General features: G+C 35.9%; 2 protein-coding genes and 1 long non-coding RNA gene across 7 annotated transcripts; 1 reads left to right on the top strand and 2 right to left on the bottom strand.

Moving 5' to 3' along the window:
* Positions 1-11,622: 11,622 nt before the first annotated feature.
* On the bottom strand, positions 11,623-23,744 carry LOC122237963. Of its 2 annotated transcripts, none has more exons than XR_006216796.1 (3): positions 23,604-23,744; positions 12,838-13,006; positions 11,623-11,658 (listed from the first exon to the last, which is right to left on the bottom strand). It is a non-coding gene; the product is annotated as an uncharacterized LOC122237963 (long non-coding RNA). The 2 variants fall into 2 exon arrangements; XR_006216795.1 differs by lacking the exon at positions 23,604-23,744 and adding an exon at positions 15,209-15,314.
* On the top strand, positions 23,713-126,922 carry ADAD1 (adenosine deaminase domain containing 1). Of its 4 annotated transcripts, none has more exons than XM_007087590.3 (13): positions 23,714-23,803; positions 24,362-24,541; positions 25,271-25,459; positions 28,484-28,651; positions 34,597-34,665; positions 38,888-39,013; positions 46,699-46,822; positions 49,165-49,335; positions 51,143-51,372; positions 58,967-59,204; positions 63,937-64,069; positions 73,203-73,308; positions 126,584-126,922. In XM_007087590.3, exons 1-13 carry the CDS (start codon positions 23,752-23,754, stop codon positions 126,682-126,684), a joined length of 1,887 nt encoding a protein of 628 aa, XP_007087652.1. In that variant the 5' UTR covers positions 23,714-23,751; the 3' UTR covers positions 126,685-126,922. The 4 variants fall into 4 exon arrangements, with proteins under 4 accessions (XP_007087655.1, XP_007087654.1, XP_007087652.1 ...); XM_007087591.3 differs by lacking the exon at positions 23,714-23,803 and adding an exon at positions 23,835-24,015; XM_007087593.3 differs by lacking the exon at positions 73,203-73,308 and having other exon boundaries at positions 23,713-23,803.
* IL2 (interleukin 2) lies at positions 96,317-100,845 on the bottom strand. The gene is made up of 4 exons (XM_007087594.2): positions 100,699-100,845; positions 100,549-100,608; positions 98,276-98,422; positions 96,317-96,427 (listed from the first exon to the last, which is right to left on the bottom strand). Exons 1-4 carry the CDS (start codon positions 100,843-100,845, stop codon positions 96,317-96,319), a joined length of 465 nt encoding a protein of 154 aa, XP_007087656.1.
* Positions 126,923-133,181: the final 6,259 nt, after the last annotated feature.

Below are 133,181 nucleotides of genomic sequence, written 5' to 3'. Positions count from 1 at the left end.
AAAAATATTCCATGCTCCTGGATAGGAAGAACAAATATTGTGAAAATGTCAATACTACCCAAAGCAATCTACATATTCAATGCAATACCTATCAAAATAACACCAGCATTCTTCACAGAGCTAGAAGAAACAAACCTAAAATTTGTATGGAACCATAAGAAACCCCGGATAGCCAAAGCAATCTTGAAAAAGAAAACCAAAGCTGGAGGCATCACAATTCCGGACTTCAAGCTGAATTACAAAGCTGTAATCATCAAGACAGTATGGTACTGGCACAAAAACAGACACATAGATCAATAGAACAGAACAGAGAACCCAGAAATGAACCCACAAATGCATGGCCAGCTAATCTCTGACAAAGCAGGAAAGAATATCCAATGGACTAAAGACAGTCTCTTCAGCAAGTGGTGCTGGGAAAACTGGGCAGCAACATGCAGAAAAATGAACCTGGACCACTTTCTTACAAGATACACAAAAATAAACTCAAACTGGATGAAAGACCTAAATGTAAGACAGGAATCCATAAAAATCCTAGAGGAGAAAGCAGGCAAAAACCTCTTTGACCTTGGCCAAAGCAACTTTTCACTCAACACGTCTCTGGAGGCAAGGGAAACAAAAGCAAAATGAACTACTGGGACCTCATCAAAATAAAAAGCTTCTGCACAGCAAAGCAAACAATCAGCAAAATTAAAAGGCAACCAATGGAATGGGAGAAGATACTTGCAAATGACATATCAGATAAAGGGTGGGTTAGTATCCAAAATCTATAAAGAACTTACCAAACTCAACACCCAAAAAACAATTAATCCAGTGAATAAATGGGAAAAGACATGAATAGACACTTTTCCAAAGAAGACATCCAGATGGCCAACTGACACATAAAAAAATGCTCCACATCACTCATCATCAGGGAAATACAAATCAAAACCACAATGAGATACCACCTCATGCCTGTCAGAATGGCTAAAATTAACAACTTAGGCAAAAACAGATGTTGGCGAGGATGCGGAAAAAGAGGATCTCTTTTGCGTTACTGGTGGGAATGCAAGCTGGTGCAGCCACTCTGAAAAACTGTATGGAAGTTCCTCAAAAAATTAAAAATAGAACTACCCTACAACCCAGCAATTGCACTACTAGGTATTTATCCAAGGGATACAGGTATACTGTTGCGAAGGGACACATGCACCCCTATGTTCATAGCACTATCAACAATAGTCAAAGTATGGAAAGAGCCCAAATGTCCACTGATGGATTAATGGATAAAGAAGATGTGGTGTATATATATATATATATCACACACATACACACACACACACACAACGGAGTATTACCCGGCAATCAAAAAGAACGAAACCTTGCCATTCTCAACTACATGGATGGAACCAGAGGGTATTATGCTAAGCAAAATTAGTCAGAGAAAGACAAATTCATATGATTCACTCATAGAAGGACTTTAAGATACAAAACAGATGAACATAAGGGAAAGGAAGCAAAAATAATAAAAAACAGGGAGGTGGACAAAAACATAAGAGACTCTTAAATACGGAGAACAAACAGAGGGGTTGCTGGAGGGGTTGTAGGAGGGTGGATGGGCTAGTTGGGTAAGGGACATTAAGGAATCTACTGAAATCACTGTTGCACTATATGCTAACTTGATGTAAATTAAAAAATAAATTAAAAAAATTATGTTTGCACTATTCTGTAGTATAGCAAGTGTGTAATAGCATTTTCTAAAATATGAGCAAATCTCAGCAAGTTTAAACTTTTTGGTTTGTGGAGGGTCTTGCCTTGATGTTAATGGTTGCTGACTAATCAGGGCAGTGGTGGCTGAAGTTTGGGGTGCCTATGGCAATTTTTTTTAATTGTGGCAATTTCTTTAATAAGACAACAATGAAGTTTGCCACATCGATTGACTCTTCATGAATGATTTCTCTGTAGCATGCGATAATGTTTGGTAGCATTCTGCCCACTGTAAGAACTTAATTTAAAACTGATCAATCCTCTCAAATACTGGCACTGTTTTATCAACTAAGTTTATGTAATAATCTAATTTCATTGTTGCTATTTCAGTAATCTTCATGGCATCTTCACCAAGAGTATATTCCTTCTCAAGAAACTACTTTCTTTGCTCATCCGTAAGAAGAAATTCCTCATCCATTCAAGTTTTATCATGAAATTGCAGCAATTCAGTCACATAGTCAGGCTCTACTTCTAATCCTAGTTCTTTTGCTATTTTCAGCACATCTGCAGTTACTTTCTTCACTGAAGTCTTGAAACCCTCAAAGTCATCCATGAGAACTGAAAGCAACTTCTTCCAAACTCCTGTTAACGTTGATATTTTGATCTCTTCCCATGAATCACATATGTTCTTAATGGCATCTAGAATGGTGAATCCTTTCTAGAGGGTTTTCCATTTATTTTGCCCAGACCATTGGTTGAATCTTATCTATGGTAGCTATGGTCTTACAAATGGATTTCTTAATAAGACTTGAAAGTCCAAATTATTCTTTAATCCATGGGCTGCAGGACAGATGTTGTGGTAGCAGGTATAAATACATTAAACTTGTTGTACATCTCCATCAGAGCTCTTGGGTGACCAGATGCATTGTCAATGAGCACTATTATTTTGAAAGACTCTTCTTCTCTGAGCAGGTCTCAACAGTGAACTTAAAACATGTTGTAAACAGATGTGCTGTCATTCAGTCTTTGTTATACCATTAATAGAGCACAGGCAGAGTATAGTTAGCATGGTTCTTAAGGGTGCTATGATTTTTAGGAAAGCAAATGAGCATTGGTTTCTTTTTTATTATTTATTTTTTAATTAAATCAAAATTAGTTAACATATAGTAAGTATAATAATGGTGTCAGGAGAATTTAGTGATTCATCACTTACATATAACACCCAGTGCTCATCCCAACAAGTGGCCTCTTTAATGCCCATCACCCATTTAACCATGCCCCTACCCACCTCCCCTCCAGCAACCCTCAGTTTGTTCTATGTATTTAAGAGTCTCTTATGGTTTTCTGCCTCATTTGTTTTTATCTTATTTTTCCTTCCCTTCTAAGTTCATCTGTTTTGTTTCTTAAATTCCATGTATGAGTGAAATAACATGGTATTTGTCTTTCTCTATTTCACTTAGCATAATACCCTCCAGTTCCATCTATGTTGTTGCAAATGGCAAGATTTCATTCTTTTTGATCACCAAGTAATATTCCATTGTGTATATATATACCACATCATCTTTATGCATTCATCAGTCAATGGACACTTGGGCTCTTTCCATAATTTACTATTGATGACAGTACTGCTGTAAACATTGGAGTGCATGTGCCCCTTTGAATCATGAGTTTTGTATCCTTTGGATAGATAACTAGAGTGAAATTGCTGGGTCATAGGGTAGCTTTATTTTTAATTTTGTGAGGAACTGCCACAGTTTTTCAGAAAGACTCACCAATTTGCGTTCCCACCAACAGTGCAAAAGGGTTCCCCCTTCTCTACATCCTCGCCAACATCTGTTTCCTGACTTGCTAATTTTAGCCATTCTGATAGGTGTGAGGTGGGATCTCACTGTGGTTTTGATTTGTATTTTCCTGATGATCAGTGTGATGTTGAGCATCTTTTCATGTATCTGTTAGCCATTTGGATGTCTTCTTTGGAATAATGTCTGTTCATGTTTTCTGCCCATTTCTTCACTGGATTATTTGTTTTTTGGGTGTGGAGTTTGATCAGTTCTTTATAGATTTTGGACACTAACCCTTTATCCAATGTCATTTGCAAATATCTTCTCCCATTCCATAGGTTGCCTTTTAGTTTTGTTGATGGTTTCCTTTGCTGTGCAGAAGCTTTTTATCTTATGAGGTCCCAATAGTTGATATTTGCTTTTGTTTCCCTTGTCTCCAGAGACATGTCAAGTAAGAAGTTGCTGCAGCCAAGGTCAAAGAGATTGTTGCCTGTTTTCTGCTCTAGGGTTTTACTGGTTTCCTGTCTTACATTTATGTCTTTCATCCAGTTTGAGTTTATTTTTGTGTATGGTGTAAGAAGGCGGTCCAGGTTCATTCTTGTGCATGTCGCCGTCCAGTTTTCCCAACTACATTTGCTGAAATAAGTGTTTTTTTCTATTGGATATTCTTTCCTGTTTTGTTGAACATTAACTGACCCTACATTTGTGAGTCCATTTCTGGGTTGTCTATTCTGTTCCATTGATCTATGTGTCTGTTTTTGTGCCAGTACCATACTGTCTTGATGATTATAGCTTTGTAATTCAGTTTGAAGTCTGGAATTGTGATGCCTCCAGCTTTGGTTTTCTTTTTCAAAATTACTTTGCCTATTCAGGGTCTTTTCTGGTCCCATACAAATTTTAGAATTCTCTTTGATAAGCTCCTTTCCCTTGGCTTCAATGTCCATTATGAGGAACTTCCACCAGAATAATAACCTACTTTTTCTCCCATCACATGGTTTACTCCTTCCCAGAAGTTACTTAATCTGTGTTTGCTCTGGAGACAAGAAAATAAGCTTAGCCCTTTCTTCTCTTTTCATCTTTTAAAGCCAGCCTGCCTGCAAGGAGGATGCAATTCTGATTTCCTCTCTTGTGCATGCTGCAAGGGGCAAGCTGAATTTCCCCAGCTTGCATTGAGAGAATGTTTGTGTATTTAGAGAGCATTAGCACCCCATTTGGGCACACAACTGAGCCACATCTTCCAATATAGATTCTTTAAGCAATAAAGTTTTTTTTGGCCTCCATATCTCTGATATCTGTGTCTTTCAATGAATTCCAGCCTTTGGAAAGGAGGAAGGAGATGTTTAATGATCTTACGCATCAAACACCAATAGTAATAGTGTTCTGTCTAAATAATTATTCTTTACTATCATGGTTTTCTATTACCAAAATGAAAATTAAACCTACCTTTAAGTGAAAAAAAAGTTGATGCCCATGGGTTTCACTAGTTTTATCACTACCCAGATGCAGCTATACTTATAACAGTGGAATAGCTTACTAAAGATTCAGTGATTCCTTGGTTTGAGCAAGGTATAACTGGGGTGCTGCCCTGTAGGAAGTAGCAGATGTTCTAAACTAGTGATCCGTATCTCATACTATATCTCCCATAAACAGAATACATGGGTCCAGTCACTGAAGGTTGAAAGAGGAAGTATCACCTCTCATTATTATATCTAACAAGCTCCTTCAAAATATATGCTTTCTGTCCAATTCTGCTGTCAAGAGCTCTTAATATCCAAGGGAGGACTGTTTCCACTAGAAACACAGTATTTTTGTTAAATTAGAATGTGAGGCTGCCACCTAGTCACTTGGGCTTACAGGTATGAACTGGTTGAACTAATACAAAGGTGTGGCTATAGTGACTAATTCTAATCACTGGGGAAAATAGAGTTGCTGCTACACAATGGAGGCAAAGAGAAATGGAAATGGCTCCCAGGTGAAGTCTCTTAGTGCCCCTAAATTAGTTGTAGAGTAAAGCAACTTTACATATTTCCATTAGTGCTCAGATCTCTCAGAAACAAAAATCAGATTACGTTGGAAGGTATTCACAATGGGTCTCCCACATTTCTGTGTGCCTTGCAAACACATCTAACTACTCTTTAAGGACTATATTTTCAAGGATATTTGTATAACAAAGAACCTTGGAAAACAGAAATAGTATTTACTCTCAGTGCAAGGGTAGATTTGCTTATAGCCCTTGAAGATATAGTGACTCCTCTGCCCATTATAAAAAGTTAGATTTTCCTTAGCTCCAAGTTCTACTCTAACACACCCCTGCTGTGTGTACAGCATTAATCTAGACGCATACATGCTACCTCTATGTGACCTGGGGACAAGTAGAACTATATAGACATGCAAATGTCTACACTGTGAATAATAAAGTTCTTAGTATCTGACCCAGGAGTCTCATGTCTTCTGTCAGCATCCATGAAACTGGGGCAGGCTAACTTTAAAACTTTTAAGTAGAGTAAAATCTCAAACCCTTCACAGTTCTTGACATACTATTCCACTGAAAAAGGAGTCTTAATCATCTGAGAGACTGAATGAAGGCAATAGACATGGAGTGGTGGTACAAGAGATAAATGACAAAGTCTAACAGCCTTATGACCAGTTGCTGAAATGAGGGTTCTTCCATATATTTTTCTGTCATGGAAATTATATGTGTTAAATTCTGTAGCAAACATTTAAAAGTTATCTTTAAAACTTTAGTACTTAATTCATATGTGAAGTAAAATAATAATACCAAGCATTTACTGGGGAGGAGGTACTATGCTATTTATCACTTAAAAGATTCCTCCCAATGAAGTAGATGATAATATGCCTATTTTGCAAATGAAGAAATTGAGACTCAGGGTCCAGGTAATTTGGCCAAGGTTAATTTTAATTTTCTTCAAGGCTTTAGCAGTAGTCTTCTCAGTGAGGTATTCTTTAAATACCCTATCTGAAATTTTAATCCTTTTCTCTATAAATATGATACATCTTCCTTCTCTGTTTTATCATCCTATTTTTTCTTTTAACTTTTTAAACTATAGTTAATATAGAGTGTAATATTAGTTTCAGGTGTAGTGATTCAACACTTCCATACGTCATCCAATCCTCATTACAAGCACACTCCTTAATCCCCATCACCTATTTAAACCATAACCTCACCAACCTCACCTCTGGTGGCCTTCAGTTTCTTCTCTATAGTTACGAGTATGTTTCTTGGTTTGCCTTTTTTCCCCCTTATTCATTTGTTTCTTAAATTACACATATGGATGAAATCATATGGTATTTGTCTTTCTCTGAATGGCTCATTTCGCTTAGCATACTACTACTCTCCAGCTCCATCCATGTCATTGAAAATGGAAAGATTTCATTCTTTTTCATGGCTGAATAATATTCCATCATATGTGCATACCACATCTTATTTATCCATTCATTAGTCGATGGATACTTGAGCTGTTTCCATAATTTGGCTATTGTTGATAATGCTGGTATAAAAATCAGGGTGCATGCATCCCTTTGAAGTAATATTTTTGTATTCTCTACGTAAATACCTAATAGGGCAATTGCTGGGTCATAGGGTAGTTTTAACTTTTTGAGGAAACTCCATACTGCTTTCTAGAGTGGCTGCACCAGTTTGCATTCCTACCAGTAGTGCAAGAGCGTTCCCCTCTCTCCACTTCCTCGCCAACACTAGTTGTTTCTTGGGTTGTTGATTTTAGCCATTATGATAGGTATGAGGTGATAGCTCACCGTAGTTTTGATTTGTATTTCCCTGAGGATTAGTGATGTCGAGCATCTCTTCATATGTCTGTTGGTCTTCTATATGTCTTCTTTGGAAAATGTCTATTCATGTCTTCTGCCCATATTTTAATTGGACCATTGTGTCTTGGGTGTCAAGTTGTAGAAGTTCTTTATAGATTTTGGATACTAACCCTTTGTGAGACATGTATTTGCAAATATCTTCTCCCATTCTGTAGGTTGCCTTTTAGTTTTGTTGATGGTTTCCTTTACTGAGCACAAGATTTTTATCTTGATGAGGTCCCAACAGTTCATTTTTGCTTTTGTTTCCCTTGCCTCCAGTGATGTGTCTAGTGAGAAGTTGCTACAGCCGATGTCAATTTACTGCCTGTGTTCTTCTCTAGAATTTTTTGTAGTCAGGTCTCACATTCAGGTCTTTAATACATTTTGAACTTATTTTTCTGTATGGTGTAAGAAAGTAATCCAGTTTCATTCTTTTGCCTATTGCTTTCCAGTTTTCCTAACACTGTTTGTTGAAGAGACCAACTTTTTTCCATTGTATATTCTTTCCTGTTTTGTTGAAGTTTAATTGACCATATAGTTGTGGGTTCATTTCTGGGTTTTCTATTCTGTTCTATTGATCTGTGTGTTTATTTTTGTGCCAGTACCATACTGTTTTGATCATTACAGCTGTGTAATATAACTTGACAGCCAGAAATGTGATGCCTCCAGCTTTTCTTTTTCAAGGTTGCTTTGACAATTTGGGGTCTTTTGTGGTTCCATATAAATTTTAGTTTTTTTCTAGCTCTGTGAAATATGCTGGTAGTAGTTTGATAGGGATTGCATTAAATGTGTAGACTGCTTTGGGTAGTATAGACATTTTAACAATTTTTGTACTTTCAATCCATGAGCATGAAATGCTTTTCCATTTTTTTGTGTCATCTTTAATTTCTTTAATTAGCATTTTATAGTTTTCAGAGTACAGGTCTTTCAACTCTTTGGTTAGATTTATTCCTAGGTATCATTGTTTTTGGTGCAATTGTAAATGTGACTGATTCCTTAAATTCTCTTTCTGCTGCTTCATTATTGGTGTAGAGAAATGCAACAGATTTCTGTACATTGATTTTGTATCCTGCAACTGTACTGAATTTGTGTATCAGTTCTAGCAGTTTTGGGGTGGAGACTTTCAGGTTTCTATATACAGTATCATGTCATCTGCAAATAGTGAAAGTTTGACTTCTTCCTTGCTGATTTGGATGTTTTTTATTTCTTTCTGTTGTATGAGTGCTGTGGCTAGGATTTCTAGTATTATGTTAATAACAGTGGTGAGAGCAGACATCCCTGTCTTGTTCCTGACCATAGAGGAAAAGCTCAGTTTCCCATTTAGGATGATTATTAGCTGTGGGTTTTTCATAGATGGTCTTTATCATGTTGAGGTATGCTCTCCCACAACCAACTTTGTTGAAGGTTTTTATCATGAATGGACTTGACAGAGTAAAATATCCAGACAATGATTTTTTTTGGATTTGACACCAGAAGCAAAGGTAACAAAAGCAAAAACAACCTGCATACAACTAGAGTGTATTATGCTAAGCAAAATAAGTCAGTCAAAGAAAGATAAATATCGTATGACTTCACTGATATGTGGAATTTAAGAAACAAAACAGATGAATATAGGGGAAGAGAAGGAAAAATAAGATAAAAACAGAGAGGGAGGCAAACCATAAGAGACTCTTAAATATAGAGAACAAACTGAGAGTTGCTGTAAGGGAGGTAGGTGGGGGGATGGGCTAAATGGGTGATGGACATTAAGGAGGGCACTTGTTGGATGAGCACTGGGTGCTATATGTAAGTGATGAATCCTTAAATTCTATTCCCAAAACCATTATTATACTATATGTTAACTAATGTTGATTTAAATACAATTTTTAAAAAATTTTAATTAAAATTGAAAATAAAAAAATAAGCAAGTGGGACAACATCAAACTAAAAAGGTTCTACAAAGCCAAGGAAACTATGAACAAAATGAAAAGGCAACCTATAGAATGGAGGAAATACTTGCAAATCATATATCAGCCAAGGGTTAGCTAATATACAAAAATATATATAGAATACAACTCAATAACAAACAAAACATCAATCTGATTAAAAAATGGGCAGAGGATCTGAATAGAAGTTTTTCCATAGCAGATGAATGGTTGGACAAGAGATATGTGAAAAGGTGCTCAGCATTACTAATCATCAGGGAAATGCAAATCAAAAGCACAGTGAGATATCACTTTATAGGTGACAGAATGGTTATTAGCAAAAAGACAAATAGCAAGTATTAGCAAGAATATGGAGGAAAGGGAACACCTGTGCACTACTGACGGGAATGTAAATTGGTGCAGCCACTATTAAACAGTATGGAGGTTCCTCAAAAAATTAAAAATAGAATCAACATATGATCCAGCTTTCCACTTCTGGATTGTTGGGGAAGTCATCAAGAAGACATGATGGCTTCTTGACCCATGAGCTAGACCTGGGCAATCAGAGGCTCCTCACTCCCTCTCTTGTCCTGGAGTATGAATTCCACTTGCCTTCCCCACTCCCAGAACCTGCCCCAAAGATACAGCCTTGAGATAGTGAGGTGGGGCTGAGATCATCTGGATAGTGTATGTGACTAAACCCAATTAGTGTCACTATACAAACTTGTAGGTGAAGAGATCCACTCATCTTGTCATCACCTAAGATAAGCCTTATATGTAAGTTCCCTTTGCTTATTAAAATTGCCATCTATCAACCTAGAATGACTTGACTCTGCTCTTTCCCTGCCCTTCGTGTATGGGGACCAGTTTGACTGGTTGGCCAGCCAGAAGACTGAAGATATGGGTTTTGGGAATGAGGCATCCATGGAGGAAATCCTGAGTTGGCTATCCTCTTCTATGAGGGGAGGGATGGACCATATGTCAGATATCTGTGGACTGTCATGTGAATATAGGAATAGCCCAAAAATGTTGGCTGTTTTAATGGGCTTGCGTGAGGAACTGCACATATTGCACTCTGGCAAAAAAAAAGGAAATAAATGGCTACCACAATGCACTGGTCTCTACTGTGGGTAGTTATTGATGCCCAACTAGAGGCTGAATCTTGAGTTTGAAAGTTACAAGAGCTGAGCTTATTGAAGAACATGTGAGTACCCACTACTCTGCCAGTTTGGGGGCTGGGAGACAAGGTAAGGGAACAGGATAATAAATGAGAGACCTTAGTGTCTTGTTTGCAAAGCTAGAAGAGCACAAGAGGCCTCAGCTTAAGATCCAGGTACTTGTGACAAAGCCTGATTAGCACACTAGGAGCTGGAATCTCCGGGAAAGTGATCAGCATGAAGAGGAATTTGTGGTGACTGACAATGAAACAGACAAAATACACTATGTTGTCCAACCCATAATACAAAGTAAAATTTTAAACAGTTAATTACCCCAAGGAGTTCCTGGGTGGTTCTGTCGGTTAAGGGTCCAACTTTGGCTTAGGTCATGATCTCACGGTTTGTAAGTTTAAGCCCCGTGTCAGGCTCTGTGCTGATAGCTCAGAGCCTCAGAGCCTCAGGGCCTCAGAGCCTGGAGTCTGCTTTAGATTCTGTGTCTCCCTCTCTCTCTGCCCCTCCCCTGCTCATGTTCTGTCTCTCTCTCTCTTAAAAATAAACATTAAAAAAATTTTTTTAAATACTTATTACCCCAAAATTTCTAGAAAACTTGCATTATTTCCCGTCCTTCATAAATTTTATCAAATTGTTGAAATGTAAACACCACAGATAAACTGAAACATTGCCCACAGAAACTGAAGGGAAAAAAGTAGGGTATGGGAGGGTCTGCTTTTTAAAACAGACTGCTGTAGAAGTTCCCTTGCCCAAAAATCTAGTCCACAGCCTCCATAAGATCACAAATACCAAAAAAAAAAAAAAACAAAAAAAACTTTAGCCATGTGAGAGGGTACCTGATTCATGACTAGAGTTACAGATGAAAGCTATGGGGTTTCTGCTTGTGTCTGTATCTATCTATCTATCTATCTATATATGTATATGTATATATATATACACATATATATACATATATGTATATATATACACATATATATACATATATGTATATATATACACATATATATACATATATGTATATATATGAATATAAACTCATATATATATATATATATATATATATACATATGAATTTGTGTACATTAAAAAATCTATGCATTCAATGCAATCCCTATCCAAATAACATCAGTATTTGGGGCGCCTGGGTGGCTCAGTTGGTTAGGAGACTGACTTTGGCTCAGGTCATGATCTCATGGTTCGTGAGTTCAAGCCCCGCATCATGCTCTGTGCTGACAGCCTGCTTCGGATTCTGTGTCTCCCTCTCTCTCTGCCCCTCCTCTGCTCACACACTCTCTCTCTCTGAAAAATAAACAAACATTAAAAAAATTTGTTTAAAGAAAATAACATCAGCATTCTTCACAGAGCTAGAACAAACAATCCTAAAATTTGTATGGAACCACAAAGACCCTAAATAGCCAAAGTAATGTTGAAAAAGAAAAGCAAAGCTGGAGGCATCACAATTCTGGACTTTAAGCTGTAGTAGGATAAAATGAAAATTTTAATATCAAAAGTGCATTGTTGCAAAGTTAGATTTTGGTTTTCTCTCTGTTAAAAGAACAAAATTTTCTTAGGTTATTGCCTGCTCTTAATAAGAAATTGTAAACAAAAGTTTTTCTTTACCTTTAATGTAATCTGCTTAGAAAGCAAGATTGTTTTGTCTTTATCAGGTCTTTAATTGCTTAAGAAAGCTGAGTCTTCTCTATTAAAAGAGCTAAGTTTTTTTACAACTATTTAACATTGTATACATCAAATCTCATAAGAATCATTACCAAATAAGTGATGCTAAACTTATTGTGTATTTGCATGAAATTCCTAAAAATCTGGTATGTCCTGGTACAATGTTACCACTCATAATTTTAAAATGTATGTCACAGAAAATTCCCTTGTCAACAGCATTATACTGAGCTTTTGCCTGATCTTTAACCATGGCCATTTTTAAGTCTTTTGTCATTTACAGATAATTACTGCTTTACTTAGTTGCTTTGTTAAAAGTGTTCTTGCTAAGTCCTCCATCTTCAAGGAGATTCATGGGAGACTTTGACAAGTTTCTGATAACTAAGATCAATCTGCCTTTATCTGAGAAGGACAATAAGGAGCCCTTTGAGTGCTTCCCCAATGTTACCTGCATAACCCAACAATATGTCATTCAATGGTAGTCCCAGACCCATCCCTGTTCCCCTCCCCCATATCAGTAAAATAAGCCCGTCACATTGATGATATAATGTTAACATGAATGTTTGCCTCTGCTGCAGGATACTCTGCAGGCTTTGCTGAAACATCTGCAGAGGAGAGAATGGGCAGTGGACCCACAAAAATTCAAGGACCAGACACTGCTGTAAGTTTTGGGAAATCATTTGGTCAGGTAAGATGCACACTGTCCCAAAAGCTACGATTCATAAGGTGCCAGTGTATCCAACCCCAAAGAATATGAAAGAGATACAGCCTTTATAGGGATTTTGGAGGACTTTTAATCCTTACCTAGCACAGTGTCCCCATCCTTTATAACAGCTGGTCAAAAAAGTTGGGTGTGGGGCATGTATGGGAGTAGAGATCAGAGCAAAGTTCCCTTTGAACTCTGGGCATCTCCCCAGCAGGGCTACCATCCGAGTTAGATGTGTCTGAGACTTCTCAAGTTATGGGTCAGGCACTGTAGCAGAGACAAAGAAGAGAGTACCCTTAGGATTTTAGTCCCAGCTCTAAAAGGGGGCAAACCCCCCATACACCCCCATAGAGCAACTGTTCCTAGCAGTGTTCATAGCACTCCTCCAAGGACAGCCTCTCCCACAGCAGCCAATGCATCAACCAATGGGCTAAACTCAGAGTGGTTTGACTGGTGATTATTGGGCCACTTTAAAGAGATTAACCCTATGGCTTGGACAATGGAACACCGAGAGGTGGATAAATCATGAGTGGGCCCTTTTGGGTTCAGGATGTGTGTGTGGGGGGGGGGGGTGAGGAGGGGGGAGGGGAGACACCTGGGTTCATTTGCAACAGCGTGAGGCAGTCCTCACTGTTTTCCATGTCCCAGCTCATAAGGTACTGACAAACCCCTGACAATCAAGAAGCTGATGCCCTGGTTCAGATATGAGCCCTAGCAACTGATCGTTCAGTAGACACAGCAGATTGGGTACACAGAAAGTGTGACTATCACAGTGCCCAGGTGGGAGGACATATTCCAACGATCCCTGATTCCAAGGATACTGCCTTGAAATACAGTAAATTGGTTAATGCAGTAACAGCATGTCCTGTGTGTTGTAAACAATGCCTAAGGCAACTGCCAAAGGAGTCTGGGGCCATCCACCAGAGTTCCCCACCAACAAGGGACTGGCAGACTGATTATATTGGTTCCCTCTGAGTGAGGGTTCTAAACATGCCTCGGTTTATGTGGACACTGCATTTGACCTAACACAAGCTTTCCCCCTATCACTATGCAAACCAGTTTACCACCATTAGGGGATTAAGAAAGTTAAATACCATGTATAGATATCCTCATCAACTAGATATTCATCTGGGGGTCATATGTCAAAAGTCATGATTTGCAAGACTGGGCAAAAGAACATGACATTGAACACAGGTTCCATCTCCCCTATAATCCACATGCAGCAGGATTGGTAAAAAGAAAAAATGTAATATTAAAACAGCAGATAAAATTCCTATCAGGTAAACCCACCTTGGCCAAGTAGATTAAAGTACTGCCTCCAGACTTTATTACCTTTGAATGATTAACTAGTAGGGCCTATTGTTCTATGTGCAGGACTAGGTACCTCTGCCAAGGCACCCAATATCATAAAGGTATGGACGTCTCAGGAAACAGCCATTGCCCTCACCTCTCACTATGGATCAATATGCTGTGCTGCTGAGAACAACAAACTCTATCAAGCCTAAGAAAGGAGTTATCTATTGAAATTTACATTGGAATGTCCTTCTGGTTGGGGTTAGTTACTTCACACCCCTGAGTGAGAGGAAACTTTGTCTTACTATAAGCTGGACCAGTTAAAATGCACTCAACCTGGCCTGGAACATGCATGATTGGAAGAGGGAATATGGGAGTCCTGGTCTTGTATATCCTATCCCCAGACCATCTCCTCTTGCCTGATACCCAGCCAACATGTATAGTATGTACAATCCAGTCAGGTTTCTGAAGCTTCCAACATCCCTCTCCTCAAATCCAGGTGAGCACGGTTTTTTTTTCCACTAGTATGGTCATTTGGCCACTGTCTTTGTTCCTTCTATTGACTTAGAGGACATTATAGCATACACAGAAACCCTTACTAAATTCACAAAGCAAACCCTGAATGATAGCCAATAAACCCTGGCCTGACTGAATACTAAAATGTCTCTAATGAGAAAAGCCATCCTCCAAAATAGAATGGCCTTGGACATTACTACTGCCTTGCAAGGAGGCACCTCTACCACTATGCAAGCAAAATGTTATGTTTTCACACCTGATGAACATGCTAACATATCATCTATATTTAATCATATGAGGACACAAATGAATGCTGAGTGATCTGATTTCTAGACTAGGGGACATAAGTCAGTGGTTTGGATCATGGGCTCCTAGTAGAAAAGTTGTCACCGATTTTAAGAATCATTGTCTTAATCTGTGTTTTCCCTTAAATTTATCCATACTGTTGCTGTGGCATTTGCCTCCAATGCAGTCAGATAGCCACCAAAGGAGCCACCTCCATGCTAGTGAAACCCCTTGCTGGCCCAACAAGGCAAATTGTGAAAGAGGGAGGTATATGAGACAGTCAGAGTTGATCATAGGGGGTGGAATGTTGGAGGTCATCAAGACATGATCACTGGTTGACCTGTGAGCTAGACCTAGGCCATTAAAGATTCTTACCTCCTTCCCTGTCCTTGGAATATAGGTTCCACTTGCCTTCTCAACTCCCAGAAGCTGCCCCAATGACACAGCCTTGAGACAGTAATTCTGAGTAGGGTGCTGAGATCATCTGGATGATATATGCAATTAAGCCCAGTTAATGCCTCTATATAAACTTTTAAATTTGACAGGTGAGTGCAGAAATCTACTCACCTTGTTGTCACCCAAGATAAGCCTTATATATTAGTTCCTTTTGCTTATTAAAACTTGCCATCTACCAACCTGGAATGACCTACCTCTGTCTTTAGTCTCTCCCTGTCCTCTGTGTATGAGAATCAGTTTCAGATTACACCCGGGAAGCTCCCACACCAACACATTGGAGCTTGTGAACCAACATGGATATTAAGCTTGAGGAAATGAAGACTAACTCAAAGAGATATCTGCACCCCCATGTTCACTGCATTATTTACAATAGCCATGATAGGAAACAACCTAAAGTTCCATCAATATATAAATGGATAAAGATGAAGGGCACCTGGGTGGCTCAGTTGTTAAGCTTCTGACTTTGGCTCAGGTCATGATCTTGCAGGTCATGCTTTCAAGCCCCGTGTGGGGCTCTGTGCTGATGGCTCAGAGCCTGGAGCTTGTTTCAGATTCTGTGTTTCCCTTTCTCTCTGCCCCTCCTCTGCTTGTGCTCTGTCTCTCTCTCTCTCTCAAAAGTAAACAAACATTCAAAAATTTTTTTAATTAGATGGTTAAAGATGATGTGATACACACATGCACACACACAACAGAAAACTATTCATCCATAAAAAATAAAATCTTGAGGAGGAGAAGTTAAGATGACAGAGAAGGAGGACCCTGGGCTTTCCTTACCCCTAAAACACAGATGTATTGAGGTCAGATCCCTTGGAACACCCAGGAAATCAATCTGAATACTGGCAAAAGGATCTTCACGGTTAGAGGGAGACAGCTTGGTAGGTTCAAGGCTTATTTTAACAAAAATATCAAAGCACACCTAGTTAAAGTTTCAAGCACTCCACCACTGCAAGCAAGGAGAAGCTCTGCAGACGACTAACCAGTGAGAAAGAGCAGCCAAAACACAACAGCAAGAGGGCATGCACACAGTATACACCAGAAACACTTCCTGGAGTGCCAGGCCCTAGATAGTGTATGACCCCCTTTTTAAAAAAATTTTCAAAAATGTTTATTTATTTTTGGGAGAGAGAGAAGGAGGAAGAAAGGGAGAGGGGGAGAGAGAGGGAGAGAGACAGGGAGAACAAGCAGGGTAGGGGCAGAGAGAAGGGGACAGAGGATCCAAAGCAGACTCTGCATTGACAGCCCAATGCAGGGCTCAAACTCATGAACCACGAGATCATGACCTGAGCCGAAGTCAGATGTTTAACCAACTGAGCCACCCAGGTGCCCTGTATGACTCCTTTTTAATATAGCATTACTCTCAGGTGCAGGAAACATAACAACCTTTTATAACTTGCAAAACACAGAAACTTAGCCAAAATGACAAGATAGAGGAATTCTCCCCAAAAGAAAGGTCAAAAAGAAATCTCAGCCAGGGACTTGCTCAAAACAGATATAAGCAATAAATGTGAACAAGAATTTAGAACAACAGTCATAAGACTACTAGCTGGGCTTGAAAAAGCATAGAAGACACCAGAGAAACCCTTGCTACAGAGATCAAAGACCTAAAAACTAGTAAGGCTGAAATTAAAAAATGTTATAACTGAGAAGCCAAACTGACTGGATATAGTCACAATGAGAGTTAAAAAAGCAGAGGAGAGAAAAGGCGATACAGAAGATAAAATGATGGAAAATAATGAAGCTGAAATGAAAAGGGAAAGGAAACGGTTACATCACAAAAGGAGACTTATGGAACTCAGTGGTTCCATAAGGCAAAATAATATCCATATCATCGAAGTCCCAGAAGAAGAGCAGGAAAAAGGGGCAAATGGTTTATTTGAACAAACTTTAGCACAGAACTTCCCTAATCTGGGGAAGGAAACAGGCATTCAAGTCCAACAGGCACAGAGAAACCCACCCTCAAAATCAACAAAAACAGGCCAACACCAAGACATATCATAGTGAAACTTCCAAAATACAAAGAGAAAGAGAGAATTCTGAAAGCAGCTAAAGACAAAAGGTCCTTAATCTACAAGGGTAGACACATATGGTTAGGAGAAAACCTGTCCACTGAAACTTCACAGGTCAGAAGGGAGTGGCAGGAAACATTCAATGTGTTGAATGGGAATGCAAATTGGTGCAGCCATTATGGAGAACAGCATGGAGGTTCCTCAAAAAAACTAAAAATAGAACTACCCTTCAATCCAGCAATTTCACCCTATGATCCAGCAATTAAATACTTAGGTATTTACCCAAAGGACACAAAAGCATAGATTCAAAGGGGTACATGCACCTCAATGTTTATAGCAGCATTATCAACAACAGTCAAGCAAACTATGGAGAAAGCCTAAATGTCCATCCAATGATGAATGGAAAAAGAAGATGTGGTGTGTATATATTATGGAATACTACTAAGCCATCAAAAAAATTGAAGTCTTGCCATTTGCAATGATGTGGAAATAGCTAGAATGTATTACACTAAATATTTGAATCAGAGAAAGACAAGTATCATATGATTTCACTCATATATGGAATTAGAGAAGCAAGACAAATGAACACAGGGGAAGCTGGGGGGGAGGGATGGAGAGAAGAAAGGGAAACAAACCACACAAGACGCTTAATGATAGAGAACAAACTGAGGGTTGATGAAGGGAGGTGGGTGGGAGTTGGGCTAGATGGATGATGGGAATTAAGGAAGGCACTTGGTTGTGATAAGCACTTGTATGTAAGTGATGAATCAATGAATTATAGTTCTGAAACCAATATTGCACTGTATATTAACTAAAATTTAAATTAAAAAAAAGAAAAAGAAAAAATAAAATTTTGCCATTTGGGACAAGATGCATAGATCTTAAGGGCATTATGCTAAGTGAAATAAAGTCAGATAGGGAAACACAAATACTGTATGATCTCATGTAAGTTTGGAATTAAAAAAAAAAAACAAACAGACTCATAGATAGAAGAGATTGGTCATTGCCCATGGCCAGGGGTGTGGAGATCAAAAGGTATAATCTTTCAGTTATAAGTCCTGAGGATGTAATGTAGAGACCATGGTGACCATAGTTAGCAACACTGTATTGTATAAAAACATGGCTCATTCTACTGTGTTTTTGCTTTATCTCACTTTGCAGATATTGCATTTTTTTTTTTTTATAAATTAAAGGTTTGTGGCAACCCTAAGTCAAGCAAATCTATTGGTGTCATTTTTCCAAAAGCATTTGCTCACTTCCTCTGTGTCACATTTTGGTAATTTTCACAATACTTCAAACTTTTCAATTATTACTATATTTGTTATGGTGATCCATTATCAGTGATCTTTGATATTACTGTTGTAATTGTTTTGGGGTGCCAAAACCTGCACCCACATAACACAGACTTAATTGATAAATGTTGTGTACGTTCTGATTGTTCCACCAACCAGCAATTCCATTCTCTCTACTTGGGCCTCCTAATTCCCTGAGACAAAACAATCTTTAAACTAGGACAATTAGGGGTGCCTGGGTGGCTCGGTCGGTTAAGCATCAGACTTTGGCTCAGGTCATGATCTCGCGGTCCGTGAGTTTGAGCCCCACGTCGGGCTCTGTGCTGACTGCTCAGAGCCTGGAGCCTGTTTCAGATTCTGTGTCTCCCTCTCTCTCTGCCCCTCCCCTGTTCATGCTCTGTCTCTCTCTGTCTCAAAAATAAATAAACGTTAAAAAAAAATTTTTTTTAATTAAAAAAAAAAAACTAGGACAATTAATAACACTACAATCGCCTGTAAGTGTTCAAGTGAGAGGCAGAGTTTCTGTCTCTCACTTTAAATCAAAAGCTAGAAATGATTATGTTTGGTGAGGAAGTGTTGGAACTGGAGACCGGCTGAAAGCTAGGCCTCTGGCACTAAACATTCAATTTGTGAATGCAAAGGAGAAGTTCTTGAAGGAAATTAAAAGTGCTATTCTAGGGAACACACAAATGATAACAAAGTGAAGCAGTCTTATTGCTGATATGGAGAAAGTTTCAGTGGTCTGGATAGAAGATCAAAGCAGCCACGGCACTCCCTTAAGCCAAAGCCTAATCCAGAGCAAGGTCCTCACTCTCTTCAATTCTATGAAGGCTGAGAGATGTGAGTAAGATGCAGAAGAAAAGTCTGAAGCTAGTAGAGGTTGTTTCATTAAGGAAAGAAGCCATTTTCATAACATAAAAGTACAAGTTGAAACAGCAGCAAGTTATCCAGAAAACCTAGCTAAGATAATTAATGAAGATGGCTACACTAAACAACAGATCTTCAACGTAGACAAAACAGCCTGCTGTTGGAAGAAGATGTTATCTAGGACTTTCAGAGCTAGAGAGAACTCAATGCCTGGCTTCAAAGGAGAAGCTGACATTCTTAACAGCTAATGCAGCTGGTGATCATAAATTGAAGCCCATGCTCATTTGCCATTTTGAAAAGGGTCCTTAAGAACTGTGCTAACTCTACTCTGCTCATGTTCTATCAAAGGAACAACAAAGCCTGGATGACAGCACGTCTGTTTATAACATGGTTTACTGAATATTTTAAGCTCAATTGACAATGCACTTGATCACCCAAGAGGTCCTATGGAGATATATAATAAAATTAATGTTACCTTCATTCTTGCTAACACAACATCTATTTTGCACCCCATGGATCAAAGATTAACTTTCACTTTCAAGTCTTATTAAGAAGACTTAATTTTTAAGGCTATAGCTGCCATAGATATGATTCTTCTGATGGATATGGGCAAAATAAACGGAAAACCTTTTAGAAAGGATTCACCGTTCTAGATGCCATTAAGAACATCCATGATTCATAAGAGGTCAAAACATCAACATAAACAGGAGTTTAGAAGAAGTTGCTTCCAACTTTCATGGATGACTTTGATGGGTTCAAGACTTCAGAGGAGGAAGTGATTGCAGACATGGTAAAAATAGCAAGAAAACTACAATTAGAGGTAGAAACTAAAGGTGTGATTGAATTGCTGCAATCTAACAATAAAATTTGAATGGATGAGGAGCTGCTTCTAATGGATGAACAAAGAAAGTAGCTTCTTGAGAAGGAATCTACACCTGGTGAAGATATTGTAAAGAGTGTTGAAATGACAACAAAAGGCTTAAAATATTACATAAACTAAGTTGATAAAGCAGCAGTAGGGTTTGAGAAGGATTGATTCTAAATCTGAAAGGCATGTGAGTAAAATGCTACCAAATAGCATTGTGTGCTACAGAAAAATCATCAGTGAAAAGAAAAGTATTGATGCACCAAATTCATTGTTATCTTAAAGAAATTGCCACATCCACTCAACCTTCAGCAAGGCCATCCTGATCAGTCAGCAGCTATCAATATCAATGCAAAACTCTCCACCAGCAAAAAGATTACTACTCAGATGATGGTAGCATTTTTTTTTTTAATTTTTTTTTTCAACGTTTTTTATTTATTTTTGGGACAGAGAGAGACAGAGCATGAACGGGGGAGGGGCAGAGAGAGAGGGAGACACAGAATCGGAAACAGGCTCCAGGCTCCGAGCCATCAGCCCAGAGCCTGACACGGGGCTCGAACTCACGGACCGCGAGATCGTGACCTGGCTGAAGTCGGATGCTTAACCGACTGCGCCACCCAGGCGCCCCGAATGGTAGCATTTTTTTTTAGCAACAAAGTATTTTTAAGTTTGTACATTGTGTTTTTAGACATATTGCTATTGCACATTTAATAGACTACAGTATAGTATTAACATTACTTTTATATGCACTGGAAACCAAAAAACTCATTTGACTTTCTGTATTGTGACATTTGCATTATCACAGTGGTCTAGAACTAAACCTGCTACATCTCTGAAATACACTAAAAGTTGCTAAGAAAGTATATCAAAGTATATCTCAAAAGTTTTTACCACAAAAAAAGAAAAAAGATTTGGGGGATGGATTTTAAATCGTCTTATTGTGGTGATCAATTCATAGTGTATACAGATAATAAATCATTACACTGTACACCTGAAACTAATTTATGTCAATAGTATCTCAATAAAAAGGAAATTTAACTGAGAAAGCATATTTAAAAAAAAAAAAACACCAGTGATAACTGCTTGAGGCAAGATCCAAAGATGAATGAAAATTAGTGAAACTCCAGGGTGAAACAAGATATTTGCATAACCTCAAAATATCCCCTTCAAAATGTTTATTAATATGGTGGTTTTAATATATGTCCACAAATTCTGTGATACTCTTCTCTCTGGGATGGAATCCTTCTAACAAAGAGTACAGAAAAGGAAAAATGGTAACTTTACAGAAGAGAAACCGGAGACACAACCTTAACCAAGTCATCAAAGTTAATATCAGCAATAGCTGCTAACATCATGTACTCCCAAATATGCTATGAGAAGTGAACTTCACCTAGTCGTCTCCCCAAATACTCTTAACTCTTGCATAACCATGAGAAAACATTAGGCAAACCCAAATTTAGGGCCATTCTACAAAGTATTCAATCACTACTCTTCAAAAGTGTCAAGGTCATGAAAAAAAGCAAAAACTGAAAACTATCACAGGCCACAGAAGACGGGACCACTAAGTGCAATGTAATATCCTGGATTGAATCACGGAACAGAAAATGGACATTAATTGAAAAACTAGTGAAATCCTAATGAAGTGTATAGTATAGTTAGTAGTGTTGTATTAATACCAATTTCTTAGGTTTGAAAATTGTGCTATTGTTACATATAATGTTAACAATAAGGAGGGGCACCTGGTGGCTCAGGTTAAGCGACTGACTTTGGGCTCAGGTCATGATCTCACGGTCTGTGAGTTCAAGCCTGTGTTGAGCTCTGTGCTGACAGCTTGGAGCCTGGAGCCTGCTTCGGATTCTTTCCCTCTCTACCTCTGCCCCCTCTCCTGCTTGCCCTCTCTCTCAAAAGTAAGTAAACATTAAAAAAATAATGTTGACAATAAGGAAAACTGAATGGAAGAGTATAAGGAAACTCTGTGTTATCTTTACAATTCTTCTGTAAATCTAAAATTATTTCAAAATAAAACATTATATACACTTTAAGAGTAATTTTTATGCATTCCTTTAACTTCTTGGCCCTCTATTTCCATTCCATGTCCCTCCTCAAATTTGATCCTAATGTAATTACATGTTTTTGTACTCAGAAGTTTTATTCATCCCTATCATACTTCTTGGCAACACCATTTGAATTTTTTAATTTCCTGTAAGCAAAAGTCTCTAAATGTTAAGGCAAAAGAATTCTGCTTTGAATTATCATTACAATTATTAATGGGCATTTGATCAAAGCGACATATCAATACATTTTGGTAATCACTAAAGAAAAATATGCCTTTACTGAAAATGCATTACTTATAAGAGGAATTAAGGTTTTTTTTTTCTTCCAATTAGCCCACGTATTTGTGGACGGATATTACTCCTTGCTATAATGAGGTAGAATACCATCAATTCTATTGTTCTTTTTCTTTTAAAATGATTTAACCCTTGAGAAATCTTGCCTATATAAAAAAAATAGGGGAGCATTTATATATTGTAATAATGCTATCACTCAATTCTTCAATTCCTTCTGCGTTACATGTCAAACTCCATTGGTAATTTACTAAAGAAAAATAGAGCCAGGCATTAGCCAGAAGGTAAATTAAGTAGTCACAGGTATAGTGTGGTCTTAATATTCTCCTTAGGAAAGAGGGGAGGGCTTGAGTCTTTACAAGGTGATTCTTTTAAGGTTATTTCATTAAAAAAAAAAAAAATCAGCTCCCTTGGATTTGGGCCAAAATGGACTTAGCATACATCAAAATCCTATCTACAACACCATAATGTATATAGATTAAAAAACAAATTGCCTTCATGGGTAAATTTATTTAATTTACCATCTGTCAGCTAACACCTCCATTAGGGTCTCTTTCAACCTTCACGAGTGCAAAGAATTGAAGAAAACACCCACAATGGGTTTATCACTCAGATATTACAGCCATTAGCTTTCAATGTCCCCACCTGTTTTCATGATTGTTCATTGTTTGGTACCAGCAGTGAAACTAATGCAAAGTCCAAAGTTTTTTTTTCCTGTAAACAGTAAAGGCACTGTTGAGGCCAATCCTTGTCCACAGGGGCCTTCTCAGCATAACCAGAGATAAAACGAAAAGTTTCTTTGAAACCATCCACACATTGATACCCCAGGGACACCCCCAAGCACCCCGGCTCTAACACAGTGCTTCATGAAAATGGTAGCGCCAGGTGTGTGGAGGGCATTGGGTATGACAGTAGAAAGGCCTGGCTGCGCAGCTTTACCTGACTTCCGTGGTTGTGAGGGCCCCTTAGGGGGTACTGGGTACCCACGCTCAGAGAGAACAAGGTCGGCATCACAGGACGTCGAACGCGTGACGCCCTACGTCTCTCCGTTTGTTGACGCAGGCCGCACAGCCCAGAGGGCACCGCCATGGCGCTGGCGCAGGCGCGAGCGCGGGGGCGGGAGCACAGCCCCGCAGACGGTTGGTGATTGGATGAGGAGGGTTGTGGGGTGTTAGTCTGCGTACTGCTGGGACGCCACCAGGCAGCTTTTGAAAGATGCAATTCTGGCCTCGTGAGCCTTGAAGCCCGAGATCGAACCGGGAGGAGGAAGCAACGGCGGCGGCAGCTGCGGCTGGCGAGCCTCCGGCCTGCCACTAGGTCTCCGACCTACAGGGCAGGAAGGACAATTTTGGTGGGTGGGAGTTGGGCTGGAATCGGCCTTTGAGAGTCTTATGTTTTTATGTTTTCTTTTCTGTTTTTCTCTGACCCCCGGGTAGATGTAAGGGCTTTTCCGGCCAACTGTTTTGACTCTTCGTTACCCTTTTGTAGCAGCACTTAGGGAAGGGCTGTAGGGGGGACGAGCCCCGTGCCTGTTAAAACTCTAGTTACAAAGCAGTCATGACATAAGTTAACGAGATTTAGTTCTATGTCGTGTGTGTTCAAGCCATTTATGGGAATATACATTATTTTTAATTTCAGATTATTTTTATCTAGTACTTTGTTTTTTTGTTTTCTGCCAATTTTCGTATGATTTATAGGCGAGAAAATGTCTGGCAACAATGACTGGTTTCAGAGTTCCCGGGTCCCTAGCTTTGCTCAGATGCTGAAAAAGAACTTGCCAGTTCAGCCATCAGCCCAGACGGTAGCTACACCCACAGGATATTCTTCAGAAAGTTACAGCCTGTCGAATATGGCATCCAAAGTTACGCAAGTGACGGGTATGACTTCTTTTTCATTTGCAATAATGTCTGAGTTAAGAATCCGGGATGGCCAGTAAGTATTGTTGAGCCTCCAGTTTAAATGTTCCCTGACTATATATCCATATACCAGTGGCTGTGTCCCATCTGGAACTCACATTTGACTCTGAACACTGAAGGAGGCCTGTAGAAATCCTTCCCCTTGCTATGCAATTAATTATTTTACTATTTAACCACTCAAAGCGTGTCTTGCTTTTTTGAGGTGCAGTTGTGTTAGCCCCTTCAGGGAAGAGACTGAACTTACACTGGTTTCTATTCCATATATCACTGAGATTAAGTATAAAGCAGGGACAAACACCTAAAGTCAATTGAATTCGAAGTGAAAAGTAATATAAAACAGTGAATGGGAAACAAACTTGTCTTAGTCCCAGGACTATGTCCTCAGTCTAGGTCTTAGTGACATCATGTGTAAAAAAATGACTTTTGAGAGACTCTGAAAACCTTGACCTCACTTAATGTTATGACAATGATAGTACTTCTTTGCAAATAGTTTGAGTACTCCAAAAGGTATTTGCTTCAACAGGTTGCACTTGTCATGTGTGCCAAAATTTTTTAGTAGAAACTTACCTGTAATGAAAAACAATTAGATATATCAGGGACAATCTTCCATTTTAGTGGAGGATTTAGTGCTTTTACTTTTTTTATTATTATTATTTTACAGAACTGACCACTGTAAACATTTATTTTTAGGTAATTTTCCAGAACCATTGCTTTCCAAAGGTCTTTCATCTACTTCAAATCCTGTCCTTCCTCCAAAAAAAATACCCAAGGAATTTATAATGAAATACAAACGTGGAGAGATAAATCCTGTGTCAGCTTTGCACCAATTTGCACAAATGCAACGAGTTCACCTTGACCTTAAGGAAACAGTAACAACAGGCAAGTGGAAAGTTGTATCTGGTTATTGCAGTACTGGAAAATACTTTCCTATGAAAAGCATAGCAAACGGGAGCCTAGATGGCTCAGTGGATTAAGTGTCCAACTTCAGCTCAGGTCATGATCTCATAGTTCATGGGTTTGAGCCCCATGTTGGGCTCTGTGCTGACAGCTCAGAGCCTAGAGCCTGCTTCAGATTCTATATCTCCCTCTTTCTCCACACCTCCCCTGTTCGTGCTCTGTCTCTCAAAAATGTTAAAAGAACATTTTTTTTTTTAAAGCAGAGAGTACAAGTGGTACTAAATTTGGTTATTTTCTATATTCATGTAATGTTGGGGTTAGGTAACTAGTATGTTTTGACAAATATACTTCAGAAATTTTTATATTCATACTTTTCTGCAAATAACGTACATGTACAAAATTTTTCTAATCACTGAATTTTAATTTTTTGTGTGTGGCTAGTTGAACTGAAATCCCGTTAGTGAAATTCAAGTGAAATGAACTGAAATTCAAATGAAATTCTGAATTTCACTTCTAAAAGTGAAACTAGGACTTGGATAGTATATCGAAAATAGTATATGATGGATACCCTTTCTGCAGATGTGTGTGACTATTTTCTCCATTCTCGCTTAAACCACCTCCCAACCAGAAGGATCTTTTACCACATTGTGCCTGTGGAAGGCTGCAGGAGTAAAGATCAAATAAAATGCAAACAGCAGCCCCTGCTCTCTTTACCTTATGACCAATGATTAGATAGAACTTTCGGAAAGTAGAGGGATAAGAAAATCAATGCTCTTGGGGTGCCTGGGTGGCTCAGTTGGTTGAGTGTCTGACTTCGGCTCAGGTCATGATCTCGCAGTTCATGAGTTCAAGCCCCACGTCGGGCTCTGTGCTGGCAGGTCAGAGCCTGGAGCCTGCTTCAGATTCTGTGTCTCCCTCTCTCTCCGCCCCTTCCCCACTCATGCTCTGTCTCTCTCTGTCTCTCAAAAATGAATAAATGTAAAAAAACTTTTTTTAAGAAAATAAATGCTCTTAACAGGTATTGACAGGCTAAAAGTATGAGTCAAACACAATCCTTAAAAATATATATATACGTGTACACATATGTGTGGGTTCTTATGGGTATTTGTATATAAAAACATTATTAAGTAGCTTGGTTTTTAAATTTTCTCTTACTAACTTTTGCCAACATGGGTCTCAAGGTATCTTTGCAAAAGGATTTAAAGTTTTTGAGATTTTAGCAAAGATTGTCATAGTGAAGTCAAGTTTCCAGTCTGTTGTTTTGAATGAAATAACTGGTAAACATGTGACAAAAATAGAGTCTTAATATCGCAGGTGGGAGTTTTCCAAGGTCTAGTCACTGTAGGTGGGATTACTTCATGACTGGTACTGTGGACTTAATTTTTGTGTCACCAGTTGTATTTCCCTCCATTCTTCTCAGAATGCTCTTGGAAAATGTAAGCTGTTGGTCATAGTAAGAAAAAAAATGTGAGGGCAAATCTTCATTGAACTTACTAAAAGCTGCTCACAACTACAACCCATTGATAAGTAATGATATTTACTTTATGTGTATACTACTAGTTGAATAATCTGAATGAGTAGGTTTAGTAATGACACCAGAGTATATTTTAACAACTCTACAGGTGATTTAGATACATACTAAAGTTTGAGAACCTGAAGCATGATGGGATGAAGCTTAAAGGCTCAGTACTCTGACACAGAGGTCTTATTCACAAATTTGATGGGTCATATCTCACACATAATAATCTCACCCTTGTTAAATAAATATACAAAATATTACAAGGTTTAGTAAGTTGGGACGGGAACCTAGGTGATCATAATGAAGGAATTTGGGAAACTGAAGTCATAGATGGTGGGAGGAAAGCAATTTACTCAAATGTAGTCAGGAGTTACTTGTAAAACTTTGATATATATGGAAACCCAGAAGTTAGTGTAATATGTAAGGAAGTAATAATAACAGTGATGATGAGGCTTATGTGGAGTGACGCTGTACCTAGCCATCCATAACGAGTAGAGACTTGCATTAACTAGAGAACTTCTAAAGTCTGAATACCAACAAGTAAAACTTGAGCTGGAAAAATCTTTGGCCTATAAATTTAGATGATTCCACTTCAGTTTTCATTAGGCAAATATGAAAACTAGGTAAAAGTAATTGTGTAAAACTAATCCTTTTAGGAATTTTGGATGACTGGACATTCAGTATAAAACTGTTGTTTGTTTTGGTTTTCCTCGTGAATTCTCTCCCCTCCACTTGCCTTTAAAGTTATGGTGGTTTGAATTGCTTATCATGACACCCTGATTGGTTCACAGGATTTCTTCAAAGGGATATTTTTGTTCTGGGGCTTACAAGAGTATCACAGTACTCAGAAGGTGGGAGAAGAGAGATGTTGCCAGAGGCTCCACATTTTACCTCTTGTTGGTCATTCAGTAGATATTTGGGTGCTTGCTATTGCCAGGTATTTCTTTATACAAGACCCTGTCCCTCCATGTATGATCTATACTCTAAAGCTGGCCCTACTGTTCATGCTGAATTTGGAGCTAACCTGGCTACTTGATGAATTCCTCAGAACTGGTTCAGGGGTTCATCCAGCTTTGCTTTTAACCTGCATTGGCTGTGGGGCGTCTGGGCGTCTCAGTCAGTTAAGCGTCCGACTTGAGCTCAGGCCACGATCTCACTGTCCATGGGTTTGAGCCCCGCATCAGGCTCTGTGCTGACAGCTCAGAGCCTGGAGCCTGCTTCGGATTCTGTGTCTCCCTCTCTCTCTGCCTGTCCCTCTGCTTTGCATGCTCTCTCCTTTGCACTCTCTCTCTCTCTCAAAAATAAAGAACATAAAAAAAATATTTAACCTGCATTGGCTGTAATAAATAAAATAAAATAAAACACAAAACTAATAGGCCAAGATAGTTTTCCACAGTGTTTGTACTAGGATATTTTTCTTTATAAAATGTCATTTGCAAGAACATATTATAAATTGTTTGAGCATTCATTCTGACTTCTTTTTCAAGGTAACGTTATGGGACCATATTTTGCTTTTTGTGCTGTGGTGGATGGTATTCAATATAAGACTGGACTGGGACAAAATAAAAAGGAGTCTAGATCCAATGCAGCAAAATTAGCTCTTGATGAGCTTCTACAATTGGATGAACCTGAGCCAAGAATTTTAGAAACATCAGGTAAATACTCTTGATTATAAAGTGTCTGTAAAATTAATCTTTTTCCAGAAGGAATCACCGAAGGATTTGTTAATGAAGAATTATTTGGCAACTACAGGAGAGAAATGGCAGAATTTATTTTCTTCCATTGCTGATTGCTGACATATTTAATATTAGTTAAAATGTTCCTGTATAGGGGATTGAGTACACCCGTTGTGATGAGTACTGCGTAACAAACGTATAGAATTGTTGAATCACTATATCATACACCTGAAATTAATATAATGCTGTATATTAATTATACTTGAATTAAAAACAAAATAAAAATAATAGCAAAGGAAAGAATACAAAGATTTTATATAAAAGAAAAAAATACTCTTGTATATTTCAGCACCAAATTATATGAACATGTTGGCTGAATTATCTGATAATTTGTCAGATCCTCAAGAGCTTTATATCCAGAAACTTGATTTTCTCTGTAGTTCATTGGATTCTTATTATGCACTTTAATACTGTGCATTTAATGCTTAGAGTTTTTAAATGCAATTTTTGTGAAGTTGGCTTATATTAAATTCAGTGATGGTAGAGTTATTAGAGAAAATAATGGCCTAAAGTAACACAGCAAATAGGTTAAGTGTAAATTCCAGAATTAATTGCTGAAGTTGGAATATTGACTCTGAACAGACAAGTTATTTGCCCTCTAAATGCAAGCTTCATCATTTAAAAAGGGAGGACATTAAAAAAAAGAATAAAAAATAAAAAAAACATAAAAAGTGGGGGCACCAATAGTAACTACCTCCTATGCTGTTATTAGAATTAACTAAGTAATGTATGCAAAGCCCTTACCTAGTGTTTAGTGAATAATTTGTAATAAAATGATGGTAGCTTTTATTACTATTAATCAGTTTGAGGAATATGTTACCATGTTATATATGCTAGCATAGTAAGCAAATTTTGTCATAGTGAGCAATTTTTGCTCATTTAACGGTAGATTACATTTTGGTTCATCTGTAAATGATAACTTTAAAAAAAGAAAAATCTGATTTAAACAGTGATCATAAACTCATTCTTTTTAAATACAAATCATCACTTTATTTATTTTACTACTGGGCTTTTTTTTGGTTTGTTTTTAGTCTATTCATTTTGTCTTTCTTAATACTTAAACTTTTTGTTCTATGTTCTTCTTTCATGTATCTTTATTTTTGTTGTTTAAAACTAATAATTAAAAATGATTTATTTTGCCACATCTTGTGAGTTTTGATGTGTGGCTTTTTTCGTTGTTTTCAAATAGTTTGTCATACTTTGGATTTATTAAGTACTTAAGAACGTACTTTGTTAATTTTTACGTTATTTTCTCTTCACTATTTTTCAGGTTTATTAATTAAAGGGCTAGGTATGATGATTCTGGTATATGTCTTATACATGCTGGCACTATAAATGTCATTATCCTTATTTTATTGAAATGCTTTCATTTTTACATGTTATTTGACCTATAGAGCAGTGATGCAGTGATTTCATGTTGTTACAGTGTATATTTTTTTAATTCAATATAAAATAACTTTTTTCTCTTGTATATTTTATGTTATATATGTTTTGGTCTTGAATTTTTTAAAATTCTCAGATTGATACTTTGTTACATTTTGTATTGGTCCAGTGTCTTTATCCTGTTGTTTTGTTTTTAATGATTTGTGCATAAAATTAGATTTTTTGACCTAGTCAATAAATATTTCAATAAAAAGCTTTAACATTTGCACTTATTATGAATGTCTGATGTCATGTTATGCATTTTTTTCCTTTTGTCCTATGGATAATGTTTTGACTTTTTTTCTTTTAAATATTTAGAAGGTACTGATTTTAACCTAGAAATTCGTTCCTAATATTAAATCACTTTTGATAATTTTGAGTTCTGATTTTATCATTTGATAATTTTGTCATCTTTACTAGTATTAATTTTTGTCCATCATTCATTTATCCATTCTCACACTGCTTTATGCCCTGAGTGAACAAATTTTACTCACCTAGAGCTTAGTGTGACAAGTGATTTATTTAGATTTATTTTTTTATAGATATGCCTTTGCCTTTCCAGAGTCTTTAACAAATTAATGTAAAATGTAGAACCTGTGATAAATAATATTCTTAAGACATTCTTTCAGTTTATTTATTGAAATCCTTTATATGTGATTATTTTATCAGCTATCAACCCATCTAGGTACGTCCCCAGCAATATTTTGCCAGTTTCCTTCCAATAGTAGCATGCAGCAGAATGAATAAGTCAATAAATGTTTTCAGGATGTACTATGTTCCAGGGCCTGTGGTAGGTGCTGAGGATCTAGAATTACATAAGACCTGTCCTCTACTCTCAGGGAGCTAAGATGTAAAATGTTTTGTTGAAATTAAGTTAAAATCTATCTACACAATTTCCCAAGCATCTAACTTAATCATCGGAAAATGTTTATGGTTAGCTTCTAATGATAAATACTTCAAAATGCTTATTTAGGGCTAGCAAATGTTTTGCCTGGTGGGATACAATTTTTAGTTTTTAAATATTTATCTTTTCCATTTTTTGTGAAAATTAAAACATTTTCCCATCTCCACTGGTATCACTTTTATTTTCAATACCACTGTTTTCTCAAAAAGTGCCAATAGTGCCTTAATTATGACTAAAAGTTTTTAATAATGTATTTTCTGTGGTCACAGAGCCTGGTAAAAATTTACTTAAGTCACCTTTTTCTTTACAGTGAGTTACATTTTCTTTAAAATGTCCTAAACATTTAAAAACCGTATTTTTAATTTTTTCAAAATTCTGAGCTCAAAAAAATTATTTTCCATGTATTGCTTCTTTCATATTTTGTACATGGTGTTTTTTAAGTATAATCATAATTGTTAATTAACTGTATAATGTTGCTCTAAGTTTTTTCAAGGACAGTGTTATTAATAATACTCTGTTAGGTTTTGAAAATCTTAACACTTTTTATACAATGATTTAAGAATCTGGTTCTAAGTTTAGCTTATTTCAATACTGCTTTTTTAAAAAATTGAGGTTTTTAGTGTGGTAAAATAAAATTTTGTACTGCATATATATAAAATATAAATTTTAGTATCGTAATTAAGTGTACACTTTCGTGTTAAATATATTCACTTTGTTGTGTATCCAATATCCAGAGCTCTTTTCATCTTGAAAAACTGAAACTCTATACCCATTAAAAAATTAGTCATTCCTTCCCCACCCCCACTCCACACCAAGCTCATGGCAATTACCGTTCTATTTTCTATGTGAATTTTTCTAGGTACCTCAAATGGAATCATACAGTATTTGTCTTTCATTGCTGGCTTCTTTCACTTATCATTATGTCCTCAAAGTTTTTATTGTAGCATGTATCAAAATTTCCTTCCTTTTTAAGGCTGAATAATATTCTCTTGTATGTATATACCACATTTTGTTTATCCATTCATCAGTTGATACATACTTGGGTTGCCTCAAATTTGGCTATTGTGACTAATGCTGGTATGAACATAGGTGTATGAATATCTCTTTGACATTCTGGTTCCAATTCTTTGGGATTTATACCCAGAAGTGGAACTGCTAGGTCATATGATAATTTTATATTTAAATTTTTAAGAGCTGCTGTACTGTTCTTTATAATGGCTGCACTATTTGACATTCCTGCCTACAGTGTGGAAAGGTTCCAGTTTTTCCACATCCTCACCAATGCTTGTTATTTTCTGGGTTTTTTAAATAGTAGCCATCCTTTTGGGTGTGATGTGGCATCTCATTGTGACTTTGATTTGCATTTTCCTACTGACTAGTTATGGTGAGCATTTTTCATGTGCCACTTTGTATATCTTCTTCAGACATATGTCATTCTCCATTCTTTTGCCCATTTTTGAATTGGGTCATTGGTCTTTTTGTTGAGTTTTAGGAGTCCTCTATCCGGTAGTTCCCTTCTTATTCACAGTTTCACTTTCTGTGGCTTCACTTACCTGTGGTCAACTGTGGTCTGGAAGCAGATGATTCTTCTTCTGACATGTCATCAGAAGGTCAATAGTAGCCTAACACTACATCACAATGCCTGTGTCATTCACTTTACTTCATCTCATCACATTTTATCATCTCCCGTTGCAAGAAAGGTGAGTACAGTACAATAAGATATTTTGAGAGAGAGGACTATATTCACATAATTCTTATTACTGTATGTATATTCTATTATTAATTTCTTACTATTATTAATTTTTTTCTAGTTTATAAATTAAACTTTATCATAGGGATGTGCGTATAATATACATATTAAAACATAGTGTGTTTGTGTGTGTATATATATATACATACATATATATATACATATGTATATATATATAGGGTTCAGTATTATTTGCAGTGGAACTAATCACCTCAGATAAGGGGAGGACTGCTGTATATTCTGGATGTCAATGCCTTATCAGATATGTGAGGTACCTATGTTTTCTCCCTTTTTGTGATTTACATTTTACTCTGTTATTAGTGGTTTTTGATTCACAAAAGTATTTAATTTTGATAAAATCGCAGGTTTTTATTGCCTGTACTTTTAGGGTCATATCCAGGGAATTATTGCCAAATCCAGTGTCATCATCAAGCTTTTCTCTTTGTTTTCTTCTAAGAGCTTCATGGCTTTTGCCCTTATGTTTGGGTCTTTGATCCATACTGACTTAATTTCTGTATGTAGTGTTAGGTAGTTAATCTTTTGCATGTGAATATCCAGTTTTTCCAGCATCATTGAAAAGATAATCTTTTGCATGTGAATATCCAGTTTTTCCAGCATCATTGAAAAGATTGCCTTTTCTGTTTTTGAATGATACTGGCACCCTTGTCAAGAATCATTTGACAAAACAAGTGAGAATTTATTTCTGCATTCCCTGTTCCATTGGTCTGTATGTCTTTATGCCATTACCATACTGTTTTTATTTACTGTCACTTTGTATTAAGTTTTGATATAGGGAAGTGTGAGTCTTCCACCTTTGTTCTTTTTCAAGACTATTTTGCTTATTTATACAGTGCCTCTTAAGATCCAGTGCAACTGGTACAGTCACATTTTCTTTATTGAAATTATTTGTGCTTGATAAATAGGATTTAATATCTGTGTTTTTCACTCCACTTGTGCCTAGTGCACTAGTAAATGGAAAAAAATCATCTTTCTTTGAGTTTTTAAGGTTCTGCTTTTCTAAAGTCCAGAGTGTATATATCTATAGTTAGCCTTTGCTTAACTAACAAGATGACATCGCCAATCTTTCCTTGCTAACTTTTATGTATTTGGCCAGTATTTCATTTTAGTCAAAATGAAGTCCAGAGGAGCAGCTTTTTTGCTTCCTTTGTCTTTATGAATGATTCTTGAGAGATCTAATATCTTGAACCTTTGCTCCTGGAGCCTCTTCATTTAAACTTTTATGATCTTTTTTTGTTTCTTTGGTTTAGTGTTCTTTTTTGGTTTGTTTTTCCTAGATTCCCTAACTTGGGAAACAAATTGGAAAGCCATTGCAAAGAATGAGACTAACAGCTTTGAAAACTTTGAATGAAGTATCCCCCTAGGAAAAATGATAATTCTCACATATTAAATTTTTGATAGGATAATAATTTTAAGTATTTTGCGTAGTATTACTGTAAATGGAGAATTGTTCATGGGCATCTAAAACAAGGTTTCATTTTAAATGTTTTTCAGAACATTGCATCTATTACAACACCAACTATATAGTAGCAATTATGCTTGTGCTGATAAATTAGGAAATCCAGAAATGTGTTTGTATAATTTCAGTAAGGCAGGACATTTACTAAGGCTGAGATAATAGAGATTTGATGGCCTAGAGTTGGCAGAACTATACAGAAAAAATAATCATTTTTAGATAATAATCTAATATGTGTGTTACATAATAGTAAGGTACCTGCTTTTTGGAACATGGAAGCTTCACGTTTCTTTACATTTTTATTTTATTTACAGGTCCTCCTCCTATCCCTGCAGAACCTGTTGTTTCACCTGAACCAGTCTATGTCTCAAAAATACATTATGGTAAGAAAGTCCTTCATGATGATATTTTTTTAGAAGGGGAGCCCAATAAAAAGTTATAACAACATATAATTAAAATATGCTCAGGTGGGGTGCCTGGATGGCTCAGTCAGTTAAGTGTCCGACTCTTGATTTCAGCTCAGGTCATGATCTGACGGTTCATGAGTTCAAGCCTGACATCAGGCTCCATGCTGACAGCACATAGCCTGCTTGGGATTCTCTCTCCCTTCTCTCTCTGCCCCTCCCACACATGAGCTCTATCTCAAAATAAACTTTAAGATAGTTTAGGTATGAAAATACATTAGTATTTTATCATTCAAACCTATCAGACTTCTACAAGGAGAAGAATTTCCTTCTATATTGTGCTAAAAATGAGAAATGAGGAATGGAGAGGAAAAATTGAAGAAATGGCTTTTTTCATATGAGGAGATGGTTCATCAATTTCATATATCTTCTCTTTTGAGAACGCTTTTCTTTGGTAGGCTTGTCATTAATGAAAACCAACAGCTTTCTGGTAGTGCTTAATGGTTGGGCATTCATTTTAAATAATCAGTTTCTTAATGGCAGTTATTTGTCACACAAGCTCAGGAAAACTATGACTGCAATTGCAGTTACTAATTACATGACCAAACATCAACTACTTCTCCATGCACCTTAATTTTTCCATTTGTAAAATGTCCATAATAATAATTACCTTATAGGGTAATTGCGAGGATTCCGTGTAATCATATATGTAAAATACTTAAAGCAGTGCCAGTAGATGCTTCCTAAGTAGTAACGTTTTATTATAATACTTTGTCATATTCAATACTGTGTGGTAGTTATTGTATACTTTTCCCATTCATTGGTTTATGAATCCTCTGAAAGTCAGGGAATTACTCTTTACTTCTTCATTGCCTACATAGTGGTAACATTTCAGACTTCAAAGTTTAGAGTATTTATAGAATTAAAATGAAAAAGAGCCTACCTTTCTCTTTTCTATATCTGCAGATTAGGATTTGAAAAATGGGTTTTATGCTTAGTCAAACTTGTTTTCTGTTGTCTTTTTTTTCTCATTGTTATTGTTATATCTCTTTCTCTAAAACAGAGAAAGACCCTGCACATTTATGAGTTTGTTTGCAGTAAAAGGACCAGACCAGGGAAAGTAGGCACATTCAAATGGCAAAGTCTACCAACAGTTTAATATAGTCATTTGATCTAACAGTCATAAGAATTGATGAAGAGAAGGGAAGTGAGGAATCAATCCAGCAATAGTCATCTCTTAATATGGGAAAGGGCTCTGGTCTGTCTTTTCAGCCTCTGTGGGCAATTTTAATGAATAGTGGGGTAGAATCTCCAGTCAATGATTGACAAATAACACAGATTATGATTACCCTGAGAAAACAGATCAGTCTGTGGGGAAGAAAGAACATATGTTAACAGTATGTTTAAAGAAATACAAGATTAGGGTCAGCTTTGGTAGGCTCAGACAGGAGTCAAGTGTCAGAAAAAGGAGAGCAAACATCATCCTTCAAACACAGGAGTTGGATGTTATTGCCTTTGAAGAAAAAAGATTTGAGACTCACAATAATTTCCGAAACAGATTCTGCTATGCCAGTTATAGAAGATACCACTATTTCACAGCCTGTTTGCTCTGCCATATCTCTGACTGGACCATATCTTCATTAAAAACAGTGATATTTTGGGAAGCACCTGGGTGGCTCAGTCTGTTGAGCATCCGACTTCAGCTTAGGTCATGATCTCACGGTTTGTGAGTTCAAGCCCTACATCAAACTCTGCTGACAGCTCAGAGCCTGGAGCCTGCTTCAGATTTTGTGTCTCCCTCTCTCTCTCTGCTCCTCCCCTGCTCACTCTCTGTCTCTGTCTCTCAAAAATGAATAAATGTTAAAAAAATGATATTTTGGCTTTGAAGATAAGTTCAGGTTACACATGATACTAAAAATACATGACACTTGAAATTGGCAACTTGAAATCAAAGAAATGGTGTTACTTGGCATTATGTATGTCATGTTCTTATCTCATTCTTCATTTTTAGTCATTTGTGAAATCATTTTATTTCCTCAATAGCTGGAACACATGTATAAGGAAAATGATACTACTAATTTTTTTACATGCATGGTACGAAGAGATACAATTTAGTACCTAAGATTTGATTATATTCACGATATTATTTCCTTCAACACTGAATGAAGATCAAGAGGATTACTGATACGTTGTTAAGACCCAAGGGTTCTTTATGATATTTAGGTGCAATCATTTAATGGGTAGCAAAACATTCTCTTGCCCCATGCACGATTCTTACTCTAGCAGTACTAATTGCAGTGTGGTTTTCTACTCCATATCGTAATACAAAATAATTGCTAACTACATGTGGTATAATTAAACAAATTATAGTACATTTATTCTATAGATCCATTAGGAAGGATGTGGTAGTTACTATGTCTATCCTTGAGTGATGGCCAAGACCAAGTAAATGCAAAGGGTGCATTTCAGCATGTCCCAGTTTTTATATTTTGAAGTGATATATGTTTATAGATTCTAAAAATTTCTGTTAAGAACTGAAATAGTGCCCACATTTGGTGAGGGAACCTCTGAATGTATATCTTTATATTGCTGTTTCAGTTTTAAAAAAAAGTAAAATTTTAAAATATCCTTAAATGAATACTGCTTCTGTATGATGAGTTTTTGGTGATAAGCAGAGCCAAGATGCTGAGAATTTCTCATTTATATTTTTACTGCATAAGGACCAAAAACTAATTTATACACCACACATTGATGGTTTTGACCAATTTTAGGTAAATGTATGCTAGCATGCAATTATAATAATTTTTATCTCCACATTGTATGCTTTGTGATGAGATAAAAGAATATAGCCATTACTTTATTCTTTTTTCTCTCAGAGCTTCATTTTGTGATTAATTTTATGATTGTTCTCATTCTTCTTGATAATGTGAATTTGGAGTTTATTTTGGCCAATAAAATAGCATTAACAGTATTAACAGAAAAATTAAATATTAACAAATATAAATAAAAACATGCAAATGACCTAACTACAATGTGTTGTATCCAGTTAGCAGAATGTTAGCTGAGACCAACATCAAATTTTTATTACTTGTGTGCTTTTAATGTAATTTATTATTGAGCAGGTCAAAAGAATTTCTATGAAAATTATAATCAATTATTCATTTCGTATATACATAATGCATGATAGAAAAGTTCTTTCATTGCTTTTTTTCCTCTGAAAATATGAAATGGGCTACAGACTACTTGGTAGACTGCTTAGCAGCCATCATGAAACATGAGGAACCGTCAGCGTCTTACAACTAAACTTTGAGAAACACTGTATGGTATCAGGTGATTCTGCAACCTCTCATTCTCTAAAACAAGGGTCCTTCAGTAGGGATACACAAAGCAACAAATGGCCAGGGCCCTACCCCAGAATCTTAAGTTCTGTCATGTTTTTAAAAATTTTTTTAAATATTTTTATTTGAGAGAGAGAGGGAGGAGGGGAGAGACAGAGAGAGAATATGAAGTGGTCTCCACACTAAGAGTAGAGAACCATATGTGGGGCTCGAGCTTATGAACCATGAGATCATGGCCTGAACTAAAGTTGGACGCTTAAGCAGCTGAGCCACCCAGGTATCCCTCTGTCATGTTTAAAAAAAAATCCATGGGTAACTTCTGATGTATATTCTTGATTATAAACTGTTCTTTGGTAATCCTGGTTACTTAACACTGTCTTTATCCCCTTTCAAAGTTTAGAACTTTTTAGTAGGAACATGGAACTATATCAAGGGTCTAAGTGCTCCGTGTTTTTCAGTGGTTCTCAGTGGGGCAAATACTAAGGAATGTATTTCAATTATCACAATGATGAGGGAAGACTACTGGCTTTCAGTGAGATGTTGGTTGTCTGGCAATGTAGAATAATCCTATACAACAAAGAAGTGTGTCTTATAGGACTTTTGAATATTTCAACAAATATAGATCAGTAACTCTCTAGTGTGTAATATGAAGACATTAAGAGAAATTTTCTATAAAGCTCAATAACGTATTTTATTTGGAATGGAATGCTTTAAAATATCAGTCATGATGTAAGTTATAATTTGTTTACACATCTGTAAGTTACAAACTCAATTGTTAAGGTTGTAATTGGAATAATAGAGGTCTCTGCAAGAAAGCACAGTGTTTTTCAAATTCATACTCCATTTGATTTTTTTTTTTCCAGAAGGGAGACATATTCAGCGTGGAAAGATATCACAAATTGTTAAAGAAACATTTAATCAACTAATATCCAATCATTCAGAATATCTGAAATGTAGCAATTCATTGGCTGCTTTTATAATTGAAAGAGGTAAGTCCAAATACATGGGATGTGTTGGTTTGTAGAAAAGCTATTAAATATCCTAATTTTAAGATGTGTATAGTAGTATTTTTTTTTTTAATATATGAAATTTACTGTCAAATTGGTTTCCATACAACACCCAGTGCTCATCCCAAAAGGTGCCCTCCTCAATACCCATCACCCACCCTGCCCTCCCTCCCACCCCCCATCAACCCTCAGTTTGTTCTCAGTTTTTAACAGTCTCTAATGCTTTGGCTCTCTCCCACTCTAACCTCTTTAATTAAATAACTTTGACCCTTTTTACAGTGGTATTGCATTGATTTGAAGTGGCCTTTTCTAGTGGGTGTGTATCATTTTTTTAAATATAATTTATTGCCAAATTGGCTAACATATAGGGTGTAAAGTGTGCTCTTGAGTTTTGGGGTAGCTTCCCATGGTTCATCGCTTACATACATAGTGGGTGTATATCATTAAACACAAAGGCTCTCAAAGTTAAAATATACTGACCAGAAACTAATAGAGAACTGCAGAATGGTAAAATGCCTAACATTTTAAACAATAACTCTATTAGAACCACTACCAAACTGAATTCTAATTTCCATTATGACAAAGAGAAAGACTCTATATAATAAATGACCAAATTTTCATTTTAAAGTAAGAAAAGATTACTATGGAAAATCATGAGCTTCTGGTTTTTCTTGTGGATATTATGATGATTCCAACTACATTTTATCTTTTATTTACCCTTTAATGTTCTATGTTGATCATTAAAAGTATTCAAATCTTATATTTATTTCAGTTAAGAGATTATAGATGATATAAAACAAATTTGAGGTTTGGTTCCTGGTCTTAAAGAGTTTTTATAATTTAAATGGGGAGAGAAGATATATATACTGTTGTGAAAGTCTAAGATGATAAAAGTTAATTATTTTCTATGATCAAAAGATGTATGAAAAATTCATAGACAATAGAAACCTGATAGAGTTAAAATCTTTGGGAACAAGTGGGACTTAAGCTGAAACTTTAAGGATTAATAAGGCTTATTTAAATAGAGGAAAAGAAGACACTTCTGCTGAAAGATACGAGGGAAGAAAGCAGCAGTGAGAAAACTTTTTATGGAACAATGAAAGAAATTTATTACTAGTGTGGAAGAGATATACATGTATACATATACATAATGTATATATGCACACACGTGCATGCGCGCACACACACAGGAGTAATACAAAATGTTGTTAGGTTGATAAGATGTTACCAGATTATGGAGTCATTTATTTATTTATTTAAAAAAATTTTTTTGATATTTATTTTGAAGGAGAAAGAGAGACAGAGTATGAGTGGGGAAGGGGCAGAGAGAGGGAGGCAGAATCTGAAGCAGGCTCCAGGCTTCAAGCTGTCAGCACAGAGCCCCATGTGGGGCTCGAACCCATGAACTGTGAGATCATGACCTCCAATCAGGAAACAAACGAAAATGAAAATACAACAATCCAAACGCTTTGGGATGCAGCGAAGGCAGCCCTGAGAGGAAAATACATTGCAATCCAGGCCTATCTCAAGAAACAAGAAAAATCCCAAATATAAAATCTAACAGCACACCTAAAGGAAATAGAAGCAGAACAGCAAAGGCAGCCTAAACCCAGCAGAAGAAGAGAAATAATAAAGATCAGAGCAGAAATAAACAATATAGAATCTAAAAAAACTGTAGAGCAGATCAACGAAACTAAGAGTTGGTTTTTTGAAAAAATAAACAAAATTGACAAACCTCTAGCCAGGCTTCTCAAAAAGAAAAGGGAGATGACCCAAATAGATAAAATCATGAATGAAAATGGAATTATTACAACCAATCCCTCAGAGATACAAACAATTATCAGGGAACACTATGAAAAATTATATGCCAACAAATTGGACAACCTGGAAGAAATGGACAAATTCCTAAACACCCACACGCTTCCAAAACTCAATCAGGAGGAAATAGAAAGCTTGAACAGACCCATAACCAGTGAAGAAATTGAATCGGTTATCAAAAATCTCCCAAAAATAAGAGTCCAGGACCAGATGGCTTCCCAGGGGAGTTCTACCAGACATTTAAAGCAGAAATAATACCTATCCTTCTCAAGCTATTCCAAGAAATAGAAAGGGAAGGAAAACTTCCAGACTCATTCTATGAAGCCAGTATTACTTTGATTCCTAAACCAGACAGAGACCCAGTAAAAAAAGAGAACTACAGGCCAATATCCCTGATGAATATGGATGCAAAAATTCTCAATAAGATACTAGCAAATCGAATTCAACAGCATATAAAAAGAATTACTCACCATGATCAAGTGGGATTCAGTCCTGGGATGCAGGGCTGGTTCAACATTTGCAAATCAATCAACATGATACATCACATTAATAAAAGATAAGAACCATATGATCCTGTCAATCGATGCAGAAAAGGCCTTTGACAAAATTCAGCACCCTTTCTTAATAAAAACCCTTGAGAAAGTCGGGATAGAAGGAACATACTTAAACATCATAAAAGCCATTTATGAAAAGCCCACAGCTAACATCATCCTCAATGGGGAAAAACTGAGAGCTTTTTCCCTGAGATCAGGAACACGACAGGGATGCCCACTCTCACCGCTGTTGTTTAACATACTGTTGGAAGTTCTAGCATCAGCAATCAGACAACAAAAGGAAATCAAAGGCATCAAAATTGGCAAAGATGAAGTCAAGCTTTCACTTTTTGCACATGGCATGATACTATACATGGAAAATCCGATAGACTCCACCAAAAGTCTGCTAGAACTGATACATGAATTCAGCAAAGTTGCAGGATACAAAATCAATGTACAGAAATCAGTTGCATTCTTATACACTAACAATGAAGCAATAGAAAGACAAATAAAGAAACTGATCCCATTCACAATTGCACCAAGAAGCATAAAGTACCTAGGAATAAATCTAACCAAAGATGTAAAAGATCTGTATGCTGAAAACTATAGAAAGCTTATGAAGGTAATTGAAGAAGATATAAAGAAATGGAAAGACATTCCCTGCTCATGGATTGGAAGAATAAATATTGTCAAAATGTCAATACTACCCAAAGCTATCTACACATTCGATGCAATCCCAATCAAAATTGCACCAGCATTCTTCTCGAAACTAGAACAAGCAATCCTAAAATTCATATGGAACCACAAAAGGCCCCGAATAGCCAAAGTAATTTTGAAGAAGAAGACCAAAGCAGGAGGCATCACAATCCCAGACTTTAGCCTCTACTACAAAGCTGTCATCATCAAGACAGCATGGTATTGGCGCAAAAACAGACACATAGACCAATGGAATAGAATAGAAACCCCAGAACTAGACCCACAAAAGTATGGCCAACTCATCTTTGACAAAGCAGGAAAGAACATCCAATGGAAAAAAGACAGTCTTTAACAAATGGTGCTGGGAGAACTGGACAGCAACATGCAGAAGGTTGAAACTAGACCACTTTCTCACACCATTCACAAAAATAAACTCAAAATGGATAAAGGACCTGAATGTGAGACAGGAAACCATCCAAACCCTAGAGGAGAAAGCAGGAAAAGACCTCTCTGACCTCAGCCGTAGCAATCTCTTACTCGACACATCCCCAAAGGCAAGGGAATTAAAAGCAAAAATGAATTACTGGGACCTTATGAAGATAAAAAGCTTCTGCACAGCAAAGGAAACAACCAACAAAACTAAAAGGCAACCAACGGAATGGGAAAAGATATTTGCAAATGACATCTCGGACAAAGGGCTAGTATCCAAAATCTATAAAGAGCTCACCAAACTCCACACTCGAAAAACAAATAACCCAGTGAAGAAATGGGCAGAAAACATGAATAGATACTTCTCTAAAGAAGACATCTGGATGGCCAACAGGCACATGAAAAGATGTTCAACGTCGCTCCTTATCAGGGAAATACAAATCAAAACCACACTCAGATACCACCTCACGCCAGTCAGAGTGGCCAAAATGAACAAATCAGGAGACTATAGATGCTGGAGAGGATGTGGAGAAACGGGAACCCTCTTGCACTGTTGGTGGGAATGCAAATTGGTGCAGCCACTCTGGAAAACAGTGTGGAGGTTCCTCAGAAAATTAAAAATAGACCTACCCTATGACCCAGCAATAGCGCTGCTCGAATTTACCCAAGGGATATAGGAGTACTGATGCATAGGGGCACTTGTACCCCAAGTTTATAGCAGCACTCTCAACAATAGCCAAATTATGGAAAGAGCCTAAATGTCCATCAACTGATGAATGGGTAAAGAAATTGTGGTTTATATACACAATGGAGTACTACAGGGCAATGAGAAAGAATGAAATATGGCCCTTTGTAGCAACGTGGATGGAACTGGAGAGTGTGATGCTAAGTGAAATAAGCCATACAGAGAAAGACAGATACCATATGTTTTCACTCTTATGTGGATCCTGAGAAACTTAACAGAAACCCATGGGGGAGGGGAAGAAAAAAAAAAAAAAGGTTAGAGTGGGAGATAGCCAAAGCATAAGAGACTCTTAAAAACTGAGAACAGGGGCACCTGGGTGGCTCAGTCGGTTAAGTGTCCGACTTCGGCTCAGGTCACGATCTCATGGTCTGTGAGTTCGAGCCCCGCGTCGGGCTCTTGGCTGATGGCTCAGATTCTGGAGCCTGATTCCGATTCTGTGTCTCCTTCTCTCCCTGCCCCTCCCCATTCATGCTCTGTCTCTCTCTGTCTCAAAAATAAATAAAAACGTTAAAAAAAAAACAAACCTGAGAACAAACTGAGGGTTGATGGGGGGTGGGAGGGAGGGGAGGGTGGGTGATGGGTATTGAGGAGGGCACCTTTTGGGATGAGCACTGGGTGTTGTATGGAAACCAATTTGACAATAAATTTCATATATTGAAAAAAAAATAAATAAAATCCAATCAGAAGTTGGATTTAATGAGATGTAGATAGTAAGTGGTGAAAGATTTTTGGTCATGGATTGATACTGTACTATAATTGTTGGAAACAGCATCAGACGTAGCTCTGAGACTTAAATGACTTGGGCACATTTTGTACTTAACATCTCTCTGCTTTAGTTTTCTTTTAATTAAAAGTAGAAGTTATAACAATCTCTACTTCATAGAGTTATTAGGATTAGGTATAATACTGTAAACTATTTGGCAATGTACTTGGTATTTAAGAAAACATTGATTTATATTTGTGATAATTAAAATAAGTTGATGTCTAAGCAATAATTGCCAACAACTTTTTAAAAATACTACACAGGTTGTACCTGAATTAGGGAATCATAAATTAGATGGTTATGATGGAGGTGCTTAGAGTTGAGATAAGTATGAACAGGGAAAGAAAATAATATTTTTTTAGAAATTGATGCGATAAGATGGAGTGACAAATGATAAATGAAGTGAGATGAGTAAAACAACATTTCAAGTTTACATAGGGGAATGGTGTTTCCACATACACGGGAATCTGGAAGCTGATGTGAAGTTGAGCGAATAGCATGAATGAGAATAATAAGTCTGGTTTTAGAAATATGATTGCAAATATGCGTTGGGGAAAGCCTAAGTAAAATTAAGTACCTGTTGCTGGAGTAACTTGTACAGTCAGTACCTGCTTAAAAGGTATTAGAAAATCTAATTGGTGTTCCTCGCTGCCCAGCCAGCCTGTGTCTCCAGTAGGGTGTGTCACACACTCCCTGGAATGGCTGTTTCATACTTTTCTTTGTCCTCAAGTACCCTACATCCTCTTTTCCATCCTTGCTTTCAGCTTTTGGCCTTGCCTCATAATTTTTAATTTTGTTTGTAAGAAGCTTTCAAATCCAAACTTCCTTCCATCCTCTTCCACCAACTCTGTGCACTTCCTTGCAATTGTGCTCATATTCTCTACTGTGAGAGTGGAGGCAGGCTCTCTCATAAAGCCAATTCCTTCACTTAAATTTTGGTTTCATTCCCTCGCACATCTTAATGAATACCTTCTTTGGGTTATTCCCTTCTTTTTCCTGCATTATCAAACTAGCATCTCCCTGAAATATGGCAGGTCAAGTTAGAGTTGCAATAGAAACTGACTTCTTGGCTACCCTATTGCCCTTTATAACTCAAAACTTAACATCACCATCCCAGAACTTACACTGACTCTATATAATTCACTTTTCCCACCACCATCCACTCCTTCCTGGAGCAGCTACATTTATGATAATGGAACTTTTTATTTTTCTTGTCTTATTTTCTTTTCTCCAGCTTTCTCCATCTCAGTAAATGACATAAGACAGACTGAAAATCTAAGTGCTTTCCCTAAGACCCAAAATTTTTCTTTAAGTTCTATTGTATCCCCAAACTTTATCTCAGATCTGATTATTCTTTTTCCAACTACCCTTCATTATTTGAGTCTTAAGTCATGATCTCTGGTTTCTTGGACCCTACATATAGCATTTTCCAAATAAAGGAGTGATCTTAAAATGTAACCCAATACGATTTTCACTCCCTTACCTCAGTAACTTCACCACAGCTCCTGGGTAAAATCCACAAATCCTTAGCATGTTTTATGATGCCTCTTTCTCTAACCTCATCTTATGCCATTCCCTTCACTCTTTACTGGAGCAGCTGTACTGGTCTTTTAACTCCAGTACCTTTTACCTCCTCATGTTGCTCACTCCTCATACTGAAACTTAAATTTCAGTTTCATAGGGAGGGATTCTGCAACTAGTTTGCATAGGGTAACCTCTCCCCCCTCCCCCCGAAACGCACTTTTTCTTGCAATAAGAATGTAATCATTCTTTACATTTGCCCCATATTTTTTCTCCTCAAAGCACATATCACAGTTTGTGGTTTGTCTTTTTTCTGTCTCTCCTATTAGAAGCTTCATGAGGGCATATCTTGCTCAATATTTTATTCTTACCATCAACCTCAGCACCTGGAACTTGGTAGGATCTCAGCTGCTTTTGTTGAATTAATGAAAGTCCTTTAGGTATTTGCAAATGTGAAATTGAACTTTCTCTGAAAGACTAAGACTAGAGATTTTTTTAAATCATCAACAGAGGTAAAAGATTTAAAAGGCACAATGTTCAGAAGAGAGTATCGAGAGAAAAGAGCTAGTGACTAGGCTATAGAAAGGCCTCATAGGATGTGAAAGGAAAAAAGAATTGTGTAATTTGAGCATAGAGTTTCAAGGAAATCTCAAATGAGGTACAGCAAAAAGTAAATGGAGAAAAACTGTTAGAAAAAGCATAAGGTGCTTGTTTCTCTAAAAAAGCAGTTTTAGTAGAACAGAAACTATAATTTTATTTGTAGAGAGTTTGAGTATATTAAGAAAAAAGGAGCCACTATGTGTAGATAACTTGTTTAAGGCAGAAATAGAATGGCCAGTGAAATCTCTAGTAAGCCAAACAAATCTAGATGTAGAAGAAATAGATGGAAGTTTTCAAACTAAGGATATCTAATGATTCTGTTGATTGTAGTAAAAGTTCAGATGAACGATCATAAAATATCTGAATTTTTAATTGAAATTATTGAACTATTAAAAAATTAGTTCTTAGAAGACTCTCAAACTCTTACTTGAAATTGAAATTGTGTAAGTTTTGCATCTCTTTGGTCAATATATTTTAGTAACTTTAAAATGGTAAGGTAGAGGTTGAACATAGGTAAGATGGAGGTGAAAATAACCTACTATTCTTAACCTTTTCCTTTCAGCTGGACAGCATGAAGTTGTAGCTATAGGCACAGGTGAATACAATTATAGCCAGTGCATTAAGCCAAATGGAAGAGTGTTGCACGATACTCATGCTGTTGTTACAGCAAGAAGGTCTCTCCTTAGGTAAGGTGACAAATATATTTAATGCTATCAAACATTAATGCTTTCAGCCCAAAGTAACCACATATCAGTGTCTTTATTTACAAATCACTGAGCCATGGATATGACATTCTTTTCCTTATGCAGGTCATCTGATTATTTCCATGTCATTTTTGAAAACCTTACTGTAACCGCAGTGTCTATAATCTGTGGATTTTAGTGGCTTCTATTATCAAGACCTTAATGAGCTCCATTTTAAGTCCTGCAACTTTTTTAATATGACATGTTTATCACTGATCAAAGTAATTAAGAGTATATAGCTTTAGATCTGGACCAAGTTGGCTTGGTAATATTTCACCCCTAAATTAGCCATATTTACCCAAAGTATTGCCAGAAAACGGTAAGTTTCCATTCATGAAGTCTATGCAAAGTTTACTGTATAGCAGAATATAGATAAGGTATTCTTTTTTTAAGTTGTAATATAGTTGACATGTACAGTATTATACTATTTGCATGTTAGTTTACAACACTCACTGCACCCACCACCACCATAGCAAATATGGTTACCATCTGTCACCATACAAAATTATTACAATATTATTGACTCTGTTCCCTATGCTATATTTTCATCCCCTGACCTATGTATTTTATAACTATAAGTTTGTATAGGCTGGCAGATCTTAAAGAGAAATAAGGGGAACTTGGATGGCTCAGTCAGTTTATCGTCCTACTCTTGATTTTGGCTCAGGTCATGATCTCAAGGTTCGTGAGATTGAACCCCACATCAGGCTTTGTGCTAACAGCACAGAGCCTGCTTGCGATTCTCTCTCCCTGCCCCTCCCCAACTCATGCTGTCTCTCTGTGTCTCAAAATAAATAAATAAACATTTTTTAAAAGAGAGAAGGAAAAGGGCTGAGGTGAGGAGGCCTACTTTCTTCTTCCAAACTCATCAGTCACTCTGCTCCTTGTGAAAGGAGTTAGTAGTAGGTAGGAGGGAGAAGTCAGGAAGGTTACTCGTTGGAAGTCCCTTCATATGAAAACATTAAGAAATGTGTTACTTTCTCCAGTGTCTGCCAGACTTTGGTTCCATTAAGACATTAAGCTTACTTTTTATAAAACTTTTTTGTGGAAATATTCAAACCCTAGGGAGAATAGGATAATGAGTTCCATCATTCAGTTATCAGCATTCTCATACCAATATCCAATGATCAGCATATCCAGTTATAAGCTTCCTTTTTATTAATTAAAAAAAAAACTTTTTAAAATGTTTATTTATTTTTGGGAGAGAGAGAGAAACAGAACATGGGTGGGAGAGGGGCAGAGAGAGGGAGACACAGGATCTGAAGCGGGCTCCGGGCTCTGAGCTGTCAGCACAGATCCCCACGCAGGGCTCAAACCCACAAGCCGTGAGATCGTGACCTAAGCTGAAGGACACTTAACCAACTGAGCCACCCAGGGGCCCCCAGTTATCACCATTCTGCATTTAATCTCTGCATCCTCATTTTTTGTTGGTGGTATTTTCTCTGCTAGAGTATTTGAAAACATATTTAGACATTAGTTTGTCTAAAAAACTTAAGCACGTATCTCTAATTATAAGGAAAGAATCCTATAATCTTAAAAGATAAGTTTTAGGGAAGTCCGTGAAGGTAATGTAACTCATTGTTCTCTAATCCCCATTGGTGCTTATTGAATTATTTGACCTCTTTAAAATTATCTGATATGTGTATTTCTTCCCATGCTTGGCCTTGTTATATACTGGTGCTTAATTTTTCATTATTTCTGAAGAAAGTACTAAAATCATGTTTTTTATTTAATAAGCAAAATAATATCTGTCTCCTGATTTGATTAGTATTAGTTTTTCAGGAGATCGTTTCACTTCTATAACTTACGGTCTTCATTGTGCTGTTCTGTACTCTTGTGTTTTTGTCTTCACAACCGCTAAGAAACAGGAACCACAGTTGTTTGTCTGTTTTGGCAGGAAGAGGAAATAGAAATAAGACAGAATATTGACACCTCATGCAGGAGGCTGAGAACAGAACTTGTGAGAAAAGGAGGAATCAGTGGAGAAATGTGTATTTTGCAGGATATGACAGATGCAGACTCAAATGTGAAATGAGTGGAGTGGTAATCAAGGAATGGTGCTTTAAGGCAAATCACATGGCAGACTGGGCTCCAGCTGAGGAGTTCCCATACAGTTTAACTCTTCATTAAATAAGACTAAAATTATTTTAGGAGCTCTTATCAGGTATCAAAACTTTCAACACATAGGGAGAGACATTGCTCACAACACATGTATAGATATGATACTTAAGATATATAATTTAAAAATTCTATTATTTGATAAAGTTATAACCCCTTTATTTTAGGTACTTTTATAGACAACTTCTGCTCTTCTACAGCAAAAATCCTGCTATGATGGAAAAATCAGTATTTTGTACAGAGGCAGCTTCTAATCTACTCACTCTCAAACAGAATGTCAACATTTATCTCTATATGAACCAGTTGCCTAAAGGGTCAGCCCAGATTAAGTCACAATTGTAAGTATTATGGAAGTTATTTTTCAAAGCAGTGAGGATGTCTATGTCATATATTCTGTATACATAACAGCAATAGAACAAGTAACTTCATATCTATCCTTGTTCTCCCTCTGCCTTGAGGTGTTATTTGTGGCTAGCTAGAGGCCACAGATTCTTTCTCCCTCCCCTCCACTTAATCTCCTCTACCTTACCACTTTCTTTCTATGATGTTGAAAATTTCCTTTCAAGTTTGAAGACTTCATAAATGGTAGGGAAGCATGGATTTATGCACTCTTCACATGTTATTACAGAATCAAGAAATGCAGTTTGCTTTTCTGGTCGATCTGTGGCCAAAACTTCATTATCTTGATGAATGGGTAGCATCAGAAATTTAAACAGTACAGACACGCACCAAGGAGAAAGCAAAATTCACTTCAAGTCTCACCATATAGAGAGAATAATGGTTAATATTTTGTTAAAAATTCTTACAGTTATACCTTTGAAAACAAGGGCAAGGAGTATTCCTGGAGGGAAAATTCAAGAAAAACTATTTTACATTTTTTAACATATTTTATTGGAAAAGATCTTGAACACAAATTGTCAGGATTTTTTTTTTTCATTCTCTTTGTAGTTTAAAAAAATATTCATACAGAGAAAGAAAATAGCTTAAGAACTGTGGTAGGAACAAAAATTAGGTATTCATTTGATTTTAAGGGACACAAAGATAGTAAAAAGAATTTATCTTTGCCAGAAGCTCTAAATATGGTTAATTTATGTTTGGTATTAATCTTGTAGAACTATGTTACTCCATTCCTACCTTGCTTTGGTTTTGCATCTATTTCTGTTCGTGAAATTAAATGAACACTGGCAAGTTAAACATGTCTGAAAAAAATTCTATTATTTTAAATAATAAAATTTATTATTTTGAGACATAGCATGCATGTGCGAAAGGGGAGGGGCAGAGAGAGAGAGACAGAATCCCAAGTAGGCTCCACGATGTCAGCACAGAGCCCGATGTGGGCTTGAACTCACAAACTGTGAGATCATGACCTGAGCCAAAATCAAGAGTCAGATGCTTAACTGACTGAGCCACCCAGATGCCCCCCGTTCTTTTTTTATTTTTTTATCTTTTAATGTTTGTTTATTTTTGAGAGAGAGAGAGAGAGACATAGAGCACTAGTGGGGGAGGGGCAGAGAGAGGGAGACACAGAATCCAAAGCAGGCTCCAGGCTCTGAACTGTCAGCACAGAGCCCTATGTGGGGTTTGAACTCATGGACTACAAGATCATGACCCAAGCCAAAGTCAGATGCTCAACCAACTGAGCCACGCAGGCACCCCACCCCCAGTTCTTAAGTACATAAAGATTTTTACTTTGTCAACTTTTTAAAAACATTTTTTAAAGTTTTAATTTAAATTCCAGTGTAATATTAGTTTCTGGGGTGCAGTATAGTGATTCACAATTTCCGTTCAGCATGCAGTGTTCATCACAAGTGCACTTCTTAATCCCTATCACCTATTTATTCCATCCCCCCATCCACCTACACTCTGGTAACCATCATTCTCTACAGTTAACATTCTGTTTCTTTGTTTGCCCCCCCCACCTTTTCTCGCCTTTGCTCATTTGTTTTGTTAAAACACTAACTGAGCTTAAATTCCACATCTGAGTGAGATCACCTGGTATTTTTCTTTTTCTGACTGACTTTCACTTAGCATAATACTCTCTAGCTCCATCTGTGTTGCTGCAAATGGCAAGATTTTGTTCTTCTTTATGGCTGAGTAATATTCCACTATTTTTTTTTTAAAGGGATAAAACTTTTCTTTTTCTAGGCGTCTTAATCCACATTCTATATCTGCATTTGAAGCCAATGAAGAGCTGAGTCTCCATGTGGCTGTTGAAGGCAAAATTTATCTGACTATCTACTGTCCTGCAGATGTTGTTAATAGAGTAAGCAGTATGTCTTCAAGTGACAAATTGACAAGATGGGAAGTGCTTGGTGTACAGGGAGCATTGCTGAGTCACTTTATACAGCCAGTTTATATCAGCAGTATACTTGTTGGTGAGTGGGATTTCAGTACCTCCTGACCTCTTTTACTAAGTAAATATATTAATCAGTGTAAAACCAGATTTTTGCACTCTTGAGCCTTTATTTAAGGTAAAAAACACATTCACTGTTTTGTTGAGATTTTCATTTCATGGTAGCTTGTAATCATACTTAGTATAATATGACTTCTGCTTTCTTATCAGGAGGAGAAAAATTAATATTTTAAATTAGCCATTTAAATATATTATACCTTAGATACATTATACCTTGAACTTACACTTTTGTTTGCACAATATTTAATTATTTTTTCCTTTTCTTTTGGAAAAAGGTGTTTCCTTAAACTTCTCAAATCTAAAAGTTTGTCTTTAGTTATCCTTGAAATAAGAAAAAATATTAAGTGCCCATTTTGGTTTTTTTCCTACCTTTTTCATACATTTGGTTATGATCTGGATCCTTTAAATTGGTCAAATGAGTAGGAAGTAGCTAGAGCACAAGATAAATAACGTGAATTAGCAATTTTACTTCTTTCTGTGGTGGGAGGTATTACAGAATGCTGTATTTATATTTGAATGGTTATTTCAGGCATTATTTCAATAAACAGTTTTGGGGCTCAGTTTTATAGTTTTCATAAAGCCCTAGGTATTGTAAAACTTTAATTCCCTTGTGAAACACTTTAAATTATACTGTTACTTGGTTCTTCTTTGCTTACCATTTTTAATAACAGTTGCATGTACAAGCTTTAGATCCTCACATGGGTAAAATTTTTGTTTTTAGGTGGTACTATTTCTTATATTTTTTTCTTGTTTTTTTTTTTTTTGTTTGTTTGTTTAGATATACCATTTCTTAGAAATTTCTCTTATAGGTAAAACTTTTTCAGTTCCATGTGTATATAAGATTCTGTATTTTCTTCCTATTTTTGTTTGGCTTTAATAAATTGTAAAAAGGAAAATGGTTATTTATTTTCTTTTTTTTTAATTTTCTAATATTAACCTTATTTTCTTTGTATAGGAAATACATTATTTGATTCACAATTCAAAAGATTCAGGAGGGTTTTCAGTAAAGCTTCCCTCCCATCCTAGAGCCCCAGGCACCCAATTTACTTCTGTGGCATTCATTGTTACTAGTTTTTTGTTTTTCTTTCCAAAGATAGTTTATGCTTATAGAAATAAATGAATACATTCTTTCCCTTCTCTTTTCTTTTCTATTCTGTATTTTATGTGAATAGATGATAACAGCTCATATTGTTTGCATCTTTTTTCATTTAATAATGTATCTTGGAAGTTTTTCCATGTTGAGTATGTAAAGAATTTCCTCATTATTCGTGGCTCACTGTAATATTTCTTTGTATAAATGTATCATAATTTATTTAACCATTTTTAGGTTGTGGTAATTTTAGGTTGTTTGTAGGGTGTTTTTTTGGTTTTTTTTTTTGTTTTTTTTTTTTTGCCACTGCCAAAATGCTACAGTGAATGACCTTTTTATATTTATTATTTATGCATGTAAAAGTATATTACTAAGATGAATTCCTGGAAGTAGAATTACAGGCAAAGAAGTATGCATTAGCAGTTTTGAAAAATATTACTAAGTTAACCCTCCAAATCATATTGCCCCTGGTAAATATGGCAGTGCCTGCTATTCTTACCCTCAAAAGTGCTTACTTCTAAATCTACTTTTTCCAAATACATATTCAATATAGATGATACATTTCTTAGATTTAATTTAGTTTCCAAGGTTCTTTGCAATATTTTCTTTTAGTCAGGTCAGATACTCTCTCAGACACTTAAACTTTCCTCAATCTCCTTTAATAAAGGCTCTTTTTCTTTTTGAATGTCTATTAAGTATCTAAGAATTATCTATGCTTTCTCTAGAATCACAGCTTTCTTTGACTCTGGTGAAGAAGGTATTTTAAAATATGTCATTTATATGACATAACTCCATACTATGGTTTCTCAAAAGGATGGATATAGGTTCTTGTAAAATTACTTGGAATTTAGCTAGTGGTTGGGGCACCTGGGTGGCTCAGTCTGTTGGGCGTCTGACTTTGGCTCAGGTCATGATCTCACAGCTTGTGAGTTTGAGCCCCACGTCGGGCTCTGTGCTGACAGCTCAGAGCCTGGAGCCTGCTTTGGATTCTGTGTTTCCCTCTCTCTGTCTACCCCTCCTCCGCTCACGCTCTCTGTCTCAAAAATAAATAAACATTAAAAAACATTTTTTTAATTAAAAAAAAGAATTTAGCTAGTGGTTTAGGATAGGAACTTAAAAATTAAATCTTGTCATTTTGAGTTCATCTTGCACCTAGCAATGGGGAACACCAGGTAACGATAAAACACTATATAAGACTTTGTAAAATTGTTTCTGCTCTCTTTTCTTGGCATCTTTGTGAGACACATCTAAAGCTAACTGATGTTCTGTCTGGTATAGTCTAAATGATTTTAATGTGTATACGTTTGTAACAAAGGCACATTTTTGGACTTATTATGATCTCTATTTTGTGTCTGGTGGAGGAGGTAGGAAGTTTTGAGGCAGAGAAATATACATTTTAAAAGAGCACCACTGGGTGATTCTTATACAGATGATGTGAATGGCTCTTTGAGAAATACTCATTTAAAGTGTCCGTACACTAAAAGAATGTGATTTGGAGAGCTAAAAGAATCCTGAGTTCACTGAACTGTATTAGTAGTCTAGTATAGCTGCTCATTTAATAATAAACTCTTTTTATGTCATTCCTGATAGAGGATCATCTGACCTTAGTTTAAAAGCATCTAGTAATGTGGAGCATAGGATTTAAAGCCAATCTATTCTATTAATTGAATAGCTCCAATTGTTTTAAAGACGAATTTCTCTGTATTTAGAATTGAAATTTACTTCCCTTTAATTAATTCTAGTTCTTTGAGAATAGTGACCTCATCCCATTCTCTTTTAATAAGTCTCATGAAAGTTTTTACAGTTCTTTATTTTGATTCTTAAAAACCTAATTTACTAGATCAGTTACCAATGGAGAGTATTATATTTTAAGACTTATTTAACATTTTAAAAAGTTTACAGAAACAAATTTTATGTTCTAGATATTGTCAGATATTTATCACTTTATGGTAGTATTCTTTTTCTTTTTTAGGAAAAAGTCTTAGACTTGCATTTAAAAATACATTTACTATTATTTGAATAGAAAGCAATCCAGACTAATATGGAAGAAATTTCACTTTGCTTAGGTACTTAAAAACAGCTGGATTTATATTTTCAAGGTTTTTAAGATATATTTTGCAAATTTGGTATTCTGTTAAGGTAAGGTCATCTGTCTAAACATTTCAAGAGTGTTTGTCCAGAGGTATTTCCATCCAGGAGTGCTTTTCATATGCTGATTTGAATTGTACATTTGGATTATAAAGAATACTAATTGCTGATTCCCTCCTAGTGAAACTGTTTTAAACATAGATTTAAACATTTCATAACCTTAGAGATTATGTTACCCCCCTTTTTTTTTTTTAAGATCAGTGATTGGAGGTTCACAATGTTAATAAAAGACTTGCCCAAAATCATTCAGTTTGCCTATTGGCAGAGCCAAGACTCAAACCTAGTCTTATAACTTCTCATGCTGGTGCTTTTTTTTATTAAATTGAGCTCTGACAGCTTTGTCTGAGCATAGCCAGTGACTAGAATTTCACTGCTATGTCTCTTAAACTTGATGGTCTTGAAGGCAGATGCTATGCCACACTCATCTTGGTCTGGATTATGTTCCCTAGCACAAATGTAAATGTTTCATGAATAAATGGTTTGAGTCAGCATGTTTTATTGTTGAAAGTGCTTTTATTTTTCTACTTAAAACGTATTCTGTCTGGAACAGTTAAAAAATAATTTTTTTTTTAAATTCTTTGCTCTTGTTACATTTGATGATCATCTGGGAAGCTTTTAAAATAGTATGGGAATTAAGCATTGGTATTAATATTCCAATCCCTAGTGATTCTAATGTGCATCTAGAATTGATAATTATTGCTTTCTGGTAATCTAATCTTTTATATTCCTTTTTCATCAGATATTTATTGAGCCATCTACTAAATGCTAGGTGCTGTGTACTGTTGTGTTACCCTCAGGGGTGCCCTTTGTGTAAAATACAGAGTGAGTGTTATGAATATACACACAGGATGCTTCTTGCCTTATGTCTTCTTCTAGCCACACATTTGTGTTTCACAGGAACATGATTTGTTTTCTCCAGATGTTCTGTGGTATATGGGTGGTGGTGGTAACAATGTAATGCTTCAGACTAATTACAATGTTCCAGATGTGGTAGGACCAGTGCACAGTTCTCTAATGTTTGATTTAGATACTTCATTCTTATTCATGCAGCTTCAGTTTTTATTAGCTATTTCAGGAACTATTTCCTTTTTTTTTTAAATATATGTAATTTATTGTCAAATTGGCTTCCATACAACACCCAGTGTTCATCCCAAAAGATGCCCTCTTCAATGCCCATCACCTACCCTTCCCTCTCTCCCACCCCCCCCCCCCATCAACCCTCAGTTTGTTCTCAGTTTTTAAGAGTCTCTTATGCTTTGGCTCTCTCCCACTCTAACCTCTATTTTTTTTTCCTTCCCCTCCCCCATGGGTTTCTATTAAGTTTCTCAGGATCCACATAAGAGTGGACACATATGGTATCTGTCTTTCTCTGTATGGCTTATTTCACTTAGCATCACACTCTCCAGTTCCATTCACATTGCTACAAAAGGCCATATTTCATTCTTTCTCATTGCCACGTAGTACTCCATTGTGTATATAAACCACAATTTCTTTACCCATTCATCAGTTGATGGACATTTAGGCTTTTTCCACAATTTGGCTATTGTTGAGAGTGCTGCTATAAACTTGGGGTACAAGTGCCCCTATGCATCAGTACTCCTGTATCCCTTGGGTAAATTCCTAGCAGTGCTACTGCTGGGTCATAGGGTAGGTCTATTTTTAATTTTTTGAGGAACCTCCACACTGTTTTCAGGAACCATTTCTATTGATTTACATTACACTTATGGTAGATTACGCTCCTGAGAATCTTTTCTGTATAAAAAGCTGTCAAGTTGGGGTGCCTGAGTGGCTCAGTCGGTTGAGTATCTGACTTTGGCTCAGGTCATGATCTCACGGTCTGTGGGTTCAAGCCCCGTGTCAGGCTCTGTGCTGACAGCCCAGAGCCTAGAGCCTGCTTCAGATTCTGTGTCTCCTTCTCTCTGCCCCTCCCCTACTCATGCTCTGTCTCTCTCTCTCTCTGTCAAAAATAAGTAAAAATTAAAAAAAAAGCTGTCAAGTCAGGTCTGCTTCAGTCTTTGATTAGATTTATTTTTTGACTTACCTTTCAAGTTTTATGTTGTTATTTTAGATGATTTTAAATAAATCAAACTTTTCCTATTATATGACATAATTTTAGAGCCGTATTTTTCCAGGAACAAGATTTAGTTTCAAGATAGAACCAAAACCACACCTCAGATTTAGTTAATAGTTAAAGCATACATATATAAGGGGGAAAAGTAAAATTTCTAGTATCAATATCCTTGATTTTTTCTATTAAATTATTGCTTTTATACCACCCTATTAAAACATCTAGTTGAAACAATTTGGTATTTAAGGAATCTTACATGGAATTTGACTTGCAGTGTTGTTGGGTTCTTGGTTTTTTTTGTTTTTTTCCAAAATATGTCTTGGTACCTTGGGCACAAATAGTATCCTTATCTTATTACAGTATGTCTTACTCTGTTTGGGCTACTACTCTGTTGGTGGCTACCCACCACAGATTGGGTGTCTTAAGCACCTAAACATATATTTCTCACACTTCTGGAGGCTAGAAATTCTAGGATCATGGTGCTGACAGATTCACTCTCTGGTGAGGGCCTGTCTCCTGATTCATGGTTGATTGTTTTCTTACTGTGTCCTGATACTGTAGCAGGGGTGAGAGCCTCTTTTATGAGGGCACCTCACAAAGGCCCACCTCCAACTACCATCACATTGGGAATTAGGTTTCAACATATTAATTTTGTCGGAATACATTTAGTTTGTAGCACAGTATGTAATATATAACATTTTCTTTTGAATCTATGTCTTCTGTCCATTATAGATACAGTGACTATTCCACAGACCACAGACCTTCCTTCTTACCAATATTTTATGTCCAAGCATCTTTTTTTTTTGTGCCCAGCATATCTTTATCCTAGACTTAATTTGTCAGTGTTTCTTAATTTGGAATATTCAGAGGAGTGCTCAGTGTCTATCAGTAGATGAATAAAGAAGATGTGGTGTATACATACATTGGAATATTATTCAGCCATTAAAAAGAATGAAATCTTGCCATTTGCAGCAACATGGGTTAGATCTAGAGGGTATAGGCTGAGCAAAATAAGTCACAGAAAGACAAATATCATATGAGTTTACTCCTGTGGAATTTAAGAAACAAAGAAGCAGGAAAAAAAAAAAAAAGACAAACCAGAAAACAGACTCCTAACTATAGAGAAGGTACATTGGAGGGAGTGTGAGTGAAATAGGTGATGGGGATTTTAAGAGTACACCTCTTGATGAGTGCCAAGTAATACACAGAATTGTTGAATCACTATGTTAAATACCTGTAACTAATTTAACACTGTGTGTTAACTATACCAGAATTAAAATGAAACACACACACGCACATACACACACACACACACGCACACACACACACACACACACACAAAGGAGTGCTTAGAAAAAGGGTGACAAAAGCAACTCATGCTCTCTTTACATCATTTTCTAGTTTCCAAGTAGTCATAATGAGTGTAAGACCAGTAGCCATCCATCTCAACAATTTCAGTGATACGGAAACAACTTTTTTCTGAAGTATTATCTAGTAGTTTATAAAATTTCTCTTGTGAGAACCTCCGACCCACTAAGGAGAAAAGAGATCTACTTTAGAATTCTTAATTTTTAAATAGGAATGACTTGTTTAACTTCTGTTTTAAGTTTGCAGCCCATTATTTTATACCTTACTAATGACATTGCATCTCTTTGAGCTCTCTTTCAACAGTTATTTTAACCAAGAACTCTAAAGGTTTGATATTGGTCAAAATTTTAACCAGAAATGGCCATTCTTTAAATTACTTTGTGTTGTGAAACTGGACTATTACAGTACTAGAATAGTTGTAATTTGTGGTCCTTAGATATAGAAAAGTAACTTACTCTCACCAACTATTTCTCAGCCACATTTATCTCATGTATTAGGTGTTGGTTTCATGCTGTCATCTGAGAAATCAAGACGAGTCAATTGTCTTTGGCAGAAACCTGTATAAAGTACTGGGATTTTTTTCTTTGTTTGCTTGCTTGTTTTTTGTTTTGTTTTTTTTTTTCTGGGTCAGTTCTGGCTCTTCACTGGAATTTCAATTTTTTTTACTTTCTGTATTTTCTGTAGATTCTTTTTTGAATAGAAATCATGACCTTGATACCTTGTCCTAATTCTGGTAAAGAATATGGAAACAGGTGCTAAGAGAGAAGTAGGAAAGGAAAAGTAGCAAGATAAAAGATAGACTTTAGACTCTTTCCAATTTTTTTTTGGTGTATAGTCTTTTAATACTGAACTTCTTCTGAGTGTTTTGTTTTTACTTTTTAGGTAATGGGAATTGCAGCGATACTAGAGGTTTAGAAATTGCTATAAAGCAACGTGTTGATGATGCACTGACTTCAAAACTTCCAATGTTTTACTTGGTCAACAGACCTCATGTTAGTTTAGTACCTTCTGCATATCCACTTCAAACAAACTTGGAATATAAATCCCTGAGTCTGAATTGGGCACAGGGGGACATTTCTTTGGAGATTGTGGATGGCCTAAGTGGAAAGATCACTGAAAGGTTAGCATTTCTAATTTCTTTTAAAACCGCATATTAAGCAGGGCACTTGTGATGAGTACCGGGTATTATATGTAAGTGATGAATCACTAAATTGTATACCTAAAACTAATATTACACTGTGTCAACTAACTGGAATTTAAATAAAAATGAAAAAATAGAAAAAGAAAATTGTAAGAGAAAATACTGTATTTATTAGAAAAGAACATCTGTACATAAATCTGTACATAAAAAGAAAAACTGTACATACAGTTTAAACCTGTGTTGTTCAAGGATCAGCTGTATTTAGAAGTGCAAGTGTAAGGGGCCCAGAAGTTAAGCTTCACAGTAAATCTCCCTCTGTCTATGCTATAATAAAAACAAAGTCCCTCCCAAAAGCACATATAAGCAAAATAATACATTTTAATACAGTTTTTAAAATTATTGTAACTTTTTTAGGTAAAAAATTTTAAATTATGAACAGTAATGAGTGTGTTATCATTGAGTGTGGCTATACTAATTTAAGGAGAAAAAAAACCATTTTTTTTTTTCTGATGAGAAAACAGACCTGGCGAAGTTCTATAACTTACTGAAGTTACATAGTAAGTTGAATGGAGCCAGCATTCAAAATCAGTCTCCAGAACCTATATTTTTCTAAGTATCATTTCATGATTTTAAATACTTAAATTTTTTTTAAACATTTATTCATTTTTGAGAGACAGCATGAGCGGGAGAGCGGCAGAGAGAGAGGGAGACACAGAATCCGAAGCAGGCTCCAGGCTCTGAGCTGTTAGCATGGAGCCCAACCCAAGGCTCAAACTCATGAATTGTGAGATCATGATCTAAGCTGAAGTCAGATGCTTAACCAACTGAGCCACCCAGGCACACCTCATTTCATGATTTTAATTAGCACTGGAATCATATAATGTGTTTGTATTAAAAATTCATTTTCTCTTACTGAAGCTGAATTTCTGGATCTAAGACTCAAGAATCTGTATATTTGATATGTGTTTTCAAATATTACTTACTTACACTTAATTTTTTATTTTTTTACTTTTTATTTTTGAGAGTGAGAGAGACAGAGCATGAGCCAGGGAGAGCAGAGAGAGAGAGGGAGACACAGAATACAAAGTAGGCTCCAGGCTCTGAGCTTGTCCAACTAGAGCCCTACACGGGGCTTGAATTCACGAACCACAAGATCATGACCTGAACTGAAGTCGGATGCTGAACCGACTGAGCCACTCAGGCGCCCCTATTACTTACTTACACTTAAATGTGAGAACTAATGTACTGTGTTATACTACCTTCTTGTAATAACCCTGTAGATTAGGTTGTATTGTTGCTCTTTTACAGGTAAACTGTCAAGTAGGTTAAATATCTTGTTTAAAGTCATCCAAATAGTAAGTGACACAGCTGGGATTCTGATCTGGACATTGTATTTCCAAAGCCCTTGTCTTTAGACACTATGCCTTTAGACATTTCTTTGTAACATCCCTGCCACTGATTGTCAAGCAAAGCTAAAACCCTTCTTTTCGTGTGACCATAGGTTTATAATGAAGTAATGAATAATGTTAAAAGTTTAAATGCTTAATCTTGCTTTCTTTGTGAAAGATGGATTTAAATCAAGACCACATACAAACATTTCTTGGTATGAACTCAGTCAAGCATTCTGTTGATTACTTCAACTAATGTGAATTAAACCATTGCTTTGCATCATCAAAAAGTAATATCACTGTTAATTATGAACAAACTATACACATAAAAACAAAACAAATCTTCGATGAAAGACATTTAAAAATCTTTTACTGAAAACAGAAAATAACGCAACAAGACTAAAATCAATAGATACAAAATGAGCCTAATTCTTTTATTGTAGCTATATCCTTGCCAGGTGATTACAAATGGAGAGAGCAGATGTGATCTAAATATTAGACAAAGTATAGTTCAGCCTCAAAGCATTACATAAGGCAAAGGATACTTTATCATTGAAAGGTATAATTTACAAGGAAGACAAAAACAGTTAATGGATATCTATGCAACAAATAACATAGTATCAAGGTTCATATAGCAGAAGTTACAGAAAAGGAGGAAAAATTAAGATCCACCACTAGTTGAGACCATAATTGACCTCTTTCATTAGCAGATAGACAATAAGCAAGGATATAGTGGTTTTTAATAACAAAAAGGTAGATTTGCTTAACTTACGAAACTTTGCACCATAAAAATGTAAAATATACCTACTTTTCAAGAACCTGTAGAATATTGAAAAAAATTCATCCTATGTTAGGCCACAAAGAAAATTTCAAATTCTAAAAGAAGCAATGTGTAGATAGTATTTGTAATATAGTAAATCTATAAATACTAAAATCAGGATACTAGAAATTTATTGGGAAAAATACTCTTAACTTTTGGCTCAAAGAGGAAATGTAAAATGAAACTTCAGAATATTTAGAAAACAAGGATATTGACAGCATTTCATGTAAGAACTTGTAGGATATAGCTAAAGCAAAGCTGAATAGAAAATCAGTACTTTAAATGCTTATATCAACAAATAATGGAAATCAAGCAGAATGAAAAAGTCAATAAGAGAAATGTAAATTAAAGAGCTAGAGCACAAACAAGTTGTAAGTAATCATAAAAAGCTGATTCTGGTAAATGTCATTTATTAATCTCATTTAACAAAAAGGGAGTAATTAACAAAAATAGAAGATTGAAAGAATCCTAAAAAACTTCTTTGGTCAACCATGTAAATATATTTGAAAATCTTGTGAAATGCATACATTTCTAGGAAAAAATTATTTCTATAACTGGTACAGAAGAGGGAAAAATCTAAACACTGTTTTCATAATAAAAGTTATCAAGAAGATGCCCTAACTATTCTCAAAGAAGGCACCATTCTGCGGTGGTTCAGAGGAATTTTTTAAATCTTAAATAGTAGAAATTTCCAGTGCTATCTAAAGATAGAAAACTTCAAAATCCTTTTATGAAGCAGGTATACCACTGTACTTAAATAAGATAGAAGATTGATGCCCTCCCCTCACAAAAGTTACAGGCTAAACTTTCTTTTATATCTGAGTAAAATTTATGTATAAAATATTAGGAAGCAGAATGTAGTAGTATATTAAAAATATATATATATTTTATACAGCAATACCAATTGGTATTTTTTTCTAGGAATTTGAGGATAGTGCTAACATAATAGAAATAATACCACATTAGAAATTCTTATTAAAATAATTTGTCATATTAATTGATCTAGGGAAATAGCCCAAATATTCCTCTCTATAAATTCTAAGAAGGCACATAATACAGATATTCAACTATCTAGATAAAGATAATAAAAAAGGAATATTTTGATACTTTTGTTAAAGATAAAATGTGTCTTTATTAAAAGTATCATCATGATTGATGAGGAAATCTCAGAAGCATTTCCAGTAACATCCAGAACAAGACATTATTGTTTACTGTTACTGCTATTTAATCTTTTACTGAAAGCATTTGGACAAGAGAAAGAAGTGAGAGCCTATAAAATATTGAAAAGAAGGAGGTAAAATTACCTTTATTTGCATATGGTATCATTTATACCTGAAAAGCTGAAGAATCATTGGAAAAAACTACAACAAAAGGTTATCTTGGTGAAAATATTAATAAAGATATCACACAATAGATTTCATACACCAGAGGGTACTACCGTTAACTATTGCTTTATATAAACTACCTCAAAACGTGGTTAAAACTACCTCAAAACTTAAAATAACCATTTATTACTGCTCACAAGTTTTTAGGTCACCTGAGCTGGATTTGGTTAGACTCCCTCATTCGTCTGGAGTTAGCTCTAGGTCAATTGAAAGTCAATTTGGCTGATCTTAGAGGGATGACGGGACTCTGGTCCATGTGTTATCTCAACCTCTTGTAGATTAGTCCCAGCTGGCTCATTTGGCAGAGGATTCCCTAGAGAATGAGAACACAAACCTATGAGGCCCAGGCTCAGAACTGACACATCATCTATTCTGTTCACCAAAATAAGTCACAAAGGTAGACCAAATTCAAGGGGAGGAGAAATTAACCACAGTTATTGGGAGGAGAATTTGAAAAGTCACATTATAAAGAGCATGAACACAGGGAGGAAGAAAGGATTTGGGCAATTTTTGTAATCACAAGAACAGCTAGTGTGAGAAGATACAACGAAGAGAGAGTTACAATAGCAAAATCTTTCATAGTCTGTGGACCCGCTTTTATTAGAAACAAAAAATATATCTACATGCATGTGTGCAAATATGGGAGGTCATGAGAAGGGGTGTAGATATTTTACTTTTTAGTGAGTTAAATTTACATACAGTGAAATGCACTGCACAGTTTCATGATTTTTGATATATGTATATACCTGTGTAATCATCACTCCAAAGTGCAGGACATTTTCATCAGTTCCAGAAAATATTTCTCTGCTTTTTTCCAGTCAATTCTGGTAAAACCGTTGTTTTAGTTTGGATCAAAATAGATTAATTTTGCTTTAAACAATAAAATGCTCCAATGTCCATCTTCTTTAATTTTTAATGCAACACTATAGTAACTAAAACTGCAATTTAATAAAAGAAATAAGCTTCGGAAAGTAATTAAATATTCAGAACAATTTTCATGTAAATTGCATTGTACATAACTGAGAAAAATATTTGTAGATTCTGTATTGATTTTACTCTCTACAGTGTCAACATATATCCTTGAATAATGATGAATGTTTCATTCCTTCCTACTTTAGTTCCCCATTTAAAAGTGGTGTGTCAATGGCAAGTCGGCTTTGTAAGGCTGCAATGTTAAGTCGATTTAACCTGCTTGCCAAAGAAGCTAAAAAAGAAGATTTACTTGAAGCTAGTACATACCATGCAGCAAAGGTAAGTCCTTCAAGGAATGAAAATGATTATAGAAATCAAATTTAAGACAACAAAAATGTAATTTTATGATGATGATACACAGCAGAAGTTAGTTGAATAGTACCTGACAATAAGGTATTGCCATGTACTGGTAAAATTCATTTTTAAATGAATATGCCAGAAATTGGATGTGTAAATGAGTGTTGCCACTTAAAGTAGTGACCTTAGTTGGTAGGTACATACTTTGATGATATCAATCAAAACCTGCTTTCATATCCAGAGAAACAAAATGGTAATGAATTTTTTTTCTGTAGGTGTTAACTGTGTTAACTTTAGAGGTTATGTATTTTAAAATAATACATTAAAATACCCATATAAATTAATTTTCCTATTTCAAAGTTGTGAAATAGCTTTAATTTCAGCATGTGACTTCGACCTGATTAGGTTGGTGATTCACAGAGCCTTTTTCTCTCTTTAAAAATATTCTGTTTTTAGTATTACAAATGTAACATATAGAGAATTTGCCAATGTTTTTAAATACAAAGGAAAAATACTACTTGTAATCATTCCTACTATTCAAATTATAATGTTCTTAATCTTTTATAAGATTAAGAGCTATTGCATGTTATAAGCACATTATTTCAGTTTTTGTCACCTGTGTCATGCATATATATGTGTGTGTGTGTGTGTGTGTGTGTGTGTGTGTGTATTTGCATAAATTTTAAAATATTAAGTTCATACTGGATGTTTTTGAATCTGCTTTTTTCATTCGGAATAGTCTGACATGAACCATGTTATCATAATGTGACATACCCATGACATCAAGTTATTAAATACAGATTGTTTCTGATGGCCTAATTCAGTTAATAATCTAGTATTGTATGAAAGTCCCTTAATTTCACCAATATCTTAATGCTCACACTATAAATCCCCACCTGTGAAACAAATTATAATAACTACAGATTTGTGGGTATGTATACACATTTTTAAGTATAAAGGCTTATCTACACAATTTTTGGGTTTGGTGGCAAGAAGAAATTGCAGATCATTTTTATAAAAGAAAGTATGAAACTGGACAAAATTCTCAAAAAACCACCTTTCACAACTCTGGGAATCAAAGACAGAAAAACAGCAGAAAGTGTATATTCTTGAAAAACTGCTAGAACTTTGGATAAGAATAACAGGAGTTTGTGGTGCCTTCACCAGAGCTGTCCCTCTTCTTTCTCCCTCCCCTCTGCTAGTTTGAATGGCAAAAACCATAGTTCCATAGTTTTTACTAGAGGGAGGATGCCACTGGAAGTAGTTGATTTGCTACTTAAGAGTGGACTTGATTTGGTGCAGGGGGTGAAAATTTGAGGCTTTTTCAGCTAAAAGTGACAAACCTAGTAACAAACAGATGAGGAAAATCAACAACTTTTCTGGCCCAAGATTGCAGTCCTGGTTGGGGCAAGTGATGCACCAACTAGTAACTTAATAGGTAGGCTTTGGAAATGAAAGAGTCATAGAAGAGCTGAGATAAATTCTCCATATATCCTTGGCTGAATGAGAAACTACACTTGTGCAGGGAAGATCCCAGAGAACCCAGTAAAGAGTGAAACTGTAAAAGAGAACTGGCTATGGCATTAAATTCAGTAGTCCCTCCTTATGCATGGGGGATACTTCAGTAACCCCAGTGGATGCCTAAAACGGCAGATTGTACTGAACCCTATATATACTGTTGTTTTCTTATACATACATACCTGTGATAAAGTGTTTTATAAATTAGGCACAATAAGAGATTAACAACAATATTAAATAGAACAATTATAATATACTGTAATAAAAGTTGTGTGGTCTCTTTCTCAAAATATTTTATTGTGCTGTACTCACCTTTCTTTTTCTTGGGAAATGATAAAATGCTTATGTGATGAAATGAAGTAAGGTGAATGATGTAGGCATTGTGACATAGCATGAAGGCTACTACTGACCTCCTGATACCTCAGAAGGAGGATCATCTGCTTCCGGAACGCGGTTAACTACGGGTAACTGAAACCAGGGAAAGCAAAACCATGGATAAGGTGGGGGGAACTGTGGACATAATCTCAATCTCTCTCTCTCTCTCTCTCTCTCTCTCTCTCTCTCTCTCTCTCTCTCACACACACACACACACACACACACACACACACACAAATTGATCAGAAGAATGTAGATGCCTTGTAGGTTTAAGGTGTTTGAGCAGTATCAACCGAAATCATTTGTTTATCATTAAGCTATGTAGATAGAGGGTAAGCATTCAGAAGCCAGGCTAAAACACAAATATAAGAATAAAAAAACTTGGGAGAGATAGCAGCAGTTGTACACCATGGAGCAAACAGATGTCACAATTTAAGCAAGGTAAATTAAAAAAAAAGCTTTAGAAAAACTAAAACTATATCCAGATTTGCTACAATATATTATTTAAAAAGTTTAAGCCAAAAGTTCTGGGATATGTAAAAAAAACGCAAAAGTGAAACCTATACTCAGGAAAAAATAACAGTCTATAGAAACTGATTTTGTTGAGTCTAGCAAATGTTGGGTATAGCAAACTTCAAAGTAGCTATTATAAATATGTTTGGAGAATTAATGGAAAATATAAGTGTATTAATAAATAGGCAATCTCAGTGGAGAAATAGAAATGGTAAAACAACAAATGAAAATTCCAGAATTGAAATATGTAATAAACGAAAAATTATTTAGATGGGCTCAACAGTACATTTGAGATGACAGATAAAAATCAATAAACTTTGAAGATAATTGAAAGTTTTTTTGAAAGACAGAATGAAAACAAATGGAAGAATGAAAAACAGCATCAGAGATCTGTGGAAAAATATTAAGCTCACCAACATATGTGTATTAGGAATCTCAGAGGGAAAGAAATAAAAAGGGCTGGGAAAAATATTTGAAGAAATAATTACTGAAAAAATCCCCAAACTGGATGAAAAACATTAACAGATCCAGGAAACTCAGCAGACTCCTAAGAAAGGAAAAACTATTTTAAAAGATCCATGCCCTCTAAATCCAACCATACATACGTCAGAGAAAGACAAATACCATATGATTTCACTCATATGTGGAATTTATGAAGCAAGGCAAATGAACAAAATAAAAAGACAGACTCTTAAATATAGAGAACAAACCAATGGTTGCCAGAGAAAAGGTGGGTGGGGATGGGTCGAAAAAGTAAGGGGATTAAGATTTATCTAATGATGAACACTGAGTAATGTACAGAATTGTTGAATCACTATATTGCACACCTGAAACTAATATAACACTGTAATTGGAATTTTAAAAATAAAATTTTAAAAAAGATTTATATCTAGATATGTCATATTCAGACTGCTTAAGACGAAGACAAAGAGAAAATCTTGAAAACCGCAAAAAAGTTGCCAACCAAAGAGCAGTACATCTAAAGGCTGACTCCTCATTAGCAACAATGGAGGCCAACCTAAAATAACCAGAACAGTCTTGAATAAGAATAGAGTTTGACAGTTCACACTTCCTGATTTCAAAGCTTACCAGAAAGTCACAGTAATCACTGTAATACTGGCATAAGGATAAACATATAGATCAATAGGATATAATTGATAGTTGAGAAATAAATCCTGGCATTTATGGTCAGTTGATTTTTAACAAGAGCACCAAGATAATTCAGTGGGAAAAAAATTGTCTTTTTGGCAAATAGTCTTGGGACAACTTGAAATCTACATGGAAAAGAATGAACTTGGACCTCTACCTCACACTATATACAAAAATTAACTCAAAATGGATGATCTATGTAAGAGTTAAAACTACAAAACTCTTAGGAGAAAACATAGAAGAAAATATATGTATTCTTAAGTTAGAGAAAGGTTTCTTAGATCTACCAAAAATATCCATAAGAGAAAAAATTCGTATTTTAGACTTTATTATAATAACAACTTTTGCATTTCAAGAATTATTAAGAAAATGAAAGGGCAAGCTACATACTAGCAGAAAGTATTTGCGAATTATATACCTGATAAGGGACTTGTGTCTACAATATACAAAGAACCCTTGCAACTCAATAATAGATGACTCCTTTATAAAATGACCAAAGTTTAAATAGACATTTCTATAAAGAAGATAAACGAATGGCCAATAAGAATATGAAAAAATGTTCAGCATCATTAATCATTAGGGAAATGTAAATGAAAACCACAGTGGTTTGCTGCTTTACATATACTAGGATATATCTATAGTAAAAAAGACACTAATTAGCAAGTGTTGGCAAGGATGTGAAGAAATTGGAATCATCACACATTGCTGGTAGGAATGTAAGATGCAGCTCCTTTGGGAAATAATTTAACAGTTCCTCAAAAAGTTAAATACAGAGTTAGCATGTAGCCCAGGAATTCCCCACCTAGATACATGCATAAGAGAATTGAAAACATATATTCACAGAAAAACGTGTATATGAATGTTCATAGCAGCAGTGTTCATAATGTACAAAAGGTGGAAACAACCCAAATGTTCATCAGCTGATGAATGGATAAACAAAATATGGCATATCTCTTTAATCATCCATAAGCAACATGGATCAATCTTGAAAACATGATATTAAATGAAAGAAGCCAGACACAAAGGCCACAGATAATATGATTCCATTTATATGAAAATAGTCAAATTCATAGACAAAGAAAGTGGATTAGTGGTTTCCAGGGGCTGGTGGGGAGGAGAGAATAAGGATTGACTACTAATGGGTATAGGATTCCTTTTTAGAGTGATGAAAAATTTCTGGAATCTGTGGTAATGGTTGTACAACTTTGTGAATATACTGAAAGTCATTGAAACATACACTTTAAAAGAGTGAGTTTTATGATACATGAATTACATCTTAAAGCTGTTAGAAAAGAAATAATGGAGACCAGAATGCAGTGAAATGCAGTGAAAAGTGCTGAAAGAAAAACCTAGCAACCAAGAATTCTATAGAATTACAGCAAAATTATTCTTCAAAAATAAAAGCTATGGCATTTATAATTATATAACAATTGTATGTGTTAGTAACAACAGAACTCCAAAATATATAAGCAAAAACTGACAGTATTGAAAGGTGAAATAGATAATTCTACAATTATAGTAGATTTTAATATTACTGCTTTAGCAGTTGATAGAACAACTAGACAAAAATAAGACTATGTAGAAGGCTTAAATAAGAGTGCCAACCAAACTGGCCTATACAAAACACTCTACACAATGGTAGAATATATGTTCTTTTTAAGTACACATGGGACATTATCTAGTATAGGCAATAAAGCAAGTCTCAATAAGTTTAAAAGGATTAAAATCATGCAAAGTATGTTCTTACCACTTTGGAATTAAATTAGAGATCAACAATGGAATGAAATCTTAGAAGTTACACATTTGAGAATTATAACAACTTCTGAATAATCCAGGAGTCAAAGAAATTATAAGGCAAGTTAAATATCTTGAACTGAATGAAAATACAACATAATAAAATGTATGGAATATAAATCAAAGAAGTGGTTAGAAATTTATAGTTTAAACCCTTACATTAGAAAGAAAGAGAATTGTAAAAAAAAAAATGTTATTTGAGCTTCCACCTTGAGAAATTAGAAGAAGAGCAAATTAAAGGTAGGAGGGAGGAAATAATATAGTATGGAAATCAGAGAAATAGAAAACAAAAAAAACAAAAACTCTGAAATCAAATGTTGGTACATTGAAAAAAATTGACATTGATAATCCTTTACAGTAACCAATAAGAGAGAACACAAGTGATCAGAATTTGTAATGAAAGAAAGGTCATCACTATAGACCACAAAGAGCTAAAATAATTGTAAGGGAATATCATGAACAAACTTTTGTCAAAAAATTAGACAAATTAGATGAACACATTCCTAGAAAGACAAAAACTATAAAACTTGACTAAAGAGAATATCCAAATTGAACTAAAGAAGTTGAGTTATTAAAATTGTTTTCCTAAGAAGAGAGACAAACCAAGAAATAGACTCTTATAGAGAACAAACTGATTGTCACCAAAGGGGTTGGAGTGAGGGATGGGTTAAATAGGTGGTGGGGATTAGGGAGTGCACCTGTCTCCATGAGCACTTGGTGATGTATGGAATTGTTGAATTGCTATATCGTACACCTGAAACTAATATAACACTGTATATTAATTGGAGTTAAGATAAAAACTAAAAAAAAAAAATCTATCCCTAAAGAATAGCAGAGTGAATTCTATCAAACATATATGCAAAAAAAGAAAAAAGACAGAAAAATACAAATCCTACAAAAACTCTTTCATGAAATGGAGGAGAGAACACTCGCCAATTCCTTTTATGAGGTCACTATAACCCTGATACTGAAACTGGATAAAAACATCACAAAAAATGAAGACTACAAACCAGTATCTCTTAGGAACATAAATGCAGAATTAAGATATTGGCAGACTAAATCCAGCAACCCATAAAAAGGATTATACACCATCACAAAGGAGGTTTATTCCAGGAATGCAAGGTTGATTTAGTATCAGAAAATTATTTGATGTAATGCATTATATGAATAGATTCATGTTTAAAACCCACATAATTACCTCAAAAGATGTACAATATGTATGTACATGTATGTATGTACAATATGTACAATTAAATATGTATTTGACAAAATGAACAGCTGATGTTCATGATAGAAACACTAAGAAATAGAAGTAAACTTCCTCAAATGAAAAACCTACCATTGACATCATGCTTAGTGGTGAAAGAATACTTTTCTCCCTACCTTCCCAAGATTATGGAAGAAAACAAGAATGTCTGCTGTCATCATTTCTGTTCCACATTATTCTGTAGGTCCTAGCAAGTGCAGCAAGTCAAGAAAAAGAAATAAAACCCATCGAGACTGGAAGAGAGAAGAAAAACTGTTCTTATTTGTAAATGATATAATCTTGTATGTAAAATATCCTGTGGAATCTACCAAAACAAACAATTATATGATGTGTAAATTTAGTACACAGTATAAGGACAGTGTAGAAAAATAAGCTGTGTATTTTTGTACTAGGAATGAACACCCTAAAATTAAAATTGGGAGAACTGTTGGGGCGCCTGCGTGGTTAAGCATCCGTCCAACTTTGGCTCAGGTCATGATCTCACGGTTCATGAGTTTGAGCCCCACATTGGGCTCTGTGCTGACAGCTCAGCACCTAACGCCTGCTTTGGATTCTGTGTCTCCCTCCCCTGCTCACACTCTGTCTCTCTTGGTCTCTCAAAAATAAATAAATGTTAAAAAAAATTAGAAAAAAATTAGGAAAACTGTTTCATCTAAAATAATACAAAATATACTTAGCAGTGAATTTAACAAAGTAAGTGCAAGATCTGTACACTGAGAATGAAGATGTTGCTGAGAGTAATTAAAGAAGACATAATTCTGGGCTCCAGAATTAAAAACTTGCTTTTCAAAAGTCATCATTAAGAAAATGAAAATACAAGCCATACAGTGGAAGAAAATACTGGCAAATCATACATCTGATGAAAGGTCTTGGATCTGTGATACACAATGAACTCTTTACAACTTAGTATTAACAGGGCGAACAACCCAGTTTTTTTTTTTTTTTTTAATTTTGGGGGGTATTTTTTAGAGACCGAGCAGAGGAGAGTGGCAGAACGGGAGAGAGAGAGAGAGAGATCCTTTTTTTTTTTTAATGTTTATTATTGAAAGAGACTGCATGCAAGCAGGGGAGGGGCAGAAAGAGAGGGGTCCAGAGGATCTGAAGGGGGCTTCATGCTGACAGCAGCATAATGCTGGGCTCAAGCTCACAAACCTAAACTGTGAGATGGCGACCTGACCCAAAAGTGGATGCTCAACCACCTGAGCCACCCAAGCGCCCCAGGAGGGAGACTCTTACGCAGGCTCCATGCCCAGTGCAGAGCCCAACATGGGGCTTGATCCCACGACCCTGGGATCATGACCTAGCTGAAATCAAGAATCAGATGCCCAACTGACTGAGCCACCCTGGCATTCCAACCCAGTGCATATATAGCAAAGAATATAGCCTAGTACACAGATAAAAGATGCTCAGCTTCACTGGTCATTAGGGAGATGCAAAATCAGACCACAGTTTGATACTGTAGCACATCCACTAAAATACAAAATAAATACTAGGTATTGTTGCAGAGAAACCGGAGACCTCTTACACTGCCAATGAGAATCACATTGGAAAACATTTTGACTGTTTCTTGCAAAGGTAAACCTATAGTTAACCATGTGATCCAACACTTCCACTAGTATCTGTCCAGGAGAAACAAAAACTTACACCCACATAAGACTTGTACATAAATGTTTACAGCAGCATTATTCATGATAGGCAAAAACTGGAAACATTCAAATGTTTATCAGCTTGTGAATGCATATACAATATGATAAACCCATATTATGGAATCCTAATCAGCAATAAAACAGAACCAACTGTAAATACATGAAACAACATGAATTAATCTGAAAACATGGTAACTGAAAGAAGCATGACACAAAAGAGTTCGTATTGTGTTAATTACATTTTATGAAATTTCTAGAAAAACCAAAACTTTAAATACAAACTAGCTAGATTCATGGTTGGCTGGCGCTGGGAATACAGATTGACTGCAAATGAGCACAGTGGAACTTTTCGCAGATGATGGGATTGTTTTACCACTGGACTATAAGATGGTTGCATGCCTGTATAAATTTACAAAAAATCATCATAACTGTATACTTGCAGTGACTCCATTTATGGTATGTAAATTATACTTCAGTAAAGCTTTTTTAAAAGTATCAATACTTTTAATTAATATGTTCATTTATAAAAAATTAAAGGAAATAAACCAAAATAATAATGGTGGTTATCTATAGTTTGGGGAATACAGGTGGTTTTTATTTTCTTTTTAATATTTTCTCTACTTTTCAAGTTTTCTGTAATGAGTATGATTATTTTAATAAAAAATGTTTAAAAGATGTCTTTAAGGAATGTTGGAAAGGAAAATGTTTAGTTTCAAAAATAACGAGAAAAATAGGAATGCAAAAACATTTTCAGTAGTTTTTAAAATGTCAAAGAAACAAGATTAGGGCTACTTACTTTTCATAAGCCAAATTCTGCCTATATCCTATAATTCAATTTTTTTTCTTTCTATAGTGTATGTCTGGATCCTATCAAGAAGCTAAAACTTTGTTGAAATCCTACTTGCAGCAACATGGCTATGGCTCCTGGATTGTGAAATCTCCCTGTATAGAGCAATTTAGTATGTGATTTAGGCAATCCATTGTCATATTAAAAATCTTTTATTTTTTGGTGTCTTTGACTAGTAAAAATATTTAAAAATTTTTGGTGGATTTCAGCTTTCAAAACCAGAGTCTTTGCAAAAGCAATGTCCAGAGATTGCTGAAAATAATAATTTACATGAAAGCATTGGGGTTAATTTTTTTTTTTAATTTTGGAAAAATTACTACCTGATTAATTATGCAGCCATTTTGTATTTATTTTCATAGGCATTATAAGGCCATTACCCTTTTCATAGTTTAAAAGAAAATTCTATTTCTTTTAAGTTTTTGTTTTAAAGTTATCCATGTAGCAGATATATTCAACATTGTGACCTGGTATTTCACTCCTGTTGTTTCTTTTTCAATTAAAAATTAGAATACAGGAATACAAATAATAGTCCTTGCTCATTTGTTGATTAATTCAACAAACATTTGAGTGCCTAATATTTGCTAATCACCATGCTTGTGTAATAGTAAAAATCAGTAACTGTCATTCCTCACATCAAAGAAGTTTATGAATGCAAACTGCACATATACATGCAGAAAAATGTTAAGCATGTTAGAGAATAGTTTCATAAATTAGTTATTCTGATTAATAGTATCATCATAAATACTTTAAATAAAGAGTGCCCATTTTCCAGTGTTCTGTAATTCCATCCAAATGTGATTTAATACCTTGTAATTTAGATAAGTAGGGATTTCTGATAATCAACCAAAGATTATTTAGCTTTACATTTATATTTGTTTATAATATGATTGGATCAAAAGGAAAAGTTTAGTTACCACCTGAGTTAGGATATCTATCGTTAGTGAAATTGTGAGTTTGTTCTGTAGTTCAACCTATTTCTTAGTTTCAGTCACAGATGAATTAAGCATTATTGGTTCTCACACTCTGTTCCTCCTAGCTTGGATCTTTATAATCTCTGATGATGTTGATAATGTTTTTTTAAAATTTGTTTTATCTATTCTAAAAATATCTTTTCAAGATTGCAGTTGATACCAGTAATTGTCATTCTTTGTTCAGAGATAGAAGCTTCATCGAAAGGACTCTAAACTGCCCTACATCAAAAGCAGCAATACTTATTGCCTCTTTTATGTACTCTGTGTTATGATTATATAAGATACTTTGCTTGAAGAAAATCAGACTTCTAAATCCAAATTTACAAACTTCAATTTTAAAAATTCTTCAAAAACTAAACTAGTTGCATCTAAGTCCTCTTATAGCTCTAAGGTTCTGTTATCTGAGATAAACATTAAAGGATAGATAAAAGTGAGAAGGCCGAAATGGAAGAGAGAATATATTCCAGTTGGAAATAATAAAACAAAAGATTAGATGGGAAATGTTACAGTGTTTGCACCTAGAGAATAGAACACTGGATGGAAAGTTGAGGGTTGAGTCTAGCAGATGTTCTGATTTGGGTAGGCAGAAGGGAACCCTTGAAGGGTTTTGTGTAGGGAAGTGACATACCTTAAGACACCATCCACAACATTTTTATGTTCACTTACTATGGAAATTTCTAAACATACGAAAATAGAATAGTAAGTGACTCCCATGTACCCATCACCCAGCTTCAATAATTATTAAAACATAGCAATCTTCTTTCATATATACTTCCCCAAGCTGGATTATGTTAGAACAAATACCAGACATATTATTTCTTTTTTTTTAAGTTTTAAATTACAGTTAACATACAGTGTAATATTAGTTTCAGGTGTACAACATAGTGAATTCATTACTTCCATATATCACCTGGCGCTCATCACAGCAAGTGCATCCCTTAATCCTTATCATCTATTTAACCACTCCCTTCTCTCCCCCCCCCCATAACCATCAGTTTGTTCTCTAGGAAGAGGCTGTTTCTTGGTTTCTCTCTCTAATCTGAAAATACTTTCATGCACATCTGTGAAATATGAGAACTCTTTAATACACACATATGTGTATAACCACAATCCATTTAGCAACACCTTAAAAATTAGTAGTAGTTCTCTAAATATCTCATAAGTGTTATATAGATTGTTGGAATCAAGATCAAAATTACATTATATTGGAATTTGTGTGTTAATTATCAATCTATAGATTTCCTCTCACTTCTTTTTCTTTTAATTTAGTTCTTGAAGAAACTGTTTTTAGTGGAGTTTGCCATAATCTCATTTTTGCTACTTACATCTCCATGATATTATTTAATGTGTTCCTCTGTCTTATTTATTTCCTGAAATCAATGGTTAAATCTAGAGGCTTTCAAATAGAGGTTCGTTATTTTTTGTTTTTGTTTTTGTTTTTGTTTTTGTTTTGTTTTAGCAACAATACTTCATAAGTAGTACTTACGAAGTAGTACATATGAAGTAGTACTTCATCACAAGACACAATGTCTGGGTTCTTTTATTTTTGTGATATTAGCGGTCAGTGATCATTGCCTTATTTTGTTAGGGGTTGCAGAGTTTGATAATCACATTCTCTCATTAGCTGGAATGTTATTAAATGTTTGCTTATAAATGGTCTGATTACCTGGGGCGTACTTGATAACAAAGCCTGGATTATTTCTCTGTCTTTATGTTTTTCAAATAGCAGGTTCCCTGTCATTTTTTAAAGTTCACCAATGAGAATTTTTTTCATTATCATTATGAATTTACATATTTGGGTTTCAGTCCTTAAAATTCATATTGATATTATTCTTTTGTGTTAGTAGAAACCTATTCTAGGGGTGCCTGGGAGGCTCAGTCAGTTGAGCGTCCAACTTCAGCTCAGGTCATGATCTCACGGTTTATGGGTTTGAGCCCCACGTTGGGCTCTGTACTGACTGCTCAGAGCCTGGAGCCTGCTTCGGATGCTGTGCCTCCCTCTCTCTCTGCCCCTCCCCCGTTCACGCTTTGCGTCTTTCTCTCTCTCTCTCTCTCTCTCTGTCTCTCAAAAATAAATAAAAGTGTTTAAAAAAATTTCTTAAAAAGAAGCCTATTCTAAACCTCTCAGTGGTTTTCTTCTAATTGATATTTCTAATGCTCTTTTAAGTAATATCATTTTGTATATTTTATTTTCTATTTGTTGCTGATATATAGACATAAAACTAGTTGTGTTTTTTTTTTTTTTATGTTGGCCTTCTATCTAGTACCCTTGCTAAGTTAATTCTAATTGTTTAGAGCTTTTTGGATTTTCTTCATACACAGTTGTGTCATATGTGAATAATGACAGATGTATTTCTTCTGTCCCAGTCTTTAACTTCAAATGTCTTTTTCTTGCTTTTTTGTACTGGCTGTAATTTCCTAGTACAATGTGAACAGAAGTAATGAGCAGTGTCCTTGTCTCATGTGAGAACCTTGTCATGTTTGTGCCTTTGTCTTCTGATCATGATCCCAATAGTCTTTGTGAGCTTCTCTTAGAACAGAATGTTCTTGCCTCATCTTGTGCATTTGTTGCCCCATACTTGGAAATGGCCATTTCTCTCTTAAAAAGCTCTATTTCCTTTTTGTAGAAAGTGGTTAGAAATTATAATCTGGATGCTAAGGGTACCTATTAATACTGAGGTTTTTCCCCTCAAGGTCTTTTCAGAGAAAAATACCTTAGAAATATGTACATTAAGGTAAAATAATATGTTTATTCGTTCCTATTGATTATTTTAGTTCAAATTCAGGTCCACAGAGTTTTTTTAATCAACCTCTTAAATCTTACATTTGTATCTCCTTCCTCTCACACCAAAATCCTGATTCCTAGTGATAGCAATATAACTTCTTATTCACTTTTTTCTACAACTCATACATAGTAGTCTCAGAATAACAATACCATCACTACCATCAATAGAATGATTGCTGAAAACAAATTTTTTTGATGTTATTTATTTTGAGAGAGCACAAGCAGAGGAGGGTCGGAGAAAGAGGGAGACACAGAATATGAAGCAGGCTCCAGGCTCTGAGCTGTCAGCACAGAGCTCCATGCAGGGCTTGAACCCACGAACTGCAAGATCATGACCTGAGCCAAAGCTGGACGCTTAACCAACTGAGCCACCCAGGTGCCCCTGATTGCTGAAAACAATTTAAAATTGTTTTTGTCCTCCGGACGTATTCTACCAGATGTGTACAACCAGTTTGAACTTCTTTATATGAGTTGTGCCTGCAGCCTATGACACACTTCAAATTATTCATTTAATTTAGCTCTTGATATTTAAAATTGAGATTTAAAAAATTATTACATAAAAGTATAACAAATCTGTAATACATGGTATATGCAGAAACGTCTAGCATTTATCCCTGTTCCTTCCTGAGAGTGTGTGTGCATGTGTACGCCCTCTGTCTTTATATAAATACACATAAGTATAATAGATGTGTACACACATATACATGTACATATATATATATATATACACACACACACACACATATATATATAATTATTAGGTTTTTCATTTATTCTTTATTTTCAATGCAATCACATACCTGCATAAACATATGGATAGACATTTGGGTTGTTTTCTATTCTTTTGCTATTATAACGTATATTGTAGTGGCAGGTTTTTTAGGTTGTTCAGAATAGAAGAGCCTAAAAGGTCAGGAGGCCATGACAATAGCCTAATAAGTAATAATGATTCCAGTCAGGGTTGTGACTGGTTATTAAGGGGAAGACAAATTCAAGCAATGGTGGGGAAATAGGACCAAAAAATAGAATATATAAGACAAAGGAGATAGACAAGTTGAAAATGATACCATGGGTTTGAGCTAGAAACTGGAAGTACTATAAATGTAAGTAGAGTCAAGAATGGAATCTGATTTGGCTGAAAATATTTGAAGCTTTGACATATTTTTAAGGTGGTAATAAGATTATAAAGTGGAGATATTCAACAATTAGAAATACAGTAAGAGACTTGGAGAAAGTTTTGGAGTAAAGGTAAAAAACTAGGAATCACTTTCAAAGAGGCAGTTTTCAAATTGTGAGAAAAGGTGTTTGCCTCTTTTTGAGGAGTATAAAAAATATATTAGGACTAGATCCCCAAGGAACACTTATATTTTGCATTAGGAAAAATAAGAGGAAGCAATATTTGGAGTTGTTTGACAGGTGGGTGAAGAGTAAGGTTGGCAGAAAGAGGAATTTCAAAGAATAGAATAAGCATTCTCAAGTGTTCTACAGGTCAAGGAGAATAAGAACTACAAAAATACTGCTGAATTGGCAACCAGGAGTCTACAGATGACTAAAATAGCATTTCCCCAAACTGATTGCTCAGAAGGGGCATCACTGAAGGGTACACTGATTGAGCAGATCTGGGAAAAGCCCCCAAATCTGTATTTTAACAAGTTATTGCAGATGATTTGATGTGGGTAGTACTTTGACCACACAAAACACCACCCTGTAAAGTAATAAAAATTTGCTGGTAGTGGAAGGATTGACCACAATTAAGTAAATGAGAGATGCGGATTTGGAGTCAGTGACTGAATTCCATTCTTTCTAGAAGCTTAATGCAGGGCCTAATATAGCTGTGGTTGGTTTTTTGTTTGTTTGTTTGCTTATAAGATGAGGGAGACTTCATCAATGTGCATGAATTTTTAGTGGAGCCAGCTAATGTGACGTTTATGACTTGTTTTAGGGAATAGTTGGCAGTCAGGTCAGATAATTGGCCTAGTTGGAGTCAGATCAACTCTCCCTAGGGAATTTTGGGTGCTATGAATGAAATGGCTCAAGCCAAAATGGGGAAAATAAACTGTGAGTAAATAGAATTAAGTGAGTAAATAGAATTAAGTGGAAGTGAAGCAGTTTCACTGAGAGGGAAAATATGAGATGACAGGGGATTGTGTTCAGGGTATTTTCAAAGTTGAAATTCTTAGATATTTAACTCTGGCCTGTATTTTGTCAGGTTCCCTTCACCTTCAGTCTAACTCAGTTATTAGGAGAAATAATACAATAGTTGAAATCTAGTTGAAAAGATGTCTTATGAATGGAAATTTAGTGTTCATTATATTCAGTCTTTGAGGGATCTATCTGCATGGTGCCAGGGACAGCTGGAGCCCAGGACAGTCAATTCTGACCTTTGGCAGTCTATTATTTACCCACATGTTCAGGAATGCTGTTTTCTTATCTGTGCCACGATGTGACAAAGGTTAGAAAACAATATTCCAAACTTTTTAATAAAAAAAAAAATGCAGTGGTGATGATCATGTGTGTATTCAGGCAGTACCTATAGAGTTGGAAAGGACATTTAATTATATCTGTGTTAGAGTTTCTTGGTTGGTTGGTACTTTTAGATAAATATATTTCATTTTGCACATAAGGTGAAGTGAGATGACTAAGCACTATTTTAAGGAAGCCTTAGATGAAACTTGTGAAAAATAATTTGAGTACAATATGTATATTAAATATGTACAAATACTTTGAAAATATTGATGGGGACTGGATATGAATGTTGTCAAGCTTCAGTAACAACAGTTAATGAAGAATCACTGTTACTTTGAAATGCAAGTTTTTATTTTTTTGAAAATGAGCTCTATTTGATGGTTCCTAGATAAAGAGAATTGTTCTTTGATGTGAGAAGGGAAAAAGAATATTGTTAAGTAAACAGGAAGCATGAGAATTTCCTCTTTAGAAATCTTTTGATCCTGACACCATCCTATAAATTGACTTGAAATACAACTTATTCTGTCACTTCTTGTGTTACAATAAATGTCAAAAATATCTGATTTTCTTTAGTTTAATAGTTTTAGTACTACTAAAGGAACATCATTACTACCAAAACAGGATTTGTTTTTGGAAATAACATGTTTCTCTTTAAAATTCTGCTGAGCCTGAATTGCCTTTCTTTATTGGTATTTTAAGTATGGATTGTTTTCTGTTTTCATAGAAGCTATAATTTTCATTTGTTACATGATCGTAGAGGTAAAAAGGTATGCTAATCCTAGTAGGCTGGTGTTATCATTTAAAACTTTAAAATGAAGTATTTCCTGGGAGTTATAGTTTTATCTACATATATTAATGTATTTGTCAAAGTTTTGCTTTGAACTTTGACTATAATATAGAGGAAATTCACTATTGTAGAAGCTTTCTAAAATGTTATTTGTTTGGATAGATGATGTGGTAAGATAATTAAACTACATCTGTGGGTGCTTTTCCAAAATTTTAGTGATTTTAAAGTTTTTTCTATCCACTCTTTTTGAGTTGTTCCATTAATAGAAAAATATTTACAGTACAGTTTTATATCATTTTCAAATTAAATTTTGAATATCTTAGCTCTGAGACTGTCAAACTTTACTATATTTGAGAATTGACAAATATGATGGTGACATTGTCTGCAGAGTTCATAGGAAAATCCATGATTTTGCTTTTTGGAGTCTACCGTAATCATTCTTTCAGTTTATTCACTGCTCCCTACTTCTTTAATAATATCCTGGTTTTTAGCCAATTAGAATAATTCTGTGTGGTTTTTTTTTTTAAGTATAATCTGTCTTTCCTGCTGTATTGTCATACTCTCTTCTCGCAACTCTATGAGACCAATATTTCCAGTTCATCTATAGCAGTCTCTTTTAAATTGATAACAATATAAGTTTGAATGCATTCTGAAGCTCTACATTTTTACTCCCCACCCCATATTTTATGTCTTTGATGTCACAACTTACATCTTTTCTTCTTGTTTAGCCCTTAATTATTGGAGTTAGCAGTTATTTTTACTACTTTTGTCTTCATATTATCTTTAAAACTGATCCACTACCTTTATTATACATTTACCTTTACCAGTGAGATTTATACTTTCATATCCTGTTACTAATTAGTGTCCTTTCATTTCAGCTTTAACAAATCCCTTTAACCTTTCTTATAAGGTGTTTAGTGGTGATGAACTCCTTTAGCTTTTGCTTATCTGGAAAACTCTTTATCTCTCCTTCAATTCTGAAGAACAATTTGCCAGGCAGGGTATTTTTGGTAGACAGGTTGGGTTTTTTTTGTTTTTTGTTTTTTTTCTTTGAGCACCTGGACTGTATCATGCTACTCTCTTCTGGCCTGTAGAATTTCTGTTGAAAAATCTGCTGATGATCTTATGGGTGTTTCCTTGTACATAACAAGTTGTTTTTCTCCTGCTGCTTTTAAGATTCCCCCACTGCCTTTAAGTTTTGACATTTTAATTATAACATGTCTTCATGTGGGTCTCTTTTGGTTCATCTTAGCTGGAACTCCTTGGGCTTCTTGGATCTGGATGTCTGTTTCTTTCCCCAGGTTAGGGAAGTTTGCAACCATTATTCTTCAAATAAGTTTTCTTCCCCTTTCTCTCTTTCTTCTCCTTCTGGAACCCCTTCAATACAAATATTGGTCTGCTTAATACTGTTCCATAAGTCTCAATCTGTCTTCATCTTTTTCACTTTTTTCTTTTTCTTGCTCTCATTGGGTGAGTTCCACTGCCCTGCGTTCAAGTTCACTGATGGTTTCTTCTGCTTCATCTAGTCTGTATTGAGCCCCTCTGTTGTAATTTTTAATTCACTTATTGTAGTCTTCAGTTCTCTGACTTCTTGTTGGTATTTTCTTACATTTTTCTGCCTCTTTCTTAAAACTCCCACTTTGTTTATGCATTCTTCTCCTGAGATCAGTAAGCTCCTTCATGCCCATTGCTTTGTACTTTATCAGGTAAATAACTTATCCCCATTTCATTAAGGACTTTTTTGGGTTTTATTTTGTGCTTTCATTTAAAACATATTCCTTTGTTTCTTCATTTTCCTTGACTCTGTGGTTGATTTCTATGTATTAGTTTTAAAACAGCTACCAGTGTGGTAGAAATGGCCTCAAGTGGAAGATGAACCTTACTGTTTAGCCTTGCCTTAGTTCTTGTTATCTCTTAAGTTTTGGTTATTGTTCAAGCAGTCTATTTGATTTTTTTTTAAGTTTTTATTTAGAATCCAGTTAGTGGTACACCCTCAACTACTGGGAGCTATTCAATATTTTATATATATATATATATTATATATATATATATTATATATATATAATATATATATAAATATATATATATTATATATATATATATTATATATATATAATATATATATAAATATATATATATTTAATATATATATATATATATATATATTTAATATATATATATATAAATATATATATATATTATAGTATAGTACTGAAAGTCTATTTTATTTTTATTAGCTCCCAGTAACTGAGGGTGTGCTAAGACCTCTCAGTGTCCCAGAGGGGAGGATGTCAGTCAGATCTGACTGGAAGCCAGTCCCTCAGGCAGCAGCTTTTAAAGTTTGCATGCTTGGGACACCTGGGTGGCTCAGTCAGTTAAGCGTCCGACTTCAGCTCAGGTCATGATCTCGTGGTTCGTGGGTTCGAGCTCCCTTTGGGCTCTGTCTGACAGCTCAGAGCCTGGAGCCTGCTTTGGATTCTGTGTCTCCCTGTCTCCCTACCCCTTCCCTGTTTGTGCTCTGTGTGTGTCTCTCAAAAATAAACAAACATTAAAAAAAAAAATTAAAGTATGCATGCTTATGAGCAGCCATCATAAAAATTGGGGCTCCAGACAAGTGTATAAGCTCCTTTCAGGGAGATACTCGTGACCTGAAGTAAGGGAATGGGAGACTGCAAAGATGGTGTCCCCCAACCTGTGCTCCCTGAGATGACCTCTGTAGTTTCTAGATATATACCAAACCTGAAGCTGCTACTAAGGCTGAAACTCCAGGACTAGCAAGTAGGCCTCTTTCACAGAAAGCTTGGAGGTAGAATTTAGTCTACTATCTGTGTAGTGCCCTGGGATTGGTAGCCTCCCAAGAACTCTTTCCCTGATTGTTACAGTCCCAGAGGACCCAGGAATGCAAATTCTCCCTAACCCCCACTGGCCACCAGAGTCAGGTGAGCAAGGAGCGGCATCTCCTGGGTAGCAGCCACAAAAACTGCTACCAGATATAAATATCAGGATACCAGATGTATAGAAGCTCCCCTCCAGCAGACCTGGCAATCTGGAGTGTTGTAGAGGGAGAACACAAAGATGGCACCCTCTGGCTGGAGTGAGGCAGAAAGGGAGTACAAAGATGATGGTCACTGCAGAAAAAACAAGAAAAAGAAGAAGAAGAAGGAAAAAAGATGATACTCATTGCCTTTAGCAAGGCAGTGGGAGGGCAGGAAGATGACACCCACTAGCCTCTGTCTTTAAGAGTATTGCAGCAGGCCCCTGGCCCTCAGACCAATGCGTTAAAATTAAGAAATAAGTCTTCTTTCACATAAAGTCTGGGAACTTTTCAAAAGGTTGCTTCTGTGCTGGGCCTGGGAGCAGCTGAAGGTGTGCATGAGCCCTTTAAGAACTGTTCCTCATTTGGCCACTGGCCCCACAGGTCTCACGGGCAAGAGTCCTATTGGTCTTTAAAGCCAGACATTTTAGGGGCTTGTCTCTCAGATGCTGATCTTAAAAGTTGGAGTGCCTGATAATGGGGTATAGACTCTCTGCTCCTCAGGGAGAAGCTCTAGGTTTTGAGTTCCCTTCCAGTTGTGAGTCACTGTGCTGGGAATGGGGTAATGGTGAGATTGTGTCTCAGCTTTTCCCTACTTTGATATGGTTTCCCTCCCACTTGCCCAATATGAGGGAATTGACCTGCCAATCTTTAGTTTTTTTCCGGGGAAAATTATTCTATACATATATTTGTAGGTTCAGTGTATCTGTAGGAAGAAGTGAATTAAGGATCTGTGTTGCCGTATTGAACTGGAAACTCTCCAATCTTTTTATCCAAATTCTTCCCATTTTAGCTACAGCTTATAACAGTTATATAAATATAACTGCCCATGAAATTTTTCTGAAACCTTTTAGTTTTAAATATCTCTGTCTCTAACTCTTATATATCCTATCCCTATCTTATTACATTTATTTATACATATTTACTGCTAAATAGTAAATATATTCAATATTTACTCGTTGCCTCCTGGACAATGACTTTTCTGTAGTAATTTGTTTATAAATATTTATTTATTGAAAACTATAATCAATTTTTAAAAAATTTTCCCAAGAATGAAAGGTATAGCTATCCTCATGTCTAGCAGCAATGAAATTTACTACTACAGAAATTTGGAGCATTTCTGGCCCCCTTATATATATATTCTTATAGATGAATTGTCTTGTTTGATCATTTACTGCTAGAATTTAATGACTGCACCTCCTGTATAACTGCACTTACCAACATAACTTTTATTTTTAAAAACCAAGAATTTTTTAAATTTGGGTATATGACACCAGCTTTAATGTGTGTTTTTTTAATTTTTTTAGTTTTTTTTTTTTTTTTTTTTTTTTTTTTTGAGAGAGAGAGAGAGCATGAGTGAGAGAGAGAGAGGTGGAGACACAGAATCCGAAGCAGGCTCCAGACTCGGAGCTATCAGCACAGAGCCCGGTGCGGGGCTCAAACTCAGGAGCAGTGAGATCATGACCTGAGCTGAAGTCGGACGCTTAACCGACTGAGCCACCCAGGTGCCCCTAATGTGTTTGTTTTTAAATAAAGGAATTATTTTTCCTTTCATAATTTTAAAACTTCTTTTTTGAAATAATTATAGGCTCCTCAGAAGTTAGTTGCAAAATTAATACAGAAGGATCTGTGTACCCATTACCCACTTTCCTTTAATGGTGCATTTAAATAATTATAGAGCATTATCAAAACCAGGAAATTGACATAGGCACAATACAATTAACTAGACCACAGAGTTTACTCAGATATCATCGGTTTTTATATATACTCCTTTTTCATGTGTATAGTTTTATGAAATATTTTCATATGTATATATGAATAAATATGACCACAAAAGACCAATTTTACATCCCACAAAAGAACTCTCTCAGACTTTATAGCAAGCCTTCTCCCCCAAACTCTGACAACCTTTGTTTCTTCAATATATATATTTGTTTCTCTATATATATAATGTTTTCATTTTGAGAGTATTATAAGAATGGAATCCTATAGTATAATGTGAGGAAATTGGCTTTTTTCACTCATGATGATGACCTTGAGATCAATTTTACCAATTTAATCTTTTTTAGGTGTACAATTTAATGGTACTAAGTACATTCACAGTGCTGTGCAACCATCACCATTATTCATTTCTGGAACTTTTTAAATCATCCCAAACAGAAGTTTTGTACCCATTAAACAATAACTCCCTACTCCCTCCTTCCCCCAACCCCCAGGTGAGCACCAATCTATTTTCTGTCATTATGAGTTTGCCAGTTCTAGGTACCTCATATAAGTGGAATCATACAATATTTGTCCTTCTGTGTTTGGCTTATTTCACATAGTGTTTTCAGGGTTTGTTATGCTGTTGCATGTATCAGAATTTCCTGTTTCAGCCTGAACAATATTTCACTGCATTTTTTGTTTTTGTTTATCTGTCTGTGGCTTGCTTCCATATTTGGGCTATTGTAGATCATGCTGCTATAAACATTAGTGTGTAAGTGTGTTTGAGTCTCTGCCTTCAGTTCTTTTGTGCATATACCTAAAAGTGGGCTTGCTTGATCAAATGGTAATTCTGTGTTTAACTTTTTAGGAACTACCACTGTTCTCCACAGTAGCTGCACCATTTTGCTTTCTCACAAGCAGTGAACTGGGGTGTCAATTTTTCCACATTCTTGTCAACCCTTGCAATTTTTCTTTTTTTTTTTTCTTTTTGACGTAGTGTTCAAAGACTTTCTTAAAAATTTGTCTATTCAGTTGACCTGGCAGTATTTATTGAAAAGACTATTCTTTCCTCACTGAATTATGGTTGCACATCTCATGTAATGTTATATATGTTGGTCTTTTTCTTCTCCACTGCTCTGTCCTTAAATCAGTGCTACACTCTCTTATTTACTAAGTAGCTTTTTAATGTTTTGATATTTGGTAATGTGAACCTTGCAGCTTTGTTTTTCTTCAATACTGTCTTGGCTATTTTATTTTTTATTGTGTATTTTTATAAATTTTAATTATGAAATCAGGGGATTATCTGTTTGATGCTGGCATTAAAAACATAATTGAATTTTTGCATGTTAACCTTATTACTAGTAATTTTACTACGTTCATCCATTAACTCTAATAATTTGTAGTTGCAGATTCTCTTGGATATTCTATTTATACAATCACATCTATGAGAAATGATAATTTTAGTTCTTCCTTTCTAATACTTCTTTTTCTTGGCTTATTAAATTTGTTAGAACCTCTACTACACTACTGAATAGAAATGGTGATACACATCCTTGTCTTAGTCTCAAACTTAGAAGGAGAGTTTTCCATATTTCATCATTAACATATTAGCTATGGTTTTTGTGACAAAGATACTCAGATTAAGAAAATCCCCTTCTAGTCTTAGTTTTCTGACCACCGTTAATTTTTATTTCAGTTTTCTTAAATGATATTTATACATCAATTTAACTGATACATGTAGTCTATCTGAGTTTATATATTTTTTGTATGCAATGCATTGCATTTTATTTTTTAGCATCAAGCCAGTCTTACATTCCTAATTTGGATATGTATATTACTCTTCAATATAACCTTGATTTTTATTTGCTAATATTTTGTTAAAGCTTTTTGAATCTGTGTTTATCAGAGATATTGGCTAATACTTCATCTTTTTTTGTAATGTCATTTGGTATTAAGGTTATGCTAGCCTTATAGAATGATTTTTGAATGATTTTGAATCTCTTTCAGATTTCTTGTGTAGAATTGCTTGTATTTATTCCTTTAATATTTGTAAAAATAAAACAAATGCCATTAGACCTGAGGTTTTATTCATGGTAAAATTTTTAATTGCAGTATCATTTTCCATTATTTTTTATTATTTTTTCAAACTTTTTTTGCTCTCCTATTTTTCTGGTATTCCTATTTCCTATATGTTAAATCATTTGATATTCTTCAACAAGTCATTGAGTTTCTAGTCACTTTTTATTCAACCTTTTTTTTTTCCTTTGTGCATTAGTTTCATAGTTTCTCTGGAATTTATTTCAGAGTATAAGTTCATTGATCTTCAGTGTCCAGTTTTTAAACTCATCCAGTGAATTTTTCATCTGTTTTTCAGTTATAAAATTTCTGTTCTAGAACTTTGGTTTATTTTTGTAGCCTTTTAAATAGTTCCGTTTTTTACAGTTTTCATTTCTCTGTTGGATTCTCAGTTGGTCCCATCACTGTGTTATGCTTGTCCTTTAAATCCTGAACTTATTTATAATAGTGACTTCCATCTTCTCTGTCATTTTTTTTTGTTTCTATTGAGTGATGCTTTTTTCTCCTTATCACATTTTCATGCTTCTTCACGTGCCTGTTCATTTTTTATTTATGCTGGAGTGGGTTTTGTTATTTTAGTTTTCATTGTTTTGCTTCAAGTTTTTATTTAAATTCCACTTAGTTAACATATAGTGTAATATTAGTTTCAGGAGTAGAACTTAGTGATTCATCACTTACATGTAACACCCATTGCTCATCACAACCAGTGCCCTCCTTAAATATCCATAACCCATTTAACCCATCCCCCTTCCCACCTCCTCTTCCCACCTCCCCTCCAGAAACCCTCAGTTTGTTCTCTATAAGTAAGAGAACTGTTTTATGGTTTTGCTTCTCTTTTTCCCCCCATGTTCATCTTTTTTTGTTTCTTAAATTCCATATATGAGTGCAATCATATGGTATTTGTCTTTCTCTGACTGACTTATTTTCCTTAGCGTAATACACTCTAGCTCCATCCATGTCATTCTCTTATTTCAGACAATGTTGAATTTGATTCTGGAATGGAAGTAACTTGTGGATTATTTGAGTCTTTCAAGACTTGCTTTTTTAATTTTTTTTAAATGTTTATTTATTTTTGAGAGAGACAGTGTGTGAGCAGGGGAGGGGCAGAAAGAGAGGGAATCTGAAGCAGGCTCCAGGCTCTGAGCTGTCAGCATAGAGCCGGACATGGGGCTTGAACTCACAAACCATAAGATCAAACCATGACCTCAGCTGAAGTCAGATGCTTAACCAACTGAGTCACCCAGGTGCCCCTTTCAAGACTTGCTTTTAAGCTTCGTTAGGGCATGTCTTGAGTGGTCTTTACAGTAAGCCTGAATTGGTCCAACCTCTAATGCATAGTCTTTTTAGTGTTTCTATGAAATTTCCAGAGGATTCAGCTTCTTAGAATTTGAGCATCTTCTAATCTTATACAAACTTCAGTGGCTGTTTAGACTACAATTTTTAAGGATACATACTTTCCCTCTTAATTGTTCTTTGTCCAGCCTCGCAGAATCACACCCCTAAATAGCCACAGCTTATTATTCAGTTTGCGAGTTGGAGCCCCTCATCGGGCTCTGTGCTGAGAGCTCAGAGCCTGGAGCCTCCTTAGGATTCTGTGTCTCCCTCTCCCTCTGCCCCTGCCCCGCTCATGCTCTGTCTCTTTCTCTCTCGAATATAAACATTAAAAAATAATAATAAAGAATAAAAATGTTTATTTATTTTGGCGGGGGGAGGGGCAGAGAGAGACAGAGTAGGCTCAATGCTGCCAGCACAAGATCCTGACACAGGGTTCTGTCTCCCAAATTGTGAGATCATGCTGAGCCAAAATCAACAGTCTGATGCTTAACCAACTGAGCCACCCAGGCACCCCTTCATTCTTTACTTTTAATCCTTCCTTGTCTATTTAAAGTATATTTTATATAAACAATGTAATATTTATTTAAAAATATTTAATTCAAGTTTTTATTTTTATTTAATGAGATTATTGTGATGGCGTTTGGTTTAAGTCTCTCTTCTTGCTATTTATTTTGTCTCATTTGTTCTTTCTTCCTTTAGTTTCCCTTTGTCCTTCATTTCTTACCTTTTCTTTTTTAGGTTAAATGTTTCTAATATTTTGTTTCCTGCTATATTACTTTTTAGTTATACTGTTCTTTTAGAGGTTACTTATAATATGAAAATTTGACACATGTCAAAAGCTGAGAAATAACAGAAATAAAACTATAAATCACCAAAGTAGTAATAAATATATTTTGCACACATCAGAAAGACAGTTTGCAAACTGGAAACACTCAACCAAAACAAACCAAAACATGGAATGAGGCTTAGGGGTGTATTGTTATAAATCACTTTGGGTATTTTTTTATTGGCCTGTCTTTGGATCACTAATCCAGTCTTATGCTATGTCTAGTATGCTGATATACACATCTAGTAATTTCTTAATTTCAGATACTATATTTCTCAGTTGTAGAATGTCTCACTCGATTTTTTCAAACAGATTTCAGTTCTTTGCAGAAATCTATATTTTCATCTATATGTGCCAAGTTCTTTTCTTAAACATATTAGTTACTTTAAATAACTTCTAACTATCTGAATTCTGTACTGGAGATTTTTTTTTTTTACTGGTTTTGCCTCTTAATTTTGAGTATGTGTGTGTGTTAGCAGGTATGCCTCATAATTTTTTAAGTAATGCCACATGTAAGTGAAATATTATAGAGAGTCCGGATGATAATATCTTTAAAATTTTATTCAGGGAGGCAAGTAGGATCTGGCAGATGCTTTTGATCCTTTTGAAGTTTGGTTTTAGGCTTTATTAGAGCTGTTATATTTTAGATTCATCCTCATTTCAAGGCTTGTTTACTTAGAACATTGTACCTTCTTTTTTCTCATCTTAAATCCTTACTTACATGCTTACTAGACCTTTTCCCCGTGGCAGAGGTTAAATTCCAACCTGTGTCTCCTCAGCACAACACAGCTCTATACACAGCTCATTTGCCCCCTACATGTTCTTTTCTGCCATTTTTTAGTGGTCAAGTGGTTGTTTGTGCATGTGCAGCTGATGGATCAGCCATTGGAAAGAATTTGTATTTGGATGTAGTGGCTCCTTATCCACAGTTGCCTTTGCTTCTCAAATCCCATCTACTTTGACAACCCTGAATTCCTACTTTTATTTCCTTGTGGAACTACCATTTGAATTCCATTTCTCTGTGCCATAATTTGAAACATACCCTCAGATAAAAATCCAGGATGTCTCCTGTGTACATTCTTTCTCTTAAGGAATGTAATCTGTAAGACCTGCCTGTATTGGTTGCTGTCCTCACATAGAGAAAGTGCTACCACGCTTAGGCCTGAGGGAGGAGGATGAATAGATTACTAAAACTTAAGGACAGGATCATAAAGGACCACTTTGAGAGGAGAATGACCTTTGGTCTAGTGATGTAGCCATCCTGAGGTGATCCTTCATCCAGCTCTTACCAGGGATCCCCTTTGGCCAAACTCAACTAGATACCATAAAGCAAGAAAATGCCTTAATGTAGCCTACGCAAGCCAGCTTAGGAGAGTGGGAAGAGATGTAGAGTTGTCAAGAGGAAAAGGAAGATATCTGGCACAGTTTACCTCTTTATTCTTCAACATGTACTCTCTTCATTTGGGAGAAAAGTGTCCCAAGCAAAGGGGACACATGAAGTTCTACCAATTCTGATATCATTGTGAATATCAATTCAGGAATACGTTTCCTGAAATTACAATGGTGGACACCACCAGTATTTTTCACATGAAGAAAGTGAGACTATGTGAAGTCTTATTTCACATGATGTGGGACAAGAAGAGAGAAAAACAGGTAAAATAAATGTACTTGAGTCTCTGCTCAATAGCTAGTCATGAGAGTTGATAATCATAGTTACCTTCTTCCAATATCCTTTGCATATTCTTCTTTACCCTCTGCCATTACTTTGGCTGAAATTCTTTACCTAGTGATGGACTATAAATCTCAATTCTGGGGAATCTGAGTCTTTGGTATTCTTGAATTTGGGGGATTGGTACAGTTTTCCATTGACCAGTACTATTGGAAAGAGAGTCCAAAAAATGCCCTGCTGGATTTCCAAATATAGTGCTACTTATTGTGTAGCTGTTGCATCTATTCTATAGCAGGAACTCAATTTCCCCTTGTCATCAAAATCAATCACTCTGGACAGTACAGTAGTCTGTCATATACCTGTTAGTTCAGCTGCATGGAAAGTCCCCACATGGCCAAAGCATAGTCTTGGTTTCCATTTAATCAATTTTCTGGTAGTAGTCAAGATTCCTGGTAGAAACATGCCTACTTGAGCACTAGGACCTTAAAAATAACAAAGCTAAGGTCTTGTTGACTGGAGGTAAAAATTCTCAAGTGGGTCGTTAAGTATAATAATGAGAGGGACTACGTTTACTTCTGCCTCTTGATTGCCAGACCTGTGCAATTTGTGGAGGGAGATTATCATATTTTGGCTGTGGTTTAACACAAATAGTGCATCCTGTAGGACCACATGTCCTCTTCACAATATTGTTTTCAAACAAATATGGTAGCTGAACCTTTATCAGGCCATTTCACTCTCTTTTCAAGCCCCTTCTGAATGATGGAGTATATAGTGAGGTCAGTGAAATCCATGAGCGTGTTGCCATTGCCACACTTCTTTTGTCATAACTATATTCTTTGTTTGGAGGCAGTGTTGTGATAGATAAGGCATTCCATAAATCTAAAAGTCATGCTGCACTACATGAGGCAGAGAAAGAACATAAGAATTAGAACACAGATCTATCCTTTAGAGGACAAAACAGTGTTCACTCCATAGGGATAGGGATCCATATAATCAATCTACTATCAGATAGCCAAGTGGTTCTTCTGGGGAATTGTGCCATATTGAAAGCTGAGCATTGGCTTATGCTTTTGGGAGGCTGAGTACTCAACAGTGGCAGTAGTCAGATCAGCATTTGTGAGTGAAAGACCATATTGGGCTCATACACACTCTCCATCCTTGTGGCCATAGTCACTTTGTACATGGGTCTATTGAGTAAGCACTGGATTATCCCGGGAAAGAGGCTGGGAAAGAGTCCTCTTCCCCACTTGAATAATGATAGCCTTTTTTACAGTGTATGTTAATATTTTTATATTCTCTGCCCATTTAAGAGGTCCATTCTCATACCTCTTCCCCAGACCTCTTTTTCATCATTTTCCCATTTTCTTTTACAAATCTCTGATCATTTACCAAACTCATTTTGTCACTTCTCATAAGTCAGTCTATTCTAGATCTATATCTCTGTCCATTTATCCTTCCACATGGTATAGACAAATACACAATTTTGAATAGGGTTATAGTTTTGGGATCATCCATCTTCTGGCTGATCACAACATCGATTGCAAATCCATTTTTAAACTAGGATCTTACTCCTTTCTTTGAATTTGTATTAAGGAAGTTCGCCAGTAAACCAAAGGAGAGGACTGAGGAAGAGGGGTTAAATCAGGTACCATGAGATTCTAAGCTGCCTGATTAGGAAGTTTAGTTATCCCTCCTGGACCTGTTCAAACCTACTCCCTTCCATTATACGATGAAATGCTGCTTTGTTTGCCCACTATTATGTTTCAGAACATCAGTTAGTAACTAGGTCATGATGTGAAGTTCAGGTTGCATAATCATTTGGTGTTCTGTGGTCAGGCATTTTTCTCTACCAGGGTTTTGTCACAAGCCAGGTGATGTTTTTAAATGAAGTATTACCTGCACAGTAGGGCATGGTCTTTTTTGAAAACTATCCAGGGACTTTCTAGAGACTTTTAACAGTATCTGTGTCACAATACTTTGAATATCCCTGGATCTCCTGGTCATAAAGCCCATTTGGCTGGGGAATTCGAATTGAGGCCTATACCTGTTATAGAGCCCTTTCTTACTGTAGGTCAGATTGAAAACTGACAGACTAATGGGTTACCTCCCCTGACCAAGTGGGTCAGACTAACGTATGTAGGGTATTTCCAAATTGTAGAGGCCCACCAAGATTTGTACCTCTTTGTAGTGGGCTGTTCAGGCCCACAACATCTCATCCTCCACTTTAGAAGAATTTCTTAATTTGTATGAAACTACTCAACCCCTAGAAACTTCATTTTCCTGTTACACCCTTGAACTTCCGCAGGACTTCTCTCCCTTCTTCTACCAAACATGTTCCTTGCTCAGGCACTACCACTATTCTCATCAGATCCAGTTGGCATAACATTACCCATGTAATGGGCCAGCATGATATTCTGTGCAATAATAAAATGATCAAGTACTCTCCAGACTAATTATAAAGGAGCAAGAACTGATTATATCCTTGGGACTAGACAGTTAAGGTATTCTGTTGCTCATTCATGTAAATGCAAATGGCAATAGCTAAAGACTACCAGTCAACTATGCCGTCTTGAAGGTAGTTCTGAACAGTGTGCCTCCCTAGCCACTACAGAGGTATGGCATAGATAATATCTGTGATCCCTTTAGACCCTCTTGAGATGGATTCAGGGTAATGTTGCATTGTTCACTTGATCCTCCATAAGCTCTCTGACTGGAGGCTGTCAGTGGAGTTTCAGAATTACTGGGTACATTCAGAGCCATTAACTAATAACCACCAGAACATCTAGACATTACCCATTTCTCAGTGAATGATCTCCCTGGAAAATATCTCTTCCAGCATGGTTTAGGGGAAAATTTCACAGTATATATTTGTGGCCATATTATGGGGTACTTCCTTAAAGAGATCCAGCCTCCTTGGAGACCAGGTCTATGAAATGGCTCAAGTCTGGGAACTGGAAACAGGTCATGAATCCCAATTATGATTTTCATTCACTTTTTGCCCAGCAGAATTAGAATCTTCTAATTTGGGGGGATCTTGTAATCAGTCACCATTAAGGATCATTTTGAATCAAAATGCTTTGATTGGCACTTTGCCCTATTGTTTATTTAGTGATTGCTTCCACCTTGTCTCTGAGGGCTAAATGCTGTCATCTGGCCTGTAACAGTCCAGGATTCCATTATTCTCAGATCAGGGAAACCAATTCTATTGCAGCACCATCTGTCACTTCTGGCTTAAGAAAGAAAAACCACTACAGAACTGTGGTGGGTGCTAGTGTACCCCTTACCAATGAATTTCTTAATGTCTTGCTAGGCAAGAGGAGAAGATTGCACATAATAGGTCCATTCCAATATTTCTAATTCCCTGATTCTTTGGACTCTTTCTTCCAGAGAAGCCTGGCATTTAAATGTCACTTTAAAAGGCCACTGTGGAGTCCAAGAATTTACTCAACCAACTATTAATGCCATTTGCAAGTTCTCATTAAATTCTGAATCCCAGGGAATTTGCACTTCTCTAAATTGTATCAGCCCAGACATGACTTAATTTTACCCCTGTTGGTTTAAATACTTTTTATCTCACTGCCCCAGCAATGTTGAGATCTTAACTTTCATTTCAGGCCTAGAGGCAATTAAAGGTGGTAGAAGTGAGTTCTAAGGAAAATTTCCCTTAATTCATGAGTCATTGAAAAGTTTTTATGCAGAGGAATGATTTTTCCTCAGAAAGTATACTACTAAAGAAAAGGTATTGTGTCTGCCAATAGGATGCTTAAAATTCTCAGCTTCTATGTCTGGCAAAATGTCCACATCCCATATCTCAGGGTCTCACTTCTCCATTCATAGTATAAGAAACCTGGAAGGCTTAAGCTTTTTTTTTTTTTTTAATTTTTTAAGTTTATTTATTTTGAGAGAGAGAGAGAGAGCACGAGTAGGGTAGGGGGCAGAGAGAGAGGGAGAGAGAACTCCAAGCAGGCTCTGCACTGTCAGTGCAGAGCCCAACACAGGGCTGGAACTCACGAACTGTGAGATCAGGACCTGAGCCAAGATTAAGAGTCAGACGCTTAACCAACTGAACCACCCAGGAGCCCCTGGAAGACTTAAATTTTAATTGGCACTATATCTTTGCAGACCTTACATCAGACTCTTGGCTGTGTCTTCCGTCATAGATGTTCTGTGACTACAGGGGATGAGGGACTTCTTCAAAACTGCCAACAAAAACTTCTGGTTGTTCATGCATATTTTAAATTGTATATTTATGATGTTATTTTTAACTCCTCTTTGAGACCATCAGAAGAATCTAGGTAATAATCACAATTTTTATAACTCTTGCTACTCTCACAATTAAATGTCATGGCCATTTGATCTCACACCTTGCCCTTCATCTGCATTTCATCCTGTGCTGCCATTGATAATTGAGTAATCAGGATGTTAGTACATCTCAGAGATTATTGTGTTCCTAGTGAATCCAGTCCCAGATCTCATTTTGATGGTCTATTTGTTGGAGCTATTTCTGGTATAATTACTGTCTTTGAGCCAGGAAAGAGATAGCATATCAAAACAAGTCAAGGAGGATCTACTAGAGACACTTACCAAGCTGTGGTCATGGTACAGGGAAGCTGTGAGAGAGAATGCAGTACCCTGGGTCTAGTGACAGTAGAAGTGTTACTATCCCTAGCATTGAAGGTAGGAATGGATGGAAGAATTAGCAGAACCCAGAAGGAAAAAGTCTTGAGAGAAACTGGGTTCTTTGAGAAGTTACTTCACTTGGAGAATCAGGGAATCTCTTCTGTCCCTCAGACATCCTACCAGAGCTCCCCAGTGGCAGGACCTAATGAAAAGCCAGAGGACAGGGGAGAACTTTGATATATATGCCATACAAGTGAGCCTCCTGAGGGCAGAGTGCAAGTGGTAAGATGTTGGAGAATAGATAGGGAGGTGCACCAATTGTATGAAGAGTTTCAGTGTGTTTGACATCTTCTCTGAGGCATGTAGGTAATTTGATAAGGTTTTCACAGACTAGAACTAAGGATCTGACTACCTGGGGAAAGGAGAAAGAAAGAATTTTGAGAAGCCCATTTCCCTATTCCACATATATCTTCAAGGGAAGAATGACTCTTATAAGCATCTTAAACATTTTATGAGTTCACATGAGTAATTCAGAAATCTTTTACTTTGTGCTATTCCCAGGATAATAAATGGCTAGGCTTGTATTATTTTTATTAAATAATTTTATTAATTGATCTACAGAGACATTATATGTAACAATTCAATATAAAAAATAAATACTTTGGGATAAATAATTTAAGTGAATTTTTAGAGCCCCTAGGGCTTACAAAAAGAATCTTAAAAGATCCATGTTTATCATAAGAATAACAATTACAAAAGGTAGCAAACCATACATCAAAAAATAAATATAAATTTTAAATATTTAAATAAATAACCTGATACATTTTAAATAGGAGACCCTCAATTATCAAGTCAGTGTTGAGAAGATGCTTTGACAAAAGGTAATCCATTTGTTCAGAAATTCTACAATGGTTGCTGTCTCATCATCATATTTACATGTGAATCTTGTTTCAGATCCCTGTAAGAGAAAAATTTAATTTTTTTAGTTCAAGGTAGTTTCCCTTATATATAGTTATTCTCCATTGAAATCTTACAGGCTTATGGCCTTTATTTTCAAGTATGCTAAACATATTAATCATTCACATTTTCTTGAGATAGTCAAAATGGCCTACCAAAAAATTGTATGTTATGATACCAAGTGATAGTAAAATGAAAACTAGGATTTTCTTCATTTGTCAATTCTGTCAATCTCAGTGAATACAAGAATTTTTTTCCTGAATTGTATAAAAATAAACATTTTAAGTAAAAACAGTTCCAGACAAATATTTTATTAAATGCTGCATGCAAAAGAAAGTTATTAAACCTCTTTTTCTGTGGGCATATGTCTGTATCCTTATCTAAGTGTAGGTTACAGGTATGCAGTCATATGCACATTAAACTTTTTCAAACCATAAGTCTTCTCTTAACTTTAGTGAATCTCCTTATTGTTCCCCAAAGAAAGATAGAGCCAGCCCAGAATAAGTTAGGATAAGCTTTTGTTGGGGGAAAATTTGTGTGAAGAACATTTTCATAAATACTCATACCCACTCCACCTTAGTATCAACGCAGGTGAGTTTCCCAATTTTAAAAGTCTAAACATTAGAAATTTTGTTCTATGGACTGAGTTTTTAGAAATTAACCTCCTCTGCTCATAGGAGCTGTTTCAACTCTGCCTCTAGCTGAGAAAGAAAATACTTTAAAATATAGCAAGATAGAAGAGAAGGCTTTTTTAAATTGAGGTAATTCCTATCCTGGAAACATATTTCCTTTAAAGATAAGATAAATATTTCCTTTAAATAAATTGTTTCAGTGTTATATATCTTCTTACATATAATTATTTAAATTTTAACATTTTAATTATTTAAATATTAAATATTAAATAAACCTCCCCTCTTGGGAAGGTTTAAATTTTTAACAATAGATTGCTTTTGAAATACATTTCCTGAATTTCACATAATTTTATATTAATTTTGCATCAAGAACTGAGAATGAGTTTTCTGATGGTCAGAAATTTCAGAGCAAACCTCTTGACATAGATGTCAGTCCATCAATGTCTAGATGGCATTGATCTCAATGTATTTTTTTTAATTAGTTGGAAAGAAACAGTCTACTGTTTCTTATTTGGAAACAACTAGAGTTACATAATTTTATAAACTTGGTTCTACTGTAATTAAAATTATGCTATTTCTTTAGGATTCCTGTTAACTCATAAAGTTTGTACTTTTGGCAGATGAAAAAAGAGAGCCATGAATCTCTACACATCCCAAGTCCCTTGTATATTTAATATTTCCTGTGCATTTAAAAATACTTAAGTCCCTGAAAGTATTACCTCTAAATAAAGTTACGTATCTAGCCCATTGGCCTAAATTTTAGCGATTACCATTTTTTAGGTAAATCTCTTAGTCCTTCAACCAAATAATAGGGAAACCCCATTTTAAAAGCCTTTCAGGTAATCAGTATTGGTTGTTCTGAAAAACAATCTAAAAGAATTTTAAAATATGTAACAAAACCTGTTTTCTTTCTGTGAAATTTAATTGTCTTCTCCCACTCCCAGTTTTGTGTTAATGTGAGAGAGAGCTTAAAAAAAAATGTGAGAGAGAGATGACAGAGTGCCAGGGTAGGGGCTTGTTAGTGGCTGGATGGTGGGCAGAAACCCTTTAGCTTTTACTTCTTAGCTCCACAATGTATCATCTACCATAAAAATGATTCATGTTCATAGTGGTCTTAAAATGCATGAGTACTTCACAAATAACAAAACCGTTATATCACTTTAAAATGCGATTCCATTTGTTTTATTTTCAGGAGAGCAAATACAATAATGCCTTACCTTTAGTTTCAGAACTGTTACATTGATATTGCTCATTAATTCCTTGATGTGATTCAAGTGAAAGTTTTTGCTTTGAGCTAAATATAGCACTTCCTCCAGAGGTTTGAGTTCTTCTACTAGACACTGAAGATGTGTCAATTCTGTGGCCTTGAATAATAATAAAAATAATTATTGGATCATTTTTCCCTAAAGGTCAGAATCAGAAATTAATCTCAAGTTTATTTTATTAGGAGTAGCAGTATAGTTCTTAGTATTATCCCTGTTCTCAGCATTACTGTAAAGATGGACCAATATAACTTACATTATAAGATTGGAAGAACTTTAGTTCAACTACCCATGTTTTGCCTTAACTGTGAGCAAATAATGAATCATTAACTTCAGTTTAATTTGGCCTTGCCAAAAGTTAGCATTTCTGCACCCGAATGCAAATCACAGATATAGGCATAATTCTTTTCCAGTCTGTGTAGAAATTATTAGAACCAGAGTAGTCACAACATGGAAGTATAGGATCACATTATATGATTCTAGTATTTAATAATCTAAGAGTTGAGAATCATAGAAAGTTAAGGACAGAGGAGCTCTTGGATATGCTGTGATAGTCCCAACATTTTATAGATTAGGCAGTTGGAACTATATAGTTAAGATTCTCAATACAGCAAAGTCATATAACTGCGTCAATTTTTTATTTTTCTATAATAAGTACATTAAGAAGCACTTTTTAAAAAATTATGTGTCCCAACCAAATAAAAGGTTAGAATTTTTGAAGGACTTTTGGGTGGCCCTCCACACTTAGACATATACACCCACCCATCTACTTACGTGGTCTACTACATTGATAGTATTTCACACTTCTGTGGTACATTATAATTTTAAAGTGTCTTCTCCCAAATAAACCCATTTAAGTCTCACAGCCACTTTTTGAGATACCAATTCAGCATTGTTATTTCCATTTTACAAATAATGAAATTAAATCTCAGAATTTAAGTGTTTTTCCCAAGGTCACATGACTAGGTGGAGCCAAGATTAAATTTTATTTATTTTTCTTTATGGCATTAACATAGCATCCTTTGACGTAATTTTTTATCCCTTCCTAAAAAATTTTTTTTGCAAATATAGACTGGTGGTAAAATGGACAAATGAATGGAATTTATCACATTACTTCGGGTTTCAAATAGATTTTGAGCTGTCATTTAGAAACTGTTAGATTTCAAAGAATTTCACCACCTTCTAACTTATGCACATAATCTTATCTTACCTTTCTAACAATTTCTAAAAAGAGAGAGGACTACACCACACACATTTTATGACATTTCCATCCATTGCCCTTTCAACTTGCTACTACAAATGCAGGGCTTAACGTTTTTGGCATGAGCAACTTGGAGCTATTTCCTTCAAAAACCAGTCTAGTGTCGTTATGTTGCTCTAGTTACATGGCTCTAATTAAATTGGAGAAGCATCTCTAAGTTATTTTCATTTTTCAGAAGAGTAGTTTGAAGCATACCATGACCTTTAAAAAGTTTTGAATCTTGGAAACCAAGTCATATAGCATCGTAAGTCTCTAGGTCTATTGGCATAAAAGATGTGTAAGTCCAAATTTTTACTTTATACTCCCCAGGCAGAATTTTGTTTTTACTATAACTAATAGCTAATTCTTATATGTTATTTATTCTATGTTAGACACTGTTATGAGTACTTTACATCTGCTCGTTAATCCTCACAAAACTATATGAAGTATATATATAATTATCATTCACGTAAGTAGATTAGAAACTGAGCCACAGAGTAGGTAATTTGCCCAGGGTCACAAAAGCTAAGACATGGCAGAGCTGGGATTTTAGTTTGGATAATCTGGCTCTAGAGACTGTGCTATTGGTCACTGTTATGTTGCAGCTCAAAGGTAGACCCTTAGGAATCTTTCCCAAAACAATAAAGGATTTTTTAAAATAGACTTCTCTGAAATCAATTTTGATAATTTGTATGGTAAAATGATATAATCAAATATCTCTCAAGTTTTACATTTTTCAATAAAAGTCAACATAATCTTTTAAAACTGTCTTCTTCCCACTGCCTCTGTCCCAAAACACAAATACACATAAAAAATATATAGGCAAAGCTATTTTCCAGAAGCTTCATTACAAAATTGGTTTAAAAAATATTGAAGTTATTAATTTCTTTTCCTCAGATGAGGTGCTACTAATCTAATCAGCATGCAGATTTTCATATCGTTTTGAATTTTATTAAGACATAAATTGAACATAGAAAGTTGTACTTACCTTCTTGGGCACGTAAAATTTAAACGTGAGCATCCTGGAGAGTTTGGGGTTCTCAGGATTCTGAGAAAGCATAATATATTTTCATTAAAAAATGATCTCCAGTTCAAAACTTATATGTAATAATTTTGATAAGAAAGAAAGTATACTTACATTAACTCCATTCAAAAGCAACCGTAAATCCAGCAGTAATTGCTCCAGCTGTTGCTGTGTTTCCTTTGTAGAGCTTGAAGCAGGTGCACTGTTTGTGACGAGTATAAGAGTCAGTGCAATGCAAGACAAGAGTTGAATTTTGTACATTGTGGCAGGAGTTGAGGTTACTGTGAGTAGTGGTTAGAGAGGCTGATAGAAAGCTCTTGAACGAGAGAAGCAATTTATACTGTTAATTCTGGAAAAATCTTATGGGGGTGTCAAAATGTTTTACATATTACACATATTTTCAAAGATTCTACCTGTGTGGCAAAAAGCATTACCTTTATTTTTCCTCTTCTGATGACTCTTTGGAATTTCTTTAAACCCCCATAAACTGACTGAATGGATGTAGGTAAAATCCCTGTTGGTTACATTAGCCCACACTTAGGTGGCAGTTGTAATTCAGACAACTAACGCCTTCTGTATGAAACAATTTTTCCTCCCTCTTTCTTTAAGGGGGTGGGGATACAAAAGTGGCTCATGAAAATTTTCTCTTTGTCATAAAACTGTGTTGAACATGTGGAGCACTGTGGTATGGTGGACAAGAGTAAATAGTTGCAAAGAATAAATTTTTAGATTTGTTGATTACACAGGAAGAATATTGGTTTCCTGTTCAGGATGGTTTTACCTTTTGATCTACACAATGACTGAGCTAATGCATATGTGATAGATTACTTCTTAAACAATCAGCTAGAGAAATATTAAGACTAGAATACATAAAATGCTCATTGAGCTTAAGGTGCTGTCTTAGTTTTAATGTTTCTTGTATCTGTTTTAATCTCTTAATATCTGTTGCACATTTTTAATGGATATGATGTTCAGCAAATAAATACCCAGGAAAGGATTTGCATGCAAGAGTACTAATGCTGCTTTTGGGGAGGGGGTTTTGGACAAATATATTTTTGCTGCTTTATGATTTTTCCTGGGCATCAAGGGGATGTAAGGTGAGTTGGAATGTCACCAGAACCAAGGATGCTTTTTCTTCCTCTTGTTCTCAAGGACCACCTGAGCTATTAGATCTTTTCCTTCAGTTTATGTCCATTTCATTTCTCTCTCTCTTTATTGAACAGATTGCTTATATTTCTTTAACTATAAGGCAGAAAATGAGAATAATAGGGATCCCCAAGTTTATTTGTTTGTAGAAAGCCACTAACTAAAATTTCTGGACATTATTTAGGAGAAAGATAATATGATCTGGCAAGCATGAGGTGTACCAATCCTGGCCTAAGTAGTGGGGCTGGGGCTGAGAAAGGGATGGTAGTAAAATAGCCCAGGAGGCTGTGGTGGGTCATAGGGTAGGGGTGTTTGTGTGTGCATGCTCCTTGTGGATAAGAGCTGTCCTCAGAGCAGGGATATCAGGACTCATTTATTCCAAGATGATTCTTATTATACAGAGGTCAGAATTGAATCAACAGAAGTTACTAAGAAGGGGTATCCATTACAATTTTGGAGTGCCTTTTACGAAAAAAAATAAAGTACTACAAACAACTCATGACAAACAAATATTCAGAAAAGGGTTTGCATCCAAGAGTACTGATGCTAGTTTTATAATAGACTTTATATGCGCTGTATGTAAACCAATCCTTAAGTTTGTACTTGTTATGTTTTCACCTCTCTAATAGATTTGGGTTTCTCCACTACAGCATCTAGGGCACTATGAGGGTAACAATAGTAGTTCTGAAATAAGATCAGATCGATATGTTTAAAGTTAGTAGAATGGGTAGGATACTTAGGATATGTGTTAATGTGTCCTCAGTATAATGCACTAACTGCCCCAGTATGATGGTAGAGGCATAAAGTTCTGACTTAAATTGGAGATAATTGAGAAAATTCTTCCTCAAAGAGTTGCTGGTGACTCCTCCAATTTTACTAATTCATTTTGTGTCTAGTCTTTAAAAAGACATTTATCTAGCACTTCAGGTATATAGAAAGGGAGAAAAAAGAACATTGTGAAAACACATAGCCTAGTTTAAGCCTTACAGCAAACCTGTGACGGGATGGTTCCCATTTTGCAGATTAGAAAACTGAATCTCAGATATGTTAACTAATTTATTATAGGTCATGAAGCCCTGACTGCCAATCAGGGGCAGAACAAGGATTTGAAACCAGAATATTCTGACTCTATAGCCCACTCTTCTCACTTGTATTCTTTCTTAAGGAACCTGATGTGCCATAGGAAATAATGTACACAGACCAGTGTAATCCTGGGTAAAAGGTAAAAATTTCCACCTCAAGAGAGATAGATATAAAGAATTTTGAAGAAGGAACATGACTTGAAACTGGATTTTGACATGTTTAAACTATAGATATGTAAATTTAGGATTAGGAAGAAGGTGGTGGGCAGAAACGGTTAACCATTCTTAGGAACATTTATACCTACAAAAAGCAGAGAAAAATGGCTTAGGACTATTTATGTGGTAGACAACATTCTGAAGAATGTAAAACAACTTAACATTTAAAAATAAGCATTATAGTTCCTCGGGTGGAAAAAAATGAAGGAAAAGCCAGATTAGCGATCAGTGATCTTTTAGGAAACATTAGAGACAAGTTAGAGACAAATGATCATGATCTTTTCTTTTTATTACTAAAAAATGCAAAGTGCCTCTCTCTACCTCTCAAATCAAAACCACAAAGTGAGCATTCGTTCTAAGGGAAAGGCTATTTAATGATCTGTGTGTCAACTTTATAATACTTGTTTTGCTCTCTAGAGACTTCGGTGTTTCATCCCAGCATCATCAGCTCAGGCCTTTACCCTTCCAGAATGGAAGAATTCAGGCCCACACATTTTTCTGTGTGGGGGCTTTTCCAATGAGGCTTTTGATGTTCTCATAGTCTTGGTATTTCTATTTCTCCAGCTATTTCCATTAGAGAATGGGTCAATATATGCTACATTTTTGGGACCCTGTAGAAAATTCGTTCCTAAGCTCCTGGCTTATCCCTATTAGTACATAACAGACACCATTATGGAAGTTGGTCTTATAATTTCTTTCTTGAAATGCCTGAGGATAAAGCTACCATACGCTGTGGCATACTTTCACTTTTTAACATGTCTGACACATCAGCTGGCTTTTTTGGCTATAGTGGTGGTAAAGTCAGTAGTAGACTGCTAGCTACTGCATGTGTCACACCCCCTACTTCCCCTTTGAAAATAAAATTCTACTATTCAATAAGCTGTTTTCATTGCTTAGCATTGTTTGTGACTCAGCCTCTTAGACTCGAGTAGCCCAAGTTCTTTAAAAAGGGAAGCCTCAGCAGTGCTTAAGTTGGTTAAGCATCTGACTGTTGATTTTGGCTCAGGTCATGATCTCACAGTTCATGAGTTCAAGCCCCACATCGGGCTCTGTGCTAACAGCTTGGAACCTGCTTGGGATTCTTTCTCTATCCTCTCTCTCTGCCTCTCCCCTGCTCTCTCTCTCTCTCCCTGTCTCTCAAAATAAATAAATAAACTTAAAAAAAGGGAACCTTCAATCCCTGAAGCTGTCTACCGAAGAGACTGGTCAGTCAGTTGCACACATTGTCCATCCAGCAAAGCTGACTTTCAAGGACTCCAAGTCCTGTGAGAATTTTCTCTTTCTCACCCTTTCCCATCACTTTGTAAAACTTAAAAATGTTTTTTTAGTGTTTATTTAATTTTGAGAGAAAGCGCAAATGAGAGAGAGGCTGAGAGAGGGGGAGACACAGAATCTGAAGCAAGCTCCAGGCTCTGAGCTCCCAGTGCAGAACCCGACGTGGGGCTCAAACTCACAAACTGTGAGATCATGACCTGAGCCAAAGTCCAACGCCCAACTGAGCCACCTAGGTGCCCCCACTTTGTAAAACTTTAATTTGGACTGGAGCTTGATGCCCATATTAATGTGTCTCTTGTTAGTTTCTCTACAGGCCTCTTGGCTTTTCAAGATACAGTTATCTCCCTGTATTTAGGGACATATTATTGAATTCTCTCTATACCACCTAGAGAGTATTCAGCTATGATCTCTGTGTTTTCCATGAGAAACTGAATTTCCTCAGGCATAGGTTGGTGCCCAGTCTTTGTCTTTATCAGACCTATAGTCCTCCATGATAGATTTACCTCTGTAAATCTATCTGTGGATCACAGTTAAGTCTCACTCTTGTACTCTTCCATGTGGTAAATTTTAATGATGTTCATAATCTTTTGGGATGGAAGAATTATTTCCATGGTACTTTTAATTTTGCAAAGTATTTTCAAATTCATTATCTCATTGAGTCATATTTTACTGATAAGAAATTTGATGTTTGTGCAGGTTAAGTGACTTTCCCAAGATCACATTCTTAAGTTAGTGGTGAAGTTAGAGCAAAACCCCAAGACTTCCTGGCCCCTAATGATCTTACATATTTCCGGTGTAAAATAGTGAGATGCCAAATTCTAGGTACATTAGACTACACAGAGAAGGTTGAATTAGAGTGTGCCTACTATTCCATCTCACTTCACTCTATCAGTGATAGCTGATGAGTCAGGCAAGGCATCATCTACCTTCGCCTACCCAACACCTTGTCTGAGAAATTTCAGGATTTCTAAGAAGTTAGAGCAGCTGAATTCACACAGCTACAGAAGCTAGGTTTTACTCATGTTTTTCATTTCTTTCTGGGCCTTTTAAAAGCACCAGAGCATTTGATGTTTCCTAACAATTCTATCATGTCTGAAGAAAAAAAGTGATTGCATCCACTGTGAATTTAAGTTGAATTGGACATTCAGAGTACGGTGTTTTAAGGCTGACATGGGAGTATCACACTAGGCATTTGTCTGTATTTGGCAACCAAGAGGCACCTCACTGCCTAAATGTAACAATAATGGGAGTATCTTACAAACCCTTGGAACTTTACTTTTTGTGTAAATATAAGACCCATGTCAAGTCACACAGCAGTTACCAGAAGTAGAATGGAACAGTCTGACAGTAATAGCAATAGATTTGCAAGGCATTTCATATTTATAAAGCACTTTCACATCCATTTATCTCCTCTTACGGCAAAACAGGTAAGGAAATTTTTTTCTGGTTATATGTATTTCACTAAGGACTTTATTTTCTTTGTACATTAAAAATTAAGCCTTGCAACTTACACATAAATATTAGCTTTCTTCTCTTCAATATAAGTGCTTTAATTAAAATCTTGTAAAAATATATTATTTACATTTATCTTCATCTTTCCTGCCTAACTTTGTTTCTAAGCTCTCTGTTAATCATTTGTTCTTCCCTCTTCTACAGTAGCTTTGAGTGTATCATTCATTTACAGTCCATTGTCCCATCATTCATAATGTTAAAAGATAAACTGAGGCATATTTTAAAATTTAAGAGTTTATTTGAGCAAAAATCTATTTGAATTGGACAGCATCCCATCTAGCAAATAGAAGGGAGCTCTGGGGAATTGTACAAAATGAAAAACTGATATCCAGAGAAAGCAAGAACAAGGAAGGTATACTATGCAAAACAAAACAAAACAAAACAAAACAAAACAAAACAAAAAAATGTGTTGGTTATTACAAAGCTACTTTCTTTTAGGGATGGCACTGGTCTATCAGATAGATTATCTGGTGCTGATCAGACAGTTCCTGATTGACTGGTTTAAGATTCCATTCCTGGGAGAAATGAAGCTAGAATTAAGTCTTGGTTTAATGACTTTATTTTGGGCCTGTTGTTTTGTTTTTAAAACTAAATGATAATTTTTTAAAGAGTATAGCCTGATTTAGATTTAGATTGTGTGGTACTGTTTCCTAAGGAATTCAAGTGCCACACCCCCCTGGTGAGAATAGAACCACACCAGGGCCCCCATTGGCTGGGGCATCAGAGCCTAACTAAAGGAAGAACAAGCTCCATATCCATCCAGTCAGTCCTGTAGGGGCAGCTACAAGACACTGAATCACCTCAGAGCTTCCTAAATCCCTCACTTTCCTCAGATCCAAAGGGGTTGTGAAAAGCTATTCTTCTATTTTTGTTGTAGAAAATTCTAATTTCATCCTAATATCTATTCTTCCCTCCTGCTTAGAAAAAGAATCCTGATTTTTAGCTAGATATATTGCTGCTCCTCATAAAGACCACGTTTCCTACTTTCCCTTTGCAATGAAGTGTGGCCATGTAGCTATAATGGCTGGAGCTCTGGTAACACTTCTGGACCTTAAGGACAGGGGACCATACTCTCGGGATGTTAAAGCTGAGAGCTGTGATAGTGAATATTTTATGTAGCTGCCAAATCAACTCTGATTTCCTAGGTCCTGACGGCTTTTATGTAAAAGAGAAGCAAGTATATCTTGTTTAAGCCACTGTTATTTTGGGTTTCTCATTACAGTTGACCCTTGAACAATGTGGGGGGTTAGAGGCACTGACCCCTGCACAGTTGAAAATCCATGTATAACTTTTGATTGCCCCCAAATTTAACTAATAGCCTGCTACTGACTGGAAACCTTACTGATAACTTAAATAGCCCATTAACATATATACTCTATATGTGTTGTATGCCATATTCTTACAATAAAATAAGCTAAAGAAAAGACAGTGTTGTTAAGAAAATCATAAGGAAGATAAAATACCTTTACAGTATAATACTGTATTTATTTTTAAAATCTTTATATAAGTGGACCTGTGCAGTTCAAACCAATATTGTTTAAGGGTCAACTGTATATGCAGTTAACAACACTGTATAAGTACATTAGGCCATATTCTTTTTAGACAATCCTATTTGGTATTTGTTTTTTTTTACTACAAAATATTTAAGGTACATTGTTGAACAACATCATGGGCTATGGGAGTACAAAAATAAGTAGCTATCCCTAGCCTACAAAATTTTACATTTTAGTAGGAAAGACAATATAAAACTGTGAATGCAAAGGGTGGGTGGGTAAGTTAATTGGTAAGTGTACAATTTGCTAACCTCTACTGTCATAAGAATAGACTTATAGACTAATGGAATAGAATTGAGACTCTAGAAATAAACCCTGTAATTTATGATCAGTTGGTTTTGGCAAGGGTGCCAAGACAGTTCAATGGACAAAGAATAGTCTTTTCAACAGCTGGTGCTGGGACAACTGCATATCTATTTGCAAAAGAATGAAGTTGGACCCCTACTTCATGTGATATACCAACATTAACCAAAAATAAATCATAGAACTGAATTTTAGACCTAAAATAACAAAACTTGTAGAATAAAACATAGAAGTAAATATTCTTGGCTTTGAATTAGTCAAGGTTTCTTTAATATGTCACTAAAAAAAGCAAAATCAACAAAAAAATGAGACTTCATTAAAATCTACAACTTTTGTCCTTCAAAGGACACCATAAAGAAAGTGAAAAGATAACCCACAGAATGGAATAAAATATTTGCAAATCATGATTCTTATAAGTGATTTGTATCCATAATGTATAAAGAATTTTTGTAACTCAACAATAAAAAGGCAACTCATTTAAAAATGGAAAAATTATTTGAATAGACATTTCTCCAAAAAATATGTACACATGGCCAAAAAGCACATGAAAAGATGTTCAATATCATTAATAGGTAAAAACAAACCAAAATCATAATGAGCTGCCACTTCATACCCATTAAGGTAAGTAAAATAAAAAAGACAATAGCAAATGTTGACAATGATGTGAAGAAATAGGACCGTAATGTATTGCTGGGGAGAATGTAAATTAATGGTGCAGCTTCTTTGGAAAGGAATTTGGTAGTTGGGTTTATATATATATATATATATATATATATATATATATATATATATGTGTGTGTGTGTGTGTGTGTGTATATATATATATATATATACACACACACACACACACACACACATATATATGTATATACATATGTATATATGTATATGTATATATACATGTGTATATACATATGTATATGTGTATACATATACACATATATGTATATGTGTATACATATACACATATACACATATACGTATATGTGTATATGTATACACATATACATATGTATGTACGTATGTATATATGTATATGTACTCCCATACATATATATACATATACATATATATGTATATATATACACATATGTATATATATATGTGTGTATACATTTTATATATATATATATATACATATATATATATATATATATATTAAACTTGGAGTACTGTATGACCCAGCAGTTCCACTCTTAGATATATGCCCAAGAAAATGAAAGCACATCGAAAAGCTTGTAAACAAATGTTAGCACCAACATTAATTAAAATAGCCAGAAAGTGGATAAATAAAATGTAGCATATCCATACAATGGAATATTATTTGGCAATAAAAATACTGAAGTACTGATATATTCTGCCACGGGTGAACCTTGAAAACATAATGCAAATTTCAAAAAGCTGATTGTATGATTCTGTTTATATAAAATGTCCAGAAAAAGCAAACCCATCGTGGCAGAAAGTAATTCATTCATTTCCAGAGTTTGGGATAAGAGAGAATAGGAAGTGAGTGCTAGTGGGTATGGGGTTTCTTTTTGGGGTGATGAAAATGTTCTCAAATTAGATAGTAGTGAGTTTCCTAAGTTCATGAATATACTAAAAACCACTGAATTGTACATTTATGGTGTGTAGATTATATCTCAAAGTTGTTACTTTGTTTTGCAGGTTTCATAATTGTGGTTGAAACACATGCAGTATGCTTTTGGTTTGTGGCTGTACTGAAGTAATGTCCCTATATGAAGCTATATTTATCTCTAAGAATTGCATATATAACCAGCATATATAAAACAACTGTATTATTACAGTTAAGAATGAAATCAATAGATTAAAATTTTAAATTTTCATTTAAATAGTAAAAGATACCACATGGCATTCAATCACTACTCTTGCTGCCAATTATCATCACCAAATTAAGGTCCAAACACTGAAGAAGCAGTAATGCTTTTTCTTTCAGTAGCAAATTAAAATGGTATTCTTCAACACTTCGGTATATTTGAATGTTTAAAAAATATATTTAAGATAAATAACTGTACCAACAAATACTGTAGAAATGTGGCAATGGTTCCAGAAAAGGTGGTTCCACAGGTCTTCCCTGTCACTCATTATTAGGAATTCCATAGTCTACTAACTGCTCAAAACAAAAATCTATGCAATCATCTTTGTTTTCTTTCTTTCTTTTGTACACCATATTCAATCTGTCAAAAAATCTTACTGGTTCTAGCTTCAGAATTGATCTTTAATCAAGCACTTCTAACCATAGCTATCTCTACCATTCTAGTCTAAGGCATGTTCAACATTTGTTTTAATATTTCAATCATTTTCTTAAATGGTGCTCCTTCCCTCAGTTCTTGTTCCACTAAAAGCCTCTTTTCACACAGGAGATGGAATGATCATTCTAAAATATAAATCAATTTATGTCATGCTTATCAGAATCTTCAAGTGGCTTCCTATCTCCCCAAAAGTAAAAGCCAAAGTCATTAATTGGCTTACAAGACCCCTCTCATCTGACCTCAATAATGTGATTTCTCACTACTCTTCTCTCTTACCTCCAATTCACACTGGCTTCCTTACTGCTCCTTGAACAAAACAGCATGTGACAGCCTCAGGGCCATTGCATTTGGTATTCTGCGTGAAATGATGTCTACTCCAATATCCACTTGACTTATTCCTTCACCTTCTTCAATTCTTTGCTCAAATGTTTTTCTTTGAAAGACTTTTTCTGATCACCTTATTAGTATTGACCTCTGAAGAACTAGCTACCTTCCTTCCCTGCTTTTTCCCCCCTATAGCTTATTGTCACCTTCTAATTACACTGCATAATTTCTTATTTATTCTTTAATTGTCTGAGTCCTCCCACATTAATATATACTCTGTGAAGCCAGGGATTTTATGTGTTTTGCCCATTGCATTCCTACCAGCCGTGCAAAAGGGTTCCTCTTTCTCCACATCCTCACCAACATCTGTTGTTGCCTGAATTGTTAATTTTAGCCATTCTGACTGGTGTGAGTTGGTATCTCATTGTGATTTTGATTTGTATTTCCCTGATGATGAGTGATGTTGAGCAGTTTTTCATTTGTCTGTTAGCCATCTGGGTGTCTTATTTGGAAAGGTGTCTACTCATGTCTTTTGCTTATTTCTTCACTGGATTATTTGTTTTTTGGGTGTTTGATAAATTCTTTGTAGATTTTGGATACTAACCCTTTATCTGATATGTCACTTGCAAATATCTTCTCCCATTCTATAGGTTGCCTTTTAGTTTTGCTGACTGTTTCCTTCACTGTGCAGAAGTTTTTTATCTTGACAAAGTCCCAATAGTTGATTTTTGTTTTTGTTTTCCTTGCCTCTGGAGACTTGTCAAATAAGAAGTTGCTGCAGCTGAGGTCAAAGAGGTTGTTACCTGTATATTTCTATAGGATTTTGATGGCGTCCTGTCTTACGTTTAGGTCTTTCATCCATTTTGAGTTTATTTTTGTGTTTGGTGTAAGAAAGTGGTCCAGGCTCATTCTTCTGCATGTCGCTGTCCAGTTTTCCCAGCACCATTTGCTGAAGAGACTGTCTTTTTTCCATTGGATACTCTTTTCCTGCTTTATAAATATTAGTTGGCCATATGTTTGTATGTCCACTTCCGGGTCCTTTATTCTGTTCCATTGATCTATGTGTCTGTTTTTGTGCCAAATACCATACTGCTTTGGTGATTACAGCTTGTAATACAGCTTGAAGTGTGGAATTGTGATGCCTCAAACTTTGGTTTTCTTTTTTAGGATTACTTTGGCTATTTGGGGTCTTTTCTCATTCCATACAAATTTTAGGACTGTTTGTTCTAGCTCTGTGAAGAATGCTGGTGTTATTTTGATAGGGATTGCATTGAATATGTAGATTGCTTTGGGTAGTATTGACATTTTAACAATATTTGTTCTTCTAATCCATGAGCATGGAATGTTTTTCCATTTTTGTGTGTGTGTCTTCAATTTCTTTCATAAGTTTTTTATAGTTTTCAGTGTATAGATTTTTTCACCTCTTGGGTTAGGTTTATGCCTAGGTATTTTATGGTTTTTTGTGTAATTGTCAATGGGATTGATTCCTTGATTTCTCTTTCTGCTTCATTATTGGTGTATCAGAATGCAACCGATTTCTGTACATTGATTTTATATCCTGTGACTCTGCTGAATTCATGTATCAGTTCTAGCAATTTTTTGGTGGAGTTTTTTGGGTTTTCCACATAGAGTATCATGTCATCTGTGAAGAGTGAGTTTGACCTTCTTCTTGCTGATTTGGATGCCTTTTATTTCTTTGTGTTGTCTGATTGCTGAGGCTAGGACTTCCAACACTGTGTTGGATAACATTGGTGAGAATGGACATCTCTTTTGTGTTTTTGACCGTAGGGGGAGAGCTTTCAGTTTTTCTCCTTTGAAGATGATATTAGCTGTTGGTCTTTCATATATCGCCTTTATAATCTTTAGGAATGATCCTTCTACCCCTACTTTCTTGAGGGATTTTATCAAGAAAGGATGCTGTATTTTGTCAAATGCTTCTTCTGCATCTATTGAAAGGCTCAAGTAGTTCTTATCCTTTCTTTCATTAATGTGATTTATCACATTGATTTGCAGATATTGAACCAGCCCTGCATCCCAGGTATAAATCCTACTTGATCGTGGTGAATAATTCTTTTAATGTATTATTGGATCCAGTTTGCTAGAATCTTGTTGAGAATTTTTGCATCCATGTTCGCCAGGGAAATTGGTCTATAGTTCTCCTTTTTAGTGGAGTCTTCATCTGGTTTTGCAATCATGGTAATGCTGGCCTCATAGAATGAGTTTGGAAGTTTTCCTTCCACTTATATTTTTTGGAACAGCTTCCAAAGAATAGGTGTTAGTCCTTAAATGTTTGGTAGAATTCCCCTGGAAAGCCTTCCAGCCCTGAACTCTTGTTTGTTGGGAGATTTTTGATTACTGATCCAATTCTTACTGGTTATGGGTCTGTTCAAGTTATCTATTTATTTCTGTTTCAGTTTTTCTAGTTTATATATTTCTAGTAATTTGTCCATTTCTTCCAGATTGCCCTATTTGTTGGGATATAATTGCTAATAATATTCTCTTATTATTGTTGGTATTTCTGTGGTGTTGATTATGATCTCTCCTCTTTCATTTGTGATTGTATTTATATGTGTTTTTTTAATTTTTGATCAAACTGGCTAGAGGTTTGTCAATTTTTTTAATTCTTGCAAAGAATCAGCTCCTGGTTTCATTGATCTGTTCTACTATTTTGTTTTATTTCGATATCATTGATTTCTGGTCTAATATTTATTATTTCCCTTCTTTTGCTAGTTTTGAGATTTATTTCCTGTTCTTTTTCCAGATTTTTTAGGTCTAAGTTTAGATTGTATATCTGAGACTTTTCTTCCTTCTTTAGGAAGTCCTGTATTGCTATATATTTCCCTGTTATGACCACCTTTGCTGCATCTCAGAGGTTTTGCACTGTTGTGCTTTCATTTTCATTGGCTTCCATGTACTTTTTAATTTCCTCTTTAATTTCTTGATTACCCCTTCCGTTATTTAGTAGAATGTTATTTAATCTCCAAGTATTCATGGTATTTCCAAATTTTTTCTTGTGGTTGATTTCATGTTTCATAGTGTTGTGGTCTGAAAATATACTAGGTATGATCTTGATCTTTTTGTACTTGTTAAGGACTGATTTGTGACCCAGTATGTGATCTATTCTGGAAAATGTTCCATGTGCACTGCATAAGAATGTGTATTCTGCTTTTGGATGAAATATTCTGAATATATCTGTTAAGTCCATTCAGTCCAGTGTGTCATTCAAAGCCCTTGTCTCCTTGTTGATTTTCTGCTTAGATGATCTGTCCATTGCTTTAAGTGGGGTGTTGAAGTCCCCTACTATTATGGTATTATTATCAATAAGTTTCTTTATGCTTGTGATTAAATGATTTATATATTTGGGCGTTTCACATTGGGGGCATAAATATTTACAATTGTTAGATCTTCTTGATGGATAGGCCCCTTAATTATGATACAATGCCGCTTTTCATCTCTTGTTACAGTATTTATTCCAAAATCTAGTTTAGGAGCACATGGGTGGCTCAGTAGGTTAAGAGGCATGACTCAGGTCATGATCTCATGGTTCATGAGTTTGAGCCCCACGTCGGTCTCCGTACTGACAGCTTGGAGCCTGGAACCTGCTTCCGATTCTGTGTCTCCCTCTCTCTGCCCCTTCCCCACTCGCTGTCTGTCTCTCTCTCAAAAATAAATAAGCATTAAAAAATTTTTTTTAAATCTAGTTTAATATTGGTATGGCTACTCCAGCTTCCTTTTGATGACCATAGCATAATAGTTGGCTCTCCATCCCCTTACTTTCAAACTGAAGGTGTCTTTAGGTGTAAAATGAGTCTCTTGTAAGCAGCATATAGATGTGTCTTATTTTCTTATCCATTGGGATACCCTATGTCTTTTGATTGGAGCATTTTGTCCATTGACATTTTTTTTTTAATTTTTAATGTTTGTTTATTTTGAGAGAGAGACAGCATGAGTGAGGAAGTGGCAGAGAAGTAAGAAGAGAAAGAGAATCTTAAGCAGACTCCACACTGTCAGCACAGAGCCTGATGTGGGGCTCGAACTCACAAAACCGTGAGATCATGACCTGAGCCGAGATCTAGAGTCAGATGCTTAACTGACTGAGCCACCCACACACCCCTAGTCCATTGACCTTTAGAGTGAGTACTGAAAGTATGAATTTAGTGCCATTATGTTGCCCATAGACTTTGTGTTTCTGGTGATGTTCTCTGGTCCTCTCTAGTCTTTTTGCTTTTGGTCTTTTTTTGTTTTGTTTTGTTCTGTCTTTTCTCCAGATAGTCTCCCTTAAAATTTTTTGCAGAGCTGGTTTAGTGGTCAAAACTCCTTTGGTTTTTGTTTATCTGGCAAACTCTTTATCTCTCCTTCTGTTTTAAATGACAGTCTTGCTGGATAAAGAATTCTTGACTGCATATTTTTCCAATTCAGCATGTTGGCTATATCTTGCCACTCCTTTCTGGCCTTCTATGTTTCTGTGAATAGGTCTGCCGCGAACCTGATCTCTCTTCCCTTATTGGTTAACGACTTTTTTTCCTTGCTGCTTTTATAATTCTTTCCTTGTCTGTGTATTTTATGAATTTGACTATGATATGCCTTGGTGATGGTCAGTTTTTGTTGAATCTAGTGGGAGTTCTCTGTACTTCCTGGATGTTGATGTCTGTGTCCTTCCCCAGATTAGGAAGGTTTTCCAACACAGTTTGCTCACATCAACCTTCTGCCCTTCTTTCTCTCTCTTCATCTTCTGGGACTCCTCTATGATTCAGTTGTTATTCCTTTTTAATAAATAACTGAGTTCTCTGAGTCTTGTATCGTGATCTTTTTCCTTTGTTTCCCTCCTTTTTTCTGCTTTATTATTCTCCATAATTTTACCATCTATATCGCTGATTCACTGCTCTGCTTCATCCATCCTTGCCTTCGTGAAACCTATTTGAGATTGTGTGTAGTTTATAGCATTTTTAATTTCATCCTGACTAGATTTTATTTTTTTATCTCCACTGAAAGGGATTCTATGGTTTTTTTCAACCCTAGCTAGTATTCCTGGTCATATGGTTCTAAATTCTAGTTCAGATATCTTGCTTATATCTCTGTTGATTAAGCCCCTGGCTGTCATTTCTTCCTGTTCTTTTTGGGGTGAATTCCTTAATTTTGTCATTTTGGAGGAAGAAAAAAATAAAAAATAAGGACTTAAAAACAAATCAAAAAAATCAAATAAAGGATGCTAGATCCTAGGTGTGTCTTGGTCAGCGTGTCGAAAGAAGCTTGATAGAATAGAGCAGAAAGGGGGGAAAAGGTAAGAAAAAATTTAAAAACTAAAAAATATTACATAATAAAATAAAAAAATGAAATAGAATAAAAATTTAAAAATAAAGTAAAAGTAAAAAAAAACAAAATAAATTTTTCTCTTTCTGTATCTGAGAAAGAGGAAGAGAAGAAAGAAAAAGAAAACAATTTAAAAATAGAAGCAAAGAAAACAAATAAATAACCCAGCAAACAGAGTGAAACCTGAATGAAGTTACATCCAGTTTCCTCTAGAAGTGAAACTATGAAGACTTACACTAAGCAGGTGGAGTGACTTGTGCTGGTCTTCTAGGGGATGTCCTTCTAGGGTGCAGTTGGGTGGGGCTTGGTGTAATGGCTCCATTCTCCCCTAGGTGGTGCTGCTTAGCTTAGCTTACTGGGGTGGATTATTGTGTTGCGCATGTCCATGCACCAACATGCTCATATGTGGGAGAGGTGGAAATGGCTTCACCCAGCTCCCTAGTCTCTGTTATAGGACTTTGGTGCACTCACCCACCTGTGATCAAGCCCCACTCCTTTGTCTCAAGCCTCCATCCACTCCTTGCCTCTACCCTGTCCATGTCCAAGCTGTCCACCTACCAGGCAGCACCTCCCTTCAGAGTTTTATCTCAGATGGGTTTGTGTTCAAAACCCCATGCTTCAGAGATCCCTGAGGCTTGGACCTGCACCAACTCTCTGGGGGAGGGTCTTGCTGAGCAATAGCCAGGTGCTGGCTTGCCCCAGAAAATGTTTATGTGATCGTGCAATGTCAGATGTTCAGAGATTATGGCAAATCACAACATAGCCAACTCTAGGTTTCACCACCCTCTCGTGTCTTTGTCCCAATACCAGCAAATGTGGCTGCTCTCTGGGGTCCACCTGGTACCCTTGCCTGTGGGGAGGCTTTATGGCCTCTACAAAATGCACTCCAAGCAGGGGAACCACTTTTCCCTGTGTGGCACACGGATCCCTCAGACACTGCTGCCAGCTCTGGTAAAGCAGCTCTTTACCCTGCTTCCCCACCAGAATACTGCCAGACACCGAGCTCCAAAACTTCAGACTCTGCACTCCACTGTTTATAGAATCCTGATGGTATTAAAACCCTCTCCTTTCTGCCTGTCGATGGTTTGGGGGAAGAAATTTCTTCTTCAGCCCCTTGTGAGTGTTTTCACTCTTTCTCTCCAGCTACTTTTGGGGAAGTGCTTTTCTTGCACGATCCCAATGTGCTGCACTCTCCCCCTTTCTCTCTCTGTCTCTCTCCAAAAAACAGCTCCCTACCCTCCGTGGCTTTTTTCTCATCCAGTTCACCTCTCTGCACCATGTACCTGGAAAGTTCTGGGGCCCAAGTTATTAAGATTGTTGTGTTAATTCTCAGATCAATTTCTTAGGTGTTCAAAATGGTTTGGTGCTGATCTAGCTGCTTTTCAGGGACAAGACAAGCTCAGGGTCTCCATGCTGCTCCACCATATTAACTCCTTTCCCTGATTTTTTTTTTATATTTATATATAATCTGAAATGAAAAGTTGACCTTTCCATGAAACTTTTCCGTCTTAATACTACTATTCATAGTTAAATGACATGCTTTTATGATGTTCTCTTTGTGATTATGCTATATATTTTGAGAGAATTATGATGTGTATTTAAACTGGGATAGATAAAGTTTGTATTTCACAGTTACCATAACCATTTAGTGTGATATGTAGTTCATTCCCTAACATTGAACTTTCTATTAATCTACATATTGCGAATTTTCTGGCTAAAAAGAACTGAAGAGTTGTCTTAGATAGCTGAGTGAAAGACTATTTCTTCTGCCCCACTGAGCAGATAACAATCAAAGAAAAACTTAGTCACCCCATTTGTCATATTTCTTCTTGTGCTTATTTTTTCATACATGTTCCTTCTTGGATTCATGTAGTTTACAATTTAAATAACATTACAAACATCTTTAATTTTGTAAAACATGAATGCCAGGATGGTAAGAGTAGATTCATGGATGAAAGGAAATAATGTTTATTAATTGAAGGTTGTGTTAACATGACTGAGAGACACCTATTTTCATATTGCCTGAGTTATGTGGACTGAAGTTTGCGCTTTCAATCACACAAAAGAATGATAACTGCAGAGAGAAATCTCATTTTCTACCTTCCCTTTTCTGTGGAATAGTGTATTTCTGGGTTGAAGCGTTATCTCCATTTCATCAAATAGAGGCAAACCAATCTTTTTATCATCTACTTTTACCTGTGAGTATCTGCAGTTTTTGTAGAATTTTGGAAGAAAATAGCCATACTAAAATCTTTAACATTCTTTCAAATATCCACCCCATAACCATTCTACTGGCTTTCAGTGTTTGCTTGGCAATATATAGCAGGCTTAAAATTTCTATCCAAGTAATAAATAGTAAGTAGGCATTATATGAAATTTATTAAATTAAGTTAGTGGGAAATGGTTGACCTCCCACTGTCTCCAAATTTACTATTCAATCTAAATTATCAAACAAGATATTTCTTTTGTGTCTCCAGATAGACAATAAGAAAGCTTGCAGGGAAAATTGGCATCAGTGTGCTTGGATTCCCCGTACTCAATTGTTCCCAATTGCTTCTATTCAAATGTTCATCCTCTGAGAGAATCACTTTCTGAGAAAAAGTAACTCTTTCCTGTTTTAAGTCAGTATGAGATTTACAATGGGAAAACAAAGATAAAACCACAAACCCATGGTATACAAGAGAGATTTAGATATTCTATGAATGAGCAGTCATAGAAACAACCATTATATCTTAATTCTGTCAGTAATATGTGTGTGAATAAAATATTTCATGGACAGGCACTTCATTAAGTTGGAAATTTTTCCCACATTTTATGATTAACCACACTAAAGAGATAGCTCAACCATATCTAATTTCTAACCTAATTTCAACCATATCTAATTTCTAACCTAATTTCTAAGAATGCAAATGCTTTTAGACTTTATAAACTGTTTTCCCCCACAACTTTATTGAGGTACAATTGGTACACAAAAAAATGCATATATTTAATGTACAAAATTTGATGAGTTTGGACATAGGCAAACCCATGAAACTATTACCACAATTAAGGTAATAAACGTATCTATCTCTGTACTCTCCCTGCTTTTTGTAGTAATAACACTTAATATGAGATATGCCCTGTTAACAATTTGAGCATACAATATCATATATTAATCATATTATTAATCATATTAATCATATTGTTAACAGTGGGCACTATATCTTACAGCAGATCCCTAGAACCTATTCATCTTGCACATATGAAATGCTATACTAATTCAACAACAGCTTTCCATTTCCCCTGCTCCCCTAGACCCAGGCAACCACCATTCTACTCTTGGTTTCTATAAGTTGAACTATTTTAGGTACCTCACATAAGTGGAATAACGCAGTGTTTACCTCTCTGTGATGGACTTATTTCAATTAGCAAAATGTCCTCCAAGTTTGTCCATGTTATTGCATATGGTGGATATCCTTCTTTTTTAAGGCTGAATAATACTCTGAAATATATATATATATATACATATATATATATATATATCATATTTTCTTTATCCATTCATTCATTGATGGATATTTAGGTTGTTTCCATATCTTGGCTATTGTGAATAATGCTGCAGTGAACATAAGAATTCATATATCTCTTTGAGATCCTGATTTCAATTCTTTTGACTATACCCAGAAGTGGAATTGCTAGTTCATATGATAGTTCAATTTTTAATTTTCTAATGAACCACCATATTCTTTTCCATAGCTGCTGCACCATTTTACATTTCCACCAACAGTGTACGAGTGCTCCAATTTCTCCACATTCTTACCAATACTTGTTATTTTTTGGATTTAAAAAAAAGCCATTCTAGCAAGTGTGAGGTGATACCTCATTGTAGTTTTGATTTGCATTTCCCTAATAATTAGTGATGTTGAGCTTCTTTTCACATATATGTTGTCATTTGTATGTCTTCTCTGGAAAAATGTCTATTCAAGCCCTTGCTCATTTCTTAATTAGGTAATTTAATGTTGGTTTCAGCAATTGAGTTATAGCAGTTCTTTAATGTATTTCAGATACTAATCCCTTATCAGATATATGGTTTGCAAATATTTTCTCCCATTCTGTGGATTGCCTTTTATTCTGTTTACTGTTCTTTGTTGTGCAAATGTTGTTTAGTTTTGATGTCGTCCTACTTGTGGATTTTTGCTTTTGTTGACTGTGCTATTGGTATCATATCCAAGAAATCATTGCTAAGACCAATGTCAAGATTTTCCCTTATGTTTTCTGCTAGGAACTTTACAGTTTCCTGTCTTTTTCTTAAACTTTTTGTATTTATTTTGAGAGAGAGAACATGTGCACAAGTTGGGGAGGGGCAGAGAGAGAGGGAAAGAGAGAATCCCAAGCAGGCTCTGAGCTGTCAGCACAGAGCCCGACACAGGGCTTGAACTCACGAACTGTGAGATTATGACCTGAGCCAAAATCAAGAGTTGGAAGCCTAACTGACTCAGCCACCCAGGTACCCCTGCAGTTTCATGTCTTACATTTAAGTCTTTAAGCCATTTAGAATTGATTTTTGTGTATGGCATAAGATAAGGGTCTAATTTCATTCTTTTCCATGTGGATACCCAGTTTTCCCTACACAGTTTGTTAAAAAGATTATACTTTCCCCATTGTGTATTATTGGCATTTTTGCTGAAAATTAATTGACTATATATGCATTCGTTAATTTCCAGGCCCTCTATTCTGTTCCGTTGGTCTATATGTCTGTCTTTATACCAGAATCATACTGTTTTAATTGCTGTAGATTTGTAATATATTTTGAAGTCAAGAAGTATAATGGCTTCAGCTTTGTTTTTCTTTCTCAAGATTGTCTTGACTATTTGGGAACCTCCGTCGTTCCAAATGAGTTTTAGGATATTTTTTTCTATTTCTGTAAAAATGTAAAAAATGTCAGGGCACCTAGGTGGCTCAGTCAGTTAAGTGTCCAGCTTCAGCTCAGATCATGATCTCATGGTTCATGGGTTCAAGCCCTGCATTGGGCTCTATGCTGACTGCTCAGAGCCTGGAGCCTGCTTCAGATTCTGTGCCTCCCTCTCTCTCTGCCCCTCGCCTGGTCATGCTCTGTCTCTTTCTCTAAAAAAATAATAAGGAAACATTTAAAAAAATGTTTTTAATATAAAAAATGTCATTGGAATTTTGAGGAGGATAACATGGAATCTACAGATTTCTTTGGGTGGTATGGATATTAAATAATATTATCTTCCCATCTATGATTGGCATGTTTCCATTTATTTTTGTCTTCTTTAATTTCTTTTACCAGTGTTTTGTAGTTTTCAGTGTGTAAGTCTTTCACCTCTTTGGTTAAGTTTATTCCTAAGTAATTCTTTTTGATACAATTGTAAATAGAATTGTTTTCTTAATTTCTTTTTCAAATAGCTCATTGATAGTTATAGAAACACATCTGATTTTTGTATGTTAATTTTGTATCCCACAACTTTACTGATTTTGCTTATTAGTTTAACGTGTGTGTGTGTGTGTGTGTGTGTGTACACTTTAGGGTTTTCTGCCTATAAGATCATGTCATCTGCAAAGAGAGACACTTTTAAATCTTTTTTTCTTACTCAAATGCCTTTTACTTTTTTTTCTTGTCTAATTTCCCTAACTAGGACTTTTAGTACTGTGCTGAATAGATGTGGCAAGAATGGGCATCCTTTTCTTGTTACTGATCTTAGAGGAAAAGCTTTTATTGTTCACTAGTATGATGTTAGCTATCGCTTATCATAGATGGTCTTTATTGTGTTGAAATAAATTCCTTTATTATTTCTTTAAATAAGCTTTCTGTCCCTATTTCTCTCTCCTTCTTTAATGTGCATATTGGTAAATTTGATGGTGTCCCATAATTCCCTGAGGGTTTCTTACACGCTTTCTCATTATTTTTATTTTTTGTGCCTCTGGCTAAATAATCTCAAGTGACTTGTCCTCAAGTTCGCCGGTTCTTTCTTTTGCCTGGTCGAGTTAAATGTTGAAGTTCTCTATTGAATTTTTCAGTTCAATTGTTAAATTCTTGAGCTCCAGAATTTGTTTGGTTCTTTTTTATAATTTCCATTTCTTTGTTAACTTCTTTTTTTTTCATATATTGGTTTTCTAATTTCATTTAGTTATCTGTGTTCTTTTGTGGCTCACTGAACTTATTTAAGATGATTGTTTTGAATTCTTTATCAGTAAATACATAGATACCCATTTCTTTAGGGCTGGTTTATTTTGTTCTTTTGATTGTGTCATATTTCCCTGAATCTTTATGTTCCTTGTGGCTTTGCATTGGTGTCTGCACATTTGAAGAAACAACCACCTCTCCCAGTCTTTATGGATTGGCTTCAGCAAGGAAGCTGATCTTCACCAATCATCGTGGTTAGAGTTTCTGGGAGCCCCTCAAACCTTGTCTATGGATATTTACACTCCACTCCTCTTCCTCCCTCTTGGGAGAAAACACTTGGGTGGTTTTGTTTGTTTGTTTGTTTGTTTGTTTTTTGGTTTGTCTGTTTTCAGCATGCAAGGGTCAAAATTATTGGACTCTCAAAAAACTTAGAATATGGGTTATAGACATAAAAGGTCTCTCTTGGAAAAGATGTGTATTCTCTTCTTTTCTGCTATCAGATGAACCACCTTTAGTTCCATAGGCAGCAAGAAGCAGCTGATCTTCTTGATTTTTCCCATCATTTCCTCAAATACTACAGCTTTAGTGGCATATATCTGTCCCCCAGGTGAAATAGTTTTACTAACCGTTTCTCAAGCAAGTTTCTAGAACCTTTCAACTAGGAATAATAGCATAGTGCCCATTGTTACTGGTCACTTTTCTCCATTTAGCAAATTCCACATCACATTTTAGGGTCTGAGATTTGTAGCACATCAGTTTCAGGGACCAAATTCCATGTCAGGTAGAATACCCCCAGTCATGTGCTTGCTTCGGCAGCACATATACTAGAATACCCCCAGTCATAAGTAACAGAAGGGCTGCTTTAGATTGGTCTGAACACCAAAGACATTTATTTCATATATTAGGAATTCTAAAAGTCAGGTAGACTCCAGGGCCAATTGATTCAGCAGCTTAGAGATGTCATTAGGGACCCCAATTCTCTGCTGCCACAGAGTTGGCTTCCTGCTAAAACTGGTTACTCTCATGGTCATAATATGGCTGCTAGCATAATATACTAGAATAATATTCTTCTTTGATTATTTCTAGCAGGAGACTGAAACTAGCCCTTTTTCCCGGGAACTCCAGTAGGTCCTTGATCCATATTGGCTTTGGTCTACTCATCCCCCAATTAGCCAGTTAAAAGGGGGCATAGTCTTATCATAATTGGCTTACACTAATTTACTGAGGTAAAATGAATGTTGGAACATTATCTCCAAGATCCTCTATAGACAAGCCTTTGCCAGGGTACACTGATATGCAAATGAAAGTTCTAACTTCCTAATACCTTTTCTCTAGCCAACTTTCTTTTTTCTTTTTCTTTTTATTTTTATTTAAGTACAGTTGACACACAATGTTACATTCGTTTCAGGTGTAAAACTGAGTGGTTTGACAAGTTTATGCATTATGCTGTGTTCACCACAAGTATAACTACTATCCGTCCCATTACATAGATATGACAATATCATTGACTGTTCTTTATGTTCTGCTTTTTTATTGCTGTGACTTTATCATTCCATAATGGAAGGCCTGTATTTCTCTCTCCCCTTCACTCATTTTGCCCTACCCCCACCCCCACCCTCCTCCAATCTGGCAACCATCAGTTTGTCTCTGTATTTATAGTTCTGATCTGCTTTTTGTTTATCCTTTTTTTTTAAAATTCCATTTATGAGTTCTAGCCAACTTGCTCCCTGTGCTCTGCTACTTCAAAAGTCTGAGTAGGGACTGACAGAAAAATTATTTGACAAAGCTATGCATTTGTCATTTTGCTTTTGGCTTAAGTCATTGTCAGCAACCAACACTTTATTTATTTTTAATATTTATTTTAATTCCAGTTTAGTTAATGTACAGTTCTATACATTACTCAATGCTCATCATGATAAGTGTACTCTTAAACCCTTTCACTGTTTCACCCATCCACCCTATCTACTTCCCCTGTGATAACTATCAGTTTGTTCTCTATAGTTGAGTCTTTTTTTTTTTTTTTTTTTTTTTTGGTTTGTCTCTTTATCCCTTTGTTCGTTTATTTTGTTTCTTAAATTCCACGTACAAATAAAATCATATGGCATTTGTCTTTCTCTGACTAACTTATTTCACTTAGCATTATATTCTCAAAATGTGTCCATGTTGCTACACATGGCAAGATTTCATTCTTTTTCATTATGTATATATACCACATCTTCTTTATCCATCCAATCATCTGTGGACACTTCAGATGCTTCCGTTTATTTGGCTATGTAAATAATGCTGCAATAAACATAAGGATGCATATATCTTTTCAAATTAGTGTTTTCATATTCTTTTGCAAATGCCAGTAGTGGGATTACTGAATCATATCGTGATTCTATTTTTAATTTTTTGAGGAACACTTTTCCACAGTGGCTGCAGTTTGCATTCCCACCAACACTGCAAGAGGGTTACTTTTTCTCCATATCCTCACCAACTTGTTGTTTCTTGTGTTTTGATTTTAGCCATTCTGACAGGTATGAGGTGATATCTCATTGTAGTTTTGATTTTCATTTCCTTGATGATGAATGATGTTGAGCATCTTTTCATATGTCTCTTGGCCATCTGTATGTCTTTGGAGAAACGTCTATTCATGTCTTCTGCCCATTTTTATTTGGATTCTTTGGGGTTTTTTGGTGTTCAGTTATATAAATTCTTTATATATTTTTGATACTAACCTCTTAATGGACATTTGCAAATTATCTTCTCCTATTCAGTAGGTTATGTTTTAGTTTTGTTGGTTGTTTCCTTTGCCATGCAAAAGACTTTTATTTTAATGTAATACCAATAGTTTATGTTTGCTTTTGTTTCCCTTGCCTCAGGAGACATATCTAGAAAGATGTCATAGCTGATGTCAGAGAAAATAAAGGCCATGTGTGAAAAACCGCCTGTGCTCTTTTCTAGGATTTTTATGGTTTCAGGTCTCACATTTAGATCTTTAATCCATTTTGAGTTTGTTTTTGTGTATGGTGTAAGAAAGTGGTTCAGCTTTTATTCCTTTGGAAACTGGAGAGTTTCCAGTTCTGTTAAAAATGATGTTGGTATTTTTTTAGGAATTGCATTGAATCTGTAGGTCGCTCTGGGTAGTATGGACATTTTAACAATATTTATTCTTCTAATCCATGAACATAGAATATCTTTCCATTTGCTTGTGAGTTCTTAAATTTCTTTCATCATTGTTTTATAGTTTTCAGAGTATAGGTCTTTTACGTCCTTGGTTAAATTTATTCTGAGGTATTTGCTTATTTTTGATGCATTTGTACATAGGATTATTTTCTTAATTTGTCTTTCTGCTACCTCACTACTAGTACATAGAAATGCAAAGGATTTCTGTATATTGATTTTGTGTCCTGCGGCCTTACTGAATTCATTTATCAATTCTAATGTTTTCTGGTGGAGTCTTTAGGGTTTTCGATATATAGTATCATGCCATTTGCAAATAGTGAAAGCTTTACTTCTTCCTTGCCAATTTGGATACCTTTTATTTCTTTTCTCTGATTGCTGTGGCTAGGACTTTAGTACTAAGTTAAATAACAGTGGTGAAGGCAGACATCTCTGTCTTGTTCCTGACAGTAGAGAAAAAGCTCTTGGTTGTTCCCCATTTAGGATATTAGCTGTGGGTTTTTCATATATGGCCTTTATTATGTTGAGGTATGCTCCCTCCAAACCTACTTTCTTGAGGGTTTTTTGTTTTTTGTTTTTTGTTTTTATCAAGAATGGATGTTGAACTTTGTCAGATGTTTTTTTCTCATCTACAGAAATGATCATATGGTTTTTATACTTTCTCTTGTCATCAGCCAACACTAATAATTCTGGACTCCCTGGATCATTTAGGAAGTCTTTAAGGTTGAAAGTAACATAACCCCAAAGTAGTGGCGTAAGCAAATAGACTTGTATTTGTGTCACATAAGAAATCTTGACATATGTATTTACTTGTATTGGCTCAGTAACATGACAATATCAAGGTTATCGTCTATGATTATCTGTCTTTTTATATATGTCTCCCACCTCAGGGTGACAAAATGGCTGCTGCAATTTCAGTTATCAAGTTTATATTTTAATCCAGAAGGGGGAATGGTGACCCATATAATTAGCTAGAATTCATGACCCATGGCAACGCCTGACTGGTGGGTGTCCAAAGAGAATGGGTCTGCATAAAGCAAACATCTTATCTTCTGCACACTGCAAACTGGATAATGTATGTAAGCATTTAGACTTCAGTGCAGAGTAATTTACTTTCTTCCAGCATATGGAAATGAGTTAATAGGTGATGATAGGCATAAGGATCTAAATATGTCCAATCAGCTACCCTGTTCTGTAGGAATGCTTCAGGCTGTCTACTTGTAGCAACTCTCCTAGACATGGGAGACCCAGTGCTATCCATAGCCCCTTGTTTCAGGTTTTCAGCCCAACTTCCTGGGTTTCTATCCAAAAGACCCCAGTTGGTTTGGTGAATCAAATCACAATTGAGGCTGCAGGAAGTTGTGGCTGACCTGTTTTTTTGTTACCCACAAATAGCCTGTATGATCTATTCTCATAACTTCTTCACAGTGTCCATGTGAGGAATAAGGGATTCCTTGAATCTATCTTTCTTCTTCTGTCTCCCAAAGTGGCCTTTGCCATTTTGGATTGGCAAGCTCTGGCAGACTGTGGAGATGACTTTGTCTCCTTGCCTAAGCCTCAAGAGTTGTCCTGTTCTTTGCTTCAACTCTCTTATCTTCCCTCTTCATCTCTTATAACTCACTGGACAGAGGGTGTGAAGAGGCTATAGTAGAGGTAGAAAGGATTATAGCAAAAGGGACTTCATTTTGGCCTTCATTAAGTCCTGCTTTGTTCCCACAGCATCTAGGAGCTGGATGCAGAATAGGGCAAGACTAGAGGATCTACTTCCCCCACCTCCACCATTCTCAGACTCGTCCTACTCTGAACAAAGAAAAGACTGAAGCCCTCCTGATGACGCCTTGGAATCTCAGACCTACTTGGAACCAAGGCAGCAAGTAGGAGGTAATTGTCTTCTGTTGCCTCCAGTTCCTACTCTCTTCACTGTTAGAACAGAGCATCACTCTCCTCCATATGAACTTCCCTTCTGAGCCTGCTTCCTAAATCCTGTCACGGAACTCTCCCCTCCCACACTGGTGGTTCTGTTCTAAGGCAAACAGAAATAAAAAAAATTACTCTAGATTTCTGAGTCTAGGGAACTGGCTAATGGTTTTTCACAACTGGCGCTTGAAGGAATATGATACATATTTTCACTTTTTGATGGATACTGGGCATTCATATATATAGAAGTGATATACATGTAGAAAGTCAACACCAGAGACCCAAATACAACTCATGAACAGATGTGGCTTCCCAGGCAATGAAGATTAGGTAGTAGGAAGTGTTCAGATCCAAAGAAGCTAAGTAGTGACAGCATTTTATATGTATCCAGGATTCCCTGTGCTCCTCTTTTCCAGACACTTCAGGTTTTGGCAAAAGGTTTAAGGTAAAATAGGCACTGATTGTTTGGAAGGGCAGAATTTTTATAGGGTTTTTTGTTTGTTTGTTTGTGTGTTTTTTTATTTGTTTTGGTTTGTTTGTTTTTGGGTTTTTTCCAAGCATATTATTGTTAGCAATACTCAAAAGCAGCCATGTGTTTTCCTAGATCCTTCACTTGCTGTTGTGTCCTAGCAGGCTCTCAGTGCTATCTACTTTGGGAGAGGTGTATAGTATCCTTGGCTCTAAAACACATCCCTGGTTCCCTGATTAGGTTATTGGCTACTCAAGAATGACTCTTAAAGATGCTATAAAGGGAAAAGTGAAGGAAATCATGGGCTTTTGGTAAAAGGAAGTCACTAAAATGTTTTAAGTAGAGAAATATAATAGAATTTCCTACTTCATGTGTAAAATACAAGTTTTAAGGTAGCAGAACTAGCAGTATATTAACTGGTTAGGAAGCTATCAAAATAGCCATGCAAGAGACAGTGAGGGAAGTGGGGTGTACAGATGGAGAACAGGGTACAGGTTTGAGGAATGTTTGGAAGAAAAACTGATAATTGAATTGATATAGAAAATGAGTGTCAGGAATGAGTTCAGAATGACTATCAGGTTTGTGTAATGGGTAACCTATGAATTCTGTCCTTTTAACTGAAGTTTAAGGACTTAGGACAAAAGACAGGTTTGAGAGAAAGAGGTGTTTTGAGTTTCAAGTACTGACAAGTACACATCTATGAATATATGCATCCACGTTCAAGTGTCATTTCTTTTTTTTTTTTAATTTTTTTTTAATGTTTATTTATTTTTGAGAGAGACAGAGACAGAATGTGAGTGGGTTAGGGGCAGAGAGAGAGGGAGACACAGAAGCAGAAGCAGGCTCCAGGCTCTGAGCTGTCAGCACAGAGCCCGACGCGGGGCTTGAACTCACGAGCTGTGAGATCATGATCTGAGCCGAAGTCGGACGCTCAACCGACTGAGCCACCCAGGCGCCCCCAAGTGTCATTTCTTTAAGAAAAGCTCCTGTGACCAGTTACAGGGTATGGGTCTCTATCTCATAACATCCTGTGCTTTTCTGTTGTGCTCATCTCAGTTTAAGGAAGTAACCAATTGTTCAGTTAACCGTTTAGTATAATCTTCAGCAGGACAGCCTCTATTCCCCTGGCCTATGCCAGAGCCCTTGTCATAGTAGACACTCAGTAATATCTAATGAGTGAATTCTAGGTGCTTTTCAGTCACCTAAGAATTAGTTATTGTTATCTCACACTTTACATATGTAGAGCTGGAGATTCTGAGAAATAAAGTAACTTGTATGTGGTCATACATGGAGTGAGTGTAGGGATGCCAGATTTAGCAAATAAAAATACAGGATGCACAGTCAAAATTGCATTTCAGATAAACAATAAATTATTCTTTAGTGTAAATATGTCCCAAATATTGCATGTGATATATAATATACACCCTTAAGTGAGTGGCATTTGACTCAGAACTATGTGACTCCAAAGTCCCAACTCTTTCTACTCTCTCACTGAGAGGGAACACCACTCCTACACTGAAAACCATGTGAGGGATTATACCAGCATCAGTCCTCTTTCCCTGTTAATAAAAATTTTTGTTTTATATCAGGTTATGTTGTTTTTAAATTCTTGCTTTGATGAAAGTAACCCAGTTTACACCTGTCAGAATAGCAAAAATTAACAACACAGGAAAACAAGAGACTGGTGAAGATACAGAGTAAGAGGAACACTTTTACACTGTTGGTGGGAATGCAAACTAGTGCAGCTACTCTGGAGAAGAGTAATTTTTGGTCCCCCCAAAATTAAAAATAAAACTACCCTATGATCCAGCAATTCCACTTCTGGCATTTACCCCAAGGATACAAAAATACAGTTTGAAGGGGCATATGCACCCTGATGTTTATAGCAGCATTATCAACAATAGCCAAACTATGGAAAGATCCCAAAAGTCCATTGACTGATGAATGGATAAAGAAGATGTGGCATATATATATACATGGACTATTACTGACTGAGCTACCAAAAAGAATGAAATCTTAAAAAAGGAGAAAAAGAATGAAATCTTGCCATTTGCAACGATGTGGATGGAGCTAGAGTGTATTATGCTAAGTGAAATAAATCAAAGAAAGACTAATACCGTATGATTTCACTCATATGTGGAATTTAAGAAACAAAACAGATGAGCATATGGGAAGGACAAAAAGAGACAAAGAAGCAAACCATAAGGGACTATAAAGAACAAACCGAGGGTTGATGGAGAGAAGGTGTGCAGAGGATGGGCTAAATGTGCAATGGGTATTAAGGAGGGCACTTGTGATGAGCTCTGGATTCTTTAATATGTATGTGCTGAATCACTAAGTTCTACACCAGAAACCAATTTTACCATATATGTTAACTAACTAGAATTTAAATAAAAACTTGGGAAAGAAAGAAAGAGAAAGAGAGAAAGAGAGAAAGAAAGAAAGAAAGAAAGAAAGAAAGAAAGAAAGAAAGAAAGAGGAAAGAAAAAAGAAAAGAAGGAAAAGAAAAGAGGAAAGGAAAGAAAAGAAAAGAAAGAAAAAAACGAAAAGAAAAAAAGAAAAGAAAAAAGAAAGAAAGTTTATCCTGGGTGCAAAGCAGCAACTAATGGATTCAAAATGTTTTGTTAGAGTCCTTCTGGAATGCCTTCTCCAATTATAAAGGTAAACTAAAACTACTTGGACTTTCTGCAGTATCAGACACAGGGAAATGAGGTTAAAGGACTCTCCCTGAGTAGAAGCACTCCCCACCCACTTTTGTGGTATTTTGAGCCACTCAAGAGTTGTGGCCTCTATCAGATGACTATGTACGTCAAAGACAATGCTTTATAGTTTATGAGTTTCCTCATAGACGTTCTGTAACGCTCTGGAAACAAGATAACAGTGTGGTTCTAGCAATTTTCCTGAGTGATCTTTAGGGCTGTCCTGTGTGGTTAATTTGATCTGTGGAGCTGCTATGTTATGGGTAATTTTGAAACACGGGGTTTGCTTATCTGTCTTTCTTCCCTAGGTGACAACATTAAGGCACTGGTTCAAAGGGTAGTACCAGGCTTTTCTCAAAGGACCTAGAAAGGCTCTTGCATACATTTTCTCTCTCCCTGTCTTTTTTTCTGTCTGTCTGTATATACATGGAGAGACAACATGTAAATTCTATACTAGAACATTAATACTGGTTCTCTTCAGAATAGTGTGATTTCAAAATAATTTTTACTTTTTCTTTACGTCTTTCTATATTTTTTGAATTTTTGACAAAAGCAGCATCACCTTTAAAATAACAATAAACACTATTCTGTCCGTGGGAGAAAAAGTCTCAGCTTTCCCTTTATCAAGCATGGATTATCCTCATAACTGATACTCTCCTGTTTGTTTCTCTTCTCCTCTTATGAAAGAAAGATAAAAGAGAAATAAGATAAAGAAAAAGAATCTTCTGACAGTTTATTCAATTAAAAGGCAAAAAAAATCAAAAAAGCTCGTGAAAAAAGAAAATAAAATATTGGTCTTAACACAGAGAGACAGTTACCTTTGGTTTAAATTATAAGCAATGAAATCATGTAAGGTCAGAATTTGATGTACAAGTTCTATTCAAAAGAAATTTGCAAGCAGATATTCCTAAAATTGACATTTCTAAGCAGTAAAAAATTTCAGGACAGAGAGCACCTGTTAGAACTTTGAGCCTCAGGCACGAATAGGTATTACCACTGACAACACAAAGCAATCTTCATCATTCAGTTCCTAACAGTTGATTCTTACCCAACAATATAAGCCCATTGTTCAAATTGATTTCTTCTCCCTGCAGCCCCCAGAAGCTGCTACCATTAAGAAGGGTTCTTCTCAAATAGTTTTTGAAACATTTTTGTCTGTAGAAAACCACTGGAATGCAGAAGAACTGGTGAGGTTCCATGGAACAAACATTGAAGCTTCAATTATATTTTAGGCTTTGTGTCACCAGCCCCAACTCTGTGGTACAAGCAGAGGCACAGTAACCGTCCCCAAACAGTATTTTTCTTGCTTTCCTTCTACCTGCTTTGCAGATATCCCTCCCAGCTAATTCTGAAAAGGCTGGTGGGAGGTCACTAGTGTTTGCTAACTCACTCTGCTCCCACCTAGCACTTACCATACCTGCTCTCTTCTTCATCTCACTGTGATGATATCCTGAAGCTGCCAATAATGTATTGCTTCTGACAAAACTCCCTTCTCCTGATTTTCCTCTGGAAAGCACAGCCTTGGGTTTCTTAAGGTCTATAAAGGTTAGTGAAACAACTCTTTAGTTTTTCATACTTTATTGTAGCCCCTGCTGTAACCCCTAGACAATCTGAGTAGTAAACACCTTGGTCTACTTCCTCCCTTGACTTTCTTCCTTCCCCACTGCCCACCTTGATCCTTTGTTCTTGAACTAAACTTGAGATGTGGACACTTGTGATTGTTTGAATAAATTTTTTTCTTTCCTGAAAGGTTCTTCAGTCCTATGGTCAAATAAGCCCATTGTGGGCCACCCTTGCTGGCCTTCTAGATTTGCCCAGATATCCCTGCATTCTAAGATGAATGTGGCATAAGCTATCCAACGCACTCTATTTACCATGAATTTATATTTGTGGTTCCAAATATAACAAAGTACTATGGGATAGAAATGTTAAGAATTCCAGCCAGTACTTGAAGTTGCCAGGACTTATAAGCAAGCACTCCAGATCTTCTTTTTCAAGATAGCCATGTGAGTGATGCCACATAGTTATGTAGGCAAAAAGCACACAGATACCCATTGCCCCAGGAGAAGGGTGAAACAGAATCTCAATATGGCCTGATCATAAGACCTCTCTTAAAACCTTTTGATGTGCATGGCTGGTTGCTGGAAAAGAGGCAGACAGATTTGTATAGATGCCAAGCAACCTCCTGGGAGAAAAAGGGGGTGGAAAGCCTTTTAAATAAAGCTCAGTTAATTAGAGGCACCTCTGTGGCTCGGTCAGTTAAGCATCCAACTTCAGCTCAAGTCATGATCTCACAGCTCGTGAGTTCAAGCCTCTTGTCAGGCTCTGAGCTGACAGCCTGGAGCCTGCGTCAGATTCTGTGTCTCCGTCTCTCTCTTGCCTCTCCCCTGCTCATGCTCTGTCTGTCTCTCTCTCAAAAATAAATAAACACTAAAAAAGATTTTTTTTTTAAAGAAACCTCAGTTAATTAGAACCTTTCTGATGAATCAGGATGGTTCTAATTGAGATTCTTCTGCAGTTTGAAAGGATGACAGGTTCCAGTGGAAAGCATACCATATGGGTTGTGGAACCTGGTCTGAAGGGTTCATGGGGCAGGGAGATCTATACCACATAGCTGAGGCTGGAAGGCCTCCCCAGGGAACCCCTCTGGCCTAGAACTCAGTCTTTAGAACAAAGACTGTGGGCATGTGGACTGGCTGGCTCTCTCCTTAGAGCCCAGTATGGCAGCACTTCAGCCTGGGCATGCTCTAGGACAGCAAGAACATCATTTCACCAGGAGGTAGTGTCCATTGGCCTCTGTGGAACCCACAGCAGCAAACTAAAGCAAGAGTTTCTTCTACCTGGTGCTTAAGAGTCAAGATGGACCTTTCTGAACTGAGTAGGCACCTAGCTTTCATGGTGATTCATGTGGGTTGGGGGTTGAGGAACTGGGAAGGGCTCAAGACTCAGATATTGGACTTGTTGATGAATTGCAGGTGAAGCTAAAGTAATTAGTGGCTAAAATTAGAGCTTTATGAGAGCTTTAAGAAAGGGCTTACCTACTTGTTGTTAGTTTTACTAACAGAGAGAGGGCTCACTCATTTCCATTTTTGTTGGTTTTGGGGCATCTTGGTAGCTCAGTCAGTTAAGCATCTGACTTCCGCTCAGGTCATGATCTCACAGATTGTGAGTTCAAGCCCCTCATTGGGTTCTGTGCTAACAACTCAGAGCCTGGAGCCTTGCTTCGGTTTCT

Source organism: Panthera tigris, chromosome B1 (assembly GCF_018350195.1).
Source record: "Panthera tigris isolate Pti1 chromosome B1, P.tigris_Pti1_mat1.1, whole genome shotgun sequence".
Taxonomy (NCBI): Eukaryota; Metazoa; Chordata; class Mammalia; order Carnivora; family Felidae; genus Panthera; species Panthera tigris.
The sequence above is the reverse complement of the archived record's forward strand: the minus strand, read 5'-3'. Positions and strand labels throughout refer to the sequence as shown.

Coding starts and splice junctions, on each gene's coding strand:
- ADAD1 (XM_007087590.3), top strand. CDS start 23,752: ATGGCGCTGGCGCAGGCGCGAGCGCGGGGGCGGGAGCACAGCCCCGCA. Junction 24,542..25,270: donor CAAAGTTACGCAAGTGACGG/GTATGACTTCTT, acceptor ATTTATTTTTAG/GTAATTTTCCAGAACCATTG. Junction 39,014..46,698: donor TGCTTTTATAATTGAAAGAG/GTAAGTCCAAAT, acceptor TTTTCCTTTCAG/CTGGACAGCATGAAGTTGTA.
- IL2 (XM_007087594.2), bottom strand. CDS start 100,845: ATGTACAAAATTCAACTCTTGTCTTGCATTGCACTGACTCTTATACTC. Junction 100,609..100,698: donor TGCTTTTGAATGGAGTTAAT/GTAAGTATACTT, acceptor ATGCTTTCTCAG/AATCCTGAGAACCCCAAACT. Junction 96,428..98,275: donor TAACAGTTCTGAAACTAAAG/GTAAGGCATTAT, acceptor TTTCTCTTACAG/GGATCTGAAACAAGATTCAC.